The following is a 113,115-nucleotide window of genomic DNA, read 5'->3' as shown; positions in this document are numbered from 1 at the left end:
TTGATTTTAAAAGTAATCTAAACATTTAAAACACATATGCACGCACAGACACAAATGGAACAAAGAAATGTTAATTTCTTGTGTAGCAAACAAATTCCAGTGACAAAAAATAAACATTTTGTAACAAACAGGTTTTTTTCTGTCCTTTAATAAGAAAAAAGAAGGAACTTGCAGCATCTGAATGGCAGAATGTTCTGTACCCCTATCCTTGTAAACAGAGACTCTTTCTTTAGCAGTAGTGGCATTTTTCCCATTCTGTTTTCTCTGCGACATTCTGTACAAAAATGTTCTGTAATTGTGCGTTAGGCGTGGAGTTGGCAATAAAAATAAAAAAATATTACAAATGAATTTCCCTTTCCTTTTTCTCTCCATGAAATGACTAGATCTCTACACCCCCACTGTTCCCTTCTCACCTTTTTGTATTTAATTTTAGACCGTGTACAACTGAAAGCTGGATGCAAGATAGAATCTATATTAAAATGCAGTTTGAGATGATGTTAGTTATTGTAACTACAAATAAAGTGATTTCTTTTACACTTAAATAATTGTTGCTTTTTACGTTTACAATATTTGCATTAGTTATTTACCATAGCAAACACTTATGCCCAACGATGTCTCCAGTGAAATATTGTTTAATGTAGTAATGAATTGAATATCACCCTACAGTTGCTTCATCAAATCTCAAAGCTCCTATTAACACCCTTTATAAATACATACACACTACACAGTAGATGCATTTGTAATAATCACACTGGTAGTATTCTACACTATAAAAAAGCTCATGGTTCCTTAAGACCCTATAAGCCAGTGGCTCATAAAAAGTGTTACTAGCTAGCCATTTCACATTGGTTACACCAGCCAAGGGGTTGATGGGCTTGAACTCAAACAGCGCTGTTTTTGCGAAGAGCTGGTGGCAAAACGCACGAAAGTGCTGTTTGAATGAATGATTATGGGCCTGCTGCTGCTCTATCAAATCAGACTTAATTATAACATAACACACAGAAATACGAGCCTTTGGTCATTAATATGGTCGAATCCGGAAACTCATTTCGAAAAAACGTTTATTATTTCAGTGAAATACGGAACCGTTCGGTATTTTATCTAACGGGTGGCATCCCTAAGTCTAAATATTCTTGTTACATTGTACAACCTTCAATGTTATGTCATAATTAGTTCGCAATGAGCCAGGCAGCCCAAACTGTTGCATATACCCTGACTATGCGTGCAATGAACACAAGAGAAATGACACAATTTCACCTGGTTAATATTGCCTGCTAAACTGGATTAGTAGTTATAACTAGTGATTATGATTGATTGTTTTTTATAAGATAAGTTTAATGCTAGCTAGCAATTTACCTTGGCTTCTACTGCATTCGCGTAACAGGCGGGCTACTGGTGGAGTGCAATGGTTAGACGTTGGACTAGTTAACTGTAACGCTGCAAGATTGGTTCCCCTGAGCTGACAAGCTGAAAATCTGTCGTTCTGTCCCTGAACAAGGCAGTTAACACACCGTTCCTAGGCCGTCATTGAAAATAAGAATGTGTTCTTAACAGACTTGCCTAGTTAAATACAATTATTTTGTTTAATTGTTTTTTAATTTATTTGGAAATTGGCACACAAAAATACCGATTTCCGATTGTTATGAAAACTTGAAATCAGCCCTAAATAATCGGCCATTCCGATTAATCGGTCGACCTCTAGAATGAACAAACATACAGTCAATAACACAATAGAACAAGTCTATATACAGTGTGTTCAAGGGAGGTAAGGCAATAAATAGGCCATAGTGGTGAAATAATTACAATTTAGCAATAAAACACAAGTGATAGATGTGCAAAAGATGAATGTGCAAGTAGAGATACTGGGGTGCAAAGGAGCAAAATAAAATAGATAACAGTATGTGGATCAGGTAGTTGGATGGGCTATTTACAGATGCAGTGATCTGCCACGAGAGACTCTGGGTTCGTTCCCAGGCTCTGTCGTGGCTGACGCACAATTGTCCTAGCGTCGTCTGGGTTAGGGAGGATTTGGCCGGTAGGGAAATCCTTGTCTCATCACGCACCAGCGACTCCTGTGGCGGGCCGGGCGCAGTGCGCACTAACCAAGGTTGCCAGGTGCACTGGGTTTCCTCTGACACATTGGTGCTGCTGGCTTCCGGGTTGGATGGCGCTGTGTTAAGAAGCTGTGCGGCTTGGTTGGGTGGTGTATCGCAAGACGCAGAAAGCCAATTCCACATTTGGCCTCCTTTCCTTCCAGTTCTCTGCTCACTAACTTTTTTTTATTTAAATTTTAGCCCCTTTTCTCCCCAATTTCGTGGCATTCAATTGTTTAGTAGCTACTATCTTGTCTCATCGCTACAACTCCCGTACAGGCTCGGGACAGACGAAGGTTGAAACAGTATAACTTTAGACCATCCCCTTGCCCATACCCGGGCGCGAACCAGGGACCCTCTGCACACATCAACAACAGTCACCCTCGAAGCATCGTTACCCATCGCTCCACAAAAGCCACGGCCCTTGCAGAGCAAGGGGAACTACTACTTCAAGGTCTCAGAGCAAGTGACGTCACCGATTGAAACGCTATTTAGTGCACACCGCTAACTAAGCTAGCCGTTTCACATCCGTTACACCCGTACGGGAGTGGTGGGTAGTATATGGTGACAAAACAGATGGCACTGTGATAGACTGCATCCAATTTGCTGAGTAGAGTGTAGGAGGCTATTTTGTAAATGACATCGCCAAAGTCAAGGATCAGCAGGATAGTCAGTTTTACGAGGGTATGTTTGGCAGCATGAGTGAAGGATGCTTTATTGCGAAATAGGAAGCAAATTCTAGATGTAATTTTGGATTGGAGATGCTTAATGTGAGTATGGAAGGATAGTTTACAGTCTAACCATGGCGGTTATGTCGTTTAGGACCTTGAGCGTGGCTGAGGTGCACCCATGACCCGCTCGGAAACCAGATTGCATAGCGGAGAAGGTACAGTGGGAGTCGAAATGTTCGGTGATCTGTTTGTTAACTTGGCTTTCGAAGACCTTAGAAAGGCAGGGTAGGATAGATATAGGTCTGTAGAAGTTTGGGTCTAGAGTGTCTCCCCCTTTGAAGAGGGGGATGACCGCGGCAGCTTTCCAATCTTTGGGGATCTCAGACGATACGAGAGGTTGAACAGGCTAGTAATAGGGGTTGCAACAATTTCGGTGGATAATTTTAGAAAGAGATGGTCCAGATTGTCTAGCCCGGCTGATTTGTAGGGGTCCAGATTTTGCAGCTCATCAGCTATCTGGATTTGGGTGGGGGAGGCATGGGCAAATTGCTGTGGTGAGCACGGGGCTGTTGACCGGGGCAGGGGTAGCCAGGTGGAAAGCATGGACAGCCATAGAAAAATGCTTATTGAAATTCTCAATTATCGTGGATTTATCGGTGGTGACAGTGTTTCCTAGCCTCAGTGCAGTGGGCAGCTGAGAGGAGGTGCTCTTATTCTCCATGGACTTTAGTGTCCCAGAACTTTTGGGACTTTGTGCTACAGGATGCAAATTTCTGTTTGAAAAAGCTAGCCTTTGCCTTCCTAACTGCCTGTGTATATTGGTTCCTAACTTCCCTGAAAAGTTGCATATCACAGGGGCTATTCGATGCTAATGCAGTATGCCACAGGATGTTTTTGTGCTGGTCAAGGGCAGTCAAGTCTGGAGTGAACCAAGGGCTATAGCTGTTCCTTGTTCAAAATTTTTTGAACTGGGCATGCTTATTTATGATGGTGAGGAAAGCATTTTTAAAGAATAACCAGGCATCCTCTACTGACGGAATGAGGTCAATATCCTTCCAGGATACCCGGGCCAGGTCGATTAGAAAGGCCTGCTCGCTGAAGTGTTTTAGGGAGCGTTTGACAGTGATGAGGGGTGGTCGTTTGACCAAAGACCCATTAGGAACGCAGGCAATGAGGCAGTGACCGCTGAGATCCTGGTTGAAGACAGCAGAGGTATATTTGGAGGGCAGGTTGATTAGGATGATATCTATAAGGGTGCCCGTGTATACGGATTTGGGGTTGTACCTGGTAGGTTCATTGATCATTTGTGTGAGATTGAGGGTATCAAGTTTAGATTGTAGGATGGCCGGGGTGTAAAGCATGTCCCAGTTTAGGTCACCTAACAGCACGAGCTCTGAAGATAGATGGGGGGCAATCAATTCACATATGGTGTCCAGGGCACAGCTGGGGGCAGAAGGTGATCTATATGCAAGCAGCAACGGTGAGAGACTTGTTTCTGATTTTTAAAAGTAGAAGCTCAAATTGTTTGGGCACAGACCTGGATAGTAAGACAGAACTATGCTGGCCATCTCTGCAGTAGACTGCAACTCTGCACCCTTTGGCAGTTCTATCTTGTCAGAAAATGTTACTAGTTATGGATGGACATTTCAGGGTTTTTGCTGGCTTTCCTAAGCCAGGATTCAGACATGGCTAGGACATCCTGGTTGGCAGTGTGCTAAAGCAGTGAATAAAACAAACTTAGGGAGGAGTCGTCTAATGTTAACACGGATTAAACCAAGGCTTTTACGGTTACAGAAGTCAACAAATGAGAGCGCCTGGGGAATGGGAGTGGAGCTAGGCACTGCAGGTCCTGAAGTAACCTCTACATCACCAGAGGAACAGAGTAGGAGTAGGATAAGGGCACTGCTAAAGGCTATAAGAACTGGTCATCTAGTACGTTCGGAACAGAGTAAATAGAGCAGGTTTATGGGCACGGTAGAATAGATTCAAGGCATAATGTACAAAGGTATGGTAGGATGTGAATACAGTGGAGGTAAACCTAGGCATTGAGTGACGATGAGAGAGGTATTGACTCTAGAGACACCATTTAAACTAGGTGAGGTCACCGCACGTGTGGGTGGTGGAACAAAAGGGTTAGCTAAGGCATATTGAGCAGGGCTGGAGGCTCTACAGTGAAAGAAGACAATCACTAACAAAAACAGCAATGGACAAGGCATATTGCCATTAGGGAGAGGCATGCGTAGCCGAGTGATCATAGGGTCCTCTGAGTAGCTAGGAGGGTTGGAGACACGCCGATTCAGACAGCTATGGGGCCGAGGCTAGCAGAAGGGCCTTGGAGGGACGTCGCGACGGAAGCCCCCTCGTGCGGTTATGTCGGCAGACTAGTCGGGATGGACCAACAGGGCTCCGTGTAGTAAAAGGGTCCAGGCCAATTGGCAAATAGGTATAGTAGCCCAAGAAATTGGATGATGGACCTCTTAAGCTACCAGTCCGATATGCTCTAGACAGCTAGCGGGCCCGCGGCTAGCAGATGAGCATTCAGGGGACGTCGAGATGGAGGAGCCTGTTGAAAAATGTAAGGCTCAATTACTATAATTATATGTTTGTTATCTCCAACCAAACGACCATAGCTCAACTAGCAGCAAGATGGCGGTATTATTACTTTTAAGATGAATAACAAACATAAAATTAATATCGCAATTTTGCGGCCGGTTGGGCTATGGTCGCTTGGTTGGAGATGACAAACAAATAATTGTTTTTATTTAAACAGGGAAGTCCCATTGAGAGCAAGGCCTCTTTTTACAAGGGAGCCCTGCACACAATCATACAAATTCACAATATTTAAAATTCCAACGCAATAAAAACAAATGTACAAAAATATATACTTAAAAGTAAATTAGGTTATATATAACCCAACCAAAAATAAGAAAGTGGACTGTGGCTCAAGAAACGCAAGATGACGTCAGTAATTACAGTATAATCAGGAAACGCTAGACAGTTTGACATGCTGCCAGCCAGGGAGCAGAAGGCTAACTAGATATACTATACATCTATCCTAAACAAGCGAAACTTGTGAGTTAGCTAGATAGAACACTCACGGAGAGGCTCTAATCCAACACCATTACGGCCAAAATTATTCGTGGCAACTCAGAACGTTAGCTCTGGGTGAGCTACCTCGAAGGCGTTGATGTAGGTAGCTAGCTAACGTTAGCCATCAACGTCAGACACGCTAACTAGCACTTAAAAGTTCGCCTGGATAGCGTTAGCCTTTCATCTTTGTTGTCATCTTATTATAGCTCAGTGGTTATAATTACTAGATAGCTTGTTGTGTGTTGCTGTTACACTACTAGCTATCTTATTTTAGCTATTTATTTAAGCAGGGAGTCACTATTGAGACCAGAGCCTTTCACAAGGGAGCCCTGCATATACAATTTCACAAGACAAAATCAAGTACAATATAAAACAGCACAACACACATATATTCAATAAAAACAATTACATTCCTCAAAAAGAAGGTCCCCAATCAATAAATTGCCAGAGCGGCATCAGAACATACAATTGTGATGTTGGTTAAAGCTAGGCAACTAACGCTAGCTAGCTTACGTTATGAGATGCACCGCCGCTGGTACTAGCCAAGTGTCAGACCAGTGGTCAGTCTCTCATTAGAAAAGCGTTAGATAACTAGAGGCGACAGGTAGTTTAGCGGTACGCGGAAAAATCTCAACAACTGCTTCCCGGGCGCACATGACATGGACGTCGATTAAGGCAGCCCCCCCCCTCTGATTCAGAGGGGTTGGGTTAAATGCGGAAACCAAATTTCGGTTGAATGCATTCAGTTGTGCAACTGGCTAGGTATCACCTTTCCCTAACTAACTAGCTAGCTAGCTAGCAAGCTGTCTTGGTTATTATGAAATAGTTAACCTAAGTTATCATAGCTAATATAATATTTGGTACAATATTTGACTGGCTAACAAAAACACACAAATACATGGCTCTGGTTGTAGTTAGATAACTTAGTGCTAAAGGAATTACATAATGATAATGCCCAGTTAGTAAGACTACATTCATGGGTAATATAATCTGCACAGTGTTTCTGTGCAATAACTTGAGCCTCCATACTTGCAGATGCAAGCCCAATGTATTTTCAAATGTTTGTCACATGCCACTGACTAGATGCTTTGTTAATGTTGCACATACTGTACAAAGAAGACCAAGTGCACAAGTGTATCTTACATGAGTACTACTCTGACCATGCATTCTAAGATAGCCATAGTATCGTTTGGGGTTTCTGTCAACACTAACCCAAAGCTAAACCTTATAGACTCATAAGCATTTAAAGTAACCCTGCCTTGTTGACTGTGAAGACCCCAAGCTTCCATTTTGGCCCCTCTTGGCCTGTGTGTTTCCTATCAGACTGAGCTGAGATGGAAACTGGAGAGCAGGTTGGAGTGGAGGCTGTCCCCTACTGCTGTTCTGCCTGCGATGGTGGGGAGACCCCCGCCTGTGGCCTGGCCTGCCGCACCAGAAAGACCCGCAGCCTGAGCACCTCGTCTGCCACTGCTTGCGACTACAGGTACTGTATTATAACCCCGTTTTCATTTCACCTTGTGCAATACTAAATGATGGAACAATATTTATTTTTAAATACAAGTGCTAAGAAAAATGTCAAGTGACTTTTGGTTTTCTTACTACCCTATTTTTTGTCATTCTTATTGCCTTTTTATTATTTTCACTGTGTATGCAAATTGCTTTTAGGTTGTGAATCAATACCATGCTACCCCCATGACTAAAGATCTGTGCTGACAAAAAGTTACTGTGTGTTGCTGCTCTGTTAGCTACTGAAAATGGGGCATCTGTCATATAGTATGAGTATGACAGTTGAATCAACCTAAGATGATTTTTATTTGAGAGAGATTTCCTGGTGAGCAATGTTTTTCAGATGACACCAGGACCCACTCTCACACTTTCATTTATTCTGTCTTGGTAAATGTGCTAGCTTCTCATTTGCAGTATGGTTTGAGGTTGTGACTTGTGAGAGAGTACATTTGAGGCAGACCGTTACGACATTTCCTTGGTTTGCAATTGCACCATCCCAAATATGGGTACTAGAGCAGAGTTTTAGAGGGAACGGCACGCCCGTTTGTCCGTAAGTGCGTTTGCCCACGGTGAATGGTGCAAGTGTGTTGGAGGGAGTATGTGTGTGAAGGAAACCACCAGCTGAACCCATCTACATGGAGCAGTAAATTATCATCTGCTTTGGCATCACACACACAGTGTCTGCAGCCTGTAGTGTAGGAGCAGATGGTGAACTTTTAGAACCAGACAATTAATATGATTTGCTAACCTGCCACTTGACTTGACTGTCCAGAGGGCCCCCTGAGAGGGGAGGAGAATTTGTGAATTTGCTTGTAGCCAAATGTATATTATTTCCTAATTTGCAAAACTGAGTTTTTTTATTTTACTAGGCAAGTCAGTTAAGAACAAATTCTTATTTTCAATGTGACGGCCTAGGAACAGTGGGTTATTACTGCCTGTTCAGGGGCAGAACGACAGATTTGTACCTCTTCAGCTCGGGGTTTTGAACTTGCAACCTTCCGGTTACTAGGCCAACGCTCTAACCACTTGGCTACCCTGCCGCCCCAGGTTGGACATTGATTAAAGAATTTGATCAGTGTTTGAGATTCATATATACTGAACAAAAATATAAATGCAACATGTGAAGTGTTGGCCCCATGTTTCATGAACTGAAATTAAAGATCCCAGAAATGTTTCATGTGCACAAAAAGCTTATTTCTCTCAAATGTGCACAAATTTGTTTACATCTCTGTTAGTGAGCGTTTCTCCTTTGCTAAGACAATGCATCCACCTGATAGGTGTGGCATATCAAGAAGCTGATTAAACAGCATGATCATTACACAGGTGCATCTTGTGCTGGGGACAATAAATGGCCACTCTAAAATGTGCAGTTTTGTCACACAACACAATGCCACAGATGTCTCAAGTTTTGAGGGAGAGTGCAATTGGCATACTGACTGCAGGAATGCCCACCAGAGCTGTTGCCAGATAATTGAATATTAATTTCTTTACCATAAGCTGTCTCAAATGTCGTTTTAGAGATTTTGGCAGTATCTCCAAGCGGCCTCGCAACCGCAGACCGCATGTAACCACACCAGCCCAGGACCTCTACATCTGGCTTCTTCACCTGTGGGATCGTCTGAGACCAGCCACCCAGACAGCTGATGAAATTGAGTAGTATTTATGTCTGTAATAAAGCCCTTTTGTGGTGAAAAACACTTTCTTATTGGTTGTGGGTGGGCCTATGCCCATCCATAGCTGCCCCCTCCTGCCCGGTCATATGAAATCCATAGATTAGGGCATAATTAATCTATTTCAATTGACTGATTTCATTATATGAACTGTAACTCAGTAAAATCATTGAAGTTGTTGCATTTATATTTTTGTTCGGTATAGTTTTTCTCAATTGGTTTAGATTTTAGATTTAATAGATTGGTGTTTTCATAAATATCAGATTTAACTTGATTAATTTCCTTCCAAACTAATTTGTATTACCAGCCCTAGATATGAAACATACCTGTATCTGAAACATGCTAAAAGTTTAACGTCTTCCGAAAATTGTCCCCATCTACCAACACAAAATGACATTAGAATTCTTAAAAGATAATTCTTAGTGGCAATTCTTTTTGCAACTTCACATTATATGACTTCCGTGAGAGGATGGTGAAAATGTAGGCCCAGCCCATGTAGGATGGGTGCTTTACATTTGCTTAACAAACTTGTTTTGAAAAAGGACCCAAGGCTGAGTATGCATTCTTCTCATGGTTAAAGAGATTTAGTAAATTATTTTGAAAGGATATCCTGAGGTGTCTCGACACATCTACCAGTATTATTTTCAGACTTTTGTGAGAGTGTTTTGAACCTGTAAACAACATGCTTTTTCTCTCTGTCATTCAAATGTTTCAGGAAAAATCAGTCTCTACATGGAACAAGTCCTGTGACCACTTTTGGACCCAAAGCATGTATGCTACAGAATCCACACGCAGTCATGTAAGTTACTATCAACTGATGTTTTTAAATGACACTTGGTGCATGTGATTCTTACCAACTGTGGGGAAAAGTCTCTGGCTGTGTCCCGAAATCTGTCTTGCCTATTACAGTACTTTCTAAAATGACATACTGTGTACAAATTGCACTACAGATAAAGCTCCATTACCAACAAATGTCAACATACTAGGCTCATCCATACTGAGAATGTGTCATCTAACTTTCTCCAGGGGCGCCGGTGTATATGATAATAAAAACATTTTTTTTCCTGTAATTGGCAGTATCATTATCTGATTATCAGGTTGTTGTCAAACACGTGGGTCTGGAAAGACTGTTATCTTCCTCAGTAGTGTGCATTGATTTCTACTACACTGAACACAAATATAAAGACATTAACATGTAACAATTTCAAAGATTATACTGAGTTACAGGTTATATAAGGAAATCAGTCAATTGAAATAAATTTATTCAGCCCTTATCTATGGATTTCACGACTGGCAATACAGATATGCATCTGTTGGTCACAGATACCTTAAAAAAACAGTTAGGGGCATGGATCAGAAAACCAGTCAGTATCTGCTGTGACCACCATTTGCCTCATGTAGCAAAATATCTCCTTTGCATATAGTTAATCAGGCTGTTGATTGTGGCCTGTGGAATTTGGTCCCACTCCTCTTAAATGGCTGTGCGAAGTTGCTGGATATTGTTGAGAACTGGAACACGCTGTTGTACACGTTGATCCAGAGCATCCCAAACATGCTCAATGGGTGACGTGTCTGGTGAGTATGCAGGTCATGGAAGAACTGGGACATTTTCAGCTTCCAGGAATTGTGTATAGATCCTTGCGACATGGGGCCATGCATTATCATACTGACACATGAGGAAATTCTAAAATACACTGCATTTTCTTCATATCTTGTTTTTTTAGACCTGTCTAAAATAAATTATGGATTTATTTTAATGGTGTAGGCTATATTGCATGGATTTATTAGACTTTTTTAAATGTAGATGTTCCAAAGGTCTGCATCAGTGGCTTGTAGGCTATGCGTGGAAGCCAGGATATGCTAAATGTGTTTGTTAATTAACAGTCAATTACCGTGAGACAGGCAGTTATTTGCTTCACAATCACCGGCACAGCCCTAGTCTTGACCAATCAGATTCACGGAAATCACCGGTCGGGCATGGCACTCATCGATAAAAAGCAGAGCGCACTCTCCACTTTCCTGAGGTACAGTTGAAGTTGGAAATTTGCATACACCTTAGCCAAACACATTTAAACTCAGTTTTTCACCATTCCTGACATTTAATCTTATTAAAAATTCCCTGTTTTTCTGGCCAGTTAGGATCACCCCTTTATTTTAAGAATGTGAAATGTCAGAATAATAGTAGAGATAATTATTTATTTCAGCTTTTATTTATTTCATCACATTCCCAGTGGGTCAGAAGTTTACATGCACTCAATTAGTATTTGGTAGCATTGCCTTTAAATTGTTTAACTTGGGTCAAACGTTTCGGGTAACCTTCCACAAGCTTCCCACAATAAGTTGGGGGAATTTTGTCAGATTCCTCCTGACAGAGCTGGTGTAACTGAGTCAGGTGTGTTGGCCTTCTTGCTTGCACACTCTTTTTCAGTTCTGCCCACAGATTTTCCATAGGATTGAGGTCAGGGCTATGTGATGGCCACTCCAATACCTTGACTTTGTTGTCCTTAAGCCATTTTGTCACAACTTTGGAAGTATGATTGGGGTCATTGTCCATTTGGAAGACCCTTTTGCGACCAATCTTTAACTTCCTGACTGATGTCTTGAGATGTTGCTTCAATATATCCACATCATTTTCCTGCCTCATGGTGCCATCTATTTTGTGAAATGCAACAGTCCCTGCTGGAGAAAAGCACCCCCACAACATGATGCTGCCACCCCCGTCCTTCATGGTTGGGATGGTATTCTTTGGCTTGCAAGCCTCCCCCTTTATCTTCCAAAGATACCGATGGTCATTATGACCAAACAGTTCTATTTTTGTTTCATCAGATCAGAGGACATTTCTCTAAAAAAGTATGATCTTTGTTCCCATGTGTAGTTGCACACCATAGTCTGGCTTTGTTATGGCGGTTTTGTAGCAGTGGCTTCTTCCTTGCTGAGCGGCCTTTCAGGTTCTATCAGTATAAGACTCGTTTTACTGTGGATATAGATACTTTTGTACCTGTGTCCTCCAGCATCTTCACAAGGTCCTTTGCTGTTCTGGGATTGATTTGCACTTTTCGCACCAAAGTACATATAGCATAAGACCATTTTTTTGTGTTAAGAGAAAATGTGAATGTGATTTTATTTTTTATTTTTATGATATTCAAATTTTGGTTGGCCAGGCTACCTAGGTCGTTTTAATCCAAAATGATTGACTGGTATTATTCAAATGTATTTATTTTTTATTTTTATTTCACCTTTATTTAACCAGGTAGGCTAGTTGAGAACAAGTTCTCATTTGCAACTGCGACCTGGCCAAGATAAAGCATAGCAGTGTGAACAGATAACACAGAGTTACACATGGAGTAAACAATTAACAAGTCAATAACACAGTAGAAAAAAAGGGGGAGTCTATATACAATGTGTGCAAAAGGCATGAGGAGGTAGGCGAATAATTACAATTTTGCAGATTAACACTGGAGTGATAAATGATCAGATGGTCATGTACAGGTAGAGATATTGGTGTGCAAAAGAGCAGAAAAGTAAATAAATAAAAACAGTATGGGGATGAGGTAGGTGAAAATGGGTGGGCTATTTACCAATAGACTATGTACAGCTGCAGCGATCGGTTAGCTGCTCAGATAGCTGATGTTTGAAGTTGGTGAGGGAGATAAAAGTCTCCAACTTCAGCGATTTTCGCAGTTCGTTCCAGTCACAGGCAGCAGAGTACTGGAACGAAAGGCGGCCAAATGAGGTGTTGGCTTTAGGGATGATCAGTGAGATACACCTGCTGGAGCGCGTGCTACGGATGGGTGTTGCCATCGTGACCAGTGAACTGAGATAAGGCGGAGCTTTACCTAGCATGGACTTGTAGATGACCTGGAGCCAGTGGGTCTGAAAATCAACAAATAGTGATGACATATGCTAGACTGTTAACCTTTTAACTGTCTCTTCTTGAAAAACATGTTGATAATAATTTTTCACTTACTGCTTATAACTCAACTTTATTTTGGAAATTACAGAGCTCTACCAGTCAAAAGAGGATCATGCCGGCAATTCGTATAGCATTTTTACTCATCTCAACAATATTACATAAATTACTTTAGATATGCTTCATTGGCTTTTATGGGAAGGTAAGCATTGTTAAATAAGGACAGATGTCAAATTTGAACAAATAATGGTAATTTTGTGTCCTAACACAATTATTTAATTACATTGAAAGTAATGTGTTTTCATATTATTTTGTGAAATGATCCAGGTTTTTGTGAAATGATCCAGGTTTTTCCACCATGTTTCACACATGTTCAGACTACCTTTTGAGATATTATTTGACAAAGTGCAGTTTTTGTTTTACATTATAGGCATTATTTTATAAGTGACCTTTTGTCTGAATATGGATGAATTGACCCCACGAGGCATGAAATGCGGTTTAACCAATTTATGTTGCATAATAAGGTGTGTTGTCAACAATTCAATCATATTTTTCACCAATATAAGAAATTATAAAAAATATGTTATTACAATTTGTTCATACTTTATAATAATTTATATTGACTTGTCAACCATTATTTACACGTCTCTACTAACAGGAATGATGCAATATTTATCCATCAACAACTGAATTCCTATCTTTTATCCCATGACTGATTTTGAGTTTTCGTACAGGCCTGTGAGTGGGCAAAGGTAGTGCCACAACACCGAACTGCAGCAACCCAAAAGCATACAAATTATGTGAAGTGATGAAGGAGGGCTGGGGCAGTTGACCAAATTTTTCATATCCATTTCTAAATCTACTGTCAAAACATGCTTTACCAGCCGGTTGAAAAAACTGTTAAAGGGTTAATGCACCTGTAACTTTTTAATTACAGATGTATATAGGATTTAAAACTATGTGACTAGATTAGAACAACTCTGTTCTCATCATAGCCCATATAAAACCGTTTTGCAACTGATTAATCACTATGTCATTCCCTACACAGAGATTGACTTTAAGGTCTGGAAGGTACTTTTTCATCGGCCAAGTCAGCAGTATTTTTTGGGGTTGCACGAAGATTGTGGTCACTTTCCCGAAAATGGGAATGACGGACCTAAGCAATATGACTCTGTGAGGAGTCAGAAAAATTAGGCTGCCCAGCCAGAGTTTACAGCAGAATGTATACACAGAATAATGTAGGTGGGGTCTCGTCGTGTTGGTCTTCTGACTGGTCCTGAAGAGTTGGAGGCGGGCCTGCTCTAGCCAGAGCAGGAGCCCCATTGGTCCACAGCAAAGTCCTTTGCTCTTGGCACCCGACCAGTAGGGGGGTAGAGTGTGAGTGTACAGTGCTCATGAAATGTATGTCAAGGAAGTGTGGATATTGGTAATGTCTGCTTTAGGCTCAGGTGTTTCCTGTCTTTGCAGGAGTGCATGTAGGGTTCAATGTCAGTGAGATAGCTTGGCACTCTAAGCTCGTTAGTGTTGCAGGATGATCTTTGTAGTTTACAGGGGAGTATATTTGCGTGATGACAGCTGTGTGTCCTTCGGATAATCATGTTATTGCACGTAGGCTCTAAACTTGACTGAGGATACTGGGCCCAGAGTTATCTGAGGGCATCCGGTTTAACCAGAGCTTTGGTCTGCTAGTAATGCTTTATATTAGATTATTTATATAACAAATCCCCCTCTTCACATTTTATTAGTCGTGAATAATAGAAATAAAATATGAAGCAACCAAACAATTTGGTAGGAACCAAATTTTGAGTCCCCCTCTTCACGTCTTTTAAGACGCGAAAACTATAGGAGAAATGAGAGGAGGAGATAACGAAAAACAAAAACCCCCTCTAGTATGCAGCGAAACTAGGCAAATAAGCAAGGACATACATAAGGTGGTGCTTCTAACCTTGTCTGGTGTGCATGGTGGGTCTGTAGGTGTAGTGCTATGTTTGGTGCGTGTGAGATTGAAGGGAGTGGTGCTAGGAATGTTATCAGGGATAGGGGTTGGGGTGAGAGGGGTTGATGCTTTAGTATGTGTTTGTTGTTCTATTAACCATGTGAAAGTGCCCAGGGACACCCCAAATATCAGTAGGAATATCACAAACAGTGGTTCAGATATTCCTAGCCTCACCCAGGGGGGAGAAATGTCCCTCTAACTGGGCGAGGTTCCTTTATCAGGGTTAGGCGGGTTTGATGCCCCATCACCTGAGTCAGGAATATCTTCATTTGGAATCAAATTAGGCTGTTCAAATCAGCTCTGACTTCAGTCAGTGTTCTAGAAGGAATTGGGGCTGGAGTGCAATGTGTAAGGTGGTGCCAAGGTGCGCCTGATTTACCTTTGACCTGGACTGAGTGTGAAGTAACCTCCTTCACTTCGTATGGTCCAGTCCACCTGGGTTCCATCCACTTTCTCTTGTGGACTTTAACCCTCACCCAGTCACCAACCTTTACCTTCAGTAGTGGCGTGTCCCCCGGCAGCTCCCCCTCCTGGACCTTGTGAACCTGGGTAGAGAGTGCTGCAGAGAGAACAGTCAGTTTTTTCACATAATTAGACATTACAATTTGTTGTACATCAAGAGCGGGCATATGACCTCCCTCCCTTGGTGGACCAGGCATGACTCTTCCAGACACTTTTGTTATCTTAGCTTTCAAAATCTGATTTGGCGTTCCACCAGACCTTGGGACCGGGGGGTGGTACACAGAACCGAATCTGTGTGTTATGCCAAATCTTTCTTCCACCTGTCTCAGGTGTTTGTTGTTGAAATGTGAGCCATTTGTCAAATTTGATTTTTTTCTTGGGATGCCATACCTGGGTATTAGTTTGGTTTGTTAGCCACTTAACGACTGACCTAGCATCCCCCTTCGCTGTTGGTATTGCTTCTACCCATTTGGAGAACCTATCTACCATAACTAGGAGATAGCGTTTGCCTTTAGAATACATTGTCGGTGCCCATGTCGGTGTAGTCTATACTAATATCCTGAAAACATGCATTAGGTACTGGGTATGAGCCCATTGGTGTTTGATATGGTTTCTTTGGGTTGTGGCTGCCACAAATGTTGCATTCGTCACAAAATAAATCATCGTCATAAAATAAGTCAGTCATATTTTTCATGTGAGGGTGCCACCAGATGTGCGAGACCTTTTGGAGGGTCTTTAGTTTGCCTTCGTGTGTGGGGCCATGTGCTTCTCGTAAAAGTTCTGGGTCCATCAGTGTGGACTGCTCCATGGGCATAGGCTGAGTTTGTATAGATATTCACAGTCTTTCCTTTTCCTCTGATGAGGGCCTGCATCAATCCGATGATTTCAGCTAATTGGGCCGATGCTGTTTGAGGGATGATGGCTGATTGAAGGGTGACATCACGAGGTGAGCTGTTTTTTTCAATAGCTTTTGCTATTGCAGGAATGTATCTGGAGCATGTTGTCTGTCCTACCTCAATGTGGTCAAGTTTGGAAGAGTGGTACATCAAGACCCTTCTCTCCCCCTCTTGTTTCTGGAATAGGACGGATGAGGTGAATCCTTCCTTTTCAGAAGCATCCAAATGGAACTTGTTCTTGTAGTCAGGTGCAGTCAGAGCTGCTGCCGCTGATAGATCTGTTTTCAGGAGTGCTATGGCTGTTGATGCTTCAGCCGTCCAGGCCAGGGGTGCATGGAGGTTCCTTGATCGTAGGATGACCGTGCTGCCACTCCCTCTGGGCCACACACAATGGTACAACACCTGATAGGTGGGGTCAGGTCCATCATGTCTTCGTCCCAGTCTTCAGTATAGGGAGTCAGTCATCAGTGTCTCAGCTTGGGGAGTCTTATATGGGTGCAGAGTGTAGATTTGAGCTTTCAGTTGGTTGAACTTAAACTGGATGTGAGGGGTGGCAGGCCCTGTGGGTAGGCATTTTAGCCAGTACACTTCTTGGGTTTCAGACAGCGTGGGCATCGGCAGGAGTGGCATCATCATAATTCTTACTGGGCGATCAGGTGTTGAAGTGGGAGGGTTGGTGGATACTTCCACTCCACTTTCAGTAAGATATCTGGTGCACCCCATTTTGCATAAGAGGTTCCGTCCTAGTAGATCGATCGGGCATTTTGGACAGTACAGGAACTGGTGTTTCAACTGAGATTTCTCCCAGGAGAATGTTAAAGGGATAGTGCGGCTTTGAGCCTCAGGTGATCCCGTGACCCCTACCACCAATATGGAATCAGATGACAGCATTTGAGGGAACTTGATAGTAGAATAGGTGCATCCTGTGTCTACCAGGAACTGATGGGGAACACCCTCAACTTCACATATCATAGTTGGTTCAGTGTGTAGTTGAAAATATCGGCTCCCTTCTCCTGCCGTGGGTGGTGGGCATCTTTATGGCCAGGGCATGGCCTTCCCCTGCCATACCTGGAACTGTGGTTGGTTGTAATCTTGCTGTTGGTTGTAATATAGATGAGGAGGGGGTCCTCCTCTTCCCTCCCTCTTCCTCTTCCTCTCCTCTTCCTCTTCCTCTCCATTGCTGTTGCTGCGGGGAGAGTGGTTTCATGCAATCTCTGGCAAAGTGACCGGGAATTCCACAGTTATAACACTGGTAGTTTCCCCCTCTGTATGGTCCAGTGTAGGGGCCCCGTTGAGCCCATTGGCTGTTGTTGTTGCAGGATATACTGCTGTGGGGGAGGATATTGGGGTGGTGGGGGGTTGCTCACACACAATCTGTATGGCGGAGGTTCTGCTCTCTCTCTCTCGTCCCCTTCTTTTTGAACATGTATATCTTGTTCCTCTCAGTCTCACTTGCTCTTGCTTCCTCTAGCTCTCTCTGCATAATTTGGAGTCCCCCCCCCCCTGTAGGAGGTCTCCCGCTAAAGTAACCTGCTTGTGTCCATTTTCCCCTTATCACCTCCCATACTTCGTTCACTTTCCTGTACTGTTCCTTTCCTCCCGCTCTATCAGTCATGCGCTGTTCTAAATATTCATTGAACTTGAGTTTGGGTGTATTTGGGCCAGACATGTTATCACAAAATAATTACGTGAACTGCTAAGGTAATTATTAACGCGGTTAGGTAAGATATAACTAAGGCAGTGATTATCTGAAAAAAGGTCTTATTTGGCTCCTAATTCCTGTTCTAGCTCATCTGGTAATGTCTGAAATGTGTCCTCTAGGTTTGAGTCAGTCCTGTACTATGTCCTGTGTAATATGTGTTAATTTCCATCTTTGCATACTTAGCCCGTCCTTGGTCGAAACCAAGGATGTATTCGCGGTATCGGGACAGACTCAACTCTTGTACCCCACCCTCGTATTCAAAGGTTCTATCGGTATGTGATTACAGCTACGTGTGTGTTTCTCCGGTAGTTTATTTGAATTTGTTCAGCGATTTATTTAGGTATTTTCTAGAAATGATTCAGCGATTTCCTTTTGGAACAATATATTAGTGAATATATGCGGTTCTATAACAATTGTCAGAGTAATTCTAGCTCTGTAGGAAATATAGATAGAAATTTAGAGAGCTAAAAGTTGTTCAGTGAATTATTTAAATACTTTCTGCAAATAATTCAGTAACTTCCATTTGGAACTTATATCAGTAAATTCAAGCGATTCTATAACAATTGTCAGAATAATTTTATCTCCTGGGGAATACCAACAGCGGAAAGAGAGAAAAAAGAAACCGCGGCTTTATTTAAATATTTTAGCAGTGGCTTTTGGAACTTATATCACAGCTCGGCGATTCTGATCAATTGTCAGAATTTTGGCTCAGGGACCGTTTAATCTTACAGTGATTTATGTATTCAAATATGGCAATCATTCCTCAACAAATGTTTTCTGATAATTGGGCATTCAATAAAATTGTCAGAACATCAAAACTGGTTATATATGTTACAGTGTGAATGAAATACTGAAAATCAGTGTCTTTGGAAGCTAAACCATATACACCGGCTGTCAATCGAAATCGCACGGTGATTCGACTACTAGGTGGCTAGACTAACACGTTAAGCCCAATTAAACAGTATACCACTTATTTAATAGGATCTTTTACATGCATTAACTTCCCGGTCTAACACAAAATTAAACAGTATACCACTATTTAATATGATCTTTTAAATGCATTAACTCAGTTACATTGGTAACACAACCAATTAAACATAATTACACCACTTATTTAATAGGATCTTTTACATCCATTAACTACACTCTAACACAACCAATTAAACAGTATACCACTTATTTAATAGGATCAGTTTTACATGCATTAACAAACACGGATTCTAACTAGTGTATTGGTCAAAAACAACCAATTAAACAGTATACCACTATCCATTTAATAGAACTTTTACAGCATTTAACCTCACCTCTAACACAACAATTAAACAGTATACTTATTTATAGTTTTATATGCATTAATTTCTAGAACAAACCAATTTTAAAATCACCCAGTTACATTGGTCAGTTTACATTAATTCAGTATCCATTATACACTAGAATACAGCCTCGGTTTAACCTCATTTCTATGCAGATTTCAGAACAAACCGGATTCCCAGGGGGGATCTAGTGTATTGGTCAAACATTAATTTAGTATCCATTATAAAATAACTCAGTATAGGCCAATTAATAAAAATAAAATAAAAACAAGCAAAACAAGATCTCCTTGATCAATGCCTTAGGTTTTTATGTAAAAAAATTTTTTTGCAACGATTCATACTCACGCCCAGTACTTTCTGATCAAAATTTGGTTTAGGCTATAGATACAATATGCAGATTTCGATTAAACAGGCTCTGCTTACCTTTTAAGTAGAGCGCTCTGATCAGATTTCCTGCGGCAAGATGAATGGCAGATTTTCTCCTATGGACAGGTCACTCTTTCGTCTGATTTTGAGCCGTTGATCTGTTTCGTCCTCTCACACCAACTATCATAGATTGAATTCAGGAATAACCATCCTCATGCTACCATTTTGTTGGTGTTTACATGCTGGAGAGGAAATGCAAAACAACGACGCTGGACAGAGTGGAATCAGGTGTATCAAAAAGAAAGTTTATTGAGTCAAAGATATCTTGTCCTTCCGTTTATTGTGCACGGACCTAAGCAATATGACTCTGTGAGGAGTCAGAAAAATTAGGCTCCCTCGCCAGAGTTTACAACAGAATATATACACAGAATAATGTAGGTGGGGTCTCGTCGTGTTGATCTTCTGACTGGTCCTGAAGAGTTGGAGGTGGGCCCTGCTCTTAGCCAGAGCAGGAGCCCCATTGGTGCACAGCAAAGTCCTTTGCTCTTGGCACCCGACCAGTAGGGGGTAGAGTGTGAGTGTACAGTGCTCATGAAATGTATGTGTGTGTCAAGGAAGCGTGGATATTGGTAATGTCTGCTTTTAGGTGTTTCCTGTCTTTGCAGGAGTGCATGCAAGGGTCAATGCCAGTGAGATAGTTTGGCACCCTAAGCTCGTTAGTGTTGCAGGCTGTTCTTTGTAGTTACAGGGGAGTATATTTGCGTGATGGCAACTGTGTGTCCTTCAGATAATCATGTTATTGCACGTAGGCTCTAAACTTGACTGAGGACACTGGGCCCAGAGTTATCTGAGGGCATCCGGTTTAACCAGAGCTTTGGTCTGCTAGTAATGCCTGATATTAGATTATTATATAACACCTGTTACATCGGATGCGTAACTTTTTCTCAGCGTGAGACTCTCCTATTAATTTCAACGAAACCTGGGCGTGAGCGCGCCAGCTGCACGAGAGGCTCTATTTTCAAGATTTCAACATGCAGCTCACACCTGATGGAGCTTATACACAAGGTGAAACAATGGCTTCACATGAATTTTCAATGGAAGCGATGCGAGCATGGGCGATATTGCAGCGCGAGTAACCAATCGTAGCTCACCATTGCTTCTAACCCCTACTGGATTGACTGGCAATGGCTGTTGATACGTAGCACTGCCTACAGTGATGCAAATGTATCAATTTTGTTGCTAGATTTAGCAACTTTTCAGACTACCCTGGCAACTTTTTTTTCAAACAGCACCTAGCAACAAATTTAGATACTTTTAAACATTTATTTAGAACTTTTAGCAACTTATGAATAGTGAATCAAATGCTAAAATGCATGTATTTTCCCTCTAAATAACACAAAAACAATTTTCTCTGTCACACACTAAGTCATAACACACGTGCCTGGCTGCAAAAGTGCATCGTGAGTGACATCAGCAGAAGGCCAGCAGAAATTTCAGTACATTGCAAATCATTGATGGCTGACTGCAGCAGCAGTAGTACGGGTTCGTCGAGCCAAACCCAATGAATATAGTTGGTCACGAATGTTTGATCTTGAACAGAACTTACAACATCAATCAACATGTCTCAATCAAAATTGTACAGAAAAGAGTGGGAGTCTGTACCTGAACAAATGTCAAATCATATTTTTCGCCGAGTTGGCCAGTGAATTTGAGTCACGTTATTGTGTATTCTACATAATGATGCAGTTTTACGTTATCATGCAATGACATCACAACGTCATTTAGCAACTTTTTTAGCAACAAATCAAATTGCCTCTAGCAACTTCCCTGAAAATTAGTTGGCAACACTGACTACCTAGCATGCTTGCTAGCTTGTTAGCATCCACATGAGGGCGAAGCGAGTGTGGCAAGGTGAGTTACCTCTTTAAAGTTTATCTCGGCCTGAGCAATAGGAATAAGTGGCTCGCACTCGGCTTGCCCTGACCAATGTTAACTATCCACTGTAGCAGGTAAAAATATATATTTTGTGACGCCCATACTGGAATTCTTTGCAGTTTGGTTCTATTCAGTTTTTTAAAAATCCCCTGCCTAATGGGACAACCACAGAGCAGACTCAACTTTCCCAGCTGCCATAAATGCCATAAATTGTCTGTCTTTCACTTTAACAATGGGGATGAACCAGGAAGAGCAGTTTTAGGCTACACCTACTGGAATTCCTTACTGTTTTGTTGTTTTCAGAAGAAGAAGAAGAAAAATCACCTGGGCCAACTTTAGAGCAGGCTCAACTTGCCCGACTGCTCAGTTCACTTGCCCCAGGCATTAGGGCAACCCTTAAGGTCCCTGCTACAACTAGGTTCCAGAGTTTTACCTGGTTACCATCAGGAGAAAAATAATTGCTGCACCACTCTGGGACCTGTGGTGCCACCTCTGACAGGGGGACATGTCGAAATGCAAATTTTTAGCAATTTAGCAAGTCTTTATTCATACAAAAAATGTATTGAATTTTCCATGTGGTCTATATTAAAGGGCACTTCATTTAATATAACAGATTTTTTAAATTCAATATTGGTGCACAATTTCAATTTAAAATATCAAAGGGGCTGAAAGGGGACTCATTTTGCAGAATGACCCCGATAATGTTGCATGTAAGCTTATATTATTTATGGATGGATCATACAGAAATATCAAAACATTCTTTCAACACCTCCAAATTGGTGCGGGAACTGTCTATGGCGTGGGAACTGCTGACTTACTGCCCTTTTCTAAGACACCTGCTGGTAACTCTTAAAGGAAAGGTTCACCCATTTTGAATGTTATATTGTTTTTGTGCATCTCTGAGTGATGTTCCATTGATTCCCTGGGTCATTTCATGTTTTCATGTGTATCTGTGTTATTGGCGTTCTATTGACGTAGCACCGTGATAAAGTAATAGGAATACGACTTTTAGATCACTATTTCAATACTTGCCGATGTCATAATTTGGAAGGATGTCTTCTCTCGAATGAGCTATTAATCATATATTTTTGCGATATTCCTACCTCGAAATGTGTAATAGCATATTTTTCCTATTTGTCTGCGTCTTTAGTCCAGGGTGTATTGCATGGTGCCGTTGCTAGAATATTATAGAAAGGAGATAGGAATGTATAACACCCCACCCAGCAGACTGTCGACCAGTCCATTCATGTTGTCATGCTAAACTAATCGTCACGCAATCCCTTCTCAAAGTCAGTGTATATGTCGAGAAACGTGCCTATTATCCTCTAAAGTACGTAATGTCACAAATCCTAAGCTATACAATACTACAGATGGCAAGTTAATTATCTCACATCTCGGAAAAGACTTGTAATGTTTATATTTTGGGTTCTGATGGAGTACAACATTTTTAACTAAGGTCATGAGGCATTTCTAAGTTATATTGTTCAAGAATCCGTGGCTACATATTATTTGTTTATAAAAATGGATGTAGCAACTGCAGATTGCCCCTTTAAGAAGAAAGAAAGTTCACTTAAAGGTGCTACACAATATTTGTTTGAATTTCTGCATTGCCATTTAAAAAGTATACCTGGCGCTAAGTGGAATGATAGTGTTAAAAGTGTTAAGCCATTTTTGCGCATTTGTTTTAAACATCTATTGCATTAAAGTACTTAATTATTACCAAGAAATGATTTCAAAATTATATAAAAACAACTGCATTGGGCATATTTAAAAACATATATATATTTATTTTGTCATTTAGCAGACGCTCTTAACCGGAGTGACTTACAGTTAGTGCATTCATTTTAAGATATCAAGGTGGGGACAACTATATATCACAGTCATAGTAAGTTAATTATTCCTAAATAAAGTAGCTATCAGTAAAGTCAGGGCTAGTAAAGGGGGGGGGGTCAAGTGCGAGTGTTAGTTCACAAAAGTTTTTTTTTTTTGTGAGTCAATAAGTATTCAACCCTTTTGTTATGGCAAGCCTAAATAAGTTCAGGAGTAAAAATGTACCTAACAAGTCACACAATAAGTTGCATGGACTTGTGTGCAATAATTGTGTTTAACATGATTTTTGAATGACTACCTCATCTCTGTATCCCACACATACAATTATCTGTAAGGTCCCTCAGTCGAGCAGTGACTTTCAAGCACAGATTGAACCACAAAGACCAGGAAGGTTTTCCAATGCCTTGCAAAGAACGGCACGTATTGGTAGATGGGTAAAAAAAAGAGCAGACATTGAATATCCCTTTGAGTGAAGGACTGTAACGGAACTTTTCGAGTTTTTGTCTGGACGAAGTGCCTGCGCCTCATGAAGATGGATTACTGGGCTGAACACGCTAACAACAAGTGGCTATTTGGACATAAATGATGGACTTTATGGAACAAATCAGTCATTTATTGTCGAACTGGGATTCCTGGGAGTGCCTTCTGATGAAGATCATCAAAGGTAAGTGAATATTTATGTTGTTATTTCTATCTTTGTTGACTCCAAAATGGCAGATATTCCTCTGGCTGTTTTGGGTTCTGAGCGCCGTTCTCAGATTATGCTTTTTCTGTAACGTTTTTTTAAAATCTGACACAGCGATTGCATTAAGGAGAAGTCCATCTTTAATTCTGTGAATAACAGTTGAATCTTTTATCAATGTTTATTATGAGTATTTCTGCAAAATCACCAGATATTTTGGAATCAAAACATTACTGCACATAAAGCGCCAATGTAAACTGAGATTTTTGGATATAAATATGTACATTGTCGAACAAAACATGCATGTTTTATGTAACATGATGTCCCATGAGTGTCATCTGATGAAGATCATCAAAGGTTAGTGATTAATTTTATCTATATTTCTGCTTTTTGTGACTCCTATCTTTGGCTGGAAAAATGGCTGTGTTTAAAAAAAACTTGGCTATGACCTAACATAATCATATGTTGTGCTTTCGCTGTAAAACATTTTTGAAATTGGACACATTGGGTAGATTAACAAGATGTTTATCTTTCATTTGCTGTATTGGACTTGTGAAAGTTAAATATTTCAAAAAAGTTATTTTTGAATTTCTCACGCTGCCTTTTCAGCAGAATGTTGTGCGGAACCCCTGCCCTAGAAAGGTTAAAACAGAGTTTAATGGCTGTGATAGAAAACTGAGGATGGATCAACAACATTCTAGTTACTCCACAATACTAACCTAATTGACAGAATGAAAAGAAGGAAGCCTGTACAGAATAAAAAATATTCCAAAACATGCATCATGTTTGCAATAAGTACTGCAATAATCACTAAAGTAAAACTGGAAATAATGTAACAAATAAATAATCTTTATATTTGAATACAAAGCGTTATATTGGGGCAAATCCAACACAACACATCACTGAGTACCACTCTTCATATTTTCAAGCATGGTGGTGGCTGCATCATGTTATGTGTATGCTTGTCACCGGCAAGGACTAGGGAGTTTTTTAAGATAAAAAGACATGGAATAGAGCTAAGCACAGGCAAAATCATAGATGAAAACCTGGTTCAGTCTGCTTTCCAACAGACACTGGGAGACAAATTCACCTTTCAGCAGGACAGTAACCTAAAAAAACATCTGCAATTTCCAGCTACAATAGTCATCTACAACATTTAACAATGTCTACGCTGTATTTCTGATCAATTTGAATTTATTTTAATGGACAAAAAACTTGCTTTTCTTTCAAAAACAAGGACATTTATAAGTGACCCCGAACTTTTGAACAGAAGTGTGTGTATGTGTGTGTGTGTGTGTGTGTGTGTATAGATATATTTATCCCCCCCAAAAAATATTTGGGGGATTGGAAATGATGCAGACAATTACATTGATTGAAGCAACAATCTGCAATATTAAAGCTGATCCACACCCCCCAAAAATAAATATAAAAATAGAGAACATTGAGTGTTCTTTAGTGGCCTAGTTACAGTTTTGACTTAAATTGGCTTGAAAATCTGTGGCAAGACTTGAAAATGGCTCTCTAGCAACGATCAACAACCAACTTGACAGAGGTTGAAGAATTAAAAAATATATATAATGTACAATCCTGGAGTGCACAGCTCTTAGAGATTTGCCTAGAAAGACTGTAATCGCTGCCAAGGTGATTCTAACATCTATTACCTCGGGTGTGAACACTTACAGTGGGGCAAAAAAGTATTTAGTCAGCCACCAATTGTGCAAGTTCTCCCACTTAAAAAGATGAGAGAGGTCTGAAATTTTCATCATAGGTACACTTCAACTATGACAGACAAAATGAGGGGAAAAAATCCAGAAAATCACATTGTAGGATTTTTTATAAATTTATTTGCAAATTATGGTGGAAAATAAGTATTTGGTCAATAGCAAAAGTTTATCTCAATACTTTGTTTTATACCCTTTGTTGGCAATGACAGAGGTCAAACGTTTTCTGTAAGTCTTCACAAGGTTTTCACACACTTGCTGGTATTTTGGCCCATTCCTCCATGCAGATCTCCTCTAGAGCAGTGATGTTTTGGGGCTGTTGCTGGGCAACACAGACTTTCAACTCCCTCCAAAGATTTGTGGACAGGTGTCTTTTATCAGTATAAAAGACACCTGTCCACAACCTCAAACAGTCACACTCCAAACTCCACTATGGCCAAGACCAAAGAGCTGTCAAAGGACACCAGAAACAAAATTGTAGACCTGCACCAGGCTGGGAAGACTGAATCTGCAATAGGTAAGCAGCTTGGTTTGAAGAAATCGACTGTGGGAGCAATTATTAGGAAATGGAAGACATACAAGACCACTGATAATCTCCCTCGATCTGGGGCTCCACGCAAGGTCTCACCCCGTGGGGTCAAAATGATCACAAGAACGGTAAGCAAAAATCCCAGAACCACACGGGGGGGACCTAGTGCATGACCTGCAGAGAGCTGTGACCAAAGTAACAAAGCCTACCATCAGTAACACACTACGCCGCCAGGGACTCAAATCCTGCAGTGCCAGACGTGTCCCCCTGCTTAATTAAGCCAGTACATGTCCAGGCCCGTCTGAAGTTTGCTAGAGAGCATTTGGAGGATCCAGAAGAAGATTGAGAGAATGTCATATGGTCAGATGAAACCAAAATATAACTTTTTGGTAAATACTCAACTTGTCGTGTTTGGAGGACAAAGAATGCTGAGTTGCATCCAAAGAACACCATACCTACTGTAAAGCATGGGGGTGGAAACATCATGCTGGGGCTGTTTTTCTGCAAAGGGACCAGGACGACTGATCCGTGTAAAGGAAAGAATGAATGGGGCCATGTATCGTGAGATTTTGAGTGAAAACCTCCTTCCATCAGCAAGGGCATTGAAGATGAAACGTGGCTGGGTCTTTCAGCATGACAATGATTCCAAACACACCGCCCGGGCAACGACGGAGTGGCTTCGTAAGAAGCATTTCAAGGTCCTGGAGTGGCCTAGCCAGTCTCCAGATCTCAACCCCATAGAAAATCTTTGGAGGGAGTTGAAAGTCCGTGTTGCCCAGCAACAGCCCCAAAACATCACTGCTCTAGAGGAGATCTGCATGGAGGAATGGGCCAAAATACCAGCAACCGTGTGTGAAAACCTTGTGAAGACTTACAGAAAACGTTTGACATCCCCATATTTTTTTTCTGCTCTTTTGCACACCAGTATGTCTACTTGCACATCCTCATCTGCACATCTATCACTCCAGTGTTAATTGCTAAATTGTAATTATTTCACCTCTATGGCCTATTTATTGCCTTACCTTCCTACTCTTCTACATTTGCACACATTGTACATTTTTCTATTGTGTTATTGACTGTACTTTTGTTTATGTGTACCACTGTGTTGTTGTTTTTGTCGCACTACTTTGCTTTATCTTGGCCAGGTCGCAGTTGTAAATGAGAACTTGTTCTCAACTGGCCTACCTGGTTAAATAAGGGTGAAATATATACTGTATGTTTTTTTAAATGAGTGAAAATCAACACAACAGTCACTAAATGGATTCACTGACACAGTAATAAGGCTTTGGTCTCCAGTTAGGTCTTCGGCATCCAATCGAAAAACCTAACCACAATGGGAAAATAAGTTTCTTGTTTAGTATCGAAATAAGGAGACAGGAGTTGCACATTTATAGACTGTAAAAAAACATAATTGTTATTGTCAGTGTAAAATAGTCTGCATTTCACAAGGGCCATTTTTGTTTTAGATGTTTACTTTTTATCCTGGTATGAAAATATTCCTTTCACTAGTGCAGGGTTTGTTCTAGATCAAAAACGGGCTTAGGTACACAATTTGCCATGGGGCTGAGATAAGATGTTGCTGTTTTCAAGCAAATTTCCTGCAATTCGCCACATTTTGCAATAGCTTATGCTGTGTTCTTTAAACTATCTGAATGACTCAAATATAATAAATTCAATGGGAGCCCCATGCCATGACAAAAATAGTCAGATATTATATTATTAAAATATAGGTCCATTATATATTCTGCTTCATTTTCTATCTGAATATGTTTTCCCATCCCATATAAATTTCCGGCCAGCCCAAGCATTTCCTATGCAGAAAGAACCCTGCATTAGTGGATATTTGTTTCCAGTTATTTCCCGTTATATAATGTGGAGATGTCTGCTGTGCTGATTTGACTGATGTGGGCAAGAGAATGCTCAAGAGAAAGTTGCTTAATCTGCAGGCAGTGACATGTTTTAGCCTTGAAAGTGTGACCAATGTCCGCACTGACAATCACACACAGGCAACCCCTCCCCCTTTCTTACACACATACACACACTTGTGTTGTGTTGTGTGATTCACCCCTAAAAATAAAAATTCCATCTTCTGTCCAACTCATCTCCAGTCATTGGTGAAGAAGTCCCCCCCCTCAATTTGTTGGGCATGGTGTCCCATGTTGACTCCAATGCTTCCCACAGTTATGTCAAGTTGGCTGTTCTCGTTGCAGTTCTTGACAAAACCCAGTGAGTCTGGCACCTATTACCATAACCTGTTCAAAGATACTTAAGTCTTTCCCATTCACCCTCTGAATCACTTACATATATAATCCATGTCTCATTTGTCTCAAGTTTTAACAATCCTTCTTTAACCTGTCTCCTCCCCTTCATCTACACTGATTTGAAGTGGATTTAACAAGTGACATCAATGAGGGATCATAGCATTCACCTGGTCAGTCTATGTCATGGAAAGAGCAGGTGTCCTTAATGTTTTGGACACTAAGTGTAGTGTGTCTGTCATTATAATGAAGAGCAGTCTTTGACAGGCACTCATTTTAGGATGGCCCTTTTCTGTTATGTAGCAAAAGATTTGTTTACTATTTGTTTCATTATTAAACTCTTCTAAAATGTGTCTATTTTAATACATTCATGGAAGTTTTTTTATTCGGCAGAGCATTATGGGGTAGTTACATTTTTTTTTTTTTACTGTATATGCCCAAGGAAAAACATAATACTCATTGAAAAATATAAAACAAACAACAATTCATAGTACTTATTCCTCATATCAAGGAAGTGTAATCCATCTGTAGTGGTCCTATGTATGTAATGTTCTCAGATTAACTACTTTTAGGAAGGACTAACCCGGGAAAGTCCATTTGAGCATTGTTCTATAACATCTTAACACGTCCAGCCAATGAGAGAGTTGTCTTCCCTTAAAGGGGAGGGTCTGTAATTGTTGTAGGCGGGGCTGATGATGATGTCATTCTATCAGGTCTGTTTTAAGATGAGTGAGAGGTTTGGGTCACCGTCAGAATGCAGAGTAGAGATTTAGAGTTAATATTTACACAAGGCAATCCAGGAAGAAGTAGTGACAACTGTGGCTTTTCTGGTGGTTTGATGAAGGATAGATATTGAAGGCAGCTTATGGGAAGACTATCAACAGAATTCAACTTCAGTGGTGAGATCTGCATTAGGTGCTTAAATACAACTTGAATTAACCACTGTATTTTTTTAAAGAATGCTTTAGGCACACAGAGACTACAGAGCAAAATGAGTTGTTTTGCTTTAGATAGTGGAATCGGTAGACTGAAGAGCAGGTAGCTAGGCATAACCAAGCACAGTCTTTCAGTGCTCTCTCCACCCATCTCTGCTTGAAGAAGCATCACATGCAGACAGCCATGAAATTCAACCAGTGTGTGCAACCGCAAGCTCCGGAGAACAGCGACAACAAAGTGTGGAAATGGTGAGAATATTCTCTCTCTCTGTCTTTCTATTTGGCTGACAGGCTTTCTCAGTAGGAACATGGCTTTACCAGTAATGTTTGATGAGTGAAGTACTAACCTGCATTGTTCTGTAGTGTCAGCATAGTAAATGTGTTTTTTTCCTTTTGCTTTTGGTTTGTCATTAGGTGACATTAGGACCTGAAAGACTTATACCTGTGTACTAGTATCTATGGTATGTACAGATAGTATCCATCTGTAGAGTATCTATGGTCATATGGGCATGATTTTACTCTCATTTGTAAACAGTGGAATTTAAAATGAGAAGTACTATTCCTAGATGGCTGGCTGTAGGTTGAGGTTATTATGAGTGACTGTTATTTGTAACTAAATGAGCCCTACCACTGACAAAAACACAGGCACATTGTGATATAGTCCATATTTGGTCTTTGGAATGAAACAGGGACGAGGGGTTTGCCGACCTGTTTAGCCAGACTTTCTCCAATGGGGGCAGGGGTGTGGGTGAGGGTTTGCCTGTTCTGATATTGGCTTATAACATAGGCTAATTGTGTGCTCACTGCTCACATATGTCACACAAACAAATTACATGTTTTTAGAAAGTACCTTTCGTAGTAAAGCCCAATGTTACGTTTTGTAAAGATGTTTTCTCATGTATCAAAACTTTAGCATCTTTTTATATTTTTTTTGTAGCCTATTCCTGTGTGGAATTATAATTTGTGGCCTTTCATGAATAGAGGTACATTCAGAGAAAGTCATGAGTTGGGGTTGTGTCTTCGGTCTGTAATATTTTGACACAAGCCCCCACCTCACCCCACGAGCACTAATGACTGTGGTGCACTGCACACACCCTCTCTGGCTAACACACCCTCTCTGTTGTTGACAATAAACAGATACAGTGGGGCAAAAAAGTATTTAGTCAGCCACCAATTGTGCAAGTTCTCCCACTTAAAAAGATGAGAGAGGCCTGTAATTTTCATCATAGGTACACTTCAACTATGACAGACATTGCCAACAAAGGGTATATAACAAGTATTGAGAAACTTTTGTTATTGACCAAATACTTATTTTCCACCATAATTTGCAAATAAATTCATTAAAACTCCTACAATGTGATTTTCTGGATTTCTTTTCTCATTTTGTCTGTCATAGTTGAAGTGTACCTATGATGAAAATGACAGGCCTCTCTCATCTTTTTAAGTGGGAGAACTTGCACAATTGGTGGCTGACTAAATACTTTTTTGCCCCACTGTACACATTTAGAAAGTCAGAAACAACATATTGAAACCTTGATTTGTAATGAAAGATGATCCTCCAAGTACACACTACCACTAATCTCAGCAACAAAGAATCTCACGTAAACTACTCAATTCCATTTACAGTCCACAAGAGATTAATTATTTATTTTACCTTTATTTAACTAGGCAAGTCAGTTAAGAACAAATTCTTATTTTTAATGACACCCTAGGAACAGTGGGTTAACTGCCTTGTTCAGGGGCAGAACCACAGATTTCTACCTTGTCATCTCTGGGATTCGATCTTGCAACCTTTCGGGTTACTAAGTCCAATGCTCTAACCACTAGGCTACCTGCCGCCCCAACACCCTCAAAATATTGCCAGATGGTACATTTGCGTGCTACCATACCCCAAAGGAGATGATGGGGAATATGAAAACGTTGTTTCTCTCCGATACCATAAACTAAAGTTGAGGAACAATGGGAAAGTAATTACGTTTTGAAAGTTGATAAACTTGTAACCTCACTTTTGAGAAAATGGACTTTGTATGTTTTGGTACACCTACTGCAGACCTCTTCTTTGTCTATACCCATTCAGCATCATTCACACCCTCTTAAGCTTTAGCCCAACCCATCTCTTTAAGGGTTGATCTGAGCGTTCTGTCCTAACAGCAGCAGTCAAGCTAACTGGCTAATGTTTGCTAGCTTGCTCGCTACTTCCAGACACAAATGAGAGAACAGCTCACTCTGACCATTTTACTCGCCCTAGCAGAGCTGGTTAGGCTGTTTTTATGTTATCCAGAGCGTTGATGACTGCAACTGTGCTGCTGGCAACAATTTACGCTTTTTTACCAACGTTTACTGACACCGGCCATATTCAACGGGTGTTGAGTGTTTGTAAATTTGTCAGATATTCTGCGCACTGGCATACTCGGACGAAAGTGCTCTGAAATCCGAGTAGATAGCGAGAGTGAATTTACCAGCTATGTCTATCAACTGTTGTCGCAGTGACATCATTAACATTCTATTGAAATGGTTACTTGCATAGTGGAGTATTTTGTTCCAACATGTAGCTAGCTAGCTAAACAATGAACCATAATCGCAACACATGACATTACTGCCCTACATGAATCTGCAGCTAACTAACCAAACAGGTTCAATGTTAGCTTGCTAACATTAGGCTTTATCTTGCAAAGCAAATGGCTCTGAGATGCAAATAATATTACTACACAGATCATACACGTAACGTTAACTGTCTGGTTCGCTAGCTAACGTTAGCTAGCTAGCTAACAGTACACTATCCTGAAATGAAAATGACTCTGACAATATTAGAAACCTGTAATATCTGAAAATGTATACATGGATGGATGCTTCTCCCTCTCTCACGGATGCCATGGTTGCCCTTAGTTTGAAGATGTAATCCAGAGAGAGGGGTTTTCTCCATCTCCTTAGCTATCATACTCTTAACTCCACTGTTTCAAAACTCTGTCCTCCAAGTGGAGAGCAACACTTATGCAGTTCTACTACGCGATATATATATATTTTTAAAGCCGCGTCAGACAGGATTACCTACATATACTGACCAGCTCAATTACACCAACTCGTGCTACATGTCAGACCAATCCGAACTCATCTCTCGGCATGTCCTGCCCACTCATTTTCTCTGGAAGGTTGCTTACTTTTTCTGTGGCTAAACCAACTAGGCTGGTAATTTAACAATTGTATTCATATTTACAGATGGCATCCAAGTAAGTGCATTTTTATGTGCCTTAATAACATGTTCCAGAAGGCATTTTTGCCAAAACACATTTAGATTTTTTTTTAAAGTTTACGTTCAAATGGCTCTCCTGTGAAGTCGTGACCCGCGACATACGCCTAGTTTCCTGAAACGAGTCACAAATTGTTTTACTTTTACGTCCCTGTGGGAATCGAATCCACAACCCTGGCGTTGCAAGCGGCAAGCTCTACCAACTGAGCCACACGGGAACTATGTCTCTTTTACAGTGTCAGTCTTATGGTACCAGAATATAGATTAAGCAGTGTAGTGTGTAATGTAGTAAGCTGGTGTTATCATGTGTGGTCCATCTCTTGTATTTGTACTGTTGTATTACTGTTTTAACACATTTTGTATGTAAAACAAACCTGTTTCAACAGACGAGTATCTCATCCTTAACAGTATCTCAAAAGAACAATTTGATATTGTACAAGGACTACAAACTACAGCCCAACTCTGGTTTTCCCTCAATTAGGCTACTTTGTATGAAGGCCTATAGATTAGTTTTTGTTTTAATCGACCATTTGAGTTTCAAGTTAAGGTCACGTGTAACCAGCTCACAAAGTCGACAAGAACTGCTAGAGCTAATCGCATGCATTATGTAAAAAATGACAAGTAGCCTTACTTTTAATGAATGATGACAAAGTGCACATTCTACCACTGTATCTGTATGCTCTGTCAACTAACACTATTCCACAAACCTCTCAAATGTACATGACACTGGAGATTACGTCTGGACGATACTTGTAGCGCGATACTCGTTAGTATCGTAGCAAGGAAACAATACACGAGTGGAGTTAACTTCTTCGGGAAAAGAGCCGGAATGTTGGGAACAAACATAATTATGTTGACATCCAGTGTCACATTAATTTATTTTCCAGGCTATAGCACACAATATTTTATATAGAGCAGGTTTTTTAAGGACCAAAGAGTTCGGTCTGCTTCGTGTTTTCATTTTTGCCATGGAAAAAATATTGTGATACTGGTATCGTCACAGCCCTAACGGAATTTTGAAACTAATACAACAGTGGAAGATGACAAGAAAAATTCTTATGACACCAAAGCATTTCAACGTGTCGCCTTCATCAGGGTGTTAATTCCTGCACTTTGGTTGGAATGTGAGGTCACTGTGATGTGTTTATGTAAATGTATGGTCCCTTCTTGACCCTGCTGAATTCTGAGGCTGCCAGTGTTACTAGACTAAGCCCCAGCCAATAATAGGATAGGTATTAAGCAGCTCTGCATCTTATCAAACTGGTAAAAACAAACCGTATGAAGAAACACTGAGCCAACAACCACAAGAGCTCAAAACATGGCTACTGAGAGCTCACCATGCCCAAACTAGAAATGTTCAATACCTGCAAAGTTTACAGGCTACAGTAGTGAGAAACCATGAGAGAATTACAACTATGTTTATTCACCTCAAAATGTCAAGAAGGACTCGTGTAAATTTACAGCTGTTAGCTGTAGGTTTACAAATGGTTCTCCATCAAAATTGATTTTTTTTAAATGATTACGGAACAGCTCTTTGTTGCTGCAATCCCTTTGATCAAATGATGAGTGATTAAAATATACAATTCATTATTACCCTTAAAAAAGGTATTGATTACCTGTGGTCTTTCTTTCTCACCACTCAGGCACATTCAGGACCCAGCCAGCCAGAGACTGACGTGGAACAAGCCTCCCAAAAGTGTCCTTGTCATCAAGAAGATCCAGGATGCCAGTCTACTGCAGCCTTTCAAAGAGCTCTGTGTGTTTCTCACAGAGGTAGGACATTTGTACTTTTTGCAGTGACCCACAGTGTGCAGAGGCTCTCCAGTCTCAAATTATAGCTACCTGCACCTTAGCGGCCTTGATGGGTGTGTGTAGTTCAGTTTCATTAGAAAGTCTGCCATTAAGTCCCTAAAAACAGAAATATTAGTGATATTAAAAAATATATAATTGTATACTTACACCTTACAAGAAAGTAAAGCTGCTTGTAAACTGTACAGTCTGAATATTCTTTCGACCTTTTAGTCTTCTAAAGGGTAATATGAAAGTATTGGCATTACCAGGGTTCGCACAAGTTGCTTGAGGTGGTTAAAGTACTTGAATTTGCCAGTCTGATATTCAAATACTGGAATAACTTGAAAATCAGACATTTTCTCATGTTGGTACTTGAAAAGTACTCAAATTAAAATGAGGAGAACAGAAAATTATGAAATATGTTATTGGTCTTGCAAATTCATTTCCAGGTTTTATTTCCTCACGTGTTTTGCTTTCTGGTTTCCTGGCGAGCTCGCTCATTTCATCCACACTGCCACTCAGCCAGGCAGGTACAGAACTGACTGATTAGGTGCCGCCAAACGTCACATCAATAGCTAGAATACTGGGCAAATGTAAAAATAAAAAAAATAAAAAATGAATGGATGTAGTGGAGGGTAAATGCTGTTTACGCACATTTTTATTCATGCATTTGCGTTTACTCAACCCTTTTATTTGGTTAATTATTGTTTACCCACTTATTGCATTCCCAGCATTGATCAACGCTCAGAAGGCTTCTTGATCTGAGTTCTAATCACGCATTACTCTGCGAACGTGTGGAATCATGAATTATTTATGTATGCTCGTTATGTTCCCCTGCTCCCCCGAATTTTCCATTTTAGCAGGGCATTCATTCATTCACCACTCTTTCCAGCGCGAAACTCTGCCCACGACATAGGCCGAGAGGTGAAACGAACTACCTCAGCCCAGATCTACAGCGGCAAGTAGCAAAGAGATGCTGCTGACAGTGGGAATTCTTCTAATATCCCTCGACTCCTGCCATGTCAACAGACAAACCCCACACAACCCTCCCTGACTCTCGGAGAATGAGTGTACAACTGGTAAATAGTCACTGATATTTCAGTCAGAAGTCTAGCTAGCTAGGTTGCTCAAGGGCTCTGGCTATTAGCCAGGTACTGTAGCTAGCTATAAAGATGACGCTAGGAGTACAGTGGTTCCCAAACTTGGTGTCCGGGACATATGTTTAAATAGGGTCCCCTGAGAGAGTCTTTAATCTTATCAAACACATTAAGAACTTGTTTATCTTCAAATGGGTATAGAATACACAATTTTAGAGTCAACTAAGGGCCTTTTACACTGTCAGAATTCACTTTCATGTCATTATGGGTTGGGACAGCCTGTGGGACCTAATTTAAAGACAATTTAAATATAAAGACAATTTAATAATGTACACTGAACAAAAATATAAACACTAAATGCAACAATTTGAACAATTTTACTTAGCTACAGTTCATATAAGGACATCAGTCAACACCATCAGTCCTCATGTATGTAGTAAATAAGTAGTGAAACACATATTATTTGAGTAGAACTTGTAAGGTATTGATGAATAGTAATTTAGTGTTTTTTTCACGAGGTTGTAGTGATATACTGCCATCTGGTGGCAACTAGAAACAATTGCATAATAGGAACTATTACAAATTGATTGTCCTTGAAAATAAATATTTGTGCTTGAAAAAGCACTTGAAGGTCCTTGAATTTTTAACATTTATTTTTTAAACTTTTATTTAACTAGGCAAGTCAGTTAAGAACAAGTTCTTATTTACAATGACGGCCTACCCCGGCCAAACCCTCCCCTAGCCCGGACGACGCTGGGCCAATTGTGCACCGCCCCATGGGACTCCCGATCACGGCCAGTTGTGATACAGCCCGGGATCAAACCAGGGTCTTTAGTGATGCCTCTAGCACTGCGATGCAGTGCATTAGACCACTGCGCCACTCGGGAGCCTCAAAATGTGACTTTTCACTATCTGTACAAACATATGTACAAGCATTACATGTGCATGTTGCTAATACATATGTTTATACATGTGCGTTGTTCAAACAGAAAAACATGATTGTTTACGTGGAGAGGAAGGTTCTGGCGGACCCAGTCATCCAGGCCGATGAGAGCTTTGCGGCCGTCATCCAGAAGTTCTGCACCTTCAGAGAAGGTGAGGAGACCATTAGAGGACTGGGTCGTATTCATTAGTGCACAAAGTAGCCCTTTTTTTCAACAAAAAAACGAAAATGCATTATCTTATGGGAGAAGTTTAAGTAGTCCCTCCATTTTTTTGTCAGTTTTTTTTCCATTTGATGCCTAGTGAATACAATAATGAAGGATGATAGATTGATCTGATTGACTCTATGTAGCTAGTGATGTAGGATCTTAATTTGAGCCAGTATGCTACAGCAGAAAAATAATCCTGCAGCAACAGGAACTGTGAATTATTATGTGGATTATAATTAATTTATTATTTTGTAGGGGTTAATACATTTCTGTTAGGGAAAATCAAGTCTGAAATTTAAAATTGGAAATGAGAGATTTTAGAAGCCTTTAAAACTCAACTGCGTTACACGTTTGCATTTTCTGCTTTGCAGGAAAATTCTCAGCAACAAAAGTGACTTGTGTCAATGTCAGGAATGTTTATGAATGTCTATGAAACTCTCACTTGAAGTAGTATAGCTTTCTCTTACGGGCATGAACCTAATGTGTTTGTATGCACACTGCAGATCTCGATGACATTTCCAATCGAGTGGACTTCATCATCTGTCTTGGTGGAGATGGGACCTTACTTTACGCATCGTCACTCTTCCAGGTATATCTTTACTTTTCACTTCTCCAAGTAAAGTAAACATACTAATTTGTCAGTTTTTGAATATACTGTGAATTGTAGTAAAATAAATCTTGATTGTGCTTGTTTTCATAGCTTGCTTGTGTGTGTATGTGCTGATGTGTGTTTTCTCAGAAGAGTGTTCCACCTGTTATGTCCTTCCACCTGGGTTCTCTGGGCTTCCTCACGCCTTTCAACTTTGACACGTACCAGTCTCAGGTCACCCAAATCATTGAGGGTACGTCTTTAGGCTTGTCCTTACCCAATTTCAACAACAGAAGCCTTACTCTCTTATCTGTATGCTGGTGGCTGTTTACACGGCACAAGTTGTGCTACAGTTAGCATTTCTAGCTGCTAGGTTCACATTTACATTTTACATGCTACTCTTAAACAAAAGTTTGTGTGTCTGCTGAGCAGGTAACGCCGCCATCATCCTGCGCAGTCGCTTGCGAGTGGTGAAGGAGAGCCGAGAGAAGAACGCCCGGGTGGACAAGAAGGGCATCATCATGACCAAAGGAGACAGCGAGGGCAGCCGCAAAGCCATGCAGTACCAGGTGAGCGCTAAACAGTACACCGGACTGGTATGTTACCCCAGTATTATGGTTAGTACCACAATAGGTTCCTAGCATCATGATGACGTGGAACATCTCAGTCAAAGGACTCATTGTCTTTATTCTGGTAATGTTCCCACTGTCACAGGCCTGACCTCCGATCCCAGCGGCATGATAAAATACCAGAAAGGTCTAAATGTACAACCTGTTTTGGGGATTGTAGGGTGATAGCAATCCTTCAGGTCTAGTTTCACTTCCTCCTTATTTGTTTGAGGTAGTCTATCACATGGATTTGTTTCACTGCTTTTCTGTAGTTATAGCAATGCCCCCTATGTGCTTCTATTTTGGCCTGGTGCTATCATCTATCATAGGGTTGATGTATGTGGGGTGTTTGAGTTTTGATCGTAGTTCATTATGCATTGTCATCATACACACAGTCCCTGCTTCCTGCTGAGTGGGCTTTAACAAGTCATAACATAGGGCTGGGTTCAAAAAGTATTCCCAAAGTAACTAACAACATGGCTAGTGGAGTATGGCTGGTTAACATGACTCTGGGTTTCCTGGTCCAACAGGTGCTGAATGAGGTGGTGGTGGACAGAGGCCCGTTCTCCTACCTTTCCAACGTGGACCTCTTCTTAGACGGACACCTCATCACCACGGTACAGGGAGACGGTGAGTAGTAAACCCCTCAACCTGCTGCTACTGGGTTAAAGGACATGTTTTACCCCATCGGCATGGCCGATTAATTACGGCTGATTTCAACATTTCATAACAATCGGTAATCGGCCCTTTTGGATGCCGATTATGGCCAATTACATTGCAATCCAGGAGGAGACTTCGTGGCAGGTTGACTACCTGTTACGTGAGTATAGCATCAAAATAACCTTGTGGCTGCAAGGAGCCAAGGTAAGTTGCTAGCTAGCATTAAACTTATCTTGTAAAAAAACTATCAATCTTCACATAATCACTAGTTAACACATGGTTGATGGTTTTACTAGGTTAACTAGCTTGTTCTGTGTTGCATATAATCAATTAATTTATCATCGAATCACAGCCTACTTCAACTTCGCCAAACGGGTGAGGATTTAACAAAAGCGCATTCGCGGCTAAAGCACAATCGTTGCAATAATGTACCTAACCATAAACATCAATGCCTTTCTTAAAATCAATACACAAGTATATATTTTTTAAACCTGCTTATGTAGTTAAAAGAAATTCATGTTAGTGGGACATATTAACTAGGGAAATTGTGTCACTTCTCTTGCAGTCAGGGTATATGCAGCAGTTTGGGCCGTCTGGCTCGTTGTGAACTGTTGAAAGGACATTTATTCCTAACAAAGACCGTAATTAATTTGCCAGAATTTTACATAATTATGACATAACATTGAAGGTTGTGCAATGTAACAGTAATATTTAGACTTAGGGTTGCCACTCATTCTATAAAATACGGAACGGTTCCGTATTTCACTGAAAGAATAAATGTTTTGTTTTTGAAATGATAGTTTCCCGGATTTGACCATATTAATTGACCAAAGGCTCGTATTTCTGTGTGTTTATTATATTATAATTAAGTATATGATTTGATAGAGAAGTCTGACTGAGCGGTGGTAGGCAGCAGCATGCTCGTAAGCATTAATTCAAACAGCAGCTCTTAGCAATGCTTGAAGCACAGCTCTGTTTATGACTTCAAGCCTATCAACTCCCGAGATTAGGCTGGCAATACTAAAGTGCCTATAAGAACATCCAATAGTCAAAGGTATATGAAATACAAATGGTATAGAGAGAAATTGTCCTATAATTCCTATAATAACTACAACCTAAAACTTCTTAACTGGGAATATTGAAGCCTCATGTTCAAAGGAACCACCAGCTTTCATATGTTCTCATGTTCTGAGCAAGGAATTTAAACGTTAAGCTTTTTTTACGTGGCACATATTGCACTTCTACTTTCTTATCCAACACTGTTTTTGCATTATTTATACCAAATTGAACATGTTTCATTTTTTATTTGAGACTAAATTGATTTTATTTATGTGTTATGTTAAGTTAAAATAAGTGTTCATTGTTCATTCAGTATTGTTGTAATTGTCATTTATTACATATATATTTATTATATATAAAAAATCTGCCGATTTTAATCGGTATCGGCTTTTTTTCGTCCTCCAAGTATCGGTATCAGCGTTGAAAAATCATAATTGGTCGACCTCTAGTTTAGATGCTGTAACCGATCGTTATACTGTGATGTTTATACGACTGCTTACTGCTTGTGTACAAGCCACGAGGGAGAAATCTGTTCAAATACAAACATGGTGCTGATGTTCTATTAGTGGTGCATACTGTTGCAACTCTCCTTGTTAGTAGATTTGGCTGAGATGGCAAAGTTTAGTCTTTGCTATCTGTCCTTCACTACTTCCTAGTAACTCCCTTTCTGAAAGCCTCTCAGAATGTCAGAAGTATTTCCGTTGTCTTGGGGATGGTTTGCTGTGTTTTGGAACTTCTTTCAGCTTGTTGTTGGTGTTTTTAGGCTTGGGTGTTGGTGGTGTAGCGGTCAAAGTAGTGTCTGTCTCAGACTGTCTGTGTGTGTGTTGTCTCAGGTGTGATCGTGTCGACTCCCACGGGCAGCACTGCGTACGCGGTAGCAGCCGGAGCCTCCATGATTCACCCCAACGTGCCGGCCATCATGATCACCCCCATCTGCCCCCACTCACTGTCCTTCAGACCCATAGTGGTGCCTGCTGGGGTGGAACTCAAGGTAAACACACACACATTCATACACACATGCATTCGCCATACTGCCATTATCCATTTACTTCTCCTCTCCAGAAAATTTGTATTGAACAGTACACAAAGGTAACCAATGACCAGTCTGACACACAGCTACCACAATGCGTACTCTTTCAGTCACTGGTGATGCATGGCAATGAGGACATTGCTTATAATACACACACTGACATTTACTGCTAGACTTTTGTTGTCTTTGACTGGTCGTTCATCTGGATTCCTATCTTCTGCTCCGTCTGTCACGCTCAGATCATGCTGTCACGTGACTCCAGGAATACAGCCTGGGTGTCATTCGATGGGAGGAAGAGACAAGAGATCTGCCATGGAGACAAGTGCGTGACCTTTTGGCCCCTCAGTCATTGCAACCTCCCCCCTAGTCAAAATACCACCAAACAAAAGCTGATAAACATGGAAGATAGCCTGATGAACTCAACCCAAAGCTCATCTAACTCCCGCAAGGTGCCTGAATACACAGAATTGACCAGTTTCATGTACTCGAGACAAAAATTGCACATCACATGATGTTCTGTAGTGGTTTTCCTTCATGCAGCCAGAGATAATTATCTTCCTTGTAGCTGAAATGCTGGCAGACCATTGATATACCAGTAACAGAGGACTCCTTTTAGGAAGTTAGTTAGCCAGTTTCAAGTGTCTCTTTCATCATTGTTTGGGGGGGGGTTGCGAATACCTTGCATGCCTCCCACTCATACCTGATTGACTGTGACGTTTGCTCTTTTGTCTTTTTCTTTCTCTCTCTTCATCTCCAGCATTACCATCACTACTTCCTGCTTCCCCGTTCCCTCCATCTGTTTCCAGGATCCCGTGAACGACTGGTTCGAGAGCCTGGCACAATGTTTACACTGGAATGTGAGAAAGAAGCAGAACTACCTTAGCTCCAAGGAGGACGTGTTCTGACGCCAACAACCTCGCCTCCCCGTGACACCATTCTCATAGTACACCATTTTGGGTGCGTTCCAGATGCACAGATTCTGCGCAGTTCTTCAAAAATCAAATCCGATCTTTACAATACCTGGACAAGTGTTTAACATACCACGGCAAAATGATATAGCGATCCTATATCTGGAACGCACCCTTTGACTTCAGTTGAATTCCATCAGGTCAATTTGCAATCAACATCCTCCGGAGATTAATTTGTTTTGGTTCTAGATCATCCCTTACTGTTAAGAATTTCACACCCTTTTAAAAAGATTGTTGAAATGGTCTTTTTATGCCAACAACCAGATTGTCTCATATCTGACTGAAAACAATCCAGGTTAAAGTTAACCTGTTAGACAAAGCAATACTGAGCTACGGATCAACCCCAAGCTTCTCAGCATATAACACAGATATAATGACTGTTGTCAGTGGGGACCTTTATCAAGAACCAAAGTTCTTGGGGATATGGAGTTGAAAATGTATTTTATAGTAATGATTGACGTTTTGATACAATCCCTAAAATAAAATGTATTATTACTACTTCAGGAATAGCAGAATTGCTTCTACTCTGCAATAATGAAATAAATGTATAGATTGTGCCTTAAACTGGACAATTATATTATCATAATCAATGAAGGTTTACATAACTTTCATTTTCTTAAATCAGATTTACATCTTAGTGCAGGTGTAACAACCATATCTTCAGTATTCCTCATATTCAAGCTTCTCAAATGGCTTGTACAAATGTTAATCTTACATTAATGTTGCGTATCTTAACTACTCTGTCTACAACAACAACGCTGTGGTGTCTGACCGTGTGTAATGTCAAAAGAGTATGGCACAAACATTAAGAACTGAAGTCCATTCCAGGTGAGATGAGACCACAACTCGGTCTTCATAGCCTTTCACTATAAAGCCATAGCTCTACTATGTTATTCGTTTCATAGTCAAGTGGGATGCATAAGGTGATTCCATTGTAATTCTATTGTTTACAATCAAAGCGATTGTGAGTCTACAGGGTTTTTACCACCCCAGGTTTTTGAGTTTTGTTTTTGCTTTAGACATTGGAGGCCAGGTAGGTGGACTTTAGCCCATTAATGATATTGAATAATTAGCTCCGTTGGTGAGGTGATGAGTAGATTCTGGTGTAGTGTCTGGATGGACCTAAACCCTGCTGTGCCACTCCAGGACCAGGGTTGTCAACCCCTGACCTATGGTGTCTGACTGTTATTGCAGTATGCTGAGAGATTGAAGGCATTCAGATTCTACAAGGTAGTGGCCTGCCTTACCAGATGAGACTGCAACACTCACCCCACTTATTGACAAGCTCTGAAATACCGACTTGATAAAATGTTATGGTGTGAGGGTTTTTCTTCTATCTTACAGACAAATTAGAGTGTACGAGTTTACTACGTACATTGTGTGTGTTGGATGGGCAAGTGAAATTTCCCCTGATAGAAAAACTGGTCTAAGCTCTGTGGATACCAGCGCACCACACTCTGCAAAAGGACCAGGTAACTCTAGTCAATCAATCATTCCTTATTTTCTCATTTATGATGCTTGATATATTTATTAACCAGTTTACACTATCATTGCTGAAATATAAATCTCTGGTACGTTTTTGTATATTGATATGTATATGATTAGTACAGTAAGTCAGTTTAACTATATCTATTTTCTCAAAGTAGAAAAACAAATGTCCTCTTTCAGTGGAATTTGGAGTGGTCTTTTCAAGTTAATGGTAGTCCCTTCAGTTGTTACGGAGATATAGTTTGGAAACATCTGGAAGAAATCCATTTGTCTTTGTATGCTATTATACTTTATTTTTCAGAGAGAGTAGTGTTTTCTCTCCTGAAGTAAAGGCAGTTGTGAACTTTGCCTTACAAACCAGTTGCACTGAAATCATGCTAATCATATAAACTTCCCCCAATGTGATATATTTTGTGGGACCTTTTGGATGAAGGACCTTATTCCTATTGTTCTTTCTATGTCAGTTATTCTCTAAGTGCTTCTCACTTTATACTTTGTTTTGTAGACTTCTCCAACACTGATCACTTTGTAAATGTTGTTTCTGAAATAAATTATATTTTTCCAGAGCACTTTAATAAACAAAAAGAGCCAATCTATTGTCAGTACGTGTTCATTTTCAATTGGTTTGGTATTATTTTGTGACCCTTGTTGAAACATTGTGCTGCATTTGTCATCCAATGAATTCTACCCCTTTCATGTGTGTGTCCAGGAACAAAGAAAAATGGAACCCACAGTTTGAGGAAGTAATATTTCACAGCAGTGCACCTCGCTTCCTTCATTTAATTTTTTTTATTAAGCAACAAAGGAGCTTACTGCAATTACCAAATAGATAAAATCATGTGTTAACTGGCTTTCAGCAATGTGAGCAACTTTTAATCAATATAAAGACTATTATATTTCTAACAGTGCATTTAAAATGGAAATGTCGAGTAGTTAATACATAGTAATATATTAATGAGCCAATGAATTGTGTTCATTTTTTGGGGGGGTGATACCTTGTTGAAATATTCAAATGCTGCGTTATTGTTTTTCATGCATGTCGAGGTCCGATTAATTTGACCCCTATTTTTGTAAGTGACTAAGAACAAGGAAAAAGACAGCATAACATGCTTTATTACTTATTGAATATTTGAAGAAGTATGGTCTTTCCCAGCAGTTCACTTCTCTTCCTAAATTATAATTAAGGAGTTTACTGCAAACCTTATTTAATCATTTTATTGAGAACCTGCAGTTTACAAAAACACGATAATGGGTTGTCAACCAATCAAAGTGCAGCGAAAACCTATAAAGATGTTCAGTCTTTCAACAACGATTAATGATAAATTATCTATTTCAAACAAAGATATTTTGGGTAGTGCATAGACAATGGACATATTAAAAGTAGTTAATACATAGGAATATACTACTGTATGAAATTATAAATATTGTTCACCAAAACAGAAATCTAAAACGTTAGCAGTATAAAACCTCTCAAATAAACCATTTCATAGACAGGGCACAATTTCCAATGGATGTATTAGAATGCCACTGAACATTGTCTTTGGTTTACAACAAGCACACTTTAAATAAGGTAAAAGTGATAATCCGCTCATAATTATGGTAAAAGCAAAGTGACCCTAAAAAGATAATTGTTGTACAGAATATCTGCATTGATTTACATACAGTAGCTGTTTCAGAAGTTACATTGTGCATTTGGCCTTGTAAACTGGTTCTCCAGACTCCAAAGAACTTAACATCTCACTGTAAATGTTGTAGGCACATTAAAGGGTAAGCATTATCCAACATACTGAGATGAATCCTCTAAAGTAGGTAAAATGTGATAAAAGTAACCATGTCATAGACTCACAAATTAATCAGTGGTGCTCATCAGCTATTATAAAATAATTAGTTTACAGTGTTTTGTAACTTATAGTGCCTTCAGAAAGTATGCAGACCCCTCGACTTTTTCCACATTTTGTTACATTACAGCCCTGTTCTAAACTTGACTAAATGTCTCCCCCCTCCTCAATCTACACACAATACCCTATAATGATGAAGGAAAAGGTCAAATTGTGTTTTTTTTTTAATGGAAATGTAACATTTACATAAGTATTCAGACTCTTTACCCAGTATTTTGTTGAACCACCTTTGGCAGCAATTACAGCCTTGAGTCTTCTTGGCACACTTGTATTTGGGGAGTTTCTCCCATTCTTCTCTGCAGATCCTCTCAAGCTCTGTCAGGTTGGATGGGGAGCGTCGCCGCACAGCTATTTTCTAGTTCCGCCAGAGATGTTAGATCGGGTTCAAGTCCGGGCTCTGGGTGGGCCACTCAAGGACATTGAGAGTTGTCCCGAAGCCACTCCTGCATTGTCCTGGCTGTGTGCTTAGGGTCGTTGTCCTGTTGGAAGGTGAATCCGTCACCCCATTCTGAGGTACTGAGTGCTCTGGAGCAGGTTTTCATCAAGGATCTCTCTGTACTTTGCTCTGTTCATCTTTGCCTTGATCCTGACTAGTCTCCCACTCCCTGCCACTGAAAAACATCCCCACAGCATGATTCTGCCACCACCATGCTTCACTGTCGGGATGGTGTCAGGTTTCTTCCAGAAGTGATGCTTGGCATTCAGGTCAAAGAGTTCAATCTTCATTTCATCAGACCAGAATCTTGTTTTTCATGATCTGAGAGTTTTTGTGCGCCTTTTAGCAAACTCGAAGCAGGTTGTCATATGCCTTTTTCTGAGGAATGGCTTCCGTCTGGCCCCTCTACCATAAAGGCCTGATTGGAAGAGTGCTGCAGAGATGGTTGTCCTTCTGGATGGTTCTCCCATTTCCACAGAGGAACTCTAGAGCTTTGTCAGAGTGACCATCGGGTTCTTGGTCACCTCCCTGACCAAGGCCCTTCTCCCCGATTGCTCATTTTGGACGGTCAGCCAACTTCTTCCATTTAAGAATGACGGCCAGTGTGTTCTTGGGGACCTTCAAGGCTGCAGACATTTTTTGGTACCCTTCCCCAGATCTGTGTCTCAACACAATCCTGTCTCGGAGCTGTGCAGACAATTCTTTCGACCTCATGGCTTGGTTTTTGCTCTGACATGCACTGTCAACTGTGGGACCTTATCTAGACATGCATGTGCCTTCCCAAATCCAAATTTACCACATGTGGACTCCAATCTAGTTGTCGAAACATCAAGGTTGATCAATGGAAACAGGATGCATCTGAACTAAATTTTGAGTCTTATAGAATATGTAAATAAGATGTTTATTTTTTATAAATGAGCAAACATTTCTAAAAACCTGTTTACACTTTGTCATTATGGGGTATTGTGTGTAGATTGCGGAGGATTTTTATTTAGTCATTTAGCCCATTTTAGAATAAGGCTGCAACAAAATGTGGGAAAAGTAAAGGGGTCTGAATACTTTCCGAAGGCACTTGCAGTGAAATCATCTAAAGCAAAAACAGACCGGTCCAATGCCCATTTGAGTGCATTTCCCTCTAGTTCCTAACTTCAAACATTGGTCAGAACCAGAGAGTTGTTACAAAATGTAGAAATTGTTGCTTATCCATCCTGTGTAACCGTAGCCACTTTCTTCTCATGACGGCACTTTACTGCTTGTCCGATGAAAACACTGGAGAGCGAGAGAGAGAGAGATATTAAAGTACCCGGGTTAGCTCGTCTTATACTCTTTACAGACAGATTTACGGTATGTTGCCTTCTAAAACAATGTACAGTGGGGCAAAAAAGTATTTAGTCAGCCACCAATTGTGCAAGTTCTCCCACTTAAAGATGAGAAAGGCCTGTAATTTATCATAGGTACACTTCAACTATGACAGACAAAATGAGAAAAGAAATCCAGAAAATCACATTGTAGGATTTTTAATGAATTTATTTGCAAATTATGGTGGAAAATAAGTATTTGGTCACCTACAAACAAGCAAGATTTCTGGCTCTCACAGACCTGTAACTTCTTCGTTAAGAGGCTCCTCTGTCCTCCACTCGTTACCTGTATTAACGGCACCTGTTTGAACTTGTTATCAGTATAAAAGACACCTGTCTACAACCTCAAACAGTCACACTCCAAACTCCACTATGGCCAAGACCAAAGAGCTGTCAAAGGACACCAGAAACAGAATTGTAGACCTGCACCAGGCTGGGAAGAATGAATCTGCAATAGGTAAGCAGCTTGGTTTGAAGAAATCAACTGTGGGAGCAATTATTAGGAAATGGAAGACATACAAGACCACTGATAATCTCCCTTGATCTGGGGCTCCAGGAAAAATCCAGCAAAAATCCCAGAACCACACGGCGGGACCTAGTGAATGACCTGCAGAGAGCTGGAACCAAAGTAACAAAGCCTACCATCAGTAACACACTACGCCGCCAGGGACTCAAATCCTGCAGTGCCAGACGTGTCCCCCTGCTTAAGCCAGTACGTGTCCAGGCCCGTCTGAAGTTTGCTAGAGAGCATTTGGATGATACAGAAGAAGATTGGGAGAATGTCATATGGTCAGATGAAACCAAAATATAACTTTTGGTAAAAACTCAACTCGTCGTGTTTGGAGGACAAAGAATGCTGAGTTGCATCCAAAGAACACCATACCTACTGTGAAGCATGGGGGTGGAAACATCATGCTTTGGGGCTGTTTTTCTGCAAAGGGACCAGGACGACTGATCAGTGTAAAGGAAAGAATGAATGGGGCCATGTATTGTGAGATTGAGTGAAAACCTCCTTCCATCAGCAAGGGCATTGAAGATGAAACGTGGCTGGGTCTTTCAGCATGACAATGATCCCAAACACACCGCCCGGGCAACGAAGGAGTGGCTTCGTAAGAAGCATTTCAAGGTCCTGGAGTGGCCTAGCCCGTCTCCAGATATCAACACCATAGAAAATCTTTGGAGGGAGTTGAAAGTCTGTGATGCCCAGCAACAGCCCCAAAACATCACTGCTCTAGAGGAGATCTGCATGGAGGAATGGGCCAAAATACCAGCAACAGTGTGTGAAAACCTTGTGAAGACTTACAGAAAACGTTTGACCTCTGTCATTGCCAACAAAGGGTATATAACAAAGTATTGAGAAACTTTTGTTATTGACCAAATACTTATTTTCCACCATAATTTGCAAATAAATTCATTAAAAATCCTACAATGTGATTTTATGGATTTTTTTTCTCATTTTGTCTGTCATTGTTGAAGTGTACCTATGATACATTACAGGCCTCTCATCTTTTTAAGTGGGAGAACTTGCACAATTAGTAGCTGACTAAATACTTTTTTGCCCCACTGTATCTGGCAATGCTTTTTAGAACCTAATTCACACAGTCCCATGTATTTATTTTAGGCATCTTCTAAGAAACATAAGACTAATAAAATGTATTTTTGAAATAATAGAATGGCATATTTGAGTTTAATTATGTTACTGGTCTGGGTAGCCCATATGGCTGTGCCATGCATATAAACCCCATAGTTATTTTGTTCATTAACACTGCATGGTCAATCTGACATCTGCATTGGCTGTACAGCATTTATGGTGATACAGCCTCTGCATTCATGCTTCGCAGAGCTGTTGTGAAGGAAGTTGTCAAGGAAGTTTGTTTTATTCAGGACCTCCCGCCCCCATCTACAGTCAACCAATCATGTCAATGCGGAGCTATACGGAGTCCTCTGCATTGTTAAAATATTTGGGAAGCGTACGGTATTCCGTGAGCTCGATTTGGCCTCTGCATGGCTACGGGGACTTTGCAGTTGCATCACGCCCTCTGTACAGAGCCTCCGGATCGCATCACTGGAGCAAGCATAAATTGGCTTTACAGTGGTTCCTCCTTCAAAAGTTGCAGTATTCTATGGCACATTATTTAAGTGTGAACCACTGTTACCATTAATGCTAGTTAGTGCCAGTGCTATCTCTGAGAAGCATTTGATAGACTTCAATAATGGCTGTACTAGGGAATGCGGGCATGTGGGAGATCGGGGAGGAAGGAGTAGGCTGTCCTTGTAAATAAGAATTTGTTCTTAACTGATTCCATGTGTTATTTCATAGTTGTGATGCCTTCACTATTATTCCACAATGTAGAAAATAGTAAAAATAAAGAAAAACTCTTGAATGAGTAGGTGTGTCCAGACTGGTACTTGCTTAATATTATGGTGTTTCTATTCCAAGAAAAACAAAAATCCCTCTGGGTTTCTGTTAGGATGGAACGGAAAATATGGCGCTGTACAATGTCACAGTCAGGAGTATAGTCCTGGGCTATTTAGCTAAAGAATCCTGTGTCGTGCAGGCAGGGCACGCGGGAGACCGGGGTCCAATTCCCCGATGGGGAGGAAGGAGTAGGCGGTCCTTGTAAATAAGAATTTGTTCTTAACTAACTTGCCAAGTTAAATAAAAAGGTTACACTAAGAGCATAACATTTCTACACCCTAATTTTCTAATTCTAGTCTAACAATACCCAAAAGGAGATTAAGAAAATAAAAATCTCTGATTTATAAAGACCAGTTGTAGGCTTTTGCTTCAAATCCTATTGCTTCTAACTTCAATATGCTCTTTAAATAAGACCTACACCACTTTTAACAGCACATTACTTAACACTAGTGAGACTCATGTCACCTGCAGTATATCAAAAAATATGACGCAATTATTGGCGGAGAGTCACATATAGAGGATTGTAGGATTCTAAATTAAAACCAAAAGCTGATGGCTGATGTCTCCCGGTGGCTCCCAAAGCCATGATTGAGTGAGTCACTCAGCTTTATGTAGGTGCCGGCTATATGACTGTGTCATCAACTTGATAATATATAATGATGAGGTTATTACGTTTTCAGAAAAACAAGAGAGCGATTATAAATCTGAATAAAGTCCAAAATAATATTTGTTAAGTCTAAAACATTTGTTTTTAGAGGGAAAGAAACACTGGGACAATTGTGCGCCACCCATAAAGGCCAAAATATAGCCCTGCTAATATCCATAATGGCGCTGTACAACGTGACCGTGTGTTTGAAAGAGTATTTTCCAGTAAGCAACAATGTTTACCTTCATTAGACAACTTTGTTCCAATATTTCTGTAATTCAAAGATATTTAATCCCACAGCAATTCGTTATGGATCCATAATTAAATAAACATACCAATTTTGAAAGAGTAATTATTATTTTATTAATGAAAGCATCAAGATGTTGATGACAAAATACTGTACTGTTTTGAGTTAAATGTAGCAATCAGAGTACATAAGCATTGAATACATTGCATGTACGGGGATGTTCACACCTACAGTAGCTGGGCAAAAAGCGTCTATTGTCCTGCTAATCAGGCTACAAGTGTTTGAAAACCTGTTTTCAAAATGCCACCAGCTGTCCATTACTACTGTAAATAAAAACACAGCATCTTGTAACCACAATGTCACATAATTTGTCTCTACCGTTCCAATTACTACTAGAGTTTGGGATTAATTTGATTAATATTATGGAGTTTCTGTTCCAAGGAAAATGAAAACCCCCCTGGATTTCCGTTGGGATGGAATGGAAAATATGGTGCTGTAAAACGTGACGGTCGGGAGTACAGTACTGGGCTATTTAGCTAAAATCCAGTGTCCTGCGGGCACGTGGGAGACCAGGGTTCAATTCCCCGATGGGGAGGAAGGAGTAGGCGGTCCTTGTAAATAATAATTTGTTCTTAACTGACTTGCCTAGTTCAAATAAAGGTTACACTAATAGCATAACATTTCTACACCCTCATTTTCTAATTCTAGTCTAACCAATACCCAAATGGAGATTCAGTGAAAATAAAAGTCTCATTGATTTATTAAGACCAGTCCCCATGCTTGTCTCAGAGCAGCGCAAAACTGTGCTAAAATAGTTGTAGGCTATTGCTTCAAATCCTTTTGCTTCTAACTTCAATACACTCTTTAAATAAGACCTACACAACTTAACAGCACATTACTCAACACTAGTGGAGACTCATGTCGCCTACGGTAGGCCTACAGTATGACGTGACTCTCCGCCAATAATTACATATAGAGGATTGGAGGATATTTCTGATATTTATTCCCATAGTAATTCGTTATGGATCCATAACTAAATAAACATCGGCATTTTGAAAGAGTATTTTAATAATTTTATTAATGAAAGCATAAAGATGCCATTATTAGTTACAATGTTTTAGTTTGAACGTGCAAACTGGCACTAAGAACAGAACAGCGGGAATGTTTCCCTAGTCAGCCCAATTATTAGTGCAACGCCCCTTAAAGTGTTGCCAGTGTGGCGGGGTGAGAATGTGATGAAAGAAATCATTCCCTCTACTATTATTCTGACATTTCACATTCTTAAAATAAAGTGGTGATCATAACTGACCTAAGACAGGGAATTTTTACTCGGATTAAATGTCAGGAATTGTGAAAATTGTGAGTTTAAATGTATTTGGCAAAGGTGTATGTAAACTTCGACTTCAACTATAGTTGAAGGTCTGTTTCATGATTTCAGTCAGAAGTTCTTGGAATGACTGATTTACTGTGCCCATAGCAAAAATGTGTTAATACAAATGCTCCTTCAATGTGTCAATTTTTTGGGGGAATGTTTGTGTCGTCTATGAGGCTTGTTCTAGTCTAGCCTGAGTATATTGACTCCTGGTAAACATACAGTGGAACAGGTGAAGGAAAAAATACAGGCAGTAATCTACTCACTCCTCTCCCTCAGGCCCTGGCCGAAGCTGCGCGCCAATCGGAAGAGAGACCAGAAAAGCACGCCTTTGATCAGCACTGAGATCCCCGCTCCAGTCATAGCAGCGGCCTCCAGTGTATACGTCTTATCCTGCCCCCAGTGTACACTGATCTGAAATCAGAAGACCACGAAGTCCATCTCAGAGCAACCATTCACCATACTTTCCCTAAAGATCTGATTTGAAATCAGTTCAACCACTGGCTTTCACAGCTCACCCTGTACATCAGGTACACGAAGTAGGCCACCTCCGGCACATTAAGAAGGACAAAGACCCAAACCAGCTGCTTGGCTTCTTTTAAAACCTGGAACAAAGGACAGATAAACCGGTTTTACATGATGTATGCACTTCATAGGTGCTTACAATCTAAAAATTATTTCCACCATCCTTCACTCAATTGAGTTCACATACTTTATGGGTGTAGTATTACATTGTGATTTATGTTATACTGTTTATGCACTTGTGCAGTGCACACTAATTATATTATTAAATTACATTTTATTCTCTTGATACTCACTGCGATAGCCCCCATGGCTGCGGTAAGGCAGGCCCAGACCACTCCAAAGCCCAGGATGATGCTGTTCGTGAAGGACATGGTTGTACCTGACGTCATAATCAGTATGCAAAGGCACAGCTGAGAAACAGAAAAACCAGCCACAGATTATTCCAACTATAAATCTAGTACAGCTCCATCCCAAAGACCCTGATGTATGAATGGCCCTGATAAAAAGGACCACCTTTAGAGCACCTTAAATAAAATTTCGGACAAAAAGGCATACTCTGCTGCATCATTCACTGAATAAAATGGCTCATTCATAACAAAACCCACTGATATTGTCAACTACTTTAATTATTTTTTTCATTTGTAAGATTAGCAAATGTAGGCATGACATGCAAACAACAAATTCTGAACCAACACATCAATGCATAACTGACCAAATTATGAAAGACAACCATTATAATTTTGAATTCCGTAATGTTAGTGAGGGCGAGGAGAAAACTTGTCTATCAACAATGACAAGCTATTGGGTCTGACAACTTGGATGGAAAATGATGGAGGATGATAGCGGACTATATTGCCACCTCTTCAATCTAAGCCTACAGGAAAGTGTGAGCCCTCAGACCTGGACGGAAGCAAAAGTAATTCCGCTACCCAAGAACAGCAAGGCACCCTTTACTGGCTCACACTTACAGCTTACCAATCAACCGGTTGCGATCCCTTAGTAAACCTTTGGAAAACACTGTTTGACCAGATACAATGCTATTTCACAGTAAACTAATTAACAACTGATTTTCAGTATGCTTATAGGGAAGGGCACTCAACATGTACAGCATTTACACAAATGACTGATGATTGGCTGAAAGAAATTGATAAGATTGTTGGAGCTGTTTTGTTAGACTTCAGTGCAGCTTTTGACATTATCGATCATAATCTGCTGTTGGAAAAACTTTTTTGTTATGACTTTACATCCCCTGCTATATTGTGATCGAGAGTTCTGTCTAACAGAAAACAGAGTGTTTTTTAATGGAACCCTCTCCAACAAGCAATGTAGAGTCGGGCATTCTCCAGGGTAGCTGTTTAGGCCCTTTACTTTTTTCAATCTTTCCTACTGACCTGGCACTGAGTAAAGCCTGTGTGTCTATGTATGCTGATGACTCAACGTTATGCACGTCAGCTTCCACAGCAAGTAAAATCACTGCATCACTTAACAAAGACCTGCAGTCGGTTGTAGAATGGGTGACAAGTAATAAGCTAGCCCTAAATATTTCTAAAATTAAAAGCAATATATCCAGGACAAATCATTCACTAAAACCTCAACTAAATTGCATAATGAAGAATGTGGAAATTGAGCAAGTTGAGCAGACTAAACTGCTTGGTGTAACCCTGGATTGTAAAACTGTCATGGTCAAAACATACTGATGTAATGGTAGCTAAGATAGGGAGAAAGAACTGCTCTGCTTTCTTGACATTGCTATCAACAAAACAAGTCTTACAGGCTTGAGTTGTTGCACCTGGACTACTGCCCAGTCATATCGTCAAGCACCACAAAGAGGGACAAAGGCAAATTACAGTTGGCCCAGCACAAAGCAGCATGGCCGGCCCTTAAATGTACAGAGAGCTAACATCAATGACATGCATGTTAATCTCTCATGGCCCGAAGTAGAGGAGAGTGACTGCATCACTACTTGTCTTTGTGAGAGGTATTTACATGTTGAAAGCAGTGAGCTGTCTGTTTAAACTACTAGCACACAGCTCAGACACCCATGCATACCCCACAAGACATGCCACCAGAGGTCTGTCTCTTCACAGTCCCCAAGTCCAGAACAGAATCTGGGAAATGCACAGTACTACACAGAGCCATGACTAAATGGAACTCTATTCCACATCAAGTAACATGCAAGCAGTAAAATCAGGTTTAAAAACCATAAAACTACACCTTGGACTATGACAAGACACACACACTCACTCTACACACATGCTTGTACGGTGATATTAGAAATGCATTGTGGATATGTACTGGTGTAATTATGTTATATGTACTGTTATATTTTAGCCTTCATTTGTTTGGACCCCAGGAATAATAGGGATCCTTATAAATACAAAAAAATACCCTGAAGGCAATCATACATATCTGCACCAAAGATGCTCAATGTCAAGGCAACACAACGTGTTAGAATGACGCCATCTGTCGGAAGAAAATGATTGTCGTGTGTCAGACATGTATTATGACACATGTGGAATGTGGCGGTACCTGGGCCTGTAGGTCAAAGGTGACCATGGAGAAGCACAGGTTGATCAGGAAGTACTGCTCCTGGAAGCTCTCCAGAGCTCCACCCACCCGGAAGGCCATCATGTTGGGCCTTTGGATGAGCAGGTTGGCACACAGGACATGGACCACGCCCACACACAGGATGCACACAAACCGCACCTACCACACAAGCACACACACTGATTCACTACCTCAGCTACTCAAACAGCACCTGTGACATAAGCACATGCACAATCACGTCTGGTCACAATTGAGCCGTGTTCCGTAGGGAGAATATGTTTTTAAACGGGGAGGTAGTACCCGAACTTGTCCAATGAGAACACAGATTGTTGTTTTCTGTTGCAAAACACTTTGCTACAGTATACCGTACTGAACATGACCCTGGATTAGACATAGGAGTTGGTTTAATTTTGTCGGTCCACATGCAGCGTACCAGAAGCAGGTCCTTTCTATCCTGGAGAGGGAGCACCATGAAGTTGACCACAGAGCGCATCATGACCACCAACACACTGAGGACAAACACTATCAACTCCTGCCTGTTCTCCTGCAGGATTCCCCTGGTGATGTAGTATATGCAGAACACTGGAGAAACATAAAGAAGCCTGTGTGTGATACAGTATTGGTGTAGGCGGCATAATCAGGATTTAACCATAGAACAATGCTGACATGGGGTGATCAGAATTGGGGATTACATTTATTTTCTCTGAATATTTCATAATGTGTTCATGTCTGGACACAGTAAGGAGTTGGCACTCTGTTGATTACATCATTAGTTAACAATCTGTTGCTATTGCCACTAATGTAAGACATGCCACTTACAAATTCCAACCAGTTGGATGAGAGATACAGTGAAGTCGTCCTCATAGCTGTAGGTTGCCATGCTTTGCCTGTAGATGTTTGTCAGTGTGAGGGCCAATAGTGCCAGTAGAGAGGCGATGGTGAAGCAGAAGTAAAGCTTCACCAAGCATGACAGCTCTGACCAAGGCTTTATCTGTGGGGAGAAAGCCAAGCATATAACCTTTCTTTACACACAGACACCTAGGGCCCTATTCAATCAAAACGGGTGCAAATTTCAGAGTAAGACAAAGGAACATTCTTCTTATGCTGGGAACATGTAGCCTACATTCTTATTCATGTGATAAGAGAAACATGTTTACAGAGTTGAGTGACACAACAGTGCAGGAAGAATGTTGAACTGAGTAGGACTCTGGTTCCCAATTCAAGCAACAGCTAGAACAGATAAATGTGACAATGTCTACTCTGTGTATAAGGAGAACAATTGGGATGTATACTGACCGGACCACATGGCGTTGGAATCAGTTCCTGGTGCCTTGGTCTCAGGTTTGGGGATGGGAGATCTGAGCCCTCCCACGGCTGATTGCTCAACAGTGGACTGAAATAGAAATATATGTGGATGTTAGTTACTGTGCAAGATAGTAATAGGTTCAAATGTTTATTGAATGGCTGATATACGCATAATAATTTGTCATATTCATAGATCCATGATGAGATATAGGTAACTGCCAAAATAAAGTAAACCAACATAAAAGTGTCTTAATAGGGTGTTGGGTCATCACGAGCCAGAACAGCTTCAATACACCTTGGCATAGATTATATTTTCTATTTTTAAAATGTATTTAACTAGTCAAGTCAGTTAAGAACTAATTCTTATTTACAATAACGGCCTACCGGGGAACAGTGGGTTAACTGCCTTGTTCTGGGGCAGAACCACAGATTTTTACCTTGTCAGCTCGGGGATTTGATCTAGCAACCTTTCGGTTACTCCCCTAACGTTCTAACCTCTAGGCTACCTGCCACCCTTCAAGTGTCTGGAACTCTATTGGAGTGATGCGACACCATTATTCCATGAGAAATTCCATTTTTGTGTTTTTTTGATTGTGGTGGAAAATGCTGTTTCAGGCACCGCTTCAGAATGTGTTCAATTGGGTTGGTTGAGATCTGGTGACAGACAGCCATGGCATAGGGTTTACGAGATATGGTTTGGAAAACATACCTAAATGTAGTGATGGGATATGCCACTGTACTCCAAATTGTACCTTTATCCACACTGATACATAGAGTAGATTGAAATACTGCTAGTTTTCCCAGAAAACTGCCCTTTTGTCAGGACACACGTTTCACCCACTTCAATACAAAGTGATTTTCATAGCAGGTTAGAAGAGCATTTTCTCTAACCCTTTTCCTACCCTGCTACGAAAAAGTCACTTCGGTATCGAAGTCAGATTAAAAGAGCCACCGCAGCCATTTTGGAATGGCAGTATCAGCACCTTTGTTGTTCAATGCAACGTGACATTCCATAATGGCTGCTGTGGCTACTGCTAGCTAGCATGAGGACGAAAAGGTCAGTTTCCCAGGAAAACTAGCAGTATTTCAATCTTCTCAATGGAGCTGTGTGGACAGAGGTAAAATTTGGAGTACAGTGGCATATCCCATCCCTGCAGTGAGGTACATATTCTGACCTATATATTGCACCTGCTCCAAGTGTCTCATGCCGCAATCAAGTCATGTCTGAAACTTGAGACCTCAGATTAAAATTAACTGAAGTTGTGTGTGTGTGTGTGTGTGTGTGTGTGTGTGTGTGTAGACCTTCCCATTTTTTTCACCTTTATTTAACCAGGTAGGCTAGTTGAGAACAAGTTCTCATTTGCAACTGCGACCTGGTTGATTCTGATACTTCATAAGTGGGAAACTCAGGATCTGACTCTAACCCCCTAGGTTAGCAAATCAGAAATGCCCAAGTTTCTGACATGGCATTAATGTAACCATGACGGAGTTCCGACCCCAGTTCAGCTCAGTGTAAACAAGCGTAACGGTAGGGTCGGTATCTTCTGGCAATGGACACACCAAACGAAAGAATGTTGGAAACGGAACTCAAATCACATCCTGTCACTAAACTAACACTACATCGATGATTGTAATTATGTTAATAAGTCGCGCTCATAAACTCACCGTATCTCTTCCATTTTTAAGTGAAATAGTAACTAGATAATCGTGTTCTTGATGTTTCTACATCTCAGCAAGCAGGCCCACATTGGCTGCTAAATTCAAACGTATTCACGCCACATATTTTGGGGAGTTTTAATGGCGGTGTGCAAACCATAACGCCACAGTTCCGCTTACAAGTGTATATGTCTGACGTCTTTCTGAGGTGTATTCAGCATGCATAACATGCACGTACTTGTTTGAAAACGGGTCCAGTCAATATCATAACAATAGTCAATCGTGAATGTTTTAGAACAGGGATGGTGCTGAACACTGTACGATGATTTGTTTAGTTTTCGTTAGCACAGCGGCTTAAAATACACTTTGCATTCGCAAACCAGTAAAGATTTGCAAACTCTGCATTCATCTCAACCATCGAAACGTTGCATATTGAACACACCCTTGATGAGGTTGCAAGGAAAATGCTTAGCCACAAGGGGGCATAATGACTCCCCAAGCCACTAATCAATGCATTAGACATTGTAAACAAAGACAATACAAACGTATCCAACCTCCACTATAAACATGTACATTCGCCTGGTCCATGTATTATCTATTCAAAACTACATTCAGGGACATCTGTGTTATTTGAAATTTGGAAATGGTGCTGCGGCGGAGTTGTCTTGACAGTGGGCTCGAGCCATCGCTAAACTCCGTGAAAGTAATTGAAAGTCCACCAAGCGGTCCGGTCGTCATTTGTAACTACAGCCACAAATGCATAGACCCCGCCTATTTAAAAATAAATATCGTCTTAAAATCAGTTTTGTAACCTGACCACACTGCTAACCCAAAGCCCAACCATAACCTTAAATTAGGACCAAAAATAGTATTTTTGTTTTTATACATTTTTACAATAGCAAGTCTACTTTGTGGCTGTGGTAACTAACTAACCGTGGTATCCTTATGCTAGCGACTGTTTGGAACTCGTATACCAGAAATCGGAATTGCATAACTAACGTTAACTAGGTGGCACCACTTGGTAAGATAATTCCAACATTTACTGCATCTACAAGCTGAGTTTAATAGCCTTTTAAATATAAATATATATTTTTACCAATGAACAGCGCGTTCATTCATTCAATAAATGAGAATTTTCACGAGTAGGCTATTTGAGACACAAGCACATTCATTTTTAGCTAGCTACTATAGCTAATCAGCTGGTGAATTTTGCTTGTCAGTTAATGTTACAGTAACGGTAGCTAGCTAGTTTGTCAAATAGTAAACTTGTTAGCTAACGTCAGATACTTGCCAGCCAACTATGCCGTTTTAGCTAGTTTTTGGTCTTGTGTAAAATGAGCGAAAACGTGGTGAACGAGGATGCCAGAGGCAGCATTAGGAATATTTATAATATTTCTTCTTTATGTATTCATATGTAACCTGCCAATGTAAACTGGCTTGTACGTATTTATTTGTGGTTCCTATATAAATGAAGATACATGCTACTTTAACTACACCGACCTTTGCACCACTCCTGCATTTTAATCGCTATGTGGATCTGACTTATTACATTCGTGCACTGTCAGAAACGTGTGCCCGGCAGTATTGCCTGTAATGTCGAGTGTATCATTGTTTAACTACAAGCAACTCACTAATGAAGACTATTTTCCAGACATGGGTTGAGTAACTTTGACTCAGAACAGGGGTTTTCAAAGTGGGGTCCGTGCATAGCTGCAGGAAGTAGTTTTGGGGGTGCTGCGATTTCTTTCGCTGCGGATGTTGTGGTGGGAGGTGCTGAGAAAGTTTTGTCAACGGGTGGGAGGCCTGGACAAATCTTTTTACCCGCGCTGGCACGGCAGACTGCTATGTCGGTTGCTTAAACAGGACTATTAAAGGCCCGGTGCACTACTTAAATTATGCTTATTTTATTTATTTATTCTCATTTTTCAGTGGGTGCTGCAGCACCCTTACTTCCCACAGCTATGGGTTCACGGAGGTACTGCATGGGGTCTGCTTCCAGATAAAACAATTATATAAACAAACTTAAACATGTGTAAATATTTGTATTAACATAGCAAGATTCAACAACTGAGAGACAAACTGAACAAGTTCCACAGACATGTGACTAACAGAAATGGAATAATGTGTCCCTGAACAAAGGGGGGGGGGTCAAAATCAAAATACCAGTCAGTATCTGGTGTGACCACCAGCTGCATTAAGTACTGCAGTGCATCTCATCCTCATGGACTGCACCAGATTTGCCAGTTCTTGCTGTGAGATGTTACCCCACTCTTCCACCAAGGCACCTGCAAGTTCCTGGACATTTCTGGGGGGGAATGGCCCTCACCCTCACCCTCCGATCCAACAGGTCCCATACGTGCTCAATGGGATTGAGATCCGGGCTCTTCGCTGGCCATGGCAGAACACTGACATTCCTGTCTTGCAGGAAATCACGTACAGAATGAGCAGTATGGCTGGTGGCATTGTCATGCTGGAGGGTCATGTCAGGATGAGCCTGCAGGAAGGGTACCGCATGAGGGAGGAGGATGTCTTCCCTGTAACGTACAGTGTTGAGATTGCCTGCAATGACAACAAGTTCAGTCCGATGATGCTGTGACACACCGCCCCAGACCATGACGAACCCTCCACCTCCAAATCAATCCCACTCCAGAGACAGGGCTCGGTGTTTACGCTCATTCCTTCGACGATAAACGCAAATCCGACCATCACCTCTGGTGAGACAAAACCGCGACTCATCAGTGAAGAGCACTTTTTTGCCACACTTGTCTGGTCCAGCGACGGTGGGTTTGTGCCCATAGGCGACATTGTTGCCGGTGATGTCTGGTGAGGACCTGCATTTACAACAGGCCTACAAGCCCTCAGTCCAGCCTCTCTCAGCCTATTGTGGACAGTCTGAGCTAGAGGTCGACCGATTATGATTTTTCAACGCCGATACCGATTTATTGGAGAGCCCAAAAAGGCCGATACCAATTAAATCGGACTCTTTTTTTCAAATGTATTTTTATTTGTAATAATGACAATTACAACAAAACTGTCAGAAATATGTGTATAGGTGGCAGGGAAGTCAGGCGCAGGAGAGTCAAATGGAGTCTTTTAATAAATGTCCAAGTAACATGCTCCATAACACTAAATAGAAAAATGAATATAAACAAATATGGGTACGAAGACCCGTCGCGCACCTATACAAACAACACTACACTGACAATAAACAATCTCTGACAAAGACATGAGGGGAAACAGAGGGTTAAATACACAACAGGTAATGCATGGGATTGAAAACAGGTGTGTGGGAAGACAAGACAAAACCAATGGATCAATGAACGTCTAGATTACCGCTGACGTCGAATGCCGAGCACCGCCCGAACAAGGAGAGGCAACGACTTCGGTAGAAGTCGTGACAAAAACTGAATGAACACTTATTTTAACTTAATATAATACATTATTAAAATCAATTTAGCCTCAAATAAATAATGAAAAATGTTCAATTTAGTTTAAATAATGCAAAAACAAAGTGATGGAGAAGAAAATAAAAGTGCAATATGTGCCATGTAAGAAAGCTAACGTTGTTTAAGTTCCTTGCTCAGAACATGAGAACATATGAAAGCTGGTGGTTCCTTTTAACATGAGTCTTCAATATTCCCAGGTATGATGTTTTAGGTTGTAGTTATTATAGGACTATTTCTCTTTATACAATTTGTATTTCATTAACCTTTGACTATTGGATGTTCTTATAGGCACTTTAGTATTGCCAGTGTAACAGTATAGCTTCCGTCCCTCTCCTCGCTCCTCCTCCCTGGGCTCGAACCAGGAACACAACAACAGCCACCCTTGAAGCAGCGTTACCCATCGCTCCACAAAAGCCGCGGCCCTTGCAGAGCAAGGGGAACAACCACTCCAAGTCTCAGAGTGAGTGACGTTTGAAACGCTATTAGCGCACACCCCGCTAACTAGCTAGCCATTTCACATCGGTTACACCAGCCTAATCTCGGGAGTTGATAGGCTTGAAGTCATAAACAGCGCAATGCTTGACGCACAACGAAGAGCTGCTCTATCAGTCAGACTGCTCTGTCAAATCATAGACTTAGTTATAACATAATAACACACAGAAATACGAGCCTTAGGTCATTAATATGGTCGAATCCGGAAACTATCATCTCGAAAACAAGACGTTTATTCTTTCAGTGAAATACGGAACCGTATTTTATCTAAGGGGTGGCATCCATCAGTCTAAATATTCCTGTTACGTTGCACAACCTTCAATCATAATTACGTAAAATCCTGGCAAATTAGGTGGCCCAAACTGTTGCATATACACTGACTCTGCGTGCAATGAACGCAAGAGAAGTGACACAATTTCACCTGGTTAATATTGCCTGCTAACCTGGATTTCTTTTAGCTAAATATGCAGGTTTAAAAATATATACTTCTGTGTATTGATTTTAAGAAAGGCATTGATGTTCATGGTTAGGTACACATTGGAGCAACGATACGCACCGCATCGATTATATGCAACACAGGACACGGTAGATAAACTAGTAATATCATCATCCATGTGTAGTTAACTAGTGATTATGATTGATTGATTGTTTTTTATAAGATAACTTTAATGCTAGCTAGCAACTTACCTTGGCTTACTGCATTCGCGTAACAGGCAGTCTCCTCGTGAAGTGCAATGTTAGGCAGGTGGTTAGAGCGTTGGACTAGTTAACTAATTTTGCAAGATCGAATCCCCTGAGCTGACAAGGTGAAAATCTGTCATTCTGCCCCTGAACAGGCAGTTAGCCCACTGTTTCTAGGCTGTCATTGAAAATAAGAATGTGTTCTTAACTGACTTGCCTAGTTAAATACAGATTAAATGTGTTTAAAAAAAATAAAACTGCGAAATCGTTGTTCAAACAATCGGAAATCTGTATTTTATGAAAACCTGAAATCGGCCCTAATTAATCGGCCATCCCGATTAATCGGCCGACCTCTAGTCTGAGCACTGATGGAGGGATTGTTCGTTCCTGGTATAATTCGGGCAGTTGTTGCTATCCTGTCCCGCAGGTGTGATGTTCGGATGTACTGATCCTGTGCAGGTGTTGTTACATGTGGTCTTCCACTGCGAGGACGATCAGGTGTCTGTCCTGTCTCCCTGTAGCGCTGTCTTAGGCGTCTCACAGTACGGACATTTAAATGTATTGCCCTGGCCACATCTGCAGTCCTCATGCCTCCGTGCAGCATGCCTAAGGCACATTCACGCAGATGAGCAGGGACCCGTCTGTAAGCTGTTAGTGTCTTAACGACCGTTCCACAGGTGCATGTTCATTAATTGTGTATGTTTCATTGAACAAGCCAGGGAAAGTGTTTAAACCCTTTACAATGAAGATCTGTGAAGTTATTTGGATTTTTACGCATCTTTGAAAGACAGGGTCCTGAAAAAAGGACATTTCTTTTTTGTTGAGTTTACATTTCACTTTTTTAAATGAATATTAGTACCAACAACACATTAAAAGATGTTGGTCAAGGGATCTGTGAAATACGTTTAGAGTGCAATACAATGTAGAGTAATAATATTACAATTTATGTAACCCTGGGTTCTCAAAACCAATTCTACACATGTAGGGTTTTCAGTCATTACATTCGCCCACAATTGGCTCTGGTGTAAACTACGCCATTCATAGACACTAACTACTTTAGCACTTGTTGACAATTGTATCTTCAGACCAGGCGAGTTTTGTTAAGATCCCTGACGCTTGCTCAAAACATTTACACGCATCGCTTGTGCTACTCTTTTGGAAACATAAGGAACGTATTAGGGATGCTCCGATATGACATTTTTGGCCGATACCGATATTTTCCTTGCCAAAAAAATAAAACGATACCGATAACCAATATTAAAAATTTTAGCGGCCTTAAGCATTCTAGTACAGTTAAATGGTTGAAAACACACACACACTGACCAAAAAGTTATTTTGTTGGCATTGATGTATGTCCCCATTACCAGTAAAACATAGTCAAAACCAATTTCTTTCACTTACTTCCTGTGCTGTTTCGTTGTTCATTTGTTCAGTCTCAACCGGGATTTCATCACAATTGGCCTAGTGTCGACTGGGTTTGGCAGGGGTAGGCTGTCATTGTAAATAATAATTTGTTCTTAACTGACTTGCGTCATTAAATAAATAAATCAGCTCTGTCTGTCCGTGGCCTTTCTTCCTCGGAACGCACTGTCACTGGCCGTTTCCATCTTGTCCAGCTACGTCTGTAACATTTCACATAAACCCTGTTTCTTGGCTGTATCGAAGTAGCTGTTCTTGTACATAGCATCGAGTATGGTGGTGACACAGTGAAGAGGCTCAGAGAGAATGCCACCAAATCTCTTGTTCACAGCCCCTTGTAGAATATATTTGCAAGTTTTAACCCCATGGTCTGTCGGCAGTTTTGAGCAAGCGTTTCAATGCCATGACAGAGGGTATCACGTCTGCTGCAGACACAGTTGATGAGCTTTTTTCTCAAGTCAGTTGTTTGAATGGAGCTAGGAGTGTGTTCATGTTTTAAAGTTTCAAACATGTTCTCAAATGCCATTGAAATGTCAGCAGCAGAGAACGACAGAGAACGGTTGATTGTCAAGGGCAATGAATTCCATTATCTTGGCGTTATTGGATTTCGCCTTTGAGTTCTCTCCCTGAAATTTTCTTACTCTTTCAAATGACTGCTCGACTTGAACTTGTTGAGTTGTTGGAAGTGTATACTTAGTATTTTTCTGCTTTTGTACTGAATAGTGCTGTATTTTTCATGGCGTCATTACATCATCTATCTACGTCATATAGGTGTGCATGTCAACATTTGATATCAGTTTTGCACATCGGCGTTAAACTAGACATCGGGCCAATGCCGACGTTGGCATTTCTAGCAAATATCAGCCGTTTCCGATAGGCTTACCGTTATATCGTGCATCCCTAGAACATATCTTTCATATCAGCGAGAAATAATTTTCCCAAAACAAAAAGTAAATTACTTCACATCTTGTTAGGTAGGGTTGGTGTTCCCACTTGGCCGTATCGCCACTTTACAGCACTTGTTTACGGAAGACAGACTGAAGATGTAGGTCTGTGCTAATTAGATATCTATTGTGCTCCCAACACTTGTGTGTTATGCCGTGTTCAGAACAAATGGAACTCGGAAATCTCTGACTTCAATGTGTTCAAAACAACTGGGAACTCGGGGGGGTATGAAAAACCGATTTGAACAGTCATCCAACTTGGAATTCCAACTCCGAAACGCATGACTCTTTCTAGAGCTCTGACTTTCCAACCTGAAGATCAATGACATCATGATTTGACCTTTATTTTTCAGGGTTCCCAGTTATTTTGGATGTGGGGAGGAAGTGTCATTTGTCAACTGGAGGCACATAGTGTATGGATCTGTGAAAAACTGCTGCAGTAAGTGTATATTTTAAAATTGGAAAGATTATTTTGCGCCGGCATGAAATGGGCATATCAGCATATGTGCATATCCTCATATGTTTATAATTTTTATTTTATTTGTCACAAGCAGATGTTATTGCGGGTGTAGCGAAATGCTTGTGTTTCTAGCTCCAACATTGCAGTAATAGCTAGCAATACACACAACCTAAAAGTAAAATAATGTATTTAAGGAATATATAAATATTCTATGCGTTAAATCACAGTGTCGGAATTGTTGTTTACACAATTTAAAAAAATATACACTTACTGTAGCAGTTTTGCACAGGTCCATAAACTGTGCCTCTAGTTGACTTACACACAGGTGTTTGGAGTATGCTAGATAGCTAATTGGCACAGGTAACGGCCTATCTCTGTCTGTCTTCTGGGACACAATAAAAAAAAAATAAGCAAAGCCAAGCATCATACAGTTCACCCTTTCCCCTCTGTGTCTCACTCACTCAATTGCGTTCCTACCGCTCCCTCTACACCCACGTGCTACTGAAATAAATGCCTATAAAACGCATCTAACTGATATGATACACAAGCCACATTCCTTGCCAAATGATGACAGTTTAATCAAAAAATTCTAAATGGACTGGTTGATAGTAGGGAAAATGTGTTCCAACAATGAGCTGCAGTTTTCAAATAATTGCATAATTTTGTGGTTGTCACTTCTTACCACACCCACAAAGTAAAAATGGTCTAAATTGTAAAAATGCATGGAAAAAAACATTTGCTTTTTGGTATTAATTTAAGGAGGGGCAAAAGTTTAATAGTGTGGTTAAGGTTAGGGGTTAGGTTTTAAAATCAGAATTTAAAAAAAAATCAAATTTGTAGAAACAGGAGGTTTTGTGGCTGTGGTAACTAACGTCAGTAACGACCCTACTTTGCGAACTGTAAGTGGCATTTAGAATTGGAATCGGCATTATTAACAGGTTCCACACTGAAATTATGCAAAAACAATAGTTTGATAATGACAGCGTATTTACACTACCGTTCAAAAGTTTGTGGTCACTTAGAAATGTCCTTGTTTTTGAAAGAAAAGCTCAATTTTTGTACATTAAAATAACATCAAATTGATCAGAAATACAGTGTAGACATTGTTAATATTGTAAATGACTATTGTAGCCAGAAACTACAGATTTTTTTTCATGAAATGTCTACATTAGGTGTACAGAGGCCCATTATCAGCAACCATCACTCCTGTGTTCTAATGGCAAGTTGTTAGCTAATCCAAGTTTCTAATTTTAAAAGGCTAATTGATTATTAGAAAACCCTTTTGCAATTATGTTAGCACAGCTAAAGACTGCCATTTTTATTGCTTCTTTAATCAGAGCAACAATCTGTAGACTAGTTGAGTATCTGGAGCATCAGCATTTGTGGGTTTGATAACAGGCTCAAAATTGCCAGAAACAAAGAACTTTCTTCTGAAACTCGTCAGTCTATTCTTGTTCTGAGAAATGAAACTGAAACTGTCTCGAACCAGAATAGAAAGAGTGGGAGGCCCCGGTGCACAACTGAGCAAGAGGACAAGTACATTAGAGTGTCTAGTTTCGGAGGCCTCACAAGTCCTCAACTGGCAGCTCCATTAAATAGTACCCGCAAACACCAGTCTCAACGTCAACAGTGAGGAGGCGACTCTGGGATGCTAGCCTTCTGGGAAGAGTTCCTCTGTCCAGTGTCTGTGCTCTTTTGCCCATCTTAATATTTTATTTTTATTGGCCAGTCTGAGATATGGCTTTTTCTTTGGAACTCTGCCTAGAAGATTCTTTCAAAAACAAGGACATTTGTAAGCGACCCCAAACGTTTGAACGGTAGTGTAATATATATATATTATAGTTTCAATAAATTAATCTTAAATGGCCCTTGTTTTTTATTGACTGAATATATGTGTGTGTGTGTGTGTGTATATACATATGTGTGTATGTATGTGTGTGTGTATATATATGTATGTGTGTGTGTGTGTGTGTGTGTGTGTACAGTGGGGCAAAAACGTATTTAGTCAGCCACCAATTGTGCAAGTTCTCCCACTTAAAAAGATGAGGCCTGTAATTTTCATCATAGGTACACTTCAACTATAACAGACAAAATGAGAACAAAAAAGTCCAGAAAATCACAATGTAGGATTTTTAATGAATTTATTAGCAAATTATGGTGGAAAATAAGTATTTGGTCAATAACAAAAGTTTCTCAATACTTTGTTATATTCCCTTTGTTGGCAATGACAGAGGTCAAACGTTTTCTGTAAGTCTTCACAAGGTTTTCACACACTGTTGCTGGTATTTTGGCCCATTCCTCCATGCAGATCTCCTCTAGAGCAGTGATGTTTTGGGGCTGTTGCTGGGCAACATAGATTTTCAACTCCCTCCAAGGATTTTCTATGGGGTTGAGATCTGGACTGGCTAGGCCACTCCGGGACCTTGAAATGCTTCTTACGAAGCCACTCCTTCATTGCCCGGGCGGTGTGTTTGGGATCATTGTCATGCTGAAAGACCCAGCCACGTTTCATTTTCAATGCCCTTGCTGACGGAAGGAGGTTTTCACTCAAAATCTCACGATACATGGCCCCATTCATTCTTTCCTTTACACGGATCAGTCGTCCTGGTCCCTTTGCAGAAAAACAGCCCCAAAGCATGATGTTTCCACCCCCATGCTTCACAGTAGGTATGGTGTTCTTTGGATGCAACTCAGCATTCTTTGTCCTCCAAACATGACAAGTTGAATTTTTACCAAAAGTTATATTTTGGTTTCATCTGACCATATGACATTCTCCCAATCTTCTTCTGGATCATCCAAATGCTCTCTAGCAAACTTCAGACGGGCCTGGACATGTACTGGCTTAAGCAGGGGGACACGTCTGGCACTGCAGGATTTGAGTCCCTGGCGGCGTAGTGTGTTACTGATGGTAGGCTTTGTTACTTTGGTTCCAGCTCTCTGCAGGTCATTCACTAGGTCCCCCCGTGTGGTTCTGGGATTTTTGCTCACCATTCTTGTGATCATATTGACCCCACGGGGTGAGATCTTGCGTGGAGCCCCAGATCGAGGGAGATTATCAGTGGTCTTGTATGTCTTCCATTTCCTAATAATTGCTCCCACAGTTGATTTCTTCAAACCAAGCTACTTACCTATTGCAGATTCAGTCTTCCCAGCCTGGTGCAGGTCTACAATTTTGTTTCTGGTGTCCTTTGACAGCTCTTTGGTCTTGGCCATAGTGGAGTTTGGAGTGTGACTGTTTGAGGTTGTGGACAGGTGTCTTTTATACTGATAACAAGTTCAAACAGGTGCCATTAATACAGGTAACGAGTGGAGGACAGAGGAGCCTCTTAAAGAAGAAGTTACAAGTCTGTGAGAGCCAGAAATCTTGCTTGTTTGTAGGTGACCAAATACTTATTTTCCACCATAATTTGCAAATAAATTCATAAAAAATCCTACAATGTGATTTTCTGGATTTTTTTCCCCCTCATTTTGTCTGTCATAGTTGAAGTGTACCTATGATGTAAATTACAGAACTCTCTCTCATCTTTTTAAGTGGGAGAACTTGCACAATTGGTGGCTGACTAAATACTTTTTTGCCCCACTGTGTGTGTGTGTGTGTGTGTGTGTATATATATATGTATGTGTGTCCGTGTGTGTTTATATATGTGTATGTATATATGTGTGTATATGTAGTCTCATTCAAAAGTTTGGACACACCTACTCATTCAAGGGCTTTTTTAAATTTTTATTATTTTCTACATTGTAGAATAATAGTGGACATCAAAACTATGTAATAACATATATGGAATGATGTAGTAATCAAAAAAGTGTTTAAAAAATCAAAATATATTTTAGATTCTTCAAAGATCACAGCTTTGCACAATCAGGGCCACTCAGTCGTAAAATGCGAAAGGAAGAGCAGTTTGTTTGTTCTCATGATGGCTTGTAAAGGCAGATGCCGTCACTATCAGAACTGTAAATCGAGCCTGGAATGTAGGACTTTGGTTATCTGTTCTCCTTCACCCACACCCAAGGGTGCGTGGTCCCTTCTGTGGGCTCTTTTTACAACAACACCCACTCTGTATTTAAGAGCAACCTATGGCAGGCACAACATTTATCTTTTCCAGTGATGAAGACATGAAAGTCTCATGGTATGGTGGGATATGCAAAATAGCTCTATAATGAAAAATGTCCATAAAATGTTTGTGCGTATAATATTTTCAGTTGGTCACATCACTTTACTATTTGGAACAAATTTAACTGTTTGTTAACCAGGTAATGAGTGTCGGCAGCTACATTTACCAAAATGGTATCCCTATTCCATACCTCTGCCAATAACAGCACATTGTCAGTTTTCCCTTCCACACTTAGACCACTCCTAGTTAAATAAATGCTTAAGAAATTGCCCTTTGCTAAAAATCTATTTGTTTCTTTTTACCATTTCAATTGAAAACAATCACAGTAAGGCACTTAAATGTTACCCAGAAATAATTTGATATTGAAGTGAAAACGGCTGCATTTGACCTTTTTAAAGTTCAAAATGTGTAGAATTATAGGAAATGTGCTTTAAAACTGCAAAATGTTCTCTGATACCAAGAGGCGGATCTTTAAAATGTTTATTTCCCACGGCCTGAAACTTGGTTTGTCCGGCCATGCACTACAGAAGACATAGTAAAACTCCTTGTTATGTTCTGATTATGAGGGGGTCCCTGATGAATTTGCTTTCACAAAAGGGGTCCCGGACCCAAAACGTTTGAGAAGCCCTGTGCTATAGAAGATTGTCAACTACAATCATTCCTTGTGTTTTAGCTGTGTTACATAGACCACCAGTTCTACAGGCATGCTGAACACGCCAATGGACCGACACATCGACTGACAATGGACTGACCGGCCCTCTCCACCAGTCCCCTGCCCCTCTCAGTGTTTGTGCCTGCTGGTTCCCGGTTGGTAGTTCCTCGGGCACCGGTTGTCATGATGTCCAACAGTCGGGCTGGAAGACATTCCCTGTGGTGGTTTCTCTCGCCGTTCCGGAGCAGGCAGGAGCGTGTGGTGCTGGCACGCAGCGAGAGCATGCCAGGGGAACACGTGCTGAAGATCACCATCACAGAGACCACTGTGATCGAGGCAGACTCGGGGGTGTGGAACTCTAAGTCGCTGGTCTACCTGGGTCTGTGGTACTTCTTCAGCTTCTGCACACTGTTCCTCAACAAGTACATCCTGTCTCTGCTGGAGGGGGAGCCCAGCATGCTGGGTAAGGAACATGTGCACACACAGACACACACTCAATTTCAGATGTTCAATACTCCAATCAATAGATGGTTTGACTCATCAATTGGTTGATTTTATTCAGGGTACTAAGGGCCTCCGGGGTAGAGGGCTCAAATCGTACATGTTGTTGTCCAATGGTTTATTGGTTTGAATTTATTTGTAGGCGCTGTTCAAATGGTCTCCACCACCATCATAGGCTTTCTGAAGATGTATGTGCCTTGCTGCCTATACCAGCACAAGTCCAGGACTGAGTACCCCCCCAACTTCCTCATGATCATGCTGTTTGTGGGGCTCATGAGGTGGGTCTGCGCTGTTATCACTCTACTTTCAGCTGCGTAGTTGAAGTTATTTAGCTGGTTTGTTTCCTTTTGTTAAGTTGGATGACTAATACTTACATGACTAGTCTTTATTTCCAATGTTTATTTTGTCAATCAATCATGAAAATCATGTTTATACTAGTTTTTATTTTATCAATGTTTATGTTGTCAATCAATCATGAAAATCAAAACAGAATGACTGTAACAAACTTTTGTTTGACATACATTCTAAAGTACTGAGTCTCAGCATCACTCTGTTACCATGTTACCAGTTGTCACAAAGTAATATACAGATACCCAGCCTAGAACGGCAAGCAATGCAAATGCAAAAGCACAGTGGCTAGGAAAATCTCCCTAGAAAGGCAGGAATCTAGGAAGAAACCTAGAGAGGAACCAGGCTCCGAAGGGTGGCCAGATCTCTTCTGGCTGTGCCAGGTGGAGATTATAAGAGTACATGGCCATTTAAAGCCAGATCATTCCTCAAGAAGTTAAAATATTCATAGATGACTAGCAGGCTCAAATAATAACCACAGTGGTTAAAGAGACAATCGTTTAACACCTCAGGAGTAAATGTCAGTTTTTCATAGTCAAGCAACTCCGAGGTCGAGACAGCAGGTCTGGGAGAGAGATGGTCGAAACAGCAGGTCCGGGACAAGGTAGCACCTAGACCACCAGGCAGGGTTCCATAGCTGCATGAGGAACTGAAAAAAAATATATGTATATACAGTCGTGGCCAAAAGTTTTGAGAATGACACAAATATTAATTTTCACAAAGTCTGCTGCCTCAGTTTGTATGATGGCAATTTGCATTAACTCCAGAATGTTATGAAGAGTGATCAGATGAATTGCAATTAATTGCAAAGTACCTCTTTGCCATGCAAATGAACTGAATCCCCAAAAACATTCCCACTGCATTTCAGCCCTGCCACAAAAGGACCAGCTGACATGTCAGTGATTCTCTCGTTAGTACAGGTGTGAGTGTTGACGAGGACAAGGCTGGAGATCACTCTGTCATGCTGATTGAGTTCGAATATCAAACTGGAAGCTTCAAAAGGAGGGTGGTGCTTGGAATCATTGTTCTTCCTCTGTCAACCATGGTTACCTGCAAGGAAACATGTGCTGTCATCATTGCTTTGCACAAAAAGGGCTTCACAGGCTAGGATATTGCTGCCAGTAAGATTACACCTAAATCAACTATTTATCGGATCATCAAGAACTTCAAGGAGAGGGGTTCAATTGTTGTGAAGAAGGCTTCAGGGCGCCCAAGAAAGTCCAGCAAGCACCAGGACCGTCTCCTAAAGTTGATTCAGCTGCGGGATCGGGGCACCACCAGTACAGAGCTTGCTCAGGAATGGTAGCAGGCAGGTGTGAGTGCATCTGCACGCACAGTGAGGTGAAGACTTTTAGAGGATGGCCTGTTGTCAAGAAGGGCAGCAAAGAAGCCACCTTTCTCCAGGAAAAACATCAGGGACAGACTGATATTCTGCAAGAGGTACAGGGATTGGACTGCTGAGGACTGGGGTAAAGTTATTTTCTCTGATGAATCCCCTTTCCAATTGTTTGGGGCATCCGGGAAAAAGCTTGTCCGGAGAAGACAAGGTGAGCGCTACCATCAGTCCTGTGTCATGCCAACAGTAAAGCATCCTGAGACCATTCATGTGCGGCGTTGCTTCTCAGCCAAGGGAGTGGGCTCACTCACTATTTTGCCTAAGAACACAGCCATGAATTAAAAATGGTACCAACACATCCTCCGAGAGCAACTTCTCCCAACCATCCAGGAACAGTTTGGTGACGAACAATGCCTTTTCCAGCATGATGGAGCACCTTGCCATAAGGCAAAAGTGATAACTAAGTGGCTCGGGGAACAAAACATGGATATTTTGGGTCCATGGCCAGGAATCTCCCCAGACCTTAATCCCATTGAGAACTTGTGGTCAATCCTCAAGAGGCGGGTGGACAAACAAAAACCCACAAATTCTGACAAACTCCAAGCATTGATTATGCAAGAATGGGCTGCCATCAGTCAGGATGTGGCCCAGAAGTTAATTGACAGCATGCCAGGGCTGATTGCAGAGGTCTTGAAAAAGAAGGGTCAACACTGCAAATATTGACTCTTTGCATCAACTTCATGTAATTGTCAATAAAAGCCTTTGACACTTATGAAATGCTTGTAAATATAGTTCAGTATTCCTTAGTAACATCTGACAAAAATATCTAAAGTAATTGAAACAGCACACCATTGAACCCACACACCATTGCACCTCCTTATTGCTATTGACCCCAAGCATACAGTCAGGACAACGCAGGAGTGGCTTCGGGACAAGTCTCTGAATGTCCTTGAGTGGCCCAGCCAGAGTCCGTACTTGAACCCGATCTAACATCTCTGGAGAGACCAAAAAGCTTGGCAGTGACGGAAAAACAGCCCAAGACCAAGTAACAAAATGTGGAAAATGTCATTCAGTATGAATACTTTCCGAATGCACTGTATATAATGTCTGGCACTGTTTCACTGGAATTATCAAACTGCAAGAGTCAGACAATCGTAAACGGCTCGTATAGGCGCAGTTTAGCTGAGACTCATCTCTTGATAGGTAGACTGGCAGTCTTTTCCTGAAGTTATTATTTTCATGCATCAGTTCGGCTTGCCGAACCAAACAAGTGTGCTGCATGCTCCCTTAAAAGACCTTTGTTTGGATAAACAAGAAAAAGAGGCAATAGTAGTTTGTCCATTTTGAGTGCCGTAGCCAGTATAGACTTCCTCAAAATAGTCAGAGTTTATCTAAGATGACTCAAGAAATCTGTCATCAATTTTTATATTTGGTGCAGTATTTTTCAATTAAAAAATGTCCATCAAAACAACTCATCTCTCAGTGAATGACAACAAAGACTCTATTGAAGAATCCCTACTTTTGGCCACTCACAAAAGGAATGGGTGTAGACTTTGCCTCCATACTTCGGCATGCCTCCATAAAAATATTGTGTTCTTGAACAACCTATTTAAAAAAAATTTAAAAAATCACAATCCAAATGAACAAAAACATTGTCATAAAATATGCACAAACGCTACCGAACTGTTTCGGCTAGGAAGCATGCTGACTCCTTTACAGTATGCCTGTCTTAACTGAAATGGTGCTCACATACTATAACTTTCATTAGCTGACTGTTAGCTTAGCATGCTAGCTAGTTACACTGACAGCTGTCTGTTTAGTGCCCTATTTGTTATTTCTCTGCTACCAGCATCAGTCTTTGATGTGGAACCTAAACGAGAATTTCCGCTCTAGGACAGGAATTACTCGAAATAGGTGCTTCAACTTCCTCTGATGTGGGCCTTTTTTAAATGGCCTCTAAACGGTTACATTTTAGGTTAGTGCGATGCTGCAACTCAATCTCAGCTCATCTATCATTACAGGTAAACAGTTTGACAATCTGGAAAAGGGATAGTCTGTGTAGCATAGGTTTGGAGTGGTTGTGGTGTGGGATTGTCTTCTGGTCTGAATGCTACTAACCTATCCTGTTCTGCAGGTTCACTAGTGTGGTGCTGGGACTGGTGAGCCTGAAGAATGTGGCGGTCTCCTTTGCTGAGACGGTGAAGAGCTCCGCGCCCATCTTCACTGTCATCATGTCTAGGCTGATCCTAGGGGAATACACAGGTAAAGCACATGCACACTGTATTCCAAAAGTATTGGGACAAATTCACTTATCCTTAGTAAAAAGTAAGTATTTGGTCCCATATTCTTAGCAGGCAATAACTACATCAAGCTTGTAACTCTACAAATTTGTTGGATGCATTTGCTGTGTCTTTCAATTGTGTTTCAGATTATTTTGTGCCCAATATAAATTAATGGTAAATATTGTATTGTGTCATTTTGGAGTAACTTTTATTGTAAATAAGAATAGAATATGTTTCTAAACACTTCTACATTAATGTGGATGTTACCATGATGCCGCATAATCCTGAATGAATCGTGAATAATCAGTGAGAAAGGTAGACGCACAAACATCATACAGCCAAGACATGCTAACCTCTCACCATTACAATAACTGGGGAGATTAGCATTTTTGGGAGGTAAGATATTTGTGCATCTAACTTTCTCACTCGTATTTATTCACGATTCATTCAGGATTATCCGTAATCATGGTAGCATCCACATTAATGTAGAGGTGTTTAGATACTTTTATTGTAAATAAGAATAGAATGTGACTCCAAAATGACACAAAACAATATATACCATTAATTTCTATTGGGCACAAAAAAATCTGTTTAAGTGAATTTGTCCCAATATCTTTGGTCCCCTAAAATTTACAAAAAGTGCTGTGATTTCTGAACGGTTCACCTGATCTGGATGAAAATACCATCAAATTAAAGACAGACAGTCTGCACTTTAACCTTCATAGCCATCGTATCATTTCAAATTCAAGGTGCTGGAGTACAGATCCAAAACAACAAAAAATGTGTCACTCTACCAATACTTTAGGGCTAGGTCTTGTGCAGATAGCTGATTGTGTGTGTGTGTGTGTGTGTGTGTGTGTGTATATGTGTGTGTGTGCACTCACACTACTGTAGGGATGTGGGTGAACCTGTCCCTTTTTCCTGTCATGGCTGGCCTGGCCCTCTGCACTGCAACAGAGATCAGTTTTAATATGCTGGGCTTTTCTGCAGCCCTCTCCACCAACATCATGGACTGGTACTCACACACAGTAACACAATAGTACCCGTATTTATGACATTTCTCACATTTCAAAGCTCTTTTCAGGGCAATGTGACACCACCACACATTCTCATGGTTCTCTTCATATTCCCTCTATCAGTTTACAGAATGTTTTTTCAAAGAAGCTACTAAGTGGAGACACATACAAATTCAGGTAAGTTGTTTTTAGTACTTCCTAGTTTGTAATATACAAAACTAATGAATGTATTAGGCCCAGTTTTATATCCTGTACCGGATAATAATTCCTGTTGTATCCTAGGAATACAAAAAAACACAGTGTATTGTTAACAGATGTGTAAAGAAATTGAGGAGTTGAGGAATTTAATGTTGAACTGTTGACGGTAGATTATAGTATGAAGTGTTTACCGGTGTCTGTACTGAATAGAATACTTGTTCCTGTGTCCTGTTTAGCCCTCCAGAACTGCAGTTCTACACCAGTGCAGCTGCAGTCATTATGCTAATACCTGCCTGGGTCTTCCTCATGGTCAGTCACGTATATTACTGTACTGTTGAATGTATTACCATTTGGTATTTCACATTTATGATGGACAGTTAATGAGTGCTCTGAACATTCTGGTTTAACAGAGTAATGCATTTGTCACAGAAACTGAAAATAAATGTCTATATTTCTTAGTATATAATTACAGCAAAATAACTAATATGCTGTTAATAGTGCATAAATGTCATCCCTTCTATATTAGAAACGTATGTGTGTCCAGCAGGCTGGTGTCATTGTAATTGGAGTGCACCCTGCACACAGTGCTCTGGTGTAATGAAAGGAGGCCACTATTGTTGACAAGCAGTTCCCAGACTGTGGCCTAATAATTGAGCTTCATGACCTGGAGTATATCGTGTAGCCTAATGTGTTTCGGTTTCCATTTGTTTTGAATGCAGTACTGTGTTGTTCAGCTAAAGCTACTGATGGCAGATAAAAATGATATAAAATACTATTACCATCATAATGACTATAGCCTAATACCTGTTTGTTGTAAAACAGTTGCTTTAAAAACAATGAAAATGCTGTTTAAGTTTTAAGTTGGTTAACAATGAAAATACCAAGTTAGCAACTTGACCTGGTATTTGGTTTGGGACTGTTTCAGTTTGGTGTTCTCCCGTGCTCCTTTGTGCCTCCAGGACATTCCAGTGATTGGGAAAAGTGAGCGTTCGTTCAGCTGGAGTCAAGACATCGTTCTGCTGCTGCTGTTTGATGGGGTCCTGTTCCACCTGCAGAGTGTCACCGCCTACGCCCTCATGGGACGCATCTCTCCCGTCACCTTTAGGTAGGAGTCACACAGGCATGGGGGCATTTCAATTCAGTTAGCCATCATTCCCATCTGTTTATTTATTTTTACCTCTGTAACTATTTTTTTACCTCTTGAAACTATTGAGAAGCCCTCCAGTCACATTCAGCTTGAAAGTACTATTATCCTTGACAGTCATCGCATTTAGACAGGCAGTCTGTCAAACAGACAGACAGTATTCACATTCAAAAATGTTTATTGCAACCTGCAGCAGTATCTAACACCCTCCCCTTTCCTCCACAGTGTTGCCAGCACAGTGAAGCACGCCATGTCTATCTGGCTGAGTATCATTGTGTTCAGTAACCACATCACGGTGCTCAGCGCCGCCGGCACGGCCCTGGTTTTTGTTGGTGTGCTGCTGTACAACAAGGCCAAGCAGTTTCAGAGAGACACGTTACAGGCCCTGGCCCAGGCTCAGGACCAACACAACAAACCACTTCTGCAGGACCACGAGCTCAAAGCATTGGACCGATACACTCCCCAGGAGACCAAAGGGGGAGAGACCAAAGAGGTCTGTTCTTTTTAACTTTGATCATGTAGAACCTGATATGCAGACTTGCACCAGCATTACAACAAATCGGAGAAGTCAACGGTCATCATAGCACAGTGAAAGGATCTGTCACTGGGGTTTCTCTCAGTGGGAATTGTCCATTCGAGAGGCTGGTTTCATTCGGCCTCACCTTGATTCACTCTGATGATACCTTTGTGAACTTGCCTTAGTGTGCTGTCTGAACGCGGACCAGTGTTTGACTCGGTTCTGGTGTGTATGAACTTCACTTTTACACTGTCAATTCCTTTTGTTGTTCCATTCCCTCACCTGAAATGTTTCATTATTTCATATGGTTTTGAAACACGAGCAAACTCAGGATTTCTCTCAATGTTCATTGGGTGGAAGCGGTTCAATGCAAGTCTATTTTTTCTGCGTACTTGCCTTTATGATAATTTTTGTAATGTTTTATTGAGTCTTACATTTTTCGGTTATGGACACACGTTGTCGTTGACTAAACAGCTTTATTCTCCTGATCATTGGCGAAGGTCCATCAACATGTAGAACAGTCAAGACATTCATCATTCATTCTAATAGGGCTTTAGCTCAGCTGTATACCAATTGGTCACAAGTGTAAAGCAAATATTTGCGGCATTAGCCTGACCACAAAGGTGTCTTACCTTCGGGGGAGATGAGGTAGAGAGGGTAACCCTTTATTTGATTTCCCAAAGCTCACCGTTGACACTGAACTTCTCACAACAATTTAATTTGAAATATTTGAAAACCTTGAGTGCAGTCTGCAGAGGTCGTATCCTTATCTGCAGTTCTTACAAATTCACCTAGCAACCATTTTTAATTTTGCAAAGCTTTCTTTAGGTTACTATTGTGTTGGTTCTTCATTTTCTTGTTGTTCTTGAACAGAACCTGAAAGTTTCGTCATAGCTAGGTGTTGAGAGATTGATTTGGGCTTATGTGGCATTGTGTAGCTTTCCACACCCCTGTCTTACTTTCTGTGCCACACTGAACCTTGTTATTTGCTAAGAGTCAGTTGAATAAGGGAGACTTGATGTACTTTATTTTAAGTGCTAAGCATACTGTTAATGAAACTGTTATTTGTCTTGAGTACATTCCTTTGTTTTTGCATTCTTGTTCAACAATGAATGTATTTTTAGTAGTTCTGGTTATGAAACACCCCAAGGTCTCTCAACCAACCTCTTCAGGATCTGCCCCTAAAGCAAGGATATGCATATTCTTGATACCATTTGAAAATAAACACTTTGAAGTTTGTGGAAATGTAAAAGGAATGCAGGAGAATATAACACATTAGATCTGGAAAAAGGTATTACAAAGAAAAAGAAAATATATATATTTTTTGTACCATCTTTGAAATGCAAGAGAAAGGCCATTATTATTCATGCACTTTTGATTTTGTCCACTAGATGGCAGCAGTGCACGTGCAAAGATTTAGACTCATCCACAGAATCATTGCATTTCTGTTCAAAATGTTATATCAAAACTGCCCAAATGTGCCTAATTTGTTTGTTAATAACTTTTCAAGTTCAAAACTGTGCAGTCTCCTCAAACAATAGCATGGTATTATTTCACTGTAATAGTTATTGTAAATTGGACAGTGCAGTTAGATTAACAAGAATTTAAGCTTTCTGCCAATATCAGATATGTCTACGTCCTGGGAATTTCTCTTGTTACTTACAACCTCATGCTAACCGCATTAGCCTACCTTAGCTCAACCGTCCCGTGGATGGGACACCGATCATGTCCTCTCAGCCATATTACCATTTTGGTGATGTAATCTAATATTTGCATTAAACAAGCTAAGTTATATAGATTATGTTGTGGAATCTCCAAATACTGATTTATTCAATGCTGCCTGACGAGAGAGAGAATAAGCGAGAAGACCATGGGTGTACAACTCTTGTCCTCTTGGCCTGTATTCTATGCTGGTTTTTCATCCTTGCCTTTTAACTTGGAACTGAATTATATCTGCATAACCAGGTGTGTGACTTCCTTAGCCAATCAATGACACTTTGAGCAATTAAGCACCAGGGAGAAACAAAAACCTGAAGGACTTTGACCCCAAGGATGGCCGTCACTAGTTGCCACCGCCACAAAGTCATAAACCCTGCCTATTTCTACAATTTATCTACTTAAAATTAGACTTTTAACGCCAAACCTTATACCTAAACTAAGACCAAAAAAACGTATTTGTTTTCATACATTTTTATGATACAGCCAATTTGACTTTGTGGCTGTGCTATCTAGTGGAAACTGTGAAGGCATGAAGCAGTCCATGGCTGGAATTCAATCGTTGCAGATCGGAAATTTTTTTCTGCCCTGGCCTCTCAGAAGTGTGTTTGATTTGACAACAGTATATCCCGGATGGAAGGAATTGCCACTTTAATTAAAAACTGTCAGTCCTATGGATTGAAAGAGCTAGCTACAACGATTGAAATGATTCAACAACTCTATTGAGCTTTGGCTTAGTAAAACTGGAGGTAATTTTTGTCCTTTTTCTATAGGAAACGTGTGATCAGTAGGATAGACTAAAGTGAAACTATTCAAAACTGACTACATTTTGTAAGGGGAAGCTGACATAAAACGGAAATGTCTGTTTGCTTCAGTGAATAGTACTGGCATTGCCTTGGTTTTGTCATGGTGTGGTACTCTATGGTGCTTTTCTCAGACTAACAACAAGTTCAACAAAGGAAAGTCATAATTTGCCAACACTGGTACTGTTGGCACTTCCCGATATGGGCATGTCTCAACTTTTGACAAATTGGAATGTTTAAAAAATATATTTTTAAAGCTTATCTAAGCAGGAAGTCACCATGCTGTGTATGACAATGTCATATTGCTGAGTCTGCGTTTAAACAACACAATATTTGTGAAAGTTCTCACATGCCGTTGGTTGACAATGTTCGTACATTACTAATGTACACACTAATTTGTGTGCATTTGACTATCAATCAATCAATGTTTATAGTTGTAAATTATTTCTGACTCTTTCAGACTGGCTTTGTTCAATCTTCTAATTATTTTACAAGTCCCACTTTTTTTGCACGTTTCTCTGTATTCATGATCTTACCAGACTGCTTTTCAGTCATGGTACAGTGTTGATAAGACTACTGTGATTAAGGTATTTATTGTCAACTTCAACATGTTTAACCAATGGGGTATATCAAAGACTACATCAGGTCTAGTGCTTTGTAAAATTCTCATCAAGAGACACTTTCCTCCTATTCTCTGAGAATTTGCTCAGAATCTGTTTTTTTGGGTTGTATTATTTTAAGAGGCATTTATCTTTAAAAATAGATATATAATAAACCTGTGGACCTTTTATTTGATGTTGATGTATTCCCCTCAATTATTTTGTTGGTTGCCATATGAACTTGATATCGTACTTTACACTGTGATTTATCTCCCACTTCTCATTGTCATTTATATGTCTAGCAATATGTACCTCTCAATTTTTTTTTTAACAGAAGATGGAAGGTAAAATGATAGTGTAGGATTAAGGGATGATAATATAACAAAATAGGTCTACCGAATAGGCCTACTGCTAACTGCTAACATATAACTGAAAAGGGTGTTTCCTTTGAAATTGTCAATGAGGATCCTAATTGTATATTTTGGGGAGCTGGTAAAGTGAAACAATGTAAGGTTTCATCGATTTAATAATAGATAATGTACAGTATAAACTGGGTTAATAAAAGTGATTTTTATTGTGTTAAATCCGGTCTGGAAATTTTTGTTCGTTGGTATCCGTAGTTTTGCACCTAGAAACAGTTGCAACTCCTGCCCAGGTGATTGCAGTAAAGGTGTCCGCTTATTTTTAATGCAGCGAAGAAGTATTAACCGGACGTAATTAAATGACCCCAGAAGTCAACGAATCATCCGGCGTTCCAAAATTGCGCGGAGCGTATTTCAGGTTTGTTAAATCATTTCAGTTAAAATGCGAATCATTCAAAAGCTTTAAGCCAACACACTTCGGATATATTTAGAAGAGACGAAATTCAATAAAAATGTGCCCCTTAAACTCAAAACGTATCACAGGAATGTTAATTTATTGCCTATGTTAGCGTCCGCTAGCTAACTAGCATGCTTATTGGCAAACGTTAGCATCTGACTAACATTAGCTCGTTACAAGAAGCATGCACGGATGCGGCTAGCTGAGAGCTAGTTAACTACACCTACCGATGTTACATAACGAAAGACAGTTAGCATATTAATTGACGTCAGACCGGTAATTTTGCTAGATATTTATTGTACGCTAACTGCAAACTATTTGACCTTACGTAACGTTTAGAGTTGGTGTATTCACGGTTGGCTACTGTTACACAGTGACAGATTTCACGCGACGTGTGTTTGTAGAATTCTCGATTTGACTTGGACTTATAACTTCTCTCTCCCCCTTGATATCACCTCTACGTTTTACTTCCATTTTTGGATTGGTGTTTTGTGTTTATTTTTTTACCAGTGAAAGTGTGACGTTACTGCTATGGATAAGATACGAGGCGCTACTCAGGTAACAGAAATGATAGGCTACCAACTTGACCCTACAACCCCTATACGATAAAAAATGATCCTGGGTAATAATCGTCTGTACTATTATTACCTATCGTACAACCCTCTTGCGAAGTAGTGTGTATTTACACCTTGGCTCAAATAATGAAAAGCATGCGTTGAACTGTAGAGGTACTATTATTTAATTTCATACATGTATACCACAGTTTCCATTAACATGACATATCTCACAATGCTCTTGCATTGAATCTCTGTGTTGGGGGTCTCTGGCTCTGTGTAGCAGGCGGTGGCGAGCGGGTGCTGATGGGGGACGAAAAGGACACCTGGAAAGTGAAAACACTCGACGAAATTCTCCAAGAGAAGAAACGCAGAAGGGAGCTGGAAGAGAGGACAGAGCCCAAAAGCCAGAAAAATGTAAACAGAAGAAAAATGCTGTTGTGCACCAAACTGACCACTGGCCCCTATACACTAGTACAGTGTTAGCCAACTCCTGTCCTTGAGTACCCCCCAACAGCACACATTTTTGTTTTAGCCCAGGACAAACCCATCTGATTCAACTCATTGAGGACTTGATGATTAGTTGAATCAGGTGTGCTTGTCATATGCTACAACAAAAATGTGTACTGTTGGGGGTACTTGAGGAATCCCTGCCCTAGTACCAATAATACACTTGGGGAGATCTGAGAAGAATTTGGGATAAGGAATGTGGAAATGGCGCAACTTTGCCCCCCCGATAAACTAGGTGAAAGGTTGGCCATATTGCTTACACATATCCGATCAGTTTGATCTCCACCTGATTATAGGCTAAGGGTTGATTTAGGACATAATCGTTTCTCTCCCCATCAGAGGATGCTGTTTCTCACTGACATTATTGTGTATCTAAATGTATTACACAGACTAGATCTGTCCTTGAACTAGTGCCTCAAACTTTATCATTATCTTACTTTATGTGCAATCAATCATTGTTATGTTTACCGTACCACATATTATTTTTTTAAGAATGTTATAATCTTCCTTTCCCATCTTTTGTCCAGTGCGTTCCGTGCCCTGGTCCACAGACGGATGATCGGGAAGCCAAACGAAACACTCCGGAGGAAGGAGAACTACGGGATAAAAAAATGGAAATAACAATCCGGAATTCCCCGTACATACGGGAAGACTCCACAGAGGACAGGTAAAGGGGATACGGAAAAAGAGCCGTGGGAATTGGGGTTACGTTCAGGAGGGCCAGATACTGGAGAAAACGTCTTTAAAAACTGAACTTATCCCTTTGAATACATTTTCTCCCATTTTTGTCCTAACTGAACGCGACCCTGCTATGCACAGGGGCAGCCTGTTTGTTGAGTCGTTGGCACTAGACAGTCTTCCCAATTCCAGGGGAGAAGAGGATGAATCGCTGGCAATAAAGCCTCCCCAGCAAATGGCCAGGAAAGACAAATCTCACCACAGAAAGGAGGAGAAGAGAAAGGACAAGAGACGCCATCGCAGTCACTCTGCTGAAGGAGGTACATTGCCATCCTGGGATGTGTATTGCTCATAGAGAATTATAGATAACTCTAGTGGCTAAAAGGTCTTTTTAGCATGGTTAGTGCCATTGAGGGCTTCCACCATGCTTCTGCCATTTTAAAGTAGTCAATTGCGTGGGGATTCCTATGGGTTGTAGCCTCAATGGGGCTGGCCATGCAGTGGGGCTGTCCCCAGAAAAAAAATATATATTGGTCGACCAAGAGTTGTCTTTTCTAAGATTGGATTGGTCAAAATGTTTAATCGTGTATTTTTCCATACATAGACACCCTATGTGTTTTGATCAAATCAACTACACATGCATTCAGAAAGTATTCAGACCCTTTCTCTTCCATGTTTTGTCACGTTAGACTTATTCTAAAATGTATTAAATCACCCACAATACCCCATAATGACAAAGCAAAAACAGGTTTTTAGATATTTTTGCAAATGTGTTAGACAGAAATACCTTATTTACATAAGTATTCAGACCCTTTTCTATGAGACTCAACATTGATCTCAGGTGCATCCTGTTTCCATTGATCATCCTTGAGATGTTTCAACAACTTCATTGGAGTCCACATGTTGTAAATTTAATTGATTGGACAGGATTTGGAAAGGCACACACCTGTCTTATATAAGGTCCCACAGTTGACAGTGCGTGTCAGAGCAAAAACCAAGCCATGAGGTCGAAGGAATTGTCTGTAGGGCTGCGAGACAAGATTGTGTCAAGGCACAGATCTAGGGAAGGGTACCAAAAAATGTCTGCAGCATTGAAGGTCCCCAAGAACACAATGGCCTCCATCATTCTTAAATGGAATCGGTTTGGAACCAACAAGACTCTTCCTAGAGCTGGCTGCCCGGCCAAACTGAGCAATCGGGGAGAAGTGCCTTGGTCAGGGAGGTGATCAAGAACCCAATGGTCACTCTGACAGAGCTCCAGAGTTCCTCTTTGGAAATAGGAGAACCTTCTAAAAGGACAACCATCTCTGCAGCACTCTACCAATCAGGACTTTATGGTAGAGTGGCCAGACGGAACCCGCTCCTCAGTTAAAGGCACATAACAGCCCGCTTGGAGTTTGCCAAAAGGCTCTTAAAGGACTCTTTGGCCTGAATGCGAAGGGTCACTTCTGGAGGAAACCTGACACCATGAAGCATGGTGGTGGCAGCATTATGCTGTGGGGATGTTTTTCAGGGACTGGGAGAGTAGTCCGGCTTGAGGGAAAGATGAACGAAGCAAAGTACAGAGATCCTTGACGAAAACCTGCTCCAGAGCGCTCAGACTGGGGTGAAGGTTCACCTTCCAACAGAACAGCAACCCTAAGCACACAGCCAAGACAACGCAGGAGTGGCTTACGGGCAAGTCTCTGAATGTCCTTGAGTGGCCCAGCCAGAGCCCAGACTTGAAACAGATCGAACGGCTCTGGAGAGAACTGGACCTAGCTGTGCAGCGCCGCTCCCCAGCCAACCTGACAGAGCTTGAGAGGATCTTCAGCGAAGAATAGGAGAGACTCCCAAAATACAGGTGTGTCAAGCTTGTAGCGTCATATCAAATAAGACTCAAGGCTGTAATCGCTGTCAACGGTGCTTCAAAGTACTGAGTAAAGGGTCTGAATACTTATGTAAATGTGATATTTCCATTTAATTATTTTTATTTATTTTTAATACATTTGCAAAAATGTCTAAATCTGTTTTTGCTTTGTCACAATGGGGTATTGTATGTAGATTGATGAGGTTGGGAAAACAATTTAATCAATTTTAGAACAAGGCTGTAACGTAACAAAATGTGGAAAAAGTCAAAGGGTCTGAATCATTTCTGCATGCACTGTAAGTGTAGAAGTAGCTCAAATAAAGCCAGCAAATAAAAACATTGTAGCCTGCATGTAGAAAACATCCTGATGAAATTAAGTCTGCTATAAATCACATTGGCTACACATGGCCTGTCTGCAACAAACTTGAAACATTGTATCAACTGAAGCTTGCACTAGCAAACTTGCAGCATTGTTTGAAATATTCTGGGCCCACAGTTTCGAGCACCAGTGAGCTCGGGACAGACACAGCTGTAGGCTATTTGTGCAAGGGATAAGAAGTAATCATGTATTTTAAGTTTCCATTGGATCAGAGCATTACATGTTTCTCTTTCGTGTCGAATGGTTATCGAAAGGGAGAGAACTATTGTCGTTCTCAATGGATTATAAAAACACACTTCTTTACTTGTTGTTTGTTTGAGGTGAAGAAAACATTATATTGAACCAAAATATAAACTTAACAGGCAACAATTTCAAAGATTTTACTGAGTTACAGTTCATATGAGGAAATGAGTCAATTGAAAAAATACATTAGGCCGTAATCTATGGATTTCACATGACTAGGAATACAGATATGCATCTGTTTGTCACAGATACTTTTGTGTGTATATATAGTGTATGTATACAGCCCTTAAAATTAGTGGATGTGGCTATTTCACCCACCTATTGCTGACGGGTGTATAAAATCGAGCACACAGCCATGCAATCTCCAAATACGAATATTGACAGTATATTGGCCTTACTGAAGAGCTCAGTGACTTTCAATGTGGCACTGTCATAGGATGCCACCTCTCCAACAAGTTCGTAAAATGTCTGCTCTGCTACAGCTGCCCTGGTCAACTGTTAGTGCTGTTATTGTGAACTGGAAACGTCTATACGTTATTGTGAACCTCACTAATGCTCTTGTGGCTGAATGGAAGCAAGTCCCTCGAAGCAATGTTAGAACATTTAGTGGAATCCTTCCTCGAAAGAGTGTAGGCTGTTATTAGCAGGGGTCACAACTCCATATTAATGCCCATAATTTTGGAATGAGCTGTTCAACGAGCAGGTGTCCTTTCACTTTTGATCATGTAGTGTACATTAAAAAAAAAATGTAGAGGTGTGGATCAGAAAACCAGTCAGTATCTGGTGTGATTTGCCTCATGTAGCTCGACACATCTCCTTCGCATAGAGTTGATCAGGCTGTTGATTGTGGCCTGTGGAATATTGTCCCACTCCTCAATGGCTGTGCAAAGTTGCTCAATATTGGCGGGGACTGGAACCCGCTATTGTACGTGTTGATCCAGAGCATCCCAAACATGCTCAATGGTTGACATGTGTGGTGAGTATGCAGGCCATGGAAGAAATGGGAAATGTTCTGCTTCCAGGAATTGTGTACAGATGAATGGCATGACAATGGGCCTGATGATCTTGTGACGGTATCTCTGTGAATTCAGAAAACCATCAATAAAATGCAATTGTTCTTTGTCCATAGCTTATGCCTGCCCATACCAAAACCCCACAGACTACATGGGGCACTCTGTTCACAACGTTGAAATCCACAAAACACTCGCCTGGTGGTTGTGAGGCCGGTTGGACGTACTGCCAAATTCTCTAAAACAACATTGGAGGTGGCTTATGGTAGAGAATGTAACATTAAATTCTCTGGCAACAGTTCTGGTGGACATTCCTGCATTTAGCGTGTGTGCTCCCTCAACATGAGACATTTGTGGAATTATGTTGTCACAAAACTGCACATTTTGGAGCTGCCTTTTATTGTCCCCAGCACAAGGTGCGCCTGTGTAACGATAGTGCTGTTTAATCAGCTTCTTGATATGCCACTCCTGTCAGGTGGATGGATTATCTTGGCAAAGAACTGCTTATGAACAGTTAGGGCCCTCCCCATTTAGTCAACTGTTCTCCAGTATTTTCCACAACTAGTCAAATTTATTTCACACTTCTGACTTCCCTTTCAAGTTCGTCACCTCTGCATCCATTTTGCTGTCACGTGTTACGGCATTCATATTTTTTATAACCAATTTATGTGATTATGGTATGCTATAGTTCAGGCCCTACTGGTCACGTGCATGTGTCACATAAAGAGAGGAAGGGTTGTGGGAGTAGGGAATGTTTTCCCAAAACAAATGAGGGATTTCAGTAACAACTTTAAAGTCACAAATGGCTGTAATTATGTTGCAGCTTCAGCAACATGGACAGCACTATACACGTGTTTTGTGGTGGTCGGTGCAGCAGGGAGGAGAGTGGCACAATGGGTGCTAGTCACTCTGTCTTTTCTTTTTAACACCGCTAGTTTGAGCCAGGCGGCACAATCAAATAAATTGCGGTCATTTGTGTGTCTTAATTATTTAATCCAACAGTAAGCTTAAAGCATAAGACAAGCTCAGTGCAAATAGTTGATTTGATTAAAACACAGGATGTGTCTACAATGCATTCGGAAAGTATTCAGACCCCTTAATGTTTTCCACAGTTTGTTACGCTACAGCCTTATTCTAAAATGGATTCAATTGTTTTATCCTCTATCTCCACACAATACCCCATAATGACAAAGCAAAAACAGGTTTTTAGAAATGTATTAAAAACTTTAAAAATTAACTTTATTACATTTACCTAAGTATTCAGACACTTTACTCAGTACTTTGTTGAAGCACCTTAGGCAGTGATTACAGCCTCAAGTTTTCTTGGGTATGACGCTACAAGCTTGGCACACCTGTATTTGGGGAATTTCTCCCATTCTCTGCAGATCCTCTCAAGCTCTGTCAGTTTGGATGGGGAGCGTCGCTGCACAGCTATTTTAAGGTCTCCAGAGATGTTTGATCGGGTTCGAGTCCGAGCTCTGGCTGGGCCACTTGAGGACATTCAAAGACTTGTCTCGAAGCCACTCCTGTGTTTTCTTTGCTGGTGTGCTTAAGGTCGTTGTCTTGCTGGAAGGTGAACCGTCACCCCAGTCTGAGGTCCTGAGTGCTCTGGAGCAGGTTTTAATCAAGGATCTGTCTATACTTTGTACTAGTTTCTCATGGTCTGTCCTTTAGGTGCCTTTTGGCAAAGTCCAAGCTGGCTGTCATGCCGTAAAGGCCTGATTGGTGGAAGGCTGCGGAGATGGTTGTCCTTCTGGAAGGTTCTCCCATCTCCACAGAGGATCTCTGGAACTCTGTCAGTGACCATCTGGTTCTTGGTCACCTCCCTGACCAAGGCCCTTCTCCCTCAGGATGTACCTGACCTAAATTTTCTGTCTCATAAAAGGGTCTGAATACTTATGTAAGTAAGGTATTTCTGTTTGTTTTTTTATATATAAATTGGGCAAAATAATATACTTTTCGCTTTGTCATTACGAGGTATTATGTGTAGATTGATGAGGGAAAAATTTATTTAATACACTTTGGAATAAGGCTGTAAAGTAACAATGTGGAAAAAGTCAAGGTGTCTGAATGCTTTCCGAATGCACTGTATATAGAAAAAATAGAAGATTAAAAAGAACAGACGTCTCTTGGTCGACAATTTGTTTATTTTTTGTTCGGGCACAGCCCTGCAAACAGAGATGTAAACATTTGTGCACAACATTTTAGAGAAATAAGCTTTTTGTGCATCTATAACATTACTGCAATCTTTTATTTTAGCTCATGAAACTGTTGACAGTTGTCAGTATGTCCAACCGGCCTCACAACTGCAGACCACGTGTATGGCATTGTGTGGGCAAGCGGTTTGCTGATGTCAATGTTGCTAACAAAGTGTCCCAAGTTGGCAGTGTGCTTAAGGTATGGACAGGTATAAGCTACGGGCAACGAACACAATTGCGTTTTATCGATGGCAATTTGAATGCACAAAAATAACGTGACAAGATCCTGAGGCCCTTTTTTTCATGGTATCTGTGACCAACATATGCATATCTGTATTTCTAGTCATGTGAAATCTGTAGATTAGGGCATAATGAATTTATTTAAATTGACTGACTAAATTCCTCATATGAAATGTAACTCAGTAAAATCAATTAAATTGTTGCTTTGGTTTTGTTCAGTATTGATTAGAAATTAAGCAAATGAACAGTAAATGTAGGCTAATACTGGTGATATATGTAATGGGGAATTGATGAACACTAACAATCAAAGGGCAAACAATTTACACAATGAAACACTGAAAGTGCACGAAATGGCGTAACAGAGCGCATTCCGGAGAGAGACTTGTCTTGTGCATCTTAGCCACACTCCCTTCTTGGATGGTTGCATCTCCGCAGCCTACTCAATGGGTTAGTACACAGAAGACCGGTGAGAATCAGACAGGTGTCTCATGGAGGGGAAGGGGGGGGATTTATTTGTGACTGCTCGACTAAAAAAAAAATCTTGGTCGACCAACAGCCTATCCACCAGTCCACTAAATGTGGTCAGCCCTGCTATGGTGTCACAGATGCTAAAATGGCAGAGATATAAGAATGAGTCCTTTATCTTTCTCTATGGTATTGCTGTAGAAAGTTGAATAGGGACTGGTTTTACTGTGGTATTAAACTATGTATGCATACGTATGTAGCACCAAGTAGCACTGTTTTACATTTGTTTGTTTTTATCACAGTAGCAGCAGCAGCAGGGAAACATGTGCGGCCCAAAGACAAAGACAGGGAGAGTGAGCGCAGGAAGCGGCAGTGGGAGGAGCAAGACAAGGCCCGGCGAGACTGGGAGAGGCAGAAACGCAGGGAGCAGGCCAGAGCCCAATCACGCAGAGAGAGGTGACTACTATGACCCCATACAAACACATTTGTATTACATGCTGACCAAACCGTCCATTTCATCCAAACCGCTTGACCGCATCAACGGGCATCTGCATAGCCAGGCGCTTAAATTTAAATTGGTTGACGCGCTGCAAGTCTCTCCTGTCCCAATTTCTCATTGGTTTTTACGAGCATATACCCACATGGGGGATTCAAAGATGAATGAGGTCCACAGTCCACTAGTGGTGGTAATGCAACTTTGTTGGTTGCCAAACGCTGTATAAAATCCACATAAGAAGAAATATGAAGGAAAGTTAATAAAAAAATATTTAAAAAGTGGAGTGGAGAACACACAAAGATCGAGCTAAAGAAAGGACCAAGTAAAATAACAGCCCGATGTTTGAATATTTCCCCAGACAAATTAGCTAGCATAATGTTTCATTTGTGTTTCGACCATATCCAAAATTAATATAGTTGGTTCGCAGTTGGTTTTGGTATTTTAACCTGCATGTCAAGAACGCGTCTGGTAGGGATAGAAAAAAAATCAACATAGACTCATGCATGGAAACGGTTTTGTCAGTATGTTAGCGTGGCTTGTATTAGCAGATATATATATACTACAGTCAATCACGGACTACAAGAAGAAAACCAGCCCAGTCACGGACCAGGATGTCTTGCTCCCAGGCAGACTAAATAACTTTTTTGCCCGCTTTGAGGACAATACAGTGCCACTGACACGGCCTGCAACGAAAACATGCGGACTCTCCTTCATTGCAGCCGAGGTGAGTAAAACATTTAAACGTGTTAACCCTCGCAAGGCTGCAGGCCCAGACGGCATCCCCAGCCGCGCCCTCAGAGCATGCGCAGACCAGCTGGCCGGTGTGTTTACGGACATATTCAATCAATCCCTATACCAGTCTGCTGTTCCCACATGCTTCAAGAGGGCCACCATTGTTCCTGTTCCCAAGAAAGCTAAGGTAACTGAGCTAAACGACTACCGCCCCGTAGCACTCACTTCTGTCATCATGAAGTGCTTTGAGAGACTAGTCAAGGACCATATCACCTCCACTCTACCTGACACCCTAGACCCACTCCAATTTGCTTACCGCCCAAATAGGTCCACAGACGATGCAATCTCAACCACACTGCCCTAACCCATCTGGACAAGAGGAATACCTATGTGAGAATGCTGTTCATCGACTACAGCTCGGCATTCAACACCATAGTACCCTCCAAGCTCGTCATCAAGCTCGAGACCCTGGGTTTCGACCCCGCCCTGTGCAACTGGGTACTGGACTTCCTGACGGGCCGCCCCCAGGTGGTGAGGGTAGGCAACAACATCTCCACCCCGCTGATCCTCAACACTGGGGCCCCACAAGGGTGCGTTCTGAGCCCTCTCCTGTACTCCCTGTTCACCCACGACTGCGTGGCCACGCACGCCTCCAACTCAATCATCAAGTTTGCGGACGACACAACAGTGGTAGGCTTGATTACCAACAGCGACGAGGCGGCCTACAGGGAGGAGGTGAGGGCCCTCGGAGTGTGGTGTCAGGAAAATAACCTCACACTCAACGTCAACAAAACTAAGGAGATGATTGTGGACTTCAGGAAACAGCAGAGGGAACACCCCCCTATCCACATCGATGGAACAGTAGTGGAGAGGGTAGTAAGTTTTAAGTTCCTCGGCATACACATCACAGACAAACTGAATTGGTCCACTCACACAGACAGCATCGTGAAGAAGGCGCAGCAGCGCCTCTTCAACCTCAGGAGGCTGAAGAAATTCGGCTTGTCACCAAAAGCACTCACAAACTTCTACAGATGCACAATCGAGAGCATCCTGGCGGGCTCTATCACCGCCTGGTACGGCAACTGCTCCGCCCACAACCGTAAGGCTCTCCAGAGGGTAGTGAGGTCTGCACAACGCATCACCGGGGGCAAACTACCTACCCTCCAGGACACCTACACCACCCGATGTTACAGGAAGGCCATAAAGATCATCAAGGACAACAACCACCCAAGCCTCTGCATGTTCACCCCGCTATCATCCAGAAGGCGAGGTCAGTACAGGTGCATCAAAGCTGGGACCGAGAGACTGAAAAACAGCTTCTATCTCAAGGGCATCACTGTTAAACAGCCACCACTAACATTGAGTGGCTGCTGCCAACACACTGACTCAACTCCAGCCACTTTAATAATGGAAATTGATGGGAAATTATGTAAAATATATCACTAGCCACTTTAAACAATGCTACCTAATATAATGTTTACATACCCTACATTATTCATCTCATATGTATATGTATATACTGTACTCTATCATCTACTGCATCCTTATATAATACATGTATCACTAGCCACTTTAACTATGCCACTTTGTTTACATGCTCATCTCATATGTATATACTGTACTCGATACCATCTACTGTATCTTGCCTATGCTGCTCTGTACCATCACTCATTCATATATCTTTTTATGTACATATTCTTTATCCCCTTACACTGTGTATAAGACAGTAGTTTTGGAATTGTTAGTTAGATTACTTGTTGGTTATTACTGCATTGTCGGAACTAGAAGCACAAGCATTTCGCTACACTCGCATTAACATCTGCTAACCATGTGTATGTGACAAATAAAATTTGATTTGATTTGATACTACAGAACAAAGAAATATTAACATTTATAATCATCACTTGTGTTCAAAGGTATGAAGTTATCAAAATGTCTCTGTGGTCTCTCAAACTACACTTCTACCAGAATGTGAGTCATGAGTGTGGCAATTTTAACAAAAGTTTAAAAAGCACAATCCCCTTTCTGATTGTTTGGGGCACCCGGAAAAAAGCTTGTCCGGAGAAGACTAGGTGAGTGCTACCATCAGTCCTGTGTCATACCAACAGTAAAGCATCCTGAGACCATTCATGTGTGGGGTTGCTTCTCAGCCAAGGGAGTGGGCTCACTCACAATTTTGCCTAAGATCACAGCCATGAATAAAGAATGGTACCAACACATCCTCCGAGAGCAACTTCTCCCAACCATCCAGGAACAGTTTGGTGACGAACAATGCCTTTTCCAGCATGATGGAGCACCTTGCCATAAGGCAAAAGTGATAACTAAGTGGCTCGGGGAACAAAACATTGATATTTTGGTTCCTTGGCCAGGAAACTCCCCAGACCTTAATCCCATTGAGAATTTGTGGTCAAGAGGCGGGTGGACAAACAAAAACCCACAAATTCTGACAAATTCCACGCATTGATTATGCAAGAGTGGGCTGCCATCAGTCAGGATGTGGCCCAGAAGTTAATTGACAGCATGCCGGGGTGGATTGCAGAGGTCTTGAAAAAGAACAGTCAGCACTGCAAATATTGACTCTATGCATCAACTTCATGTAATTGTAAAAAGAAGGGGGGGGAAGCTTTTGACACTTACGAAATGCTTGTTAATATAGTTCAGTATTCCATAGTAACATCTGACAAATATCTGAAGACGCTGAAGAAGCAACCTTTGAAAATGAATGTGTCATTCTCAACTTTTGGCCACGACTGGACACACCTACTCATTCAAGGGTTTTTCTTTATTTTTACTCTAATTCTACGTTGTAGAATAATAGTGAAGACATCAAATCAAAATATATTTTAAATTCTTCAAAGTAGCCACCCTTAACCTTGATGACAGCTTTGCACACTCTTGTCATTCTCTCAACCAGCTTCACCTGGAATGCTTTTCCAACAGTCTTGAAGGAGTTCCCACATATGCTGAGCATTTGTTGGCTGCTTTTCCTTCACTCTGTGGTCCAACTCATCCCAAACCATCTCAATTGGGTTAAGGTCGGGTGATTGTGGAGGCCAGGTCATCTGATGCAGCGTGCCATCACTCTCTTTCTTGGTCAAATAACCCTTACAGTCTGGAGGTGTGTTTTGGTTGTTGTCCTGTGGAAAAACTAAGTGCAAACCAGATGAGTTGGCGTATCGCAGCAGAGTGCTGTGGTAGCCATGCTGGTTAAGTGTGCCTTGAATTCTAAATAAATCTGTGTCACCAGAAAAGCACCATCACACTACCTCCATGCTTCACGGTGGGAACCACATATGCGGAGATCATCCGTTCACCTACTCTGCGTCTCACAAAGACATGGCGGTTGGAACCAGAAATCTCACATTTGGACTCATCAGAGCAAAGGACAGATTTCCACCGGTATAATGTCCATTGCTCATGTTTCCTGGCCCAAGCAAGTCTCTTCTTATTGGTGTCCTCTATCGGGATGTGATTGGGAGTCCCATAGGGCTGGGCACAATTAGCCCAGCTTTCTTTAGGGCTTGGCCGGGTTAGGCCGTCATTGTAAATACGAATTTGTTCTTAAAACCTCTTTGGGCTGCAATCCCATTAACAGGATGATTAAGACAGCCAGTGAAAGTGCAGGGCTCCAAATTCAAACAACATAAATCTCATAATTAAAATTCCTCAAACATGCATGTATCTTATACCATTTTAAAGGTAGTCTTGTTGTTAATCCCACAACAGTGTCCGATTTCGCCACAAACGATTATGTTTGATCACCACCAAACCACAATAAAAACAGCCATTCTTCCAGCCAAAGAGAGGTGTCGTGTCTTTGGCTATGCCGGATTAATTGCTATGACATGTTATTCTATAAAATTATTTATTCTGTAATTAATATCACCTGATTGAGCTAATCATGTAAATGTAATTAACTAGAGAGTCGAGCACCACAAAATAATATTTATAGAGCTGTTATCTTCCGAATAAACTCTTAAAGATTTAGCAATATTTTACATCAATAGCTCAATGTTCCTTCCTGTAAAATCCTCTAGAGGGCAGAACGTAAAAAAATTATACTTGATACCAAAACGACACAAATGGCACACACAAAAAGAACAGCAGGGAGGACTGATTTCCCTCCGTTCTTTCCAGGTTTTTTCTCAATCACACTTTCTGATATAAAAACAACAAAATGAACATTTTGCTTTTCTCACTCCACAGTAGTTCTTAAACTCTCTAGGGTGGCCAACATCCAGTGAGATTGCAGAGCGCCAAATTCAAATACAGAAATACTCATTATAAAAATTCAGAAAAGATACAACTATTAAACATAGGTTTAAAGATTAACTTCTTGTGAATTCAACCACGGTGTCAGATTTTAAAAATGCTTTACGGCGAAAGCATACCTTACAATTATTTGAGAACATAGCCCAGCAGACAAATCATTACAAACAGTAACCAGCCAAGTAGAAGAGTTACACAAGTCAGAAATAGAGCTAAAATTAATCCCTTACCTTTGATGATCTTCATATGTTTGCACACAGAAGACATTCATTTATTCAATAAATGTTCCTTTTGTTCGGTAAAGTCTCTTTATATACCTGAAAACCTCTGTTTTGTTTGCGTTTTCTTCAATATTCCACAGACTCAAACGCAGTCACAACAGGCAGACAAAAAAATCCAAATTGTATCCGTAAAGTTCATAAACATGTCAAACGATGTTTATATTCAATCCTCAGGTTGTTTTTATCTTAAATGATCTATAATATTTAAACCGGACAATAACATTAATATAAAAGGTAAAAAAGAAAGGCACTCTCTGGTCGCGCGCATGGAAAAAGCTCTGTGACACTGCAGGGTCCACTCATTCAGACTGCTCTTACTCCCTCATTTATCAGAATACAAGCCTGAATCAATTTCTAAAGACTGTTGACATCTAGTGGAAGGCATAGGAACTGCAATTAGAGTCCTATGTCAATTGATACTGTAATGGCATTGACTAGAAAACTACAACAACAAAATCCTACTTCCTGAATGAATTTTTCTCAGGTTTTCGCTTGCCAAATCAGTTCGGTTACACTCAGACTTAATTTTAACAGTTTTGGAAATTTTTCGTGTTTTCTATCCAAATCTACTAATTAAATGCATATCCTATCTTCTGGGCCCGAGTTGAAGGCAGTTTAATTTGTGCATGCTTTTCATCCAAAATTCCAAATGCTGCCCCCTACCCTTGAGAAGTTAAACCACATCAGGGGAAACATTTTGAGGTCTGGGTAAAATTGGAGAAATGTAGGTTTGTTAGTGTTGTTAATTCAGCCTTTAATTCAGTTGTGCACCTATCCAGACAGTTATTTGGCTAGCTGGGTTTCTATAGCAAACTTGTGATGGAGTTTTCAAAAACAAATGGCCACTGCATTGATGCAAATAATCATGATTCTGCTGGGTAGGCATAGGCTACTTTGTAGTTACCTTTTTAAATTTCCTTTCCATCTACCCAAAAATTATTAGCATTGCTAACGGCTACACAAAGTGCATAGATTTTCAAGTGTTTTCCACTGTTTTGTATGAAAAACCAATTTGAAGCCAACATTCACTTTTGTCTTGCTCATAATAACCGCACATGGCTTTACCACAACAGACAAGCACAACACCTTTCAATAGAAAAGATGAGAAACAAACAAAAGCACGTACAACTCTTTAAAAACTGGTCAGAAATTAAATCATGGCATTAATATATTGGAGCAGTAGAACTTCTAAATCAGCTGCCAACTTCAATTACTTTTCAAGGACCACAGCTAAAGAGACAATCTGGTCTGAGTATTTTGTATTATTCTATACATATTAGTGGTTATGCTTCATGGAGTCGTGGGTGAAAGACGACATTATCAACATACATCTGGCTGGTTATACGCTGTATCGGCAGGATAGAACAGCACGTCTGGTAAGACAAGGGGTGGCGGACTATGTATTTTTGTGAATAACAGCTGGTGCAAAATATCTAAGGAAGTCTCGAGGTTTTGCTCGTCTGAGGTAGTGTAGTCTACACCATATCATGAGATACTCTACCTAGAGGGTTTTCATCTGTATTTGTTGTAGCTGTCTCCATATCACAACAGACTGATGCTGGCACTGCACTGAAAGTGCTGTATTCCGACATAAGCAAACAGGAAAACACTCACCCAGAGGCAGCGCTCGTAGTAGCCGGGGACTTTAATGCAGGGGAACTTACATTTGTCTTACCAAATTTCTATCAGCATGTTAAATGTGCAACAGAGGGGAAAAAACTCCGGACCACCTTTACTCCACACAGAGATGCATACAAAGCTCTCCCCCACCCTCTATTTGGCTAATCTGACCATAATTCTATCCTCTTATTCCTGCTTACAAGCAAAAAATGAAAGCAGGAAGCAGCAGTGTCTCAATCAAGTGGTCAGATAAAGCAGATGCTAAACTGCAGGACTGTTTTGCTAGCACAGACTGGAATATGTTCCGGGATTCCTCCGATGGCATTGAGTAGTACACCACAGCAGTCATTGGCTTCATCAATAAGTGCATCGATGACGTTGTCCCAACAGTGACTGTACGTACATACCCAAACCAGAAGCCATGGATTACAGGCAACATCTGCACTGAGCTAAAGGCTTGAGCTGCCGCTTTCAAGGAGCGGGATTCTAAACTTGAATCTTATAAGAAATCCCGCTATGCCCTCCAACGAACCATCAAACAGGCAAAGCGTCAATACAGGACTAAGATCGAATCATACTACACCGGCGCTGACGCTCGTTGGATGTGGCAGGGCTTGCAAACCATTAGACTACAAAGAGAAACACATTGACTTGCCATTATTTTACTGCTGCTCTTTAACTTGTTACTTTAAAATAAAAAAAATTAAGCTGCATTGTTGGTTAAATAAGGGCTCGTAAGTAAGCATTTCACTGTAAGGAAAGATTTGATAAATCTGAGGCACTCCATTTAGTAGGGTATGTTACGTTTGGTGGTGGGTGGATGGGTGGCCATATAACGCGAAACGTCGGTGGATTGGTTGGTCATAGAACGCGAATGGCTAGCAACCCAAAGGTTGCGAGTTCGAATCTCATCACTGACAGCTTTAGCATTTTAGCTCAGTATCCACTTTTCAATCATTTCTATCTTTTAGCTACTTTGCAACAACTTTGCATGTTAGCTAACCCTTCCCCTAAGACTAACCTTAACCCTTTTAACTAACCATTCCCCTAACTCCTAAACTTAACCCTAACCACTAGTCTAGCTAATGTTAGCCACCTAGCTAGAATTCGTAGCATATCATGCGAAATGGGTGATGGACATCCAGAAATGAATCCATACCATACGAAACGTAACATATCATACTAAATTGAGTCTCAGATTCACTTGTAAAATAATACGAAATGCTATGAGACCAGGTTGAGAGGAAATGTCTGATTTTCACATTTCTGACTGGCCCGTAGGGTTTCCAAAACCTCCCCAGTATGTCAAGCCCTGACACACACCGACAAGGTCATTCCTGTGCCATTGTTGCCTCTTCAGCAAGTTGGTTTATTTTTGGTCAATTGCACATTACTGTTTGAATAAATCATGATGATAAAAAGAAATAACGTGGCCAGGTTAAAAAATAAAAAAAAATCGCTTGCGACCAATTTAAAAATGTCGCACTGTCAAATCAGACAAATGGTCGCAAATGTGATTGTTTTGGTTTATCAAACCCTGATCGTTTTTTTTTTTCTGTACCTGGATACTTAGTGTTTGCGCTACGTCATCACACACAGCCCTTTGTCCGTCTGATGGAAATTTGCTTGAAAATCTGTCGCAAATTTGGTGGAAACCTAGCTTATGATGTCATATCTTGGTCTACCTTCAAACGTGCATATCTTCAAACTGTCACACGCTGGTCAGACATCTTTTTTTACCGTGCAGTTACCTGTCACACTGTATACTGTACTCTTCCCCTTCCATGCAGCAGACATTAACAGTGTGGGGTGGGTGGCTTTTGGGTTTCTGGAGAGCTCCTGACAGGATTCCCCCGTCTTCCCCGGACTACAGGGACAGGTTGGAGCAGGTGGAGCGCCAGCGCGAGAGGGACCGCAAGCTCCGTGAGCAGCAGCAGAAGGAGCAGCGCGAGCAGAAGGAGAGAGAGCGGAGGGCAGAGGAGCGCCGCAAAGAGCGTGAGGCGCGCCGAGAAGGTCAGGGTTCACACACACGCATTTGCGCACACGTGTAGGGTTAGAGTTTACAGCCTTAGCGTGTCCGTGAATGTAAGTATTTTGATATATGTAAGGATGCACTGTTGGTGACGGGATGCAAAATCTCTTGTCCGTTCTCTGACAGTCCCGTCCCACCATCGCGCACTGCCTGATGAGTACGGGGACAAGCCGAAACAGAGCCACCGCAGCCGCAGCCCCAACCTGGCTCCCCAGGACCGACTGGAGCACAGCAGCGAGCCACGTAGAACTGGTGGTGAGACTATCCAATCAAGATGGTTTTACATAATTTTGCTTTGGTAGAATTGGTATCAAGACTTAGTAATTGATTTCATTCAATTTCCTTAACTATAATTTTTCTGTGTGATTAGGGACGCTCATTTTGTTTTGTTTGTGGTCCAACAGTGAAAGATGAGAAGCCAGAGGACAAGGACCTTCTCTCTGACCTTCAGGACATCAGTGACAGTGAGAGGAAGACCAGCACAGGAGAGTCCTCCTTAGGTAGGTAGACACACACACTCACTCAAGGTTGCAACATACCCCACACCAGATGGCATCACAAAAAAGTTATTAAAACATTACAATTCTACTGATGTTTAATCCTTAAGAGTTCTAACTGTTATAGATAATGTATTTACAATCCAGACATCTTCTTGTGTTTTAAGTCTTTGTGGGTTGTTTGGAGGTGACATTGAGTGGACTTCTCTTCCCTAGGCTCCGGCTCAAGGTCGGGCTCTGACGATGAGGAGGGTAATGGCGTTGAAGATGGATCTAGCAGCCTGAGCGAGGGAGAGAACGAGGAATCGGGCTCAGGAGAATCTGACCAGACTGCAGGTCTGCTGAATTACTCTACTTCTGTTGCTTGTGTGTGTGCGCTTGTTTTATCACTTAATACAATTATGGTGTTGTCACAGTGACACGGCTCTGACCCACCCATTGTCTGTGTTTCAGGTGTGGTGAGTGAAGACGAGCAGTCTGAGGAAGAGTTTGAGGAAGAGAGAGAGAACGGCAACCATATTCCCCCAGGTAGGCATTTCACACCCCATTTGTCTGGTGGCAGTCATTTGAACAGGTGTTATTGTCATGTCTGAGAGTAAAGTTAGTTTTCTTGAAGCTTTTTTATCGGAAAAGGTTAGGTCTAACTCAACCAGCTGCTGCTAGATGTGATTTTGTCTTGTTTCTGTAAGTTATAACTGCCTCCTCATTAACCCTCACAGTGCCGGAGTCACGATTTGACCACGATACTGAGGAAAGTGGAGAGGAAGAGGAAGAGGAGGCAGGGGATGGAGACGTGACCCCCCAGTCTGTGTCTCACTCCCACTCAGCCACCCCTGAGCCTGAGGAGAACTACATCCCCGACTCTCCCCCCATCTCCCCCGTGGAGCTAAAGAAGGAGCTGCCTAAGTACCTGCCAGCTCTACAGGTCTGTCCATATGTCTGGCAGCACACCACACCTGGGTCAAATACCTTTTTATTTATTTTTTAATGCCTAAGGTGCGCTTGACCTACAGAGTTCGTACGGTCATTATTCAAATCCTGGAAAAGTCATGGAATGTTTAAATTGTGTTTTCCAGGCCTGGAAAAGTTTTGGAAAAGGATCAAATCCGAAAAGTTATGGAAATTAATATAATTTTTCATAATATAAATATTTTAGCAATCACATAAAAATCAATTCATCAGCTAGGTTCAGAATGACACTTGAGCGAGTCTGTGTTTGCGCGCATCACCTGCATGTGTGCGTGAGGAGTCGGCCGTTGCTCAATGAGAGAGAGAGACAGTCGGACATTGAGGCAGAAGGTAGGCCTAGACTATAAAATATGATTGACAACAGACTAATAACTAGATGGCCACTTCAAAACATATCTTGTACCCTCTAGTTATGTTTAGCTATTATTAGCATGCATTTATGTTTTCCTCATGTGATGACCCAACACTCACGAATAAGGCCATACAATCGCGAGTAAAGCCATACAAAGTTGATTTACTTTTTACAAGTATTAACTTAAACTATTTTCATGAAACGAAAGATTCACTTCGCCATTTTATTAGTTCAGATTCAGTTAGATGTAGCCTTTATTTTGGTTTATTTGGCTTCAACTTGATTTGTAGATACTTCCAGTTTATTTGGCCATCCAATGTATGAAACATTGCAACTCAATAGCCTGAAATGTAAACACTTCTATGGTAAATATGACTAAACTAGAAAAGGTACATTTCCTGAAGAAAATTTTTGGGCTTGCTTCAGCTGAATAAAAATATTTGTAGCCTTACCATAGCCATTTGTTGTTTGATATATTAAATTAGCAAATTATTTCAAAAGGTATGAAACGTATTTGGTTTTAATGTTGCAATGTTATACGTCAAGGGTGGTCAGCCATCATCCACAATAGCTCATAGTTGTGCAGGCTTTTATTCCTGTAGCCTTCTAACAAACCACATTTTAAATGATCTGTTCAACCGGACCTTGTAAAACTGTCTCTGATGTGTTTGAGCAGGGCTTTATCAAAAGCCCGCACAGCTAGTAGCTCTCCAGACTGAGGGTTGACCACATGTTTTATACAGTTGCCTTACTTTGTGGGGGTTTAAGTGCCTGGCATAACGACAGGATATGGTACATGAGATTGAAAAGCAGCCTCCACGTGTCTACCACGTTACGCTTACATAGATGGCGGCAATTGTTGGTCATGGAAATGTGGTTAAAAGTCATGGATAACTCAAGAAATTCTGTCTGTCAAAATGTGTATGAACCTGGACATAGCTTGCCTGGTACAATGGAATATTTCAAGAAAAAGAGGACCTCAGTGCACCTCAAGTATTTGAAAAGTAATACATATTTGACTCAGGCCTGTACACACACACACACATCATATAGACATGTATTGATTGGCGTTGGTTTCATGTCATTTTCAGGGCTGTCGCAGTGTCGAGGAGTTCCAGTGTCTGAATCGTATCGAGGAAGGGACCTACGGCGTGGTGTATAGGGCCAAGGACAAAAAGACAGGTGTGTGGGCTACCTTGCAATTGATTTCCGATCCATCCCTGGACAGACACACACTAAAACAGGCCTTTCTCTTCTAGATGAGATTGTGGCCTTAAAGCGTCTGAAGATGGAGAAGGAGAAAGAAGGTTTCCCCATCACGTCTCTGAGAGAGATCAACACCATTCTGAAGGCCCAGCACCCCAACATCGTCACTGTCAGGGTGAGGTGCATATAAATACACATTGAAAATATCATAAATTGTTATATCTATGGTGAGCAGCACACATCTGACTCAGAGGCACTCCCCCCTCAATAATATATTATTTTGAAATACATTTTGTGTAGCGCCTTTCTCCTTTTTCCCATGTTAGGAAATCGTCGTTGGAAGCAACATGGACAAGATCTACATTGTGATGAATTACGTGGAGCACGACCTGAAAAGCTTGATGGAGACCATGAAGCAGCCTTTTCTCCCAGGTAATGTTGTGCGATTCAGTTTGACGTGCAGAAAATACAGTACACTTATGTCCTCCAGCCATTTTCCCATGTATTTTGGCTAGGTTAGCGTAAGAGTATTGTTTTAATGTAAGCTTATGAGCTCATGACTCTTTTCCACTTCCTCTTTCTTGTCGGCCTCAGGCGAAGTGAAGACCCTGATGATCCAGCTGCTGCGAGGCGTCCGCCATCTCCACGACAACTGGATCCTCCACCGCGACCTGAAGACCTCTAACCTGCTGCTCAGCCACAAGGGGATCCTCAAGGTGTAATAATGCCCTGTTGTATTATATATGTATGATATATTATATCCCATTATAATAATATTAAAACTGCTTTGGGTTGGGAACTTCAGATAAGGATTAGATCATCCATGGCTCAGATGAAGAAATACAACACTCTAGGCTTATTAATGACAAAGATTAATGACTTGAATGTGCGTTAGTGTGTATGCTTGCCTCTTGGGCATTTTTGTAATGTTTGTTCTTTGTTGTGCTGTTCTAGGTGGGGGACTTTGGTCTGGCCCGTGAGTATGGGTCTCCCCTGAAGCCCTACACCCCTGTGGTGGTGACCCTGTGGTACCGTTCTCCAGAACTGCTGCTGGGAGCCAAAGTGAGTCATGACCTAAGCACATATCTACAATCTGTTTAACCTCCCCAAATCCTAAGAATTACCATTTGTGGGATGTTATGCAAAACTGACCGTGGATCAATGTCTTGTGAGCAACATAGCCACAGTAGAGACACCTGCATTCAAAACTCTGCCTTGAGTCAAAACATCTCAAGAAACTTCAGTCATCAAAGACCCTCTCCAGTCAAAACAGTGCCATTCTAAACAGTTACCTGAGTGTGAACATTACCGCATTCAGACGACACAATGCATACTTTGTATGCCTTCCAATAGTGTCGAAGTCTGTAGTTCTAAACATAGCCCAAGACTACATACACACAGCACCATTACCAAGTCAAAGCTTGTTCTTGCCCAGACTAAACACTCCAACCCAGACTCATGTGGTGCTGTCTGTTACTTAGAATACTGTAGTTTTAGCGAGTGTGTGTTTCTCTCTCCACAGGAGTACTCCACAGCTGTGGACATGTGGTCTGTAGGCTGCATATTTGGAGAGCTCCTTACCCAGAAACCTCTCTTCCCTGGAAAATCTGAAATCGACCAAATTAACAAGATATTTAAGGTAAGCAAATTTGTATCAAAAAGTACATTTGACTTCATACTGTCTGAAAAGTAAAAGCACTTTATATACTCCACTCTTAAATCTGCGTGCATTCTTGACAGCTACCACATGTTTTTGTGGGTTTTCCAGTTTTATGATCTCCCCACAAGGTGGCAGAGTTAGGAATAGGATGTAGTCAGATTAAATGGATTTGATTTGACTACACAATGTATTTTTCAGAGAGGGACTGCAGTTCAGTGACCCAGTCTCTTTTAGATAGACATGGTGACGTAACAGACTTGTCTGTTGCGGTTGTGTGACTGGGCTATACTGTAAAACTCAGATTAAAAGCTGTGGTCTTGACTGTGCTCCAGCCCCCCCCCCCAGCAGTTCCTAACATACCAGACATAGTGGGGACCTCCAACCCACACAGAAAACATTAACTCCATGTGTCTGTGTGTTGACGCATGTTCTTGTCAGGACCTAGGGTCACCCAGCGAGAAGATTTGGCCAGGCTACAACGAGCTCCCTGCTGTGAAGAAGATGACTTTTACAGAGTACCCCTACAACAACTTGCGCAAGCGCTTCGGAGCCCTGCTTTCAGACCAGGGCTTCGACCTAATGAACAAGTACGTCTAATCTACCCATATCTGTTACGTTTCTCAGACAAACAACACATATCTGTTACATTTCTCAGAGCTTTGGTTCCTAGAAAATCTCAGTTGAGAAGATTTTAATACAAAACCACTGGACTCAATGAACAATGCCATGAAAATGTAATCTAAAAATGTTCTCTATAAATACTAGCAAAAATGAAATGTTTGCCAAGTGTTGTTATACATAAGTTTGGATGAATTTTGACATCAGTGCAGTGGAATGTCGTCAGTATAATGACCCAGGAAGTGCAATGACCCCTGGCCAGTGGCTGCTAGCCGTCTCATGTTTGGACTGGAGGGTGGCAATCCTCCAACCACAAGACTAGGCTTAAGATTGCGTTGTCAGCCTTGTTGCTTTAACTTACCCTGTGTGATTAGATGAGATGAAGACTAAACGTCCTCTCACTGTCAACTGTGTTTATATTCAGCAAACTTAACATGTATAAATATTTGCATGAACATAAGATTCAACTGAGACAAACTGAACAAGTTCCACAGACGTGTGGCTAACATAAATGGAATAACGTGTCCCTGAACAAAGGGTTGGTCAAAATCGAAAGTAACAGTCAATGCAGCTGGTGGCCACCCCAGATACTAAGTACTGCAGTGCATCTCCTCATGGACGTCACCAGATTTGCCAGTTCTTGCTGTGAGATGTTACCCCACTCTTCCACCAAGGCACCTGCAAGTTCCCGGACATTTCTGGGGGGAATGGCGCTAGCCCTCACCCTCCAATCCAACAGTTCCCAGACGTGCTCATTGGGATTGAGTTCTGGGCTCTTCGCTGGCCATGGCAGAGCACTGACATTCCTGTCTTGCAGGAAATCACGCACAGAATGAGCAGTGTGGCTGGTGGCATTGTCATGCTGGAGGGTCATGTCAGGATGAGCCTGCGGGAAGGGTACCACATGAGGGAGGAGGATGTTTTCCCTATAACGCACAGCGTTGAGATTGCCTGCAATGACAACAAGCTCAGTCCGATGATGCTGTGACACACCGCCCCAGACCATGACGGAACCTCCACCTCCAAATCAATCCCGCTCCAGGGTACAGGCCTTGGTGTAGTGCTCATTTCTTCGATGATAAATGCGAATCCAACCATCGCCTCTGGTGAGAAGACCGCGACTCGTCAGTGAAGAGCACTTTTTGCTTGTCCTGTCTAGTCCAGCGACAGTGAGTTTGTGCCCATAGGCGATGTTGTTGCCGGCGATGTCTGGTGAGGACCTGCCTTACAACAGGCCTACAAGCCCTCAGTCCAGCATCTCTCAGCCTATTGCGGACAGTCTGAGCACTGATGGAGGGATTGTGCATTCCTGGTGTAACTCGGGCAGTTGTTGCCATGCTGTACCTGTCCCGCAGGTGTGATGTACCGATCATGTGCAGGTGTTGTCTGTCTACACGTGGTCTGCCACTGCGAGGACGATCAGCTGTCCGTCCTGTCTCCCTGTAACGCTGTCTTAGGCGTCTCACAGTACGGACATTGCAATTTATTGCCCTGGCCACATCTGCAGTCCTCATGCCGCATTCCTTGCGCCATGCCTAAGTTCACGCAGATGAGCAGGGACCCTGGGCATCTTTCTTTTGGTGTTTTTCAGAGTCAGTAGAAAGGCCCCTCTAGTGTCCTAAGTTTTCATAACTGTGACCTTAATTGCCTACCGTCTCTAATCTGTTAGTGTCTTAGCGACCGTTCCACAGGTGTATGTTCATTAATTGTTTATGGTTCATTGAAAAAGTGTTTAAACCCTTTACAATGTAGATCTGTGAAGTTATTTGGATTTTTACGTATTATATTTGAAAGACAAAGTCCTGAAAAGGGGGCATTTCTTTTTTTGCTCAGTTTATTTAGAGGGACCATATGTGCTCTGTGGAAGCTCTAATACAGACTAGATGGTAATTTTTCATGAAGAAATGTTGATGGGACTTTAACTCTTTACAAGTATTTTTGTGGTAGTGGAATAAGTTTAAAATGTTTTACATAAGCCAATAAGTTAAATTTGGTCCAAGTTAAATGTAGTAAAACAATTGGTCTGATTATTTTCATAGAGGACACTATGATCCTTATTACTTGGATTGTGGGGCAGTTGGATCACATATTTCATCACAAATAACTGCACTCAGACTAGCCTACTACACTTTGTTACACTCCTACATTAATACCACAGTATATGCTAACTGTAATAACAGAGTACAGAAGACGAGGAGGCGTTGATGAACTTTAAAACGCGTTTAAAAACGTTATTTTATCCCAAGCATTTATCCCTTACTTCTACCATACATTCATTTCTTAATCAAAGAAAAAAGCTGTTAAAAGAAAGTTATGACAGAATAGATAAATAAATGGACAGGTGAATAAAAAAAGGATACAGTGATGGAAGACCATATGTATGGAGGGATGAAGGGATAAAACAAGGTTAAGTTGGACTGATTGGTATGATAAAGGAATGAATCTATGGTTGAAGGTGTAGATGGTGTGTGTGTGGCATGATTAATAGTTATTGCTGTTCTGATTTCAGATTTGAATATCGAAGAGGTAGACAAATGTGCCATACCTTTTGAAGTTTTTGTGTACACCGAATTGTTCAGAAAAGTGGTTAAGGTAGCTGATTAGTGTCAAAAGTCATAATGTTTACTCATCGTCTCATGCTAATCCCCCCCATTTTTATAATTTGAAAGTTCTGAAAAGTTCCATGGCAGTAAATCCAACTGTGGGAAGTTGGCTAAATTAGTTGACATGGTTATTAAAACAGCTGTACCTCTTGATTGGTAGTAGATATTTCTGTTCTTTATTCCTGATTTGAATAACAAAGAATTAGACATGTCATACCGTCTAACTTTTTGTCTAACCTGTTTCGAAAGTGATCAATGTCAGTTTATAAAAAGTTACAGAAAATTTTGATAGTCACTTAAACAGCTGTAAGGTTATATCGGTACCAGATAATTCTGTTATTTCAGATTTGAATAGCAGCAAAGTAGAGGAAGATGTTTCACCCTCTAACTTTTTTGTGTAAGGGTTTGGCAAAATGGTCAATGTAGCTGATTTTATGTCAAGTTGAATTGTTGCATTTACAGTGAATGGAAGTTGGAAGTGATGTCACAATGGGGAGCATTAGAATGTTAGTCTGAGGATGGACAAAAAGACACACAAATTCATTAATATCAAAAAGCAGACCAGTCTGCACAATTAAGTTTGAATGCCGTTTCTAGCTTAAACAGTAAGAAGAGTAGTGTGCAGAAGTATGACGAAGATTTAAAGTCTTGTTTCGCAAGTACTACCTAATTGCACAAGTGCTGCCATTTTGAGTGACCTCTGCCGCCCCTGTCCTTGACTTTTTCCCTTTCCACTAGGTTCCTCACCTACTGCCCCAGCAAGAGGATCCTATCGGACGAGGCGCTGAAGCACGAGTATTTCCGGGAGACACCGCAGCCCATCGACCCCTCCATGTTCCCCACCTGGCCGGCCAAGAGCGAGCAACAGAGGGTGAAGAGGGGCACCAGCCCGCGCCCCCCCGAGGGAGGCCTGGGCTACAGTCAGCTGGTGAGTCTGGGTTTAACTCTACATCCCTCTGTCAACTAGGTTTTGACATCTGAGCTTGGTTTCTGTGTTTGATAGATTGTAGACCTACAGCACTTTACTGTGTGGTGTCAAGACAAATCTTCCCACTGCTTAATACTTATTTTTCCAGATTTCATTAGTTCCCTGGCATAAAGGCAATGTGCCTCATCAGCTAATGTGTGTGGCTTGTCCTCTCTCCAGGGTGACGATGACCTGAAAGACTCAGGCTTCCATCTGACTACCAGCAACCAAGGGGCTTCTGCTGTGGGCCCAGGGTTCAGCCTCAAGTTCTGAGCTGCGCCTGGAGGGCAGAACACCCTGCGTATGGGAAGAGACATACTAGCCTGTTCAGCTGACCGGACAAGAATCATGGGACATTTCGTTTTTTATGTGGCTGGACTCATTGGGGGAATGGCTTCCGTTGTCAGGTTCAGCTTACTGCCCTCACCCTGTGAGGGTGGAGACTGGTCGTCACATGATATGAACGATGGACAATCACACTGTCCCTTTTTTCCCAACTATATGGCTGAAGTCCAACCATTGAACTTTTAAAGTATTTTCTCGATTCTGACAAGGTTTAACTTTTATGGAAATGAGGCAACTGTGCGTCAAAACCTAACTACAATTTTGTCTGTACCTTAGCTAATGTTGGCTTTTTGTTTTCTGTCTTTTTTACACTGCTGAAGAGGACCAGAGGTTGAAGTGGTTGGTATTTCTTGAGAACTGGAGATACTGTATAATAATGTAGCAGTGTTAGAGCCATGTCGATCCATCATATTATAAGGACTTTACTGTATAACCGATGGCTTACATTGACCCGGGACATGTTTTTGCTAGAAATAAAATGTGAATCTTTTATTTGTCCACCTTTTTGCTGGTATTTATAAATGCTGTCTAAGCTAAGCAAACAGCACCACACACTGCCTGCCAAAAGGGAAAAATAAAAAGGGAAGTCGAGTCCCCAAAAATTCCCAGCGTTGAATCCAGCTCAATAGCCGTCCCAAGAGTGATGTCATTCTTTGCACTGCACACTTTGTCTCAGGACTTTGTTCTTTCAGGGAAAAGAGCCCCAGATTTTTGTCTTTGTTGTTAAAGTGGCTGCGATTTCTAGGACTCAACCAATAAATTATTTGATTTCTAGCTGGAGGAAAATAAACAGTGCAGTCTCATTTCTGGGAGACTGCTGGCTGCTCAGACTGGAACAGTTGCAAAATGTTCCCTCGTCTGGAGACTCTTTAGAACCAACACAAATGGAAATGTACATAAATCAGTTTTATCTGAGAGTCCCCTCTAAGCCCTTCTGTGGATTATTACACCTGATGTGTCAAATGAGCATGTAAAGGGAGCTGTTAGTGGAACTGCACCTTCTGGAGGGAAAGTATTGGCTCCACCTAAAGGATAGCTGAGCAAGCGAGATATCGGAGGTGTTCCATATGTGAATAAAGGTCTAAATATTTCCAGTGACTGTAAACAATGTTTGTTTTTCAATTCAGACAGTAAATTATTTATATGACCTGCATTAAGAGGCAGTAGCTTTAGAATGCATTACCCATGGCTTAATATAGCCAGGTTAGGCAAAATTATAAAACATTTCAGGACAATATTTCAAGTCTGAGGTTACTAGCTAGCCTGTAAGTGTTTGTGACCTCTAACTTCAAAGAACATTCTGTTGTTCACATAATATAACAGAATCTCATTTGTACTCGATTGTCACAAAATGTCATATTACATCAATATTCAATTTACTAATGATCACAACTGTTTATTGTGCACATATGAAAATACATGACTATTATTTTTTTTTTTACATAACATGATTGTTTAGAAATAGAACGTACATACATTAAAATATGTGCCCAAGTGAGTGCAGTCCCCATTTGACCAAGCAATGTTTGTGTGAGTGAACGTGTGCATGGAAATATAATTCCTAGAACGGACATCCACATTCAAGTCAATGGGTGGACTGGTGGCCATTTTGAGTGTACCCAAGAGGGTGCAGTGAAATTGCTGTGGTCTGAGGGACTTATTTTCTAGGAATTATTCTTCTGTGGTCGTGTGTGTGTGTGGTCGGTCTCTGTGCTAATACCCAGTGCTTCTGTGTGCAGAGAGTGGCAATGCCCTCAGAAGCGCACACGTACCCTCCAGGAGTAGTTGGTGAGGACCTTGTTCTTTTTCCTCACGATGCAGGTGTATGTGCCCTCGTTGATCGCATTGGCCACAATACTGATGTGGTCGTCCTTTAGGGAGAGGTAGCCAGGGTGGGAGTACTCCAGAAGCTCTCCGTCCTTGTACCAGCTACGAAAACACAAGTAAGTACACCTAGCTTGGAAAACACTTTCAGAGAGCACATAATATCAGGATTGAGGTCAAATTCATTTCAATTTAATCTATTGTTGGTGGGATATCATGATTTGTTCGAAGTGATGTCGGGACTAAATAAGCCATACTCACTATACTTTGCCTTTCTTAGCTGCAATTTTCTTCCCACATCGGAAGGTGAGCTTCTTCCCCTCAGCCACAAGCTTATGTTTGGTCCGTTGGGGTGTGGGGGTGGGGGCCACAGTGGGGAATGGGAACTCTGAGGAGAGTTAGGAAACACAAGGCTAAAGGCTGAGAGATCCACTTCTGTATAAAGTCTTAACCAGACATGACTCGGTTTAGTATGGCTTTCATTTCGCAATGTTTACTCCAAAAAGTAAACGAAGAAGATTCCAGAAAATGCCGTCTTACTAAATGTATACCCTGATCTGAGTGGGAATTTAGGATCATTAAACTTCAAATTATCCCCCAAGACATAGGCACTCAAATTAAGCGTAATATCTATCTCCATGTTGTGCATCAAAAAAGTCACTAGAACTGGTCAGAAGCCATTTGTAGACGATGGACATTGTCTTTATAGTTAATTTAGGCCAGTGTGAACACGTGCCTCATGACCAGCTGGAAGTCTTTTTAAAAGACAGCCACTAGTTTGGGCTGCAAAAATCCCAAATTGACCTTCCGTGTATCTAACCCTCAAGCCACAGTCTGAAATTCCAGTGGTTTGGAGTCACTCTGGAATTTTCCACAGCCGTACAACGTTTTCCAATCAACAATGAGGAACAGATTCGGAGCCAGGAATGGTATCCTCACTCCTCCACGTTCTCCCTTGTTACACACAAAAATCGTGAAAACCCACAACAATGCCGGGGTGGAGGAGTCATAAGCTGTGGAGGTTATGGGAATTCAAGCTGTCGAGGTGCCTCACTGACTTCTTTGCTCGCTTACTGTAAGGCATACTGGGTCTCATCAGGAGGTAATTCTTTGTGAATGACTACTCCAGTGGCAAGTATCTAATCTGCTTTTAAATCAGGAGGGCTGCAAACCTTCATCATGGTTCTGCATGGCTGAACTTTTGGCTGCGTTTTGCTGCTTTGGCAAACGGTACTGAGCAATTCCTTGCACCAGTAGATTGAGAGTAATCTTTTTTCCTCTGCAATGCTGCACTTACCGTAACAGAAATCACAGCTGGAGGGGCAGTGCTTCTGCATGAGTTTGCGCTTACTGTCGCAATAGCCTTTCCGCGCCCAGGCTGGACAGATAAATAATCTATCCAAACATCCTACAGGAGAGGAGGAGAAGGAGTGGGGAGAGAGGGACAAGGGAGCAACTTTAGCAGCAGCAAAGACATTTGGGAAGACGATCTGGCTGCACATTTACAATAACTCACTGTATTATAAGAGGTTGGACAATACTCATTAATGCCACATTTACTTGTAGCAGGCAATGGTATTGCGTCTAAATTATTTGTGAAGCAGCTATGTAGTGCTCTTGTAGACTTAATGAATGATCTATAAAGCCAATATAAATTGGTTCTTTAAAGTTTAAAATGTGCTAAGTACCGATGGTTGTTTTGTACTACAAATCAATGTAACACCATTGTTTCTCTCAGTCTGTAATACAGGGCTATTTGCTTGTGGGTGCTTGGCATACCGTAGAGTCGGTGCAGGCCCCACACCTCGTCCTGTGTGATGAGCTTGCGCCCCGTCAGAGTTGCATTCAGGTGCATGATGGCCTTAGGGTTCAGGGAGTGCATGAGGCCCAGGATGTGGCCGATCTCATGAGCCGCTACGTGGACCAAGTCTGTCAGCCACACCCCTGCACAAACAACACAACACTTAATTCTGTCTCAGCAATTTATATATTTTTTTATTTAACCTTTAACGAGGCAAGTCAGTTAAGAACAAATTCTTATTTACAATGCCGGCCTACCCCGGCCAAACCCAGACAACGCTGGGCCAATTGTGTGCCGCTCTATGGGACTCCCAATCACGGCCGGATGTGATGCAGCCTGGGGAGCATCCTGATAGTCTAAAGTGGCTAAAGTCCTTTCCCTCTTCTTTTCCTCATCTACAGAAATACACTATATATACAAAGGTATGTGGACACCCCTTCAAATGAGTGGATTTCAGCCACACCTGTTGCTGACAGGTGTATAAAATCGAGCACACTGCCATGCAATCTCCATAGACAAACATTGGCAGTAAAATGGCCCATAGTGAAGAGTTCAGTGACTTTCAATGTGGCACCGTCATAGGATAACACCTTTCCAACAAGTCAGTATTTCTGCCCTGCTAGACCTGCCCGGTCAACTGTAATTGCTGTTATTGTGAAGTGGAAAACTCTAGGAGCAACAACGGCTCAGCCGCAAAGTGGTATGCCACACAAGCTCACAGAACAGGAACGCCGAGTGCTGAAGTGCGTAGCTCGTAAAAATGGTCTGTCCTTGATTGCAACACTCACTACCGAGTTCCAAACTGCCTCTAGAAGCAACGTCAGCACAAGAACAGTTTGTCGGGAGCTTAATGAAATGGCTTTCCATGGCCGAGCAACTGCACACAAGCCTAAGATCATCATGCACATTACCAAGCGTCGTCTGGAGTGGTGTAAAGCCCACTGCCATTGGACTCTGGAGCAGTAGAAAGACGTTCTCTAGATGAATAACGCTTTACCATCTGTCCGATGGAAGGATCTGGGTTTGGCCAATTCCAGGGGAACACTACCTGCCCAAATGCATAGTGCCATCTGTAAAGTTTGGTGGAGGAGGAATAATGGTCTGCGTTTCTTTTTCATGGTTCGGGCTAGGCCCCTTAGTTCCAGTGAAGGGAAATCATAACACTACAGCATACAATGACATAGTAGATGATTCTGTGCTTCCAACTTTGTGGCAACAGTTTGGGGAAGGCCCTTTCCTGTTTCAGCATGACAATGCCCCCATGCACAAAGCGAGGTCCATAAAGAAATAGTTTGTCAAGATCGGTGTGGAAGAACTTGACTGGCCTGCACAGAGTCCTGACTTCAACACCTTTGGGATGAATTGGAACACAAAGTGCGAGTCGGGCCTCATCGCCCAACATCAGTGCCCGACCTCATTAATGCTCTTGTGGCTGAATGGAAGCAAGTCCCCACAGCAATGTTCCAACATTTAGTGGAAAACATTCCAAGAAGAGTGGAGGCTGTTATAGTAGCAAAGGGGGGACCAACTTCATATTAATGTCCATAATATTGGAATTGCATGTTCG

The 113,115-nt window shown here is 41.2% G+C and overlaps 5 protein-coding genes across 24 annotated transcripts in view; 3 read left to right on the top strand and 2 right to left on the bottom strand.

The window, feature by feature from the left end:
• Positions 1-4,931: 4,931 nt before the first annotated feature.
• LOC112232557 (NAD kinase) lies at positions 4,932-43,845 on the top strand. 9 transcript variants are annotated; one of them, XM_042299474.1, is made up of 12 exons: positions 4,932-5,339; positions 7,178-7,337; positions 9,746-9,829; positions 34,456-34,585; positions 36,690-36,795; positions 37,355-37,440; positions 37,594-37,693; positions 37,873-38,009; positions 38,579-38,678; positions 40,601-40,758; positions 41,037-41,246; positions 41,555-43,845. In XM_042299474.1, the coding sequence occupies exons 2-12, from the start codon at positions 7,189-7,191 to the stop codon at positions 41,678-41,680; spliced, it is 1,386 nt and encodes a 461-aa protein (XP_042155408.1). In that variant the 5' UTR covers positions 4,932-5,339; positions 7,178-7,188; the 3' UTR covers positions 41,681-43,845. The 9 variants fall into 9 exon arrangements, with proteins under 9 accessions (XP_042155408.1, XP_042155405.1, XP_042155411.1 ...); XM_042299471.1 differs by having other exon boundaries at positions 37,591-37,693; XM_024399595.2 differs by having other exon boundaries at positions 4,935-5,339; positions 37,591-37,693; positions 41,037-41,119.
• A 2,940-nt stretch (positions 43,846-46,785) lies between these two features.
• On the bottom strand, positions 46,786-57,839 carry LOC112232558. 2 transcript variants are annotated; one of them, XM_024399600.2, is made up of 9 exons: positions 57,672-57,837; positions 55,998-56,094; positions 55,521-55,692; positions 55,135-55,283; positions 54,684-54,860; positions 52,448-52,564; positions 52,148-52,234; positions 51,896-52,043; positions 46,786-46,856 (listed from the first exon to the last, which is right to left on the bottom strand). In XM_024399600.2, exons 1-9 carry the CDS (start codon positions 57,683-57,685, stop codon positions 46,834-46,836), a joined length of 984 nt encoding a protein of 327 aa, XP_024255368.1. In that variant the 5' UTR covers positions 57,686-57,837; the 3' UTR covers positions 46,786-46,833. The 2 variants fall into 2 exon arrangements, with proteins under 2 accessions (XP_024255368.1, XP_024255369.1); XM_024399601.2 differs by lacking the exon at positions 54,684-54,860 and having other exon boundaries at positions 57,672-57,839.
• A 632-nt stretch (positions 57,840-58,471) lies between these two features.
• LOC112216103 (solute carrier family 35 member E2A) lies at positions 58,472-78,773 on the top strand. 3 transcript variants are annotated; one of them, XM_024375804.2, is made up of 10 exons: positions 58,472-58,683; positions 64,998-65,083; positions 69,893-70,334; positions 70,515-70,650; positions 74,191-74,318; positions 75,233-75,353; positions 75,478-75,531; positions 75,789-75,861; positions 76,512-76,657; positions 76,922-78,773. In XM_024375804.2, the coding sequence occupies exons 3-10, from the start codon at positions 70,055-70,057 to the stop codon at positions 77,202-77,204; spliced, it is 1,221 nt and encodes a 406-aa protein (XP_024231572.1). In that variant the 5' UTR covers positions 58,472-58,683; positions 64,998-65,083; positions 69,893-70,054; the 3' UTR covers positions 77,205-78,773. The 3 variants fall into 3 exon arrangements, with proteins under 3 accessions (XP_024231572.1, XP_024231571.1, XP_024231573.1); XM_024375803.2 differs by lacking the exon at positions 64,998-65,083; XM_024375805.2 differs by lacking the exons at positions 58,472-58,683; positions 64,998-65,083 and adding an exon at positions 65,135-66,003.
• A 2,236-nt stretch (positions 78,774-81,009) lies between these two features.
• LOC112216100 (cyclin-dependent kinase 11B) lies at positions 81,010-108,413 on the top strand. 8 transcript variants are annotated; one of them, XM_024399613.2, is made up of 21 exons: positions 81,010-81,111; positions 81,661-81,708; positions 81,988-82,121; positions 82,742-82,881; positions 83,085-83,212; positions 89,579-89,732; positions 98,548-98,687; positions 98,833-98,961; positions 99,111-99,206; positions 99,420-99,539; positions 99,657-99,731; positions 99,923-100,128; positions 101,616-101,706; positions 101,784-101,905; positions 102,057-102,162; positions 102,325-102,446; positions 102,685-102,792; positions 103,253-103,369; positions 103,829-103,977; positions 107,350-107,539; positions 107,759-108,413. In XM_024399613.2, the coding sequence occupies exons 3-21, from the start codon at positions 82,011-82,013 to the stop codon at positions 107,849-107,851; spliced, it is 2,397 nt and encodes a 798-aa protein (XP_024255381.1). In that variant the 5' UTR covers positions 81,010-81,111; positions 81,661-81,708; positions 81,988-82,010; the 3' UTR covers positions 107,852-108,413. The 8 variants fall into 8 exon arrangements, with proteins under 8 accessions (XP_024255381.1, XP_024231568.1, XP_024231566.1 ...); XM_024375800.2 differs by having other exon boundaries at positions 98,509-98,687; XM_024375798.2 differs by having other exon boundaries at positions 83,034-83,212; positions 89,582-89,732; positions 98,509-98,687.
• Positions 108,414-109,293: 880 nt separating this feature from the next.
• LOC112232562 (matrix metalloproteinase-23) overlaps positions 109,294-113,115 on the bottom strand; it is a 22,788-nt gene continuing 18,966 nt past the window's right edge. For both annotated transcript variants that reach the window (XM_024399614.2, XM_024399615.2), the window contains exons 5-8: positions 111,527-111,691; positions 111,045-111,155; positions 110,009-110,135; positions 109,294-109,852 (exon numbers count right to left, since the gene is read on the bottom strand). In XM_024399614.2, coding sequence (XP_024255382.1) covers positions 109,678-109,852; positions 110,009-110,135; positions 111,045-111,155; positions 111,527-111,691 — 578 coding nt within the window. In that variant the 3' untranslated portion in view covers positions 109,294-109,677. The remainder of the gene's footprint in view (positions 109,853-110,008; positions 110,136-111,044; positions 111,156-111,526; positions 111,692-113,115) is intronic.

This window comes from Oncorhynchus tshawytscha, linkage group LG16, assembly GCF_018296145.1.
Source record: "Oncorhynchus tshawytscha isolate Ot180627B linkage group LG16, Otsh_v2.0, whole genome shotgun sequence".
Classification (NCBI taxonomy): Eukaryota; Metazoa; Chordata; class Actinopteri; order Salmoniformes; family Salmonidae; genus Oncorhynchus; species Oncorhynchus tshawytscha.
The sequence above is the reverse complement of the archived record's forward strand: the minus strand, read 5'-3'. Positions and strand labels throughout refer to the sequence as shown.

Bases quoted from the DNA above. Each gene is read 5' to 3' on its own strand.
- LOC112232557 (XM_042299471.1), top strand. From the start codon at position 7,189: ATGGAAACTGGAGAGCAGGTTGGAGTGGAGGCTGTCCCCTACTGCTGT. The intron at 40,759-41,036 runs GTAAACACACAC...TGTCACGCTCAG, and splicing joins CTGCTGGGGTGGAACTCAAG to ATCATGCTGTCACGTGACTC. The intron at 41,247-41,554 runs GTGCCTGAATAC...CTTCATCTCCAG, and splicing joins GCTCATCTAACTCCCGCAAG to CATTACCATCACTACTTCCT.
- LOC112232558 (XM_024399600.2), bottom strand. The intron at 55,693-55,997 runs GTCAGTATACAT...TTCTCCCCACAG, and splicing joins TTCCAACGCCATGTGGTCCG to ATAAAGCCTTGGTCAGAGCT. The intron at 52,044-52,147 runs GTGAGCTGTGAA...TTCTGATTTCAG, and splicing joins TCGTGTACCTGATGTACAGG to ATCAGTGTACACTGGGGGCA.
- LOC112216103 (XM_024375803.2), top strand. From the start codon at position 70,055: ATGATGTCCAACAGTCGGGCTGGAAGACATTCCCTGTGGTGGTTTCTC. The intron at 70,651-74,190 runs GTGGGTCTGCGC...CCTGTTCTGCAG, and splicing joins CTGTTTGTGGGGCTCATGAG to GTTCACTAGTGTGGTGCTGG. The intron at 75,862-76,511 runs GTCAGTCACGTA...TTGTGCCTCCAG, and splicing joins CTGCCTGGGTCTTCCTCATG to GACATTCCAGTGATTGGGAA.
- LOC112216100 (XM_024375795.2), top strand. From the start codon at position 82,011: ATGGGGGACGAAAAGGACACCTGGAAAGTGAAAACACTCGACGAAATT. The intron at 102,163-102,324 runs GTAATGTTGTGC...TGTCGGCCTCAG, and splicing joins GAAGCAGCCTTTTCTCCCAG to GCGAAGTGAAGACCCTGATG. The intron at 102,447-102,684 runs GTGTAATAATGC...GTGCTGTTCTAG, and splicing joins GCCACAAGGGGATCCTCAAG to GTGGGGGACTTTGGTCTGGC.